The 124,183-nt window shown below is 39.9% G+C and overlaps 1 protein-coding gene and 4 long non-coding RNA genes across 5 annotated transcripts; 2 read left to right on the forward strand and 3 right to left on the reverse strand.

Moving 5' to 3' along the window:
• Positions 1-20,204: 20,204 nt before the first annotated feature.
• LOC145420539 (uncharacterized) lies at positions 20,205-110,969 on the forward strand. The gene is made up of 4 exons (XR_013901864.1): positions 20,205-20,351; positions 108,832-108,875; positions 109,009-109,091; positions 110,476-110,969. It is a non-coding gene; the product is annotated as an uncharacterized LOC145420539 (long non-coding RNA).
• On the reverse strand, positions 41,980-46,013 carry LOC113029626 (E3 ubiquitin-protein ligase TRIM21-like). The gene is made up of 3 exons (XM_026180608.2): positions 45,751-46,013; positions 43,945-45,589; positions 41,980-43,087 (listed from the first exon to the last, which is right to left on the reverse strand). The coding sequence occupies exon 2, from the start codon at positions 45,585-45,587 to the stop codon at positions 43,965-43,967; it is 1,623 nt and encodes a 540-aa protein (XP_026036393.2). The 5' UTR covers positions 45,588-45,589; positions 45,751-46,013; the 3' UTR covers positions 41,980-43,087; positions 43,945-43,964.
• On the reverse strand, positions 65,458-66,903 carry LOC145431964 (uncharacterized). The gene is made up of 3 exons (XR_013912299.1): positions 66,715-66,903; positions 66,538-66,625; positions 65,458-65,830 (listed from the first exon to the last, which is right to left on the reverse strand). It is a non-coding gene; the product is annotated as an uncharacterized LOC145431964 (long non-coding RNA).
• LOC145420538 (uncharacterized) lies at positions 73,749-75,194 on the reverse strand. The gene is made up of 3 exons (XR_013901862.1): positions 75,006-75,194; positions 74,829-74,916; positions 73,749-74,121 (listed from the first exon to the last, which is right to left on the reverse strand). It is a non-coding gene; the product is annotated as an uncharacterized LOC145420538 (long non-coding RNA).
• Positions 102,424-103,350, forward strand: LOC113029642 (uncharacterized). The gene is made up of 2 exons (XR_003273454.2): positions 102,424-102,551; positions 102,966-103,350. It is a non-coding gene; the product is annotated as an uncharacterized LOC113029642 (long non-coding RNA).
• Positions 110,970-124,183: the final 13,214 nt, after the last annotated feature.

A 124,183-nucleotide genomic window follows, 5' to 3' on the forward strand; every position in this document is an offset into this window, starting at 1 on the left:
AATGCTGCGACAATGTGCCTTAAAGGCTGTGATAACCCCTTTCTTTGACACTCTCTACACCAGGGGTATCCAACTGTTTTTGAAACAAGATCTACTTTTAAAATTGCCCGTCTGTAGAGGTGTACCAGTCTGAATAGTGATCAGCCTGTACTAACAGTGCATCTGCATATATACATATAAACAGAACAAAGAAAAAAGTAATCAGCAGGAGACTTATTGTCAGAAGCAGCGGGATGTTTACCAGTGGCCTGAGGGTCAGTTTGCCCTGCATGGCCTACACACACACACATGCACACTTTGATTAGTTATATTGTTGTAGCTTATTTGAGTTTCATTGAATAGTACAAAGAGAGTCATTGAAATATTTGAGCCAAGTCTGTCTTTTTTTCACTATGTATTTCAAAAGTGTAATTTTTTGAGAAAGAGAGAGCATTTAAAATGTGTAGCTTTCTCAGGCTACTTGCTTGAAATAACCTATTCTGAAAGTTCATTGTTCAGATTTTTATATTTGTAATGTGGGTTAGGTTTCTCACAAATTCCCAGCTCAAGTTATTGTTTCAGTCCAAAACTGTTCCAGATATAATGTAACTAATTTTTGTCTAAGTCGGCCGGTGGAAATAATTTTACTTCTCTACTTTTATGAGGTAAAGCTGACAACTTGAAATTATACAGAGTCAGGAACGCAAAAACCTGTAACTGTAAAAAGTTGTATAAAGTTACAGTGAGTGCTACAGTCATCTGTGAAACATAGTGGAGCCTCTGTCATGGTTCGGGGCTGCATTTCAGTCAGTGGATCTTATCAAAATTACAAAAAACAAAAAAAACAATTGATGGACAATGATCTCAAACATGCTGGCAATGTAGTTAAACACACACACACACACACAGTGGAACACTATTAGTCATGAACTGGCCTTCCCAGAGTCTGGACCTCAGCATTATTCGATTCAGATTTATTTATAATATAGTAAAAACAGAGAGAAAACCCCAACAATCGGACAACACCATATGAGCACGCAGCTGGCGTCAGTAGGAAGGAAAACTCCCTTTTAACAGGAAGAAAACGCTGACAGAACCAGGCAAAGCCCCTTGCAACCAGTTGGAGGTTAGGGGAGGGAGACAAGACAAAAATATCACTGTGAAAATGCAGAGTGGTGAATAAACACAGTATGAACAAAAGTGAATGAAGAAGAAAAATGATTGATCATTGCTGAAGCAGTATGTGATCGTTCTGACAGAGACCAGAAAAAAAGACATCCAACAACCAAAGAAGAGCTTTGGAGAGTCCTTACAGGAGCCTGGAAAACGTTTCCTGAAGACAACCTGAAGGAATGACACAAACTTCCCTAAGAGAGTTCAGACACAGTTGAAAAGCAACAATGTTCATGACTGGGACGGTATTAGACAATTTTTTTCCAAGTCTTTCTACGTCAAAGTATTTTTAAAGGAATTTTATAAATAGGTTCCACTGAGAAAGGATCTCCATGTCTGAAAAGTTCAACAGAAAATAATTTATATTGTTTTGTTTCAACAGATAGTTGCATTAAGAAAGGTTTAGTCACAGAGGGAAAAAAGATTACAAATTGTTTATCCCAAAGGCAATCAAGTCACATTGTTTAAGGTGTGGCAGCTCATTCTGGCATGCACAGACATCCAACAAAGGCGTTCCATTGTAGTGATAATTCAAGTAATCCCCCTTTTTTATTACTTGCAGCACTCAGAGCAGCTTCAGCTGATGTGGTTTTCAAACTCTTGGTAGATAACGGACACTCCCTCCTCCAGGCTGCATATCTGTTAGCAATAACTTTTCCACTGGGATTCCTATTTTTGTTTGTGCTGGCTTCGCTTGTGTCGAATGTGTCTCATGCATTGAAAGCTCCCACCCAAAACTCTTAGTCAGTTGGATTAAAAGCACTGACATCCCAGCAGTGGAAAAGTTTCACCATGTTCACTGAACAATAATAATTACATACAGAAATGAATGACCGAAGAAGTTTAGTCATGTTGTAGCTTTGTAAGGAATGCCTATTTAATTAAAAAGTCAGCAGTCCTCCGGGCAGTAGATGCTGGCGTATGGCTTGTTGTTTTCTCTCATCTAATCTCTCTGTAAAACCAGATAATTAATGGTGCTGTGGCAGGGGAGCCTGCAGCCATTAATGGAATGGATTCAACTTGTTTATCCAACTTACTCCTTGTCCTGTACTTTACTAATGAGGATGTGTGTCAGGGCAAGCCATCACTATGGTTATCCTACATTTGGGGCTTGACATCAGTCAGTTCCTTGTGCATGAGGCTCTAGAGAGGGATCGTGAATTCGACAAAATCTTCATTATTATTAAACATATATCACTCCTGGTGAAGAACTACCTCCAGAAGACCAAAATGATCTTTTTTGATTGGGCTGCACAAAGCCCTGACTGTAAAATCTGTGTGATGAACTGAAGACCAAAGTCCAGAAGATCGTCAGAATTAAAGCGATTGAAGCCTTGAAGTATTTGGAAGTCTTCTGAATTGTAAACCAAGGAAACAACTATTGTTTTCCACTTCAAAATTATGTTCATAGAAAGGTGAAGAGCGTGGGAGGCTTTGGATACTGGAACCAATCCCACTTATAGGGTGAAAGACAGGGTACACCCTGGTCAGGTTGCTAGCCTGGCTGAATTGTAATGAATTTTAAATTGTGGTAAATTGTTAACCAACTGTGAAAATATATGTGTAGAAAAAAAATAGGATCCACTTTACTGTCTCCAAGAGTCACTCTAAACTGTATGAAGCCAAGTCGGTTGAAAAGTAGGGCAACAAAACCGAAACCACTTAATATCCAAATAATATCATGTGGTGGTTACAGTTGAGTAATATAACACTAAAATTTATGGAATTGGATAATAAGAGCCCAAAAGCTGGTGACAAAAATGTGGAAATACACCTTGGTAATAAAATGGTAACAGAAAGGTAACAAAGAAGAAACAAGAACATAATAATGTGGTCATTTCTAAGTAAGTACCAATAAATTACCTGTGGGAGTTTTTGTGTAATAAGCAAAAAAACAGCGATGCAAAACTGCCACTAATATTTATTTATTAATTTTTTTATTAAATAGAAACAAGTAGTTTTGCATTTTTCAGCTCTGTTTCTTGCCACTACCACAGTTGTTTCCAGGTATTAATCACACAGTTTAAGTTTGCTTTAATAGGTTATTAATATGTTATTAAATAGAAACAAGCAGTTAATATTTAATTAATTATTTTTTTATTTCATCAGACAGTTTAATAAACACAAAATTTTCAACCTCCAACACACACACAATTTCCAACAATTGCTTCATGCAATTCAGGCTTTAAACGGCTAAGATGTGAATACGAAAGCTTTGTTTGCCCGTGTAATTGCTCTCTGAGTTGCAGTAGGAGAGAGTAAATGTGCTGGGCAGATCCTAGCTGTGAATACCTAAACTACATAGCTTTACCCATTGTTTTATGAGTTTTATCAAATTATACAAAATATATTTGTTTTTTACATGGTGTAACAAAAACTGTATTGCATGGTTTTCTGCACTTATATAAAAGGTTAAACAAGCTTTTAATCTTTGCTTTGGAGTATTTTGGATATTTACAAAAATTAATCTGTAAGCTGTGACCTTTCAAAACTAATCTTCTGTACTATCTGTAATACCTTCACATTTTTTGTGGACACAAACTGGATTCAGATTCTACCAAATCATTTTTTTCTATTTTTCAGTGGATCCTAAACAACGTTCCTCTGTTGCTGCGGTAGCGTGCACTGGCCTGTGTAAAGTCAGGTGGTGTTTAGATCTTGGACTGACTGGCACAAATACAGAATGAGACACTTCATTTGCTTCCATGTTTATTGTTGCAGCGTGTGCCTAGCAGCAACCTCTCATCAGTAGCCTCTTTAATTGGTTGCGACATTTGCCTCTTTTCCCCTCATTTTAAATGTGTTATGTTGGCACTGGTCAGAAGCTCTCGCACTGAGCTGCCTCTGGCATTGGCTTGATTTGACTGCCTCATCAAGTGAGGAGTGTGATTGGAGAGAAAGAGTCTGTAAGGCAACTAAGCTCAGACCTGACAAGCCTCCATGCCAAGTCTTTATTTAGATGACTTTTGTCACTGTTAATTATCTTGCTCTCTTGCTGCAGTGCCACCCCAAGAAAAAAATAATAAGCAGGGGTGTAATGCCAACTGCTGCTCTTCTCTTCGTTGGTCACGACAGCCTGAAGGGCTCAATGAACAATTTTAGAGAAAACCAGGTCAGTGTACTACGATTACCTCTAAGGAGCTGAAACGAGAGGTTAATTATTTATTTATTTGACAAATTTTGACATAAAGCATTTCCTTTGGCTTTATTCAGTAGCAGTACTATGAACTTCATATCATTTGCTGCCCCGTCATTGGAGAGTTTTAATGCCAGCTCTTCGCCTCGTGTGTTGGCAGAGCTCCTTTGCTTCTGTGGTTGGTGTTTCCTTTCATTTTGATGATTTTAACTACATGAAAATGAATAGTCAAGTTGATGAAAACCACAGGTTCATTAGCCCATGCCATGAATCATTTAGCTCCCAGTGTCTTCATTTCATTTGTTTTTAAATTGTTTTTTTCTCCCACTGTTAACAAACTGTTGTGCCACCCACACCAGTTTAAAGTGGAATAAACAGGAACATTTTTCATTTGTAACTTCCCAGCACCAAATAGGAATAATTAATACAGTAAAATACATGGTATACAAAGAGATATAAAAGTTAGGGATAGAAAGTGTGAACACTGAAAGGTTGTGGAGGCACATTTAAGATTACATGCAGCTTACATCTCTTACACTAACATGGATAACAGGCTTTGGTTTACAGCAGCTTCTCAATGACACAAAGGACACCTGTTGATTACAAGAATCCTTTGTAATCAGTAATTTGCATTGGGCGTAACTCCATTGGGCCATTTCACATATTCGCTAAAGGAAATGACCTTGATGCCTATTGTAATGCAGTTCAGAGGATCACTTCCATTTGAAAGTTCTCGAAAGTACTCTACACAAACATAATGTGGCTCTGGCTTTTTAAAAAAAACTTTAAAGGCGTTTTTTGTAATATATGTATATAGTTATTCCAGTCTTTTTCAAATAATCATCTGCATGACTCATGTCCCAGGGTGATCTTTTCTGAGAGAAAAGAGGTTAAGCTGCTTAAGCTCTCTTTATATATCAACACTCTTCTATTATTGTAGTTTGGATAAGATGAGAAATATGCCTCCAGTAATCCTGCAAATAATTAAAACTGTACAACACAGATTGCTTAGTTGAAGTAGTGTGACTTTCAAGATACCGAGTGGCAGATTTTCTCACTACTGTAAATTGCGTTTTAATGAAAAATAAGGCATTATTAGAAAGAAAAAGGTACATCTACAATGCAAGGATTAGAGCCAATTATTTTTTTATGTGTGTTTTAAAATGATCCAGTATATAAGTTCAACAGCTGGTTTATGCCAGCGTCACCAATAATCATTTCCATTTTCTGTCCTGCAAAAGTTCAATTTAATCATCAAACATCAGTTGGATGCTCCAGATTTGAGTCTGCATCAATATTGTTTTATTAAACACATTAAGGGACTGCATTGACTTGACAGATAAAAAAGTTCTCTGTATAAGATTATTTGTTTCTAGTTACACTCATTCAGTTCAGTGCGGGTATATAAATGTCGGGCTAATGAACAACACAGACCATATGTACTGTGAGGATTTGTAGAGCTCCTTTTATTAATCAGAGACGGATTAATAAAAGGCACACAATTTTACTAAGGACAATAAACTTAAACAAATCCAAACAGCCACAAGGCACATTGACACAGAGTAAACTAAAGGATAAAGAGTGAGGCAGAGCTATTTATATATCGAATGTTGAATAAGAATGAGATGTAATTAGGACAAGCACAAAAAAGGAAATAAATCTAAGATAAGACATGAAAGAAAAACAACCTTCAAAATAAAACAGGAAATAACCTAAAGACAATTGTTAAACAGAGAGAGTTTTACAAAGACAGCAGTGGAACAGTGGAGGAAGATGGCATGAACACAGAAGGATGAGATAGGAAGGAAGACATAGGGACACATACAGAGAAATAAACACACAAGAAACAACTTAAAATAGAAACTGAAGCTGAATAAATGCCAACAGTTCACAGTTGCTACAATTAAGTTGTCCTAACAAAGTTAAGTAAGCTTTACTTAGTTTTGTTCAGGCAACAAGTTTTTATAATTAGACAGGAATCAGAACTTAAGACTAGATCTCAACATACTAACATAATATTAAAATTATGATCCACAACACATGACCTCAAAACAAACTTCTGATGGGAAAAAATCCCCGACAATATCACAAGAAGCCAAACTAAATTGTGAGCTCAAATGCCTAGAAATAATAATACTCAAAATTTCAAGCATGATAATGAAATCTATTTAATTTTATTTATATAGCGTCAAAATACAACAGTTGCCTCAAGGTGCTATTCAGGAATCAGAACCTCAACCTAATAATATTTAAATGCCCTAAAACAACAGTGAAAATAAAAAGAATATTTTTTTTATCAAGAACTCCAAATCAACTCAAAGCCCACAAACACCAGGGACAGTGACATTTATATGGTATACATGTTAAATATAGCAATAAACTACATTATTACCCAGCTACCCCAGACAGGTCGCCAGTCTCTCGCCAACACATACAGACAACCATTCACACCTGTGGGCAATTTAGAATTAGAGCATGCAAACTCCACAGAGAAATCCTTGTCCATGTGCTGGAATCAAATCCAGGCCCTTCTTGCTGTTAGATAACAGTGCTAACTACTGTGCCACCATGCTGCCCACTCGCCCTATGATAGTTGGGATAGTCCATTAATTTTTTAAAAATTAACTCTTGTTTGGCCTTTTCTGCATAACATATACATTTTTTTTTTACATTAATATTGATTTTACAGAAATTGCTTCAGGTAATGCTTTGGCTTGTCCCCAATCTTTCTTATTCAGTCTATAAATTAAGCTACTGTGAACTATTATTGTGAAAGACATTTTATATAAATTAATGCATTATTCTGGTGATAGGATAGTTGAAATAAGGAGTACTCATTTAAGCTAAAGTTTGCAAAATGATGTTGTGATAGAAAGAGTCAAATCTGTGCAAGCGTATTTCCAGATAATTTAGTAGTGATTTGTAACAGATGCAAAGTTTTTCCTTCTCATGAACAATGTTTTTTATCCTACTTTTACTAGATGGGAATGTTTGTCTTGACTTATACCAACCAAATGCATTTTGTGCTTCTGAAAGCTTTTGTAAATCTGACTTTAATGTTTAATAGTTTATGAATCTCTGCCTTCAAACACATTTATTTTCATTCAGTAAATACATTCTGCCCTATCTGAACACCTGGTACCAGCCATCTTTAATTTAAAAGGAATAAGATGTGAATTTGTTCATTTACTTCATAGAACCGATTTTTATGACACTGTTGGTATTTTGTAAGGTTAGGAAATGTTTCTTTGGTGATACATTTATTAACGAAGGCCAGAATGTAAATGTGGCTGTTGCAGCTGACTGTGATACTGCTTTGAGTCTTTGCATTTGTGACTGGAGGTCATATCGACTTTATCAGTGGGTTTGAAATGTAGACTGTGTGAACAACCTTCTTTATGTCACATACAGGAAAAGCCTACTGCTGCTGTGGGACTGATGAGTCACAGGAGCCTTTTGAGATATTTAGACAGGTGAACATGTTTCGCTGACCCTCATTAGGAAAATATTTCTGCAATGTTTCAGAAACATTATCCTCTCATAGTACAAAAACCTTGGTTACTGTAAAAATATGAGGTTGTTATGTAAATTATTAAAAAGACTTTAGCAGATTTATTTGCAAGGTTTTTTTAAAACTATCCTTGGAATAAATAATAAATAAACAGCTGAATATGCAATGAAAGTCACGTCTTTCCTTGGTGACAGGTTGGGAGACCCAAGGTTAAGTTCGGGATATCAAAGGTGCAGAATCTCGGTGTTGGAAGATGCTTTTTGTTGATAGCTATATATATTTATTTATAGCATATTTATTAATTTTTTTCTCTGTCATTAAATTGTCTTTTGACGTCTAAAAAGGGCGATCATCTTCATGCCATTTTGCTGATCTGGCCATCAATGCAAATGCCATTTTGATTAGTTTTGTGGTGGTAGTAAATTTGCACCTATAAGGTTTATTTTAATCCTTTCCTGTCCATCTTTACATTCTTTTAAGTAGACCAAAAAGAACTCAGCCACCACCAAAACAACAGCAGAGATAAATACAGAGGGAAAAAAATCCAAATCCAAATCCAGTTTATTTCTATAGCACGTTTAAAAACAAAAGGTTTGCCCAAAGTGCTGTACAGAAACACAGGATACAACCACTGACACTCACATAAAACACAATAAAACACATAAAAAACATATCAACCCATGCCAGTCTGAACGCTATCGAAAAAAGGTGTGTTTTTAAAAGCATTTTAAAAACAGGAAACGAAGATGCCTGTCTAATATCTAAAGGCAGCGTATTCCAAAGTTTTGGGGCCATAACTGAAAAGGCTCATTCTCCTCTACGTTTGAGCCTTGATTTTTGGACAACCAACAGCAGCTGGTCAGCTGATCTGAGGGTCCGTGAAGGAATATAAGGCTGAAGTAACTCGGAAAGGTATGGGGGAGCAAGACCATTAAGGCATTTATAAACCAGTGTTAGGACTTTGAAATTAATTCTGTGATGAACAGGAAGCCAGTGAAGAGAAGACAGGACAGGTGTTACATGTTCATAGCTGTGGGTAACAGTTAAGAGGCGGGCAGCAGCATTTTGAATGAGCTGAGGACGAGCAAGAGATCCTTGGCTGACTCCAACCTTGGCCAACCAGGTGTTTCAAATGAGAGATAAGAATATTGTGGTCAACAGTGTCAAACGCTGCAGTAAGATCTAAAAGCACAAGGATCACAGAACTTCCACAATCAGTAGCTAAAAAGATATCGTTAAAAACACGTAAAAGTGCTGTTTCAGTGGAGTGTAGATGTTTAAAACCAGACTGAAAAGGTTCTATGATGCCATTAGCATCAATTATATTCAGTTGGGTAAAAACTAGTTTTTCCAATAACTTTGAAAGGAATGGAAGTCTTGAAATAAGTCTAAAATTTGAGCTAACTAAAGGGTCAAGGCCAGTTTTTTTTAATAAAGGGTTTACAATTGCGTGGGGCAGCACGGTGGCACGGTGGTTAGCACTATTGCCTCACAGCAAGAAGGTCCTGAGTTCAATTCCAACATCAGGCCGGGGTCTTTCTGTGTGGAGTTTGCATGTTCTCCCCGTGTTTGTGTGGGTTCTCTCCAGGTACTCCGGCTTCCTCCCACCGTCCAAAGACATGCAGTTAGTGGGGATAGGTTAATTGGATAATCCAAATTGCCACTAGGTGTGAATGTGTGAGTGAATGTGAGTGTGAATGGTTGTCTGTCCCTGTGTGTTGGCCCTGCGACAGACTGGCGACCTGTCCAGGGTGTACCCCGCCTTTCGCCCTATGACAGCTGGGATAGGCTCCAGCGCCCCCCGCGACCCTGAAAAGGATAAGCGGGAGCGAATGGATGGATGGATGGTTTACAATTGCATGTTAAAACCATAAGGAACCACACTGGAAGTAATACTGCTATTTATAATAGCAAGGACTGAGGTTCCAATTGAAGGGAAAACCTCTTTAAAGAGCCATGCAGGGATCACATCCACGGGAGAACCAGAAGCTTTAATTTGTCTAACCATCTCGTTAAGAAGTGTAATTGAGATGGGTTCAAACTGGTATAAGGCAGCTGACCAGGGACTAAACGTGGATGGGTCATATGTGGGAGGTACTATTGCTGACCTGACGGACTCAACCTTGTTTACAAAAAAAGAAAGAAACTGATTACATCTATTAGCAGAGCCTTCCAGGGTGGCAGATTGGGGCACATTTAAAATAGAACTAATGGTCTTATAAAGTGCGCGGGGATTATGACAATTTGATGCAGTCACCTGAGAAAAATGGCTGTTTTTCTCATTTTTCACTGTATTTTGATAGCATTTCCAACAGTCCTTTAACAAGTAGACACTCTGCAGCTGAGGACAAGACTGGGAAATCATGAAGTCAAACAAAGCCAAGAAGTCAAATCAATCACCTGTTTACTTGGCAGAAGTGTCCACTAGTGTAGCACAGGGAGCCTGTGCTGAATTTTAGAGCGTCATCTAAAGTGTAGTAGCAAACACTCTGACTGTGGCTGACTTATGCATTATACAGTCTGGCCTGTGCTCCCAAGTTGTAGAGGCCATGGGGTATGTGTGAAATCTTAAAAGTGGATTATGAAAAAAGTCAGGACAAACATTTCAGCAAGGAAGCCATTTGTCTGACCAGCACCAAAACTGAATAACTGTGCAGCACAGCAAATATGGAACAGTGCATCTGCATAATCTTCTTTTCCTTTTGTTTCAGCTAATAATAAATTACTTTGCCTTCATTTCTCGGTGTCAACTAACAGTCACCACTTTGCTTCAGCACAGACAAAAGCCTCAAACCAACCATATTTTTGCTTGCATGGAGCTGAACGTTTTTGAAATTCTTTAAAGTGGTCTTGAGAAATAATTCTCCAAGCTTTCTGAAGGTTTTCCAAAGAATTTCTTTAGACATTGACTGCTTTAAACTAGACTAGACTGGTGAACCACTTAACACTGACTTATGAATCATTTAAGCATAAAAAGCTCACCAAACTCAATGGACACAAGTGTTGCGTCTACATATAACAGACAAATGAGCTAAAAACTGATTTCAAATTGTATATTTAGGCACATTGTTACAATCAGTTGGTCACAAAAGAAAAATCATTTGCTCACATTTGTCTAATTCAATCTATGAAAACCAGAAAAACAAGAAATCATAGTTTGGCAGGCATAACATAGTATTTGATTATTTAAGACCTTGTATGTGAGGAGCAGGATTTTGAATTCAATTCTGGATTTAACAGGAAGCCAATGAAGGGAAGCCAAAACAGGAGAAACATGCTCTCTCTTTCTAGTCCCTGTCAGGACTCGTGCTGCAGCATTTTGGATTAGCTGAAGGCTTTTCAGCGAGTTTTTAGGACTTCCTGATAATAATGAATTACAGTCGTCCAGCCTGGAAGTAATAAATGCATGAACTAGTTTTTCAGCGTCACTCTGAGACAGGATATTTCTAATTTTAGAGATGTTGCGCAAATGGAAGAAAGCAGTCTTACATATTTGTTTAATATGTGCATTGAAGGACATGTCCTGGTCAAAAATGACTCCAAGGTTCCTCACAGTGTTACTGGAGGCCAAGGTAATGCCATCCAGAGTAAGAATCTGGTTAGATACCATATTTCTAAGATTTTCAGGGCCGAGTACAATAACCTCAGTTTTATCTGAATTAAGAAGCAGAAAGTTAGCGGCCATCCAGGTCTTTATGTTTTTAAGACATTCCTGCAGTTTAACTCATTGGTGTGTGCTATCTGGCTTCATGGACAGATAGAGCTGGGTGTCATCGGCATAACAGTGAAAATGTATGCTATGTCTTCTAATGATGCTGCCTAAGGGAAGCATGTATAATGTAAACAGAATTGGTCCTAGCACTGAACCCTGTGGAACTCCATAATTAACCTCAGTGTGTGAAGAGGACTCTCCATTTACATGCACAAACTGGAGTCTATTAGATAGATATGATACAAACCACTGCAGTGCAGTACCTGTAATACCTACAGCATGTTCTAATCGCTCTAATAGGATATTACTGCAGAATTTACTGTTCTGCTTCATCAGAAATCGTCTCAGTGGAGGGATGGCAATGCACCTTATAGAGTGTGGAATTTTTTGATTGTCTGTACGGACTTTGGAAAAGCTCACGAGGTCCACCACCAAGTGTAACATGGTGGAGGCTCTGTCATGGCTCCAGTCAGTGATGTTAGGCATATTCTCAAAACTGATGGAACGATGAATGCAGAAAAGTAGCATCAGGTAAGATTTTGATCCACCATGTAATACCATCATTTTTCAGCATGAAAATGATCCCAAACATGCAGCCAGTAGACCTCAACAATATAGAAGCAGCGTGGGATCATTTTGACAGTGAATGAAAAAAAAAGGCATCTTACATCTAAACATCGAAAGAAGAAAAGTCGCAAGAACTATTCCTGAAGACGACTTAAAAACTTTACAAGAAAGCTTGGCTAATAGAGTTCAAGCTGTGTTGAAAAAAAAAGTTGGTCATATCAAAACTTGAATTAAAATTTTTGCCTTATATGCTGTATTTCCATGTTTTGACATGCTTCAATAAATCAATCCACCCATTTCCTGTTTTCCTAGCAAAAATATAAAGAAATGAGAGGTTTTGCACAGTAAATCTAAGTCACCGTTGTTTTATTGTCTGTCCAAATGTAACACAAGTCATATAAATTATATGTCAACATATAATTTATAAATAGGAACTGTTGAATTTATGGAGGAAAAAATGTTACTTTTCATTATATTTTTTAAAGTTGCACCAATGCTCCATCTGAAATGTCAGGATGTGGTTTAACTTTTTTTTCTTTAAAGTCATGAATAGCAAGCAATGTCAAGCATTGACTGGAGAAGCCCTTCTTCACATGCAGCACACAAGAGGAGATTTTCTGCATCAGATGTGTTCTCACAACTGGAAATACTCAATTTGGTTTAGATGAGAGTGCTGTCTCAGCAGAGCATGCAAGGGGCAGGACTCAATTCTCCAACCGTTCCCTGCTCTATTCATATCCTAGTTCAAATGGGCATTAAACCAAAGTCCAATTTATGGCTAGTCTGTTTTATTTAGATGCTTGTTCTTACAGCATTTCCATTGTTTAATCACTAGACAGCTCTAGGGATGCAGTGCACTTGAAAAGTTTGAACTTGTTGAATTACGTGTGGGACTAATAAAGGTTATCTTATCTTATCTTATCTTAATTATTTAAACTCTTTATCAGAAATGCAAAAATCCAGTTATGTGTGACACACCAGCATTTAAGATATACCTGAGTGTGACACTTAAATTTTCCTGTGCTTAACAAGTGTACTGGATATTTTACTCTACCCAGGGTCTGATAGTGCACACATACTCCGGATGCAGAACAAGCTGTATTAGAAGCATTTTCTACAGCAGTAAAAAGCAGGTTGGACACAAGTGAAACAAGGTGGGGGAAAAAAAAACAATCTAAAAGCCTTACAGAGGCACAAGCCAAAAGACAAGCAGGCTATGATCAGAACAGGTATATTCAGGCAGAACACAATAACGAGAAAAAGGCTTCAGAGATGGCAGTGAGTGATAGCAGTGCTGTATGCAGAATATACTGAACATACAGAGCAGCTGTTAGTGTGACAAGAGCCGAAATAAGCATCTGTCCAAAGAAGGAAGATTAGTGTGGGCCTGCAATGATGTGATTTATTAAAACTAAGTAAAAAAATATTGATATATACAGTACAGCCCATATGGAGAAGATGTATATAAATCTTATAAAGTTTGTATCTGTCTTGTGTGAAACTTTCGTATGAAAAGCACACAAGAGTGAAAACATATATAAGATCCCTTGAAATAAATGAATCTTGTATGTTTTGGATACTAAAACAATATATGAAAGTAATGAGAAAGTGGCCACTTTCATGAGTAAATCATATAAGCCTTGTATGATTCAGTATATGAAGTAGGCCACATCTTATGCAAGTCTCTTATAAGTTGTTTCTATTTCTTTTCCATATGGGAGTACAGTGCAGTAGGTATGGCAAATAGAAAAAGTCACATAAAATATGAACATTTCTGTTCAGTGAACTGGGCTCTATTCTTCTATTTCACTGTCTTCATTTTTTGTTATTGTGTTTTGTTACAAGGTAGTATTAGGGCCACATTAAGAAAAAAATGTATATCATTGATCATTTTGAGAATAAAGTTGAAATGTGGATTTTAAAGCCATCTACAAAATTCCTTGCGTAGAGTTGGTGAAATCATACTTCACAATTGGTTTTAGTTACACGGAAATGATTTCTCTTTTAGGACAGAAAACCAGTGTGGTGATAGAGATGTGGCTGGTGAAGACATGGTGCAGAAAGCTGCATCTGGTCAGAAGGAAAAAACACTAATCTGGAAGAGTTGGCCAGATTTGTGGAAAATGAAATGGCTGTCAATGGACAGACGCAAGGATACCGATGGTTACACCCTCGTGTAATTAAGTCGATGTTGTATCAAAGACACAATCATGCTGATCAAGCTGTTTCCCTCATCTACACTCTAGGCATTTTGTAAAGGGTAGTTGTTAGGCTTGAAATCCCATCTGTAATCTGCACATTTTGGCTTTAATCTCAAAATTCAACATTTTTAATTTAATTTCAAAGGTTCAACTTAACTTAATATCAAAACCAACACTATTTTTTTTCTTAATGTGACCTACTCTAACTGCTTATCTTCATTTTCCCCATCAGTCAATTAACATAATATTTTGTTATTATTGGGAGGTATCTCCGACCAGAAGGAAGGAATTCAGTGTGAATTCTTGTTTTAAATGTGATTTCTTGCCACTTTTGATTTTCAATGTATTATTTTTGTAATGATACACCCCCCCCCACCCCCAAAAAAAAAAAAAAAAAAAATCACGACATGATTGCCAAACAGGTGGTCTTGTAAAATTATAACACATTTGAATTTGAAATGTCACTCCGTCCCTGTTACGTTTGCAGAGCTGAAAGCTCAAAGACTCACAGGAAATGACAAGCAGCCATCTGTCTATCCTTCTCCCCGAGCTTATTCACTAACTGCAAACTGGAAAAGCTTTAAAGAAGAAAGCCTCTCCTTTTGAAAGAAGCCTTTGGCACTGAAACTCTCCCTTGTGTCATTGCTCAGGGGTTATAATTCATCCTGAATCAGATTTCATCATACGCAATCATCACACTCATTTGGGGGAAAAAAAAGTTAAGCTTGTTGTCCTTCCTGCTTGATTGAAGAGAAATTCCTCAGAGAGAGAAATGCATCAGATGTGGATTAGTACTCAAACCACAACAGTGAATGTGCTAGTGGTATGCTGCAGGGTTATGTGAAGAGGAAAACCTTCGGGTTTTGGTGAAGTAGGCACTAGTGAAATTGCACTAGTAGTATGGCATTTCCCAAGTTGACTTGAGTGCTCCTTTAACATGTGTCACAGTTAGGCAGGAGGGACCCAAATACAGAACTCACAGACCAACGAAAAAGTAAACTAAAAAACAACAACATTTTATTCGGTGGAGAGTTGAAGTACAACAAAATATTTAAAGTCCAGAGCATAAAGCAAACAAAAGAATTCAAAATTGTTAACAAATGCAAACGTGAAGGTTAGTGAACAGACATTCTGACAAAGGACAAGCGAAAACCTTGAGGGCAGTCAAGGAAATGAAACACAGCTCGGGAACCCGAGCACAGGTGAAACTTTTTAAAGGTTACAGTGTGTGAAATCCCATCATTAAATGCTAGTAGACTGCAGCAGTCAGCTGAATTCTCTTTCTTAGCCCTCTCAATTCAAGTACATATGGTGGCCGTTGTAGGGCAAACAACTTTTGCTGCCAATCATCTGTGGTAAGTGTAGGCTCTCAGTCTCATTGTTTGCCTCAGCCATCAATTTCCTGGGTGTCCATAACTATTTACTCAGGATTCTCTTGTCACTGGCTCTGTTACAGAGTCACCACCATCACTAAGCATTCATGCAAGTGCATGCTGTGTCATCAAAAAGTAATGCAGTACGCTACTTAATTACTGACAGGAGAATGCAATTTGTTACTACTTATTGCATTACTTTCTCATTTGTCCATAAAGTGACCTGAAACATATTTTTTCATATTCACCATTTAGCAATATAAACCTGTAGGCAATACTCCCACATCACACTTCCCTGTCCTAATGAGAAAACACATTTAATCTTTCTCTTAGTGTTAATGTATGAATTAAAAATCTAAAGATATCTGAGCAGCATAATACAGTGGTTTCTTTCTTGTTTCTATCCTGAATACAGTTTGCACTTCACCAATGTGCTTTGATCAGAAAAAATAAAAGTAATATCCATATGAAATCAGCTGATTGTAAGTGGAACCGACAAGCAGAAATAATGGCCAAAAATTTGGATTTGTTACCCATATAAAAAACCTTCTTGTTTGTAAGCTCTGCTGATTTGGTTTCTGTTAGCAATTGCTAATTGGTGTTAGCGAACCTTTTTTTGAAATGGCTCAAAAATCACTGGACTCGCACGCTTCACAAATAAAATCTTATATGATGTCAGACTGTAATCAAACTTTATCAAAGTGTAATTTTAGGTCACTTAACATTAGCTAGCATAATTCTAACTTATAACCAGCTGTTGCTATTGTTTAGCTGGCTCATTGTCAATAAGTAATTGCAACAATATCAGGAATAAATAACCGTTCTTATTTATGTTTTTGTGTGCCAGAGAACTAACTTCAGTTTAGGATATGAAGCTTGAAGTGTGGAGGAAAAGGGTGAGGTGGAAATGAGGGAAGAGAGAGCAGTGATAGAGGAAGATAAAGACATAATGCTAAATGACATCATCACCTAATTTGTATAATTGGTCGAGCGGAGAGAAATAACATCGTGGAAGAGACATAAAGTAAAAAACACCCTAAATACATTTAGAACTACAAATTAAATTTCTTTTAGCAATTATTTTTTTGTTGTTTTTTTTAATGTCACTATTCCAACCCTCCTCTGGCGTAGTTACTTTTTTTGTTTTTAAGTGGTTTTAAACCTTTAAACCACAAAAAGTGAGAGTAAAAGAAGAACTGACTGCGTTACAGTCAGGGCGGGAGCAGCGGCTTCGCTCATGCGCTATTCGTTTGCAGTTTGGACGCGTAGGTGTGAACATCTCCTGCTCTGACAGCAGCTCGGGGCGACTGCTGCATGAGGAATATCTGCCGCCTGTGAGCGCTTTGGCACGGGTGAGGTGCCCACAGCAGCACCTGCTGCTTTTTGAGAGTACGAGCGATACGTGCTTTCACGTCAAAAAGTCGACATAAGTCTCAAATAACACCAGCTGAAGTCAGCAAATTTGTCGCTAGTCGCTTGTTAGAAAAAAAGTTGCTAAGGGGGTCTGAAAACTTGCTAAATATAGCAACAAAGCTGCTAAGTTCGCAACACTGCCCACTTCTATATATTGTTAACGCATTAATTTATGACAAAGCATCAATTTATGAGACCTTTTTTATCATTAAAGAAAAAAAGGACTACATTAAACAAACAAACCAAAAAAATCCACAAAATATAAATAAGTTAAGTTAAGCAAATCTCCTCTAAAGTCTAGTTTCCTTGTAGGACCTGGTCAGGTGCACATTAATTAGTAGACATTAGTCTCTTGTAAAATGTGAAGAGGCTCAAACAGACATTCATTTTCCCAGAAAAGTGATGCAAAATGTTCAAAATAAGAGAAAGTGATACCATTCCCCTTTTAGATGTTGAAAATGCCACACTTATCTGGCTGATGTGACAGAAACCGATGCAAGAGAAAATAGTGGACGCAGCAATGAGGAAAAAAAGCAAAATCTCTGAGGCAGTGTTACACGTAAGATTGGTAATATGAGAGACGTGGTAACTCTGTTTTGTGCTAGCATAGCTTTATTCGATCTCTGAAGCTACATTTCAAAGTGCGTATTTCATATCTTTAGGTGACGTTTTGTTTTGTGGTAAATTTGAGACTCTTATAGATTGCGCTACATTTTCAAAAGCTTGGAATATAAGTTAAAGCCATGGAATTTAAAAATGAGACACTCCGCTCAGAAAATCTATACCTTCATTTAAAAAAAAAAAACCCTATAACCTTCTTGCTGCAAGGCGACGGTGTCGATCACTTCACCACTGTTTCACCCACAGAAAATGCTATATCTAAGTGATGATATATTCTAAATTGCAAGCTTTTTCCCCCAACAAATGTGTTCTTTTCTCAGTAAGAGACTGCAAGACTTCCATTGTAAAGTGGCCTTGACTTCTCTTTCTTTTCTTCTGCATCATTATCATGGATGAGAGCCTGAAACAATGGAGTCCAATGCAAACAGAGAGTAAGTACTATTCTAGAAGCCGTGTTTGCCCTTGTCTGAATAGATATATGCGGTGTATATTCACACACTGACTTCTTATTTACTTGTTAAATTAAATATTACAGAATTACAAACTAAGCCCATTACTGTTACTTGACCTAAAAAATAGTCCTTGTTTTTCTAAACTACTCTGACATGATTGTGGACAAGTGGATTCATATGCTATGGCTCTGCCCTGAAGTCAAGTCCTCTTGAAAAGAAATGGTTTATAGAGTTTCAGAATTAATGAAGAAGAATATGAAATGAGTCTTTCTGTCTTCTTGGCTTGTTAGGGGATAGTTGTGCAGCTATGGTCAACAAAAGAAGGGAAATTGCACTAGTTGCCTTTTTGGCAGTAGAATTAATTTGCTAAATTGGCAGATTTGCAAGTCAAAGTTTCTCAGTAGAGACTCTAAAGTTTCCCTTAACCTTTATACCTCTTTAGTACGGAACAAAAGCCGATATGATTAGTGAGACAAAACGATTCATGACTCATTTGATTTGGTGTGGTTTTTGGATGTGGCGTAACAAGGATTGAATGCATACGGTGGACAAGACCATGTTACTAATTTAGGAAGTGCTCACAGAATTATTAAAAGCAGCGTTTTACCCTGATGATTAAAAGAATGGATGTGCAACATGCTTCTATCCACTGATTCTTTTTTGTTGAACCAACTTTTAAAAATTACTCTAGTTGTTACAGCTAAATGTATTCGTTTAACAGGACTTCTGATTTGATTTGAACTGTAAATTTCTGTTTAAAATAACTCAAATATTTATTTTTTCAGAATCATAAATGTACAATGAAACAAACCAAAAAGAATTTTTTTTCCAAAGACCTTAAACCTTCTTTTCACTTTGGTACACCTCAACTTTTCTCTTAAGTAAAACTCGATTTTTCACTTTGGTAAAACCTGATATTTTGAGTGAATTCCAAGTACATTTGTTCTTTGGACTTTTGGACTTTCAATTCTAACTTTGTTATATGCAGTTCTTTCAACTTATACTTTTTTATTCAGTGTAATAAAATACAATTTTTACTTATACATAATTGAAAATTGGTATCTTATGTTCTCATTCAAAATGTTCATTAATAAAGCTTCACAAAAACCTATTTTATTCCTTAAAATTCACCACAAACCAAGATTTTGTCACAATCAATTTGCTAGAAATAAAGATAAATTCTCCTCTCAAGGACCAAAATTTATTATGGTGCAGTTTTAAAACAAAGGCTCTCTTTTATGAACAAAAAATACAATAAACAAATTACAAAATAAAGGACTGAAGTCTTTAGTGCTATTTGCACAAAGCTGCTAAAGGGAAAAAACTAAACACACACCAGAAAACATTAGGCAAAATGATTCCCCTTCCCAACCCACACTCACCCTCACCAAACCTCCCCTTTTTAAACTCTCTCAAAAAAATATGCTAAGGCAGTTTCTGCAGTGCATCAAAGATGTATTTGAGCTTAGTAGGATACCTCAAGTTTAGAGTATCGAGGAAGCCAAATGAAATTAATAAGTGAAATGAACAGTTTCAAACCAGAAATCCTAATTTTCCACTGCACCAATAGAAAATTTTAATACAACTAAATGACACAGACATTTCACTTTTTTTAGTGTTGGACCAAATTTAAAACTTTGTACAACTAAATAAATCAATTGAGAGTGAGGATTTATCGTGTTATGGGTGCAATCTGGTTGTTTCAGTTTTGGGGCTTTTTTTCCCCTTTAATTGAGTACATTTTATTTACTACTACTATTACTACCACCACCAATACTACAACTAATAATAATAATTATCATTACTATCATTACACTTTTGCAATTTTGTAAAGAAGGCAGCTGGACTCATTGAAATTTCGAATCTCATCAAAGAGGCTTTTTCGGTTCAAAGCAGCCTCTGGTAATAAACCCTTAGTGGGGCTGTCCCCTTTGTAGGTGGACTTGAGTATCATTAACCCACTGTTGATCATGCCATTGTCACATTAGCCAAGATGTGAAAAAGGGGTGGGTCATTACCTTCGCTGGGGCTGATGGGTGAAATGTCAGACATTGAGGCCACTTGATGGGGGTTGAAACACCTGAGAAGTGATCTCCGGACTGCATCGTAGGTGGTAGCTGGTGTCATAAGCAGCCACCTCTGTTCAGTGATGGTTGTTCACAGTGGACATGCCTTTACTCCTCTTTCAAACATCCGCCTTCTCAGTCAGAAAGGTAAGCGCCTGAATCCTTGAGTGACCATTGTCCTTTAGGTGCACGTGCACTGCTGGGTCTTGTCCTGTGATGAGGTGACTCTTCTATATTGTGCCATTTGTTTGGTGGCTGTTTGGTTTCCTGTGTAGAGGTCCGGGTGCTCTGCACCACATACACTATGTTGTTTAGCTTCTATTTTTGTGTTTTGTCCTCGGGATGAACCAGATTTTCTCTGGACCTGTTTCTAGATCTAAATTGCAATTTATCAAACCCATTTTAAATGTTGCTGGTTTGTGCAGGCAGTCAGAAATATATACTGTGACCAATATTATTTGGCCAATCATAGCTTACTTACAGAGCCTCTACAAATGCAGAGAGGTAGGTGGTGAAGAAATGCTTATGTATGTAAAAACACTGTTCTGATAATGAGCATGAACCTAGACCCATTCACTGTCGCTCTTTACTGAAGTTCTGCCTTCTTCCTTCACAGCTTATTTAAAGATGCTGAGTTTGTGGATGGTATGCATTTTCTTCCTTATAAAACATTTGCATAGCCAGCTGTTTCAAATTCTACAGTGTAAGATGTTTGTTACCACCTCGTGGCCCCCTCCTTTCTTTCCTTTTTGGCGTATTGCTACATTTCATTAGTGTCACATAAGTTATACATGTCTTCAAACGTGGGGTAAGACGACGATTCCAAAAGGCTCATCTTTTTTTCATAAGGCGTCCCAAATGTTATATCATTTGCCTTTTTCCAGTGACAGAAAACACGTAATGTAAGAAGCAATTGTCACAGCTGACAGTTAGTTTTGTCTTCTCGGGTATGTGGAACTTTATCAGGCTGGTATTGTCTCATTTGAATTTTACTTGTGTGTAACATATCACAGCACCACAGCACACACTGTATATTGACCCTCTTTTTTAGTGTTGACACTTCAGAGTCGGCTTTTTGCTCATAACTCTGTGGCTCTTCCAGCCCTCTTATTAAAAAAATCCTCTTAAGCACAAAAACCCCACACTGACATCAATGAGAATTCTCTTCAGAAGACTCCAAATGGCTTCACCCACTGTTCAACCAACAGCCGAGCTTTTTAGCAGTCATTACTATAACAGCATCTGTGTAACCCTGACATGACATGCTGTAATAATGATACAGCATTTGTCCATATAGCCAAGGTCCCCTTGTAGCTCAGACTGATCATTGCCATCCTGACCAGAGAGGTATGACCCGATAAAAACAGGAGAGAGGCCAAATGGGAAATTGTGTTTAAGACCACAAGCTTAGAATTTACAGGGCCTTTGAGACACTAGAGCAGCACAGGGCTCTGAGAAGGTTCAGCCTTTTGATTTTACTGCCCCCCACTAGGAGCCCCACTTAGATTAATTATATGAGGCTTTTTGGCAGCGTTGAAAGGGCAGACGTCTGCACATAGACACATGACATCTACTAAATTTAATGTGACCTCATAACTACTTGTGTTGTTGTTGAGCGCACATCCACAAGCATACATGCAAAATTTAGCTGAGGCTTGGGCCTTTCACACTGGAAAACAGATTACATGGCAAAGTAAAGATTTATTAGTAGAGTTTAATGGAATAGAGATGAGTGGATGGGGGATTTAAATAAATTAACCTTCAGTGGATTCCCTGAGGCCTGGGGGAATGACAGAAGGGGGCTGAAAAGGGATCGTTTCTTTCCTTGTCACTACTATAATGGATACTGATGACGTGATTTTGGCATGAATGCACTCTGATTATGTTCATATGAGCGTGTGCTGAATGATATTTTCAGAATGGCATTTAGGCATACTTGACAACATGTTTACATCTGTTAAACATACCTAAATACACATGTATTTGCATTTTTGTTGCATGTCTTGACAAGATATTTACCTCATAAAATGGATGCAAACTATGTTGCACTAGAGTGGAGTGAAAAATGAATAGACGGGTTGTACTGAGGTGGCCTCGTGGTTAATTCACTGAAACAGCTTTTCACAGTGTGAATGAGTGAAGTAAGACATTTGGAAAACCTCTATGTGGTAATGTAAAACATCAGAGTGACCTTATAAATTTCAAATGTCAGTAGGGAACCACTCATATGAGCAACCAAAAATATTTTGGGTATCTGGGTAATAGTGAAAGTTGTAAATTATGCCCTAAGAAGAAAAAAATCCCACTCAGGGTGCAGAGATGTGAAAGAAACCTCATTTTTTAAATGGCACTATCTCAGCTGGGAAACTGACAAATCTCTCTAAAACAAAATGTATGAATCAAAATAACAGTTTTCAGTTTTTACATATTTATTGAGCTTGGAAACATTTATACATTATATTCTCATCTCAGGCCATCAAATTGTGCAGTTTTGTCTTGCATATTTGGATCCTAAGAATTTATTTTGCACATTGTTATGCATTTTTTTCACTCACTGCATTTAGGATTTAAAAACATACTTGTTGTGATTTATGCACTAAAAGGTTTAGGAAAAAATTGGGGTTTGAGTTAACATCTGAGCTTTCACAGCATTAAATGTGATTGCAGTGGATCTGTTACTAGCATTCATTTGTAATGAGTTGGAATTGCCAGGAATTTCTGAACTCAGTGCATCTGAAGCACAAAGGACAAAAGGATGCCTTGTGTGTTACTGTGAGACGCTAGCAGCATTACTAGAACTACAGCATTTGATGCCCTGGGAACGTGAATGCGCTGGTTTATCCACCCTTTTAAATACAACATTTTAATAGCATAGAACAGTTGGTAGATTATGTTGTCAGTCTGAACAGCAGCCCTTTCAGCGTTTTCTAGATTTCCCTCCACTCTTTACCTCTACTAAAGCTGCACAAATGAGGCAGTCTCACACCAGCAATCTCATTCACACAGCCTCTGCTGTCTCAATAAACAGGCCGATACCATAAAATCTGCAAGTGGTCTCTTGTTGCCAAACAAGTCCACACAAAGGACAGTTTATACAAAGGTGGTTTCACTGTGTTCTTTAAGCCTTTTTTAAAGGAAAGGTGTCCATTTGATAAGTTATTATTACTGGCATAGAAGATCTGCTTCACTGCTGCATACAAAAGTACATGTGGCTGAGTGTGATACAGACACAACAAAGAGAGCGTGTAGGCATGTGTCTTTGTTTATGTATGCCCGTGTGCACTTATTTGGCTCACTATGCTTGGTTGCATGCTCAAGTGTGTGTATATCTTTGTGTTTCAAAGTGACTGTCTGTGAAATGTTTCTTGCTGCCTCCCCGGGTGTACAACATGGAGCTGACAGCTGGCACAGCTGAGATCTTCACGTTTTTTTCCCCTGCATTCAGATCTCTATGGAAACAGTCAAACTGAACAGTAGCAGCTGGTACAACTGCCAACACATACCTGTCACTAAGGGTTATGGTGTCACCATGGATACCCCACTCTGCATAACCAATTTGTGTAAACCTTTATTGCGTTATGCACCCTTTTCACCATGACTCAGTTTTCAGCAAACTTAATATTCATTAAAGTTTGTTGCTTCATTGTAACGTAAGAGTGGGTAAATGGACGAATATATCAGTCAACTGACTTTTTCTTTGTTGCAGAACAAATTTTGCATTTGAGATTACTAGTTAGCAAACCATTGACTGTTAAACTGCATTTTGCATAATATAAATGTGGAGATGCACATTTCCATGTCCCCACAATTTTTAAATGAACGTATCCTGGGGGTCCCATGCAAGGTAAGCCAGCTGCACATTATTAGATTATTTCAACTTGATTGTTATGATGACACAATTGTTATGAATCTCAGTTTCTTCAATCAATAGCAAAAATGTTCAAGGTCAGAAATCATACAAAGAGTGCAGCACTAATCTCAAAGTCAACTCTTTCTACCATATCATACGCTCATTTTCAGGTTGATGCAGCAGTTTTGATATGTTTCACTGCATCATATCAATGTAACGAGTTTCTGTCATGTTTGGTTGTAATATGCCTAGAATTTCCTGACTGTACAGGTCTTTCATGTCTTCATTTGAGGCAGATGTTGCGTGGGCAGACTGAGAAACTATTGATGAATGTTCTCTCACATGTTCTCTTTGGTCCTGGCACACAGTGAGGAGCCCACTGCTGAGATTGACTGGATGACTGCTGTCTGTCTGGTGGCATTTGTACATCTGGAGCCCTAAAATCTGATGGATTTATTTGATGCATGTTGTTTATGCACCCTACTTTAGCTGTGACTGTGAGGACATGAATTCATGGAGCACAGAAGTTTTTTTTATGCAAAATGAAAACATAAAACATAACTGTATAGTTTACCTTTTTGCCAGTGCAAAAGTTTGTCCTCTTATGTTTCTTTTTTCTGGAGCTAAAAAAATACTAGTGGATCTATTAAAAGCCAGTTTAATATCTGCCTGAGGATGCTGGATGTTCTCTGTGTGCCAAACCAGACAATGCTAAGCCAATTCAACACCGTAATCCTTTTTGGAATCACTTGTCTCTTACCATAGTCCGCTACTTTTATGAGCATCTTGATTTTGCAGCAATGGACCTGAAACCTTCATTATTACTGTGCCAGCAGCATCCTGCAATGAATTGAATCATGACTCATATTGACTCATACCAGTAGTTGACCTGTCAGTAGCTCTCCTCACCTACAGAGTCATAGGCAGCCTAATGTCTGGGTTTCATGTGCAGAAATGGGAACGTAGCTGACAGTGGTATCGGGAAGCTAATATTAGAGCTATCAACAGAGTAGACCCAAGCAGAAATGTATCACTTGAATATGAGCAATAGCAGGGTAACCTGGAATTGGGTTATCTGCATGTAGATTAATGCATGTGACGGCACTTGCATGTGCACTTGACCCCTCTTCTACGACTGGGTGTGAATTACGGCCTCAGCGACCGATATAATTTCTGCAAAAATCATGAGTGTCATTAAAAATCACGACTGTCATTTGCTCTGTCGTCCTCTGCCTGGATATATTGTTTTGGTGGGGAGAAAGCATGTAATTCAAGCAATGACAGAAAGGTCATACATGGCTAGATTTGACTTTAAGTTGTTGAAGGTTAAAATCCGACAGAAGAACTTGTAAGAAAATAGTCTTCAGACAATTTTGTTATTGACTGTAACTCTGAAAGCGTTTCTTTTGCACATTTTTTTGTCTAGAACGTTAATGATCTGGTATGACCCTGTGGTGTTAAGTTGTATACAGAGAAATTCCCCGTCACAAAGTTTAAGTCATATGCTTAATAAGGTGTTTTTTCTTTTGCTGTCATATCTGCACTCATGGGTCTAATGTTGGAGCATACCCAACCCATTCTTTTATCCCGGGGTGTATTTTGTCAAGATGTCCTTGACAGTGTTGTGTGACACACCAGGTTCTGGCATCATTTTAATTGGTGTCATTTAACCAAAACGACCTTTTTCCAGTCATGTTTGAATAGTTTTTATTGCATTGATCTAGCCAAGCACGTTTTGGTGTGCACACATAATCAAGTATTTTAGGTTCTTTAAACCTTCCACTTCTGCAGTTTTTTCCTGTGGGCTTTGTCCTGTTTTAGAGACATACAATATCTCATAATGGTTAGTATTGCACCAACATCAAAATACACCTTGGCTCATGAGGCAACAGGACGAAACCACTGCCAGACCAGAATTCATGGCCTCTTTATGTTTTCATATTAGTAATTCTCATAACATGAGAATTGAAGACATAATTGCTAATAATAAATAAGGCCATGATACCTGCACTTAAAAATGTGAACAAAACACTTCCTGCCCTCTGCTCTGGCCCTGTGTTTACAATATTAACTTGAATGTATGGAATTAGGGCTGCTCGATTATGGCAAAAATGATAATCACGATTATTTTCACTGAAGTTGAGATCTCGATTGTTTGACAATATTTATTTAACAATAACAATGTGTTGAATAATGACTTTAAAGATTGTCAAAAAATAATATAAAATAGTGTGCAAATACTGATAACAGTGCAAATGTTTGCAATATAAAAAATAAATGAAAAATGTAAACATCTGTGTTTAGTGAACTTTGCAGTGTTGCTCTGTGGTGCAGCTACACTGTAGCAAAGTTTACACACTGTGTCCACTTGATCCACGTCTGACTGAACCCATAATGTTTCCACACCACTGAAGTTTTTTTACCTCTCTGTTCAACCAACAGCAGTCACTCTCCTCTCCAAATAACTTCTGCTTAGCTTTCCGAGCTTCCCTCGGGTCCTCTTAATCAGCGGTCCCGGTCCGTGAGTCGTTTGGTACCGGGCCGCGAGAGTTGAGGCTCAGGTGTGAAATGTCTGGTTTTCAGGGTTTTTATCGGTTTCCAGCGTTATTTTGTTATCGTTTTTATCGTTTACTCGGTTTTCCTGGGTCTTTTCACGTGTGTTGTTAATAAATCTTTTTTTCGGTACCGGTACTAGTTTTATTTTGTTGTGTTTATCCGCGACACCTTAAAGGCTGGTCCGTGAAAATGATGTCGGTCCGTGGCGCAAAAAAGGTTGGAGACCGCTGCTCTTAATTGTTGTGACGCGTGTTCGAAACGCAGAGAGGTGCGCTCGATTTGTCACACGGAGCAGCGCGAGAGTAAAGCACGAGGGAGGGGCTAATAATTGGCTCAGTCATTTTTAATGATCGTTGAAAGCCCAGATCATAATCGAGATTAAAATTCGATTAATTGAGCAGCCCTATATGGAATGCAAAGGCCAAGTGTGAGCTATAACCTTACAAATACAAATAACTCATTTGAGAATAGTATAGAAAGCGTATTTGATGTAGTTCAGAAGAGCCATCAACTGTGTGTTATTGAATTTATTCATTATAAAAATGGTATAAAATGAAGGTTTGGAGCTTTGAAGTTAATTTCTGTTGACAGCTCTTTCCTCCTTGCATCCCCTCCTGATACGTGCCTCTATAGTAAAACATATAATTATCTTTGAGCCTACATTACCATCAGAATGTATGTTGTGACTGAATTGCATTTAAATGAATTCATGGTGTATATTTATGAGCACTGCAGCTGCATAAAACACTGGAGCAGAGAAGATTCAGTCCATGCCTTAATTCAAATGTTTTTCATTGCCCTTGATATTTTTACTGTCATAGCAGTCAAATCCCATAAACTGCATGGAGAAATAATCACCGAGATTCTGAAAGTTATGTAAAAATAAAAAAAAATTGACTTGCTCACTGATGCGTTGATGTTTTATGTCTCTGAACGGATCTTTATCTGCTTCAGTTGGATGGACACAAGGTGATCTAAGTGTGTTTTTTCATAGATGACTGAGACGGTTTGGCTATTCTGCCTGCGAAGACTAATTTTCTCTTGAAACACTCTTTCAGATGCACATGAGTTCACCTGTATCCCGATTTTCTGCTGTTAAACATAGTCATATCTTTATAACGAGCTCTAATGATCTATGCATTTACACGGCTAATTTACTTCAAACGAAAAAGTTCTATGGAGCAGACAAATTGTGCAATAGAAAATATGGTGCAACGCAGAATTATCAATCATTTTAACAGGCGGACTGGAGAAAACGGATTGTAATACGATAATGAAGTGACACTGGTTCCTTTAACATCAACATGCTAATTTGGTCTAGCTGATGCTACAAAACAACCCCAGCATTTAATTTCAGGATTCAGAAGGATGGAAAACACCACTTCAGACATAATGACAGAGTTTTGACATTGTGAAATGAATGGAATGGGATTTGTGTCTGAAATTATGCATCAGGGTATGTTTTTGTTTCTTCGTTAGATGTGATGCAATGACAATACTTCATGATACCTCCTTTTTTATGAAATTTTAAGAAGTTAAGTAAATACCATCACAATTTTCCAAAGCTTCTAAATTGCAATAAGTATTTTTTGTCATTCACTCAAGAAAAACATAACTATGAATTCCTGCAAAGTTTAATTTACAATGACAAAGAACAGTGAGAAGCAAAGGCTTTACTTCTTCCTACATTTTCTTTTATCCCTGTATCTGTATTAAGACTAACTTCATTGAGTGATTCATATTATTCTATAATTTTATAAAATATATGTTAGTGTACCTTGAACTGGGTTATCATAATACTGTGTTGCCCATGGATCTTTAATCTCCTCAGTCATACAGGCCAGGAATCAGTTGATGAGTTAGGAAAATGTGTATTCTTAGACCAGTTGTGAGTGGTTGCTGGTAAATACTGTGAAGTATATTGGACAGTGATCCAATGGTAACCAGATGTATTCAGTTACGAGTTATGAGTAGTTGTGTGAAGTTGTATACTTTGCTGCACTGTAAACCTCCTTTTGATTGTTTTGGTTGCTAGTATATCCCCCATAGTTTGTCTGCAAACACTCTCCAGCCACTCACTGTGGTTGTGAAACTGTACAGAACGCCTGCTGGTTAGTAAGCATTTGCAAACTAGTCAGCATCTCCCATGCAAAGTTGATGGCTGACAATCTTCTTGCAACCAAAGCAATCCAAAGGAGACATCTGGTGCAACACTCTCTTTGCAACAGATTTCTACCTCAAGAAACTACTTGCCAACCAGTCAGGGAATATATTATTTTCCCCAGAGGCATTAGCTACATTACAACCATTATTCATACACGGATTAAAAATGTTCAATAGCTAAAGCAAAAATCACAAAAATGGAATGCATTTTAACAATTTTCCTTGTTGCCTAATTGAATTCAGTCATGGCTGATCTCCACCAGCGGTCTCAAAAATATAATGTACATGTTGTTTAAAAAAAGAAGAAGCTAATTGCACATGACAGCACAAATATGTCTGTTGAGCCTGGCTGTACGCCACCATAACCTCATCTTGCTCCCTTTTACAGTGTTTGGAATCCCCAGGAGAATGTTTCTGCCCACCTCCAATCCCAGTAGCTCTGCCGTGCAGTGTAGGCAATTCAGGTTAAGCTCTTTGGAGAAAAAACACACATCCATCTGCCTGGACACAGATGGAGAGAGGAGACACATATTTTATCTGTGTATCAAAAAGCACAAAAACCTGACAGAGTAGAGCTAGAGGGGTAAATAAAAAACAACAACTTTGCAGGGGTTGCTTTGGGCAGGAAAGGTTTGCTGTGGCACACATACATGCTGTTTTTGAGACCTAGAATTTCTAACTGTGTACAAGACTAGTCTGTATTCCTTTTTCTCTTTCACAAACTCTGATGTTTTGGCCCTCATGTTTCGTTTCTGTATCCGTTTTAATGTCTCGGATGCCAAAGATCAGCTTGCAGACTGACAGCAAAAATATCAAATCAGGAACAGAACACGAACTGACACTTCGTGGCTCTGTCATGTGGCACCAGAGAGAGTGAGAGAGAAATCCCAGACAGATGGATGGTGATGGGCTGCAGACATCTTAGGAAGGAAAGACTGATGCAGTCAGTAAAAATTTGTGCGTAGGTGTGTTTGATGTAACCCCAGACAGTTGCACTACAGAGACAGACTTTTTGGTGAGAAATACAGGTGCAAGCTCAAGCATGCTTCAGTACTTGCATTAGTATTCCCAAGTACAGTGAGGGGAAGATTTTGATAAGGACTCGGTTCTCTACAAAGGAAAGCAAGTCATTTTAAAGAGCTGTGTTTTCAGACATTGGGATGGCAGTGGGAGTGAATGCATCTTGAGGTAAATTTGTCTTGATCGATAAGTCAGCTGATGGTTAAAATGGAAATGCAAAGACAGGAGTTAAATTCTACTTTGGTCATTTTGCATTCTGAATGTGACGATTTGTTACTATTATGTGCTGCAGTGCAGTTTTCCCGACAAATATTGTGCATGTGATTGTGCCTGTAACACCACCTCTTATTTTTCATTTTTTGTTTGTTGCTTGCAGGGAGTAGGAGGAGGGCATGACTTCAAATGACACCTTTACTTGAGTTTTTCCATCTTTTACTTGAGAGAAAATTGATAATTTGATTCCATGTTAAGACTGTCGGCAGAGAAATAAACAGACTCAAATTTCATGATCAGCGAAAAGAAAACTGTCAGTTGTGTTTGCAGAGCTCCAGAGAACTTTTGGGAGGAAAATTGCTTCAAGTGTGGTTCCAGAAAGAGCTGAGTAAATTCTAATGAAAATATACACTCTCAACCATATTTGTTATATCAGCTGCATTTTAACTTAACTTTTAACTTGATTAGATCAGCCAGTTACATAACAGCAACTCAGCACATTAAAGCATGCTAACATTCTCAAGTTCAAACTGAGCATGCTAGAGGTTAGAGGAGAAGGGTCAGGCTGTTTTAGGCTGATATGAAGGCAATAGTAATACCCATTCATTACAGCCAAGGCATTCAGAAGAAGATCTTTAAATGCACAACGCATCAAACCTTGAAGCAGATGGGACACAGCAGCAGAAGACTGCACCAGGTGCCACTCCAATGAGTCCTGATTCTTGCAGCGACATTTGGATGATTGGGTCAGAATTTGGCGTAAACACCATGAAAGCATAGATCCATCCTGCCTTGTATCAACAGTCCAGACTGCTGCTGGCGGTGTAATGGTGTGGGGAATATTTTATCAGCCCCTTAGTACCTATGAAGCATTCCTTAGCCACAGCCAACGTGATTGTTGTTGTTAGCCATGTCCATCCCTTTATGAATATAGTATATCCATCTTTTGATGGCTGCTTCCAGTAGAATAACCCCACATGACACAAAGCCCATTTCAGACTGGTTTCTTGAACGTGATAATCCTCTCCACTGTCACCAGATTTCAATCCAAGAGAGCACCTTTGGGATGTAATGGAGACTCACATCATGGGTGTACCCAACCCAGTTCTAACAAGGTGTACCTAATAAAATGGTCAGTGAATCTATAAATGCAGTGCTAGCTGAGCCAGCAGTAGTTAGGCCAGAAGTGTAACCATGACTACAGGGTGGGCCATTTATATGGATACAGCGTAATAACATGGGAATGGTTGGTGATATTAAAGTCCTGTTTGTGGCACATTAGTATACGTGAGGGGGCAAACTCCTCAAGATGGGCGGTGACCATGGTGGCCATTTAGAAGTCGGCCATCTTGGATGCAACTTTTGTTTTTTCAATAGGAAGAGGGCCATGTGACACATCAGACTTATTGGTAATGTCACAAGAAAAACAATAGCGGTGGTTTTGTTTGTTAACGTCACCATTCACATAAAAGTGAATGCCGTGCTTTTTTCAAATCTTAAAAATGAACATAAATAAAGAAAGACGTATGTGAACCTTAAGGAAACTACAAAAGAAGGGGTTAAATGATATACACCCGACTTACGAATACCCCGTTTCACGAAAAATTCAAGTTACGAAGGCGCTGAACGGCAATATTTCTGCCCGTGTTACGGCAAAATGCCCGAGTAACGAAATCCGCTGGCTGTGATTGGCTGAGCCTACAATGCCCACAATGCCTCCCGAATCATGTGACAAACCCTTGGCTTCCATACTTGCGGTTCGCTGTTCCACTTGAACGACGTATTGTTGTTCTAGTTAGCAATTAGCCTATATCCTATCGTTCAGCATCGGCTCACTGAAAACGCGCAATGGGTGCTTCGACTTACGAAAGACCCTCAGGAACGAATTAATTTCGTAAGTCGGGGTTCCACTGTATTAAATTGTTTGGGTTCTCTAACATATCATTAATGTGAAATTTGGCATAACCAGCAAGGTAACTCTAAAATAGAAAGTGACAAGATTCAGCAGTAATACTGAAATACACTCTCACATACAAGTTGGCATAATGAATCATGACATGTAAACAAACAGAAAACAACAGGTAATCCTGCAAAATAGACTTGTGACTAAATATAAATATTAGCAAGGTTTAAACATGAGAGAATTTTTGACTCCCATGTTTTGGATGAACATGCTGAACAAAATTTCAGGAATACCACGAGCACAAAACCTAGATTATGGAAAGAGGAAGGTATCCAGCTCTTCTTGGCTGCAAAAATAACAAAAGCACAACAGATAGAAAGAGATGCTGATATAACACACTCAAAGGAAAGGCATGTAAAAATGAACTGTTTGCAGAAGACAATGCTCCATGCGCCCTTGTCTATTAGTGAATGGGGAAACACTCAGCTGAATAAAACTGAATTAACATTGCTCATAAACACATTATAGGGCTGGTCTTGGCAAACATATAGACCCAAGCCATAACAGTGATATAAAGGCTGAAATGCATCCATAAATGCATGAAGCCAATTTTATGTCAATGTCAGTGTTGGCAACTTTCTTTGCATCCTGATGTGCAGTAGTTACACAGCAGAAAAAAGAAAGGAAAACCCAAAGAGCGCATGAACACATATTTGACTCAATACCGAGACTGAAAAATACAAGCAAAATCAAAGCCTTAGCACTACTGATGCACCATGTGAGGTGATTTACATGATATTAGCATACATTTGTGTGCATAATAGGGGAGCACTTTACATATCCTAACTCTAGGTGAATTGAGAATCTGTTGTAGTTTATAGTTCAGGGGAAAATTTAGCCACATTTGCAACAAGGTATTTATTACCATAATTCATGCTTAGAGTTACACTGTAAGAAAAAGTCCTAATATAAAAGTATTTTACAGTTCTGTTCTTCTAGACTATCATTAAATTTACATAAATAGACTGATTTCACATTTCAAATGTAAATTAGCGTAAAATCACTGTAATGTAATAAAACATAATTTTCTTGTTTTTTAAATGTATCTGTCTGTACATATGCATATTTAGATTGTTAAAATACATTCACAAATGTATCATGCTTTCGTGGCTCAAGAGTTGGCAGTTCGTCTTGTAATCAGAAGGTTGCTGGTTCTGGTTCGAGCCCCGGCTCGAACACTCTCGGTCGTTGTGTCCTTGGTCAAGACACTTCACCTACTGGTGATGGCCAGAGGGGCCGATGGCAGCCTCGCCTCTGTCAGTCTGTCTCAGGGCATGCAATCCATTATTATTTAAACCAACTGTTAACTGTATATTTCTGTACATTTAAGTATTATGATTCATATTGCCACATTCATTGACCTTGTTTATAGGTAATTTCATTGTTTGATCACATTAAAATGTTCCTAATTTAATGTTTAAAAGCACTTGAAAAAGGCAAAATCCCATGTAAAATTAGCGCAACAAACTGTATTTTCATTACTGAAAATAACCGTATTTTTATGAGAAAGTTATTTTCTGTTATTTTCTGGTATTATTTTGGCGCCCCAGCTGATTTTTTTTAACAGTGAAAAAAGAAAGTATTTAAACTTCAGTATGTGTAACCAGCCATGAGTGAAAGCGCTGGTTTTAAGTGAATAGATATGTGTTTATATGTCTTTTTGTCAAATTAATTTATACATTTGGCAACAAGGAAAGGAAAAACAGGCCTATATTTTCCATTGCACATAAAGAGAGAGCACATAAAGGTCCCACCCAGGCTGGAGGGAAAAGCAGCTCATGGCTCTGCGCTCACTTTGCAGTGTGTAAAAAGCTAAAGACATTCAGAAAGCTTCTGACACAGTACTTGAGTCAGACAGAGCGAGGCATCCAGACAAAACAATATGAGAAAAAACGAGATTCTTACACTCATCATTTCTATGTATACAGGAAGCATTTTATTGCTTATAAATCAAATATTTAACTGCATGTTTTAGGCTGCTAGGTCTTTCTTTAAGTTTACCTAAAACACACTGACAACGCAGATCTTGAGTTATAGTGGAATGTGTATCAATGGGAAGGCTGTGTTATTACAAGTGCCTCAGGTGCTGTGGATATAAAAAGTCTACACACTCCTGTTAAAATACAAGGTTTTGTGACACAGTAAAAATCTAATATTTTCAACTAGCTAAAAGCTATATTTTTACTGGCCTCAAACCACTGTTCAACATTTTTCCCTGACCAGTGGGTGTGGTTTCCACAATACTGCAAACTGGCCCTCATCTCTGGCAGTAATTATATTCATTTGCAATCCTTTATATATCACATCATGCCCTTTTTAAAAAAAAAATAAAAATCAGCATGTTCATTTTTGACAATTTAGGAAGAGTTGTTAAAAAACAACAACTTTATTTTACAAATATTGTAAAAATTTATTAAAAGCAATCATAAATTATTTATCTTTTAAATAACTGAAAATTATCACAAAACTCTCTGAAATCTGTATGTAACAAACAGAAAATAAACAAATAAACAGAAACAAGACAGTTATGTGTTGTCTGAGCTGAGACCTGTAATGGCTTCTCATGCTGCTGTAGGTTATCAGTTAAATTGGCAAAGCATGAAAAGGCAGTTACGCGCTATCATTCACACCAGGTGAAACTTGGAGAAGTAGATACATAATCTATTACGAGCTGAGTTCTGTATTTATTGCAAAGCAGCAGGGACCAGTGTCTCCTAAGCTCATCTCACTTGAAAATAGCGACAGCTTTCCCTAATATTCTTGGCAGAGGAACACTAGCTGATATCTCACGACTGCTTGTCATTCTCTAGGATTTGGGGAACTCTTTGAAATTAATGTTGTGACTGTTATTCAAGCCGCTTTCAATAACTGGTTATTGGATCCGCCAAGCCCTCCACCTTTGAGTGTCACCTGAAAAGCTTAGGTATCTCAGTATTTTTCACAAGTGAGTGTAGGGTGAACTGGGAGATTGACAGATCGTTTGTACTGGCATGTTGTGCCGAAGCGAGAGCTGGATGTTAAAGTGAAGCTGCTGACTTACAGGTCAGTATACATTTCCACCCTCAACTATAGTCACTAGCTCTAGGTAGCGATTGCGTCAATGGCTGGGAGGCAGGAACATGGGAGCAGATGAGGAACCAGGACTCTGCCCTCATGTGCAAAGACAGACACTCACTCGGATCGTCACAGTTTGCAGAAGCAATAGCCAAAATTAGCTTCTTCCGAAAGGTGGCAGGGCTCAGCCTTAGAGACAGGTGGAGGAGCTCGATAGGGCCTCAAAGTAGAGGCACACAACCTTCATCTGGCTAAGATGCCTCCCGGGTACCTCATAGGTGAGATGTTCCACTGAGAACAGACCCCAGGCCAGACTCAGGACACTAGAGAGATTGTTTATCTTGGTTGGCTTAAAAACATCTTTATATACCACTGGATGAGCCAGTGGATGGATGGATATTACTCAAGCAGTTGCTGCATTGACTAATCTGTAATGTTCTGTTTCTAACTCTTATAAAAGAGAATAATAAAACAAGCGCATGAAAGCTTAAGCAGTTATAAATCAATGAGTCATCTGAAGCTTCTGTGTGGCCATATTAATATATTTGAGATCTAGGAGCTCTTTAGCATTTCAAGATTGAAATGTTTTATTGTTTTATTGATATGCAGAGCCTGTTTTTCCTATCTTTTTTTAAAATCTAATTTGTTCTTTTGTAGTTCATTATATCCTCTTCCAGCTGTTGCGTTGGTTACTAGTAGGAAAAATCTATTCTGTGTGATGACTTTTACTTCAGATGTATGATGGTCAGACTTGTATTTAAATGAACTTAAGTGACATCTTTTGCAACAGGGAGAAAAGGCCATCTTTAAAAGATTTTCTTGTTATATGTGTGACTTTAGCATATATATTATACCAGTGCAGAAATGATCAATACAATATATCAAAATTGGGTTTTTAGTTTCTGTTTACGCCAAATATCACTGTGTTGTCTCATCTAGGGGACTTCTTATCATCATCTTTAAAGCTCAGTGCTCTGCCCTTTGACTCTGCAAACAACAAAGACTCTCCCCACCTCACAGCTCCAACAGGCCACAGGAGAGTGTCACTCTTTGAAAGAAGAGAAAAACAGACTTCTCTCCTGTGTGTCACTAAAATCATGACGCCCTCTCTCATATGAGCAATAATGCTCGTATGTGTTTTCCTGTTTGGAATTAGAGTTCTTTATTTTTGGTTGTGCTTCCTGATTCACTGTAAATTAAATGCTTCCAGCATTAAATTACTGGTGTTGAGAGATAAACTCTAATCCTGTTATTTTGAGACAGTTTGAAAAAGTTGTTCTTTGTTGCTTTTGATTAACTTGCTTTAGCTTGCGGCTTTGCTTGTCTGGACTGTATGAAGGTCACGAGCCTGCCACCTGCCTTTTACCACGCCAACAGTCCCGCCAATCAAAAACTCATTTGCCTTTGGCTCTGACATACATGTTGATCTGTGATGAATTACCTTAGTATGCACTGTAGACTGTTTCAGTCTGTGTGCTATGTGTCACCAGTGAGCCTTATTTTAATCAAGGTCAGTGTGCTGTCTAATTCAAGAAGGGCTTTCTAATTAATTGCATTATGAACAGCTGAAAGGAGAAGGCCCTCAAGACAGAGAGGTGTTGCTCCATGTTCTCATCTGTTGAGGTGACACTAATTGGTCTGGATTTGCAACCTGGCAGAGATGTACCAGGGCTCTAAATTAACTAATATCAGTTATTTCAGGGGACAGGCAGCTTAGTGAAGGCGCTTTCAGTAAAGCCATCTCAAGAGTTCCTGACTCACCTGTCAAATAAAACCATCAGCAATTTCATTAAAAGTATTATTAGTGTGTTCTTTTTAATCAGAAGTCCATAAAGAGGTGGTGAATATGGATCAAAAACCCACATATCCATCTTTTCTTCAGTGTGGTGAGTAAATGCAGTGTTTTACTCATCAGATCTTGAGTATCATCCATTTAAATCTTGAACAATATTTTTTTGTGTGTGGTACTTTTAGATTAGAGACAGCCATCTTTCATTTATATATTTTGATAATACCACCAAGGTTGCTTTGAAATCATTAAAAAACATCTCTTCATTCTACCCCTACTTTCTATCTGTAGTTTAAATGTCATTAAATGTCCTCTGCTTCCCACGTTCCAGCATTTCTCTCTGAAATATGAATTCAGTAGAAGAGATTTGCACCTATGGCAGCAAATGCAGTGTAAATAACTAAGAGAAGGTGCGGCAGGCACATTTAAAACGTGACCTTTGTGACAACAGCCTCAATCACAGAGTTACAGTACAACGTGACTCACCACAATTTGTGCGTAAGGGGAAACAGATGTGTTTGCCATGGCTTCGCATTTTATTTTCACTGTGTAAAAGCAATTTCTTGTTATTTATTAAGCACTTAAAAACAGCTTGCCATCGCGTCATCCACATTGTGACTTTTCCCAAACAGACAGGCGAGAAATACAGTGACTCTGTTTTGTACTTGGTGGTTTCAGTGAAAAGGTATGTGCGTGTGTGTCTGTGTGTGTGGTCTGCTCAGATTAAAGCCTGTCAGAAAGCCTTAAGATCAAAGCCTTTGTGGACCACAAATCTGATCTGTCACTGGAAAAGCCACACAATTTTGTCTCTTCCATCTTAGAGATAGAGAGAAAAGTCACTCAGCTGTTATTTTTCACTCTGTAGGTTTTCAAGTTATGAAATGTGCCATTAAGGCTGTATAAGAGCATCATTGTCCTGTTGTTACTTGTTGTTACCTCTACATTTAATCACAGTGTTGCACAACCAACTGCAACAAATACTATGATTGCTCATATTTTTATTTAAATCAATGCTGCCATGTGTAATTCTTGAAAAAACTCAAAAATTTCAAGTCTGTAAAATAAATTGTTATCAGAGAAACTGACTTCATGTTGTGAAGCGGACTCGCTGATTTCATCGAATTTAACTGGCTAAGCAACAAAACTGCAGCATCGTTACTAGAAACATGCTAGCAGGCTAAGCACTGTCAAACATATAGCGCAGCTTATGATCGAGGGCTTCTCTCAATGCTTACACTTACAACTACTATGATGCTGGGAGGAAACAATTAGCAGGGTCCCAGTTGCATCCAGTTATCCTGCACCAGCCCTCTATAGTACTTCTACGTGGCTAACAGTTTACCCAAGCACCTTTTTATTTGAAATGCTTGCCCACCTCGTCCATTTTCAGCTTGTCAACAGACAGTAGCTTGATGGTGTGACAGTGATGGCTGTAGATGGACTTGTTTACTGGAAAAAGGCTCCCTGGAGGAAACAACACTTTATTTTCATAACTCCAGTTTCATTGAAATTGTCTAAGTGCTGTGCTGCTACATGAGCTAGAAGTTGTTCCACAGCATACACTACAAGTGCAGAAAGTTCATGTTTTTTACAGCAGTAACTGAGAGGCTAATAATAACCTAGTCAAAACACAGTGCTGAGCATTATTCCATCAGACTAATGAGTAGGCCCAGTAATGGCAGATCAATGATTACAGATGATTAGTGTTTCCGGGGATGGCCATGACTTCAGTCCCTGTAAGTTGTTGCTGCTTACTAACTTCAAGTCTCTCCCAAAAGGACGGACAGCTAAATAATGAAGGTCTACAATACAACAGCTGGAGCTGTGGATTTACTGGCTTAGAGGGTCTGATTCAGCATGCCTCGGGGTCGTCCAGCCTTAGTCAGAATGTCCTCTGGCTCTCTGAGGACGGCTGATGGAGCACCGACTCATTAACAGCACTGCAGATTTAGTCTTGTTAAGGGACCCTAATGGATAGATTTATCTCATTACATTTGGCACTTCACTGGATACACATACTGTTAGGAAAAGGCATGTGCACCAGCAGAAACACATTTGCACACGTCTACATACACACACGCCTGCGCACACTGTGTAATTGTATTTTTCACCCAGTCCTTCACCAAGGTAGTGTAATGACAGAGCCCAGTATAATCAGAGATTATGCACTGCTCAAAAAAAATAAAGGGAACACTCGATCATCACGTATAACACAAAGTCATTATGTCAAGAACCATAAACCTTTGTGAATCAATTCCAGCCTTCTTTGACGCAAATGAAAGGGACAACAGGAGCTTATGAGAACCAACAACAAGAAGGGACTAGTTTAACAGGTGATAGTCAGAGACTATTGCTCTATCCATATCTGTCCACTAAAGGACCTTGTGGCATGCTCATGAATTCAGATTCTGAACTGCACAAGTAGGTAGCTGGAGGTAATTTTGCAGGGCTCTGACAGTGTTCCTCCATAAACAAAGGAGCAGATGCAGCTTTTGCAGCTGGGTTGATGCCGTTCAATAGCCATCTCCAGCTTTCTTTGTGTAACAGACCATATCCTGGTCTGGTGTCTTCTCCATGCTCCTCAGACTGTGTTAGGAGACACAGCAAACAGTCTTGTGACAATACGTATAGCCGTGCCATTTCTGAAGAGCTGGACTACCCGTTTACCTTGAATTGGGTGCATCTACCTTTTAACGCTACCAGTAGTGACAAGGACACTGGAAAGAAGCAAACCCAAAGAATAATCAGTCAGTAGGCATGAGGAGAAAGTAATGGTCTGTGGCCACCACCTGCAAAATCATTCCTGTTTTAGGGGGTATCTTTTCGTTCCTTCTTCAGTGCACATGTTGTCACTTTCATTTGCACTAAATGGATTCACAATGGTTCATTCCTGACTAGAAAGACTGATATTCCTGTGGTTTAACTGACATTGTGTTACTAAGAAACATGGGGAAAACATCAGAAGACTGTTAAAATAGCCTGTCAACCTGAGAGGTCCAAGAGCTACTACACTAAAACTCTGTTATGCTCATTTGACTTAAATAACAAATACATATTATTACAAATAATTATTAGTGTTATAAGTAAGGTACAAATAAATAATATTTGTACCTTAATATTATAATATTTTTCATGATGACACGAGAGGAAAAGCGAGGAGATCAGCAGACTCCCACACAAACAACAGGGATATGTAACAAATTACATCTCAGTGTTTAGCTGTTGCTGAGATATTGCAGTTTGAATTAAAATGAGGGCCTGGCTGACCAACGGACACTGCCATTCCTATTAGTGTAAATATAATCCAGAGACATCAGATGTATCTGTTAATTAAACTCATTTTAAACAATTCAAGCATTTAAGACAAAGGGAGGCACCAGTGTGGTTTCTATTCCAACAATACTGTCAGTTATTGTAGTTGCCAGGGATACATATAAATATAGGTTTTAATACTGGAAAGTAATTAAAATACTGTGAACATGTAGCTTTTCATTATTCATTCTTGCACTTCTCTTCACTATCATCGCTTTTCAAACAATGCAAAACAAAGGCTGCCTCGGGGCCTGGCACAAACTGCTTGAAGTGTTCTTTTTCCATTGGTATCAGCATTTCACAGCCATCCAGGATGGCCGTCTCTCTGCACTGCTGTTGTGGCTGAATAAAAGCAAGTGAACAGAATGAGCAGTTAAAAGCCTGTTGTGTGTGTTTAAAGAAAACTGTGTGTGTGTAGATGTGTGCCAATGTGTTTCTCCTGGTGAAAATTCACTGGATCAATAACAAATACAGTGTGTTCTTGTTCAGCTTCAAAAATTTGATTGTGCCTTTTTTTGCACACTCTCTAGGACTAGTCTTTTAATTTGAAAATGCTGACAGGAACCTGACATTATCTGTTTCTCTTGAATTCTTTTTCTTGGGCATTCAATCAACAGACATATATTAAAGGCAATGGAAACTGGATTACTTCCGTATGCATTTAAAGTGCATCCATCCATCCCAGCTACCATAGTGCAAGACGCCGTGTACACCCTGGACAGGCCACCAGTCTGACGCAGGGCTAACACAGACAGACAGCCACTGGGACTCATATTCACACCTATGGGTAACTTAGATTAACTAATTAACCTAACCCGCACAAACACAGGGAGAACATGCAACCTCCACACAGAAAGGCCCCAGCCAGGTGTCTGCTTGCAGGAGTACCTGTATATGAGATGGTCTGTATATTTTAAACCCAGTGCCCTTTAACCACGAATGGTGTTGCAGTATGTCACGTCACGTCATAAGACTTCATTTGCAGTTAACATGTAACTACTGCACTATGGTCTATTCCGTTTCATTTGTTGTTACTAGGCATGTGAAAATATCAGACTTTTTCTTTTGTATCATTTTTTTATTGTTGCATCTATTTATTTTATTCCTGCTGTAATAATGGGAATTTCCAAACTGTAGAATCAATAAAGGCCAGCTTATCTCATCTTCATTTACTGTTGTACTGTTATTAATCATAATCCAGTGGTTACAATTTATAGTTACATACACATATTCCCACATGTGGGACTAATAAAGGTTATCTTATCTTATCTTATACACGCACACTAGAATATGAAGTAGCTGGGAAATATATGTTGGCACATTAAGCACAAGCTCTCTTAATTTTGAAAGCACTTTTGTTTATGCTACTCCATCTTAAATAAAATATCGAAGTATTGTGTCTGGCAGAAAAAAGCTGTGTTTTCAATCCAAGTGATTTTATCATGCAACACGAGCACATTTTGGAAATACCATGCTGTCATTTGGAGCACAGCACAGCTGTGTATGTGATAACTATTAAAATCTTATCCCTGTGTTTGTGAAGCGCAGAATTAACAATATTTGGATTTTTCAAATTACTCCAGGGGAGAAACTTGATGCTACTTTGGAAGTAGTGGCTACAAAATTACTAAGTGTATGATGTGGGAATGTAAAACTGTCAAGAGAGTCTAATTTGTGTTTTCATTCTGCAAAGTGACAGATGCACTTTAATTGCATATTGTAGTAATTCAATTTTCAGTGCTTTTAATATCTGTCAGCAGGATTTAGTTTATATGAATGTTTGTTGAGTGAATGCCTAAAGAAAATGTAAGAGAAACAGATCATAGTGTGCAGATTTCACATATCATATGCAGTACAACTTTAATTTATATATTTTATCTTATTCTCCCAGTTAAATTTACCCTTCATTCTAATTTGTGTTGTACAGTTATTTCATTTTTAACCTTAATTTATATTTTATTCCTTCCTAGTTAAATTTACCCTTTTTAATTTTTCATATTTATTTCCTATCTTATTCATAGCCTTTTCCTTTTTTGTTTTCTTTAGGTCACGAGCAGTTGTCCAAGCATTTCACTACATATCATACTGTGTATGACTGTACGTGACAAATAAAATTTGAATTTGAATTACATGTAATATCTAATCATTAAAGGAACGACAAAAGGCAAAAGAATTTAAAGTGACATGTTCAACAACTGTTCAAAAATCAGCCATCAATCAGTCAGTTGATCATTAAATATTTTATATAATGTTTTGGGATCAATTATTAAATGTGTATCAAGTTGGTGCTTCAAGAAATACATAGACATAAAGTTAAAATTCAACATTAACAAGCAGTCAAACAGTCCATCCAGAAGGTGAATTGATTGATCTCTCCTACAGTAAACCTCTTTAGTGGCCAGACTATAGACATTATGGCAACGTAGTATAGAAAATACACATTTATAAACTGTGATTAAAAAACAAACAAACAAGTTTTTAAAGCGATAAGAGAAAACAGACTAATTTATACATTTCATTTGCTCACATTTTACATTTTAAACTCTCTCTAAGCAGCTTTTGCAGAGCTGCACCTTGTGTGTTCTGCTGAAAGTTTACATCTTAATTCACTGACATTAATCGATGGAGAAATTCATTATTATCTAGCATCATGTGAGAGAAACTGACCATCATTTTATTTCAATGGATTTTGTATGCTATTGTTCAATTCAATTCAATTCAATTCAATTCAATTTTATTTATATAGCGCCAAATCACAACAAAAGTCGCCTCAAGGCGCTTTATAGATACAGAGAAAAACCCAACAATCATATGACCCCCTATGAGCAGCACTTTGGTGACAGTGGGAAGGAAAAACTCCCTTTTAACAGGAAGAAACCTCCGGCAGAACCAGGCTCAGGGAGGGGCGGGTCCATCTGCTGTGATTGGTTGGGGTGAGAGAAGGAAGACAGGATAAAGACATGCTGTGGAAGAGAGACAGAGGTTAATAACAGATATGATTCAATGCAGAGAGGTCTGTTAATACATAGTGAGTGAGAAAGGTGACTGGAAAGGAAAAACTCAATGCATCATGGGAATCCCCCGGCACCCTACATCTATTGCAGCACAACTAAGGGAGGATTCAGGGTCACCTGGTCCAGCCCTAACTATATGCTTTAGCAAAAAGGAAAGTTTGAAGCCTAATCTTGAAAGTAGAGATAGTGTCTGTCTCCTGAATCCAAACTGGAAGCTGGTTCCACAGAAGAGGGGCCTGAAAACTGAAGGCTCTGCCTCCCATTCTACTGTTAAATACTCTAGGAACAACAAGTAGGCCTGCAGAGCGAGAGCGAAGTGCTCTGATAGGGTGATATGGTACTACAAGGTCATTAAGATAAGATGGGGCCTGATTATTTAAGACCTTGTATGTGAGGAGCAGGATTTTGAATTCTGGATTTAACAGGAAGCCAATGAAGGGAAGCCAAAACAGGAGAAAGTCATGTTAAGTCATGACCCCAAAATTCAGATGCAACAGATGTAACATGCCTGAAAAAAATTCTGAACACATTACTTTACAGTACCCCTTACACTGCTACAGCCACTTTGGCTCATAAAGACCATTTATTTAACCCTGAAACATGAAATGCTTCAGAGTATCACTTTTGCACAGAGGGCAGCAGATAGTGAATGTCTTAGGGACTGCATAGACATGAAGTTGTCTGTCTTCCAGGTGACACATTATGACACACAGTGCTGACAGCGATGGAGGGAAGAAACAAAATGACAGGCTGCAGTTTTAGAGGGGGGGAAATAGTGTTGGAATCACTCGCCAAGTCCAACTCACCATGTCAATCCCTTCAAACCTCACTTGTTGTTTCTGACAGGAGTGATGATCAGCGGGGCTGAGTTTTCAGCACACGGACTGAAGAAGGGAAAGATCTTCTCTGTGAAGTTACATCCAGTAAAGGAGAAGATGCTAGCCCTCGTGTCCACATCATAAAAGGAAACCTGACCGTCCTCATAATCAACAAACACCCCGATCTTTTCAGGTACCTCCGTCACATGAAGATTTACAGGAGGGTCTGTATTGGCTGTGAACTCGTTTCCCTTTCTCAGCCAAATTGTCCAGTATCCATTCTTTGGACTCAGTCTTATGTCCCCCCTCCTGTTGATGGATTGCTTTGCAACTCCTAAGTCCCACTGTGTTTTGTCTTTTACTTGAACCTCATAGTAAAATCTTCCTGAGGCGAAACCTTCTCTTGCCAAGACATTGTGAACACAATCAAACCTCTCTGGGTTCTTTGGGACACGCCTCCTTTGGGTTCCCCATGTGACTTGCTTCCCATCTTCAGAAATATAGAGATAAGAGTTTGCTGTGTCAGGATCCAGTGTCAGTTCCACAGCGTGCCGCCTGACTTCTTTAAAGTTGGGATCACAGAGCATCCTTATTTCTCTTGTGACTGTTGCCTCCAGCGAGGCCATAACTTCCTGCATTTTAAACGGGTCGCAGCTAAGAGTCACATCAGACCAGTCCTTTACTTGAGGTGGAATGATGGTAAGTGAAAGGTAACTTTCAAGGAATCTGAAGGGGTCGTCTGTGACTGAAATGTTGTCAAGCTGCTGGCTTTTCTGGGTTATTTGCATAATTTCACCGTTCAGTTCATTAATTAAGCCGTCTGCCTCTGCTTGCTTTTTTCTCTGCTTTGTCTCAATTACATCCGCTAGCTCAGCTTGGCCTCTTTTAATGTACTCCACCATAGCAGTCATGACATGTTCACTGCATGACAGTGCCTTCGCTGCATTATTTTTGTTAGCCTCCAGTGAGCGTTCAATTTCCCAAATTTTCTGCTGACGTTCATCGATCATCTTATTCGCGTCTTTTTTTTCTGATTCCAGCTGGTCTTTCCTCATTAGAGCCTCCTCCTCTAGAGTCACTATCTTATGCTGTTTATGGTCCCTGTCTTTGCAGGAATCACAGAGAAACATTTGATCCACGCTGCAAAACAAATCTAAAGGTTCACCGTGATATTTGCAGATCCTGCTCTCCAGGTTTTCAACCGGGTGAATAAGCTTGTGTTTTTTTAAGGCCAAAAGTTTCTGATGAGGCTCGAGATGTATTTGACAATAGGACATCATACACACTAAGCAGGACTGCAGGGCTGGGCGCCTCGCCCCGGTGCAAAGCGTGCAGAGCACATTTCCATTTCCTGATTCTTCTGTGATATTAGCAGACTTTTCTTGAACTGATTTCACGAACTTTGCTGCCATTTCGGCTATGAAATGATTAACCCGAAGCTTTGGTCTGATGTTAAACTCCTCTTTGCACAACGGACATGTTATTAATGGATTTGAGGTGTCCCAGTAGCCTGTGATACAATCAATACAGAAATTGTGCCCACAGGGAGTTGACACCGGTTTACTGAACACACTCAGACAGATGGAACAATGAAAATTCTCCTCAGCTATTAGACTTGCAGGAGAGGCCATGTCTAGAAGGAAAGATAGTGAAAGTCAGTAGAGTTTCAATATTAACTGTGAGATTACCAAGAAATTGTTTGTCTTTAAAATGTTTTCCTAACTATCTGACCACCTGCCTAACCTATAAGACACGACCAAAAGACAAGAAACTTAAAAAAAATTGCAAAATTACCTGTTGTATCAAGACTTTACTCGACTTCCAGCAGCATAAAAGACCGTTAAAACTGTGCAGCTCTTTTTTTCCTTTTAGTTTCTCTTTCACAGGTCACTCTGAGTCCACTCCCATTTCCTCATCTTCCTGCGACAAGTTAACCCATTGTGCGCACAAATATAGAGAGCATATAAATATATATAAATATATAAATCCCTTGTACTTCTGTTTTTAGTGGTACAAATAATCAGCTTTTATTCTGTTTGGCATACTAGTAAGATATTTAGATAGGTGTGTACTTAGCTATGTGGGCGCATGATGTGGGCGTACGCTGCATGCGTCATCTCTCTCATATCCTGTTTCCGTGTTCACGGTTGTGTATTTGTGAGTCTTTTCTGTGTAGATGTGAGCACATGGTGCAGCTTCAGCAGCTGATAATGAATTCAGTGACTGACTACCAGTGTGCAGTGTAATTAAAAGGGGTTTAGACTGACTAAACAATCAGGAGAATTATGGACACTAGCAAAATGAATGTGAGGTCAGAATGGAGAATGATATATACTGACACACACACACACACGTACCTATTACGATCGTCTTGAGTCTCGTCTTATTCAAGCCTCGACTCAATGCCCTGACTACCATAAAACATTTAAATGACATTTGAATCATCCAGTGTTTCCTTTGATCGGGGGCTGAGTGAAACTCTAGGACCCAGCACCTTAGCTTCCTCTGCATGATCCAGTGACCAGTTCATCACAGGATGAGAGTCAAAGTCTTTTCCTCCCTTCTTTTGTTTCTTCCCCATTATCCCCATTGCCCCCAAAACCTCCACCTCCCACTTGACTCATGTGGCTCTAACATTGAAGGCATTAATAACAGATCACATGAGCTGAATGTTTGAAGACACAGACCTCCCTATTAGAATTGAATCCCTCTTGCAAGGTGTCTGCCCTGTTTTGAACTCAGTGTAAATCCAAAGTAAAGGCCTTGCCTCTACAGCACACCCTAGAGTCCAAGACAAAAACTGTAATACTGACTTAATGCTGGAGTACTGCTGTGCTATAACAGAACATTACACTAAAAAACAAACAAACTAAAACCATAGATGGTGTATCAAAAAGAAGCTTCCAATTCCAAAAGGCTTTCCTTTTTAAAGTAATGGACAAAGAAGCTGGCAGTAATTGCTAAAATACATGGCAATATATGAAGTGTTAGACACAAAACAGTGTTCACAAGTGCTCAATGTGTCTCCCTCCAGATGCACAGCATATGTTGTAATGGTAACATTTGTGCAATAATTTTGCAGCAATTTGCACAAAATTCTAAGTTTGTTACACCAACAAGCCACGACTTGATTCCAGTCAGCGGGATTTGTAAATCTGATCTATTGCATCATGGCTGCATCAAGCAGCGAGGAGCATAATCTGCTCCATAATCTTTTCCAAATTAGGCTATTGTTGTTTACTTCAATAACACAAAATGGAGTAGTGAGCTGTCCTCAGTGTGTAATCTTAACACTATTTTGAATTTGAAACCACAGATAGGAAAGGTTTAAATAAAATTAAGGCTTTAAGATCACATTGTTTCCATACCCCGCCCCAAAAAGTCACCATAAACCCATTCATATAAAGTAGCACTCTTTTCAAAATAGACCTACTATGACCACCCATGATCAGCTCCATTTTTTTTTATCTTGGACTGGCAGAGTACCTTTTGTGAATCACAGCTCAAAATAAGGCTTATTTAGCTTTTACTGGGCTTTGGTGCAGGCTCTGTGTTCAGCTTCGATGTGAATCAAACCATTTGAACTCCTCTACATTTCAGGCAGCTCTCTTCTCTTTGGCTGTCCTTCACAATCAAAAGACTTGGACAACAGTTTTGCTGTCCTAGCATCTAGAGCTTGGTACCTCAGATGAAAACACTACAGACATCCCCTCACTGACACCACAGAGAACCAAAACTAGAAAAAAACGGAGCCTGTAGAGTAGTGTGGATCGGCCATTAGGCCACAAAGAAAATGAGCAACTGCCATTCTAACAACACGTTACAGAAAAAAGAAACAGAACAATAGGTAATTTAACAGATTTAAAAAAAGAGAAATAAAATTTGCCATGTTGTCTATAGGCTTTATGTACAGCAGCAATGCTCAAGAGAGGGAAGAAAGAAGACACTCTATTAACTCCATCATTCTAGTTTGTTTACTGCTTGGTCAGACCTGAGGGTTGTATTATTTTCAACCCCCAGACACAACACTACTGGAGGGAAGATAAATAATTAGTCATGAGATGAGTTTCTCCCTTCATCCATCAGCCTGGGGAACATGGCAACCCTAGGAGAACTGAAGCCAAATGAGAGTCCTCTCCCTGCAGTGTTTTTGTTCCCCAGACACTGTAGCTTTAGATTTACTCTAAGAGAGCGTGACTTTGAAACACTCAAAAGTTTGCAAGGATGACTCCATCTTTGTCAAGGTGTTCACAGATTAAAAGGAGTGCTTTAATCTGAAATAGGGAGACGAAATGCAACTTCATCAGACTGCGCGGAACAGTAGAAACAGTTAAACTGAGTGTAAAATTTACTTATATCTTTTTCGAAGCAATTCCTGCTATTGAAATCTCAGACACTAATGCATTTACTCTTAAACTAACATACCGCACAGAACATTTCTCATCTTCTTTTCCGAGTAATTTGACAGCGAGGAGGATTTTACGGCCTGTCATATAGGAAGCCATGGAGAAACGTGGGACACAAGCTGTTAAGTTCTATTAAAGATCATTAAATGGCACTCTAAAACCAACACTGAGGTCCCACCTGAGTGACACCACAGGAAAACCTGCTGGTAGAGGAATACATTACCTGGAGAATATTTTCAATATGTCAGAGTGTGAGACGTGTCTCTGAGAGGCGAACGTTTTTTGAATTGTATTTGCTCTACTCTCCTGCAGTGAAATCTGACCAGATGTTTTCTTAAACCTCAAGTGGTGCATGGAGATTTAAAGCGTCAAAAAGCATTTTCCACATGTAAAGACTGATAAGCTATTCTATCTAGACTCTTATTCATTAAACGGGTTGTGACTGTTGGAGTTACACCACTATCTAAGATAGCCTCTAAACAACAGAGGAGTTAGGTTCTCTGATAGGCTCCTTCAGCTGTTGAATAATTCATGTGTGCCATTTGCCAGACTCGGGATCCGTGACTGAAATTAGACAAGGACTGAATGATTGAAGATTTAATGAGATAAATATTTCTGATGTTTCAGTGGTCAAACAGTCCTGGTAGTTTGCTGTGTAGGTGGGGCTGAGCACCTACATATTAAATAGATGAAGAAAATGAAAATGTTTGAAAGGGAAGAAGTTGAGATTTGATTTAATTTTTATAGCACCAATTCGCAGTTCACGTTTTATACTATAAGGCAGGGACTGCAAATATTAGACTATACAGGAACTGGAACCACCTGTGAGGAAGTGCTTTGCGACAGTGTGAAGAAAACCTCCACTACAAGCAGGCTCAGGGAATATCAGCCATGTGTTATGACCAGTTGGGTGTGAGGGGAAAGAGATGAAAGAGACAGGAGAATAGAGTGCCACAGATTCATAATTTCTCATGATAAAGGATTTATTCAAAAATAAAAATATATATTTAAACTAAAAATATTACAAATGTAATAGGAGAAATCCTTAATAAATAAATACAGTAAAATACATATTATTATTAATTACATATAAATTACAGAAACCTTGATGACACTATAGATACTACTGTATACCTTCCTGTATAGCTTTAGCCTAATTTTTGTTGTTTTATATTGCTTAAACTCTACTTATCAAATAACCAAATGATAAAAAATTCCAGTATCCTCATGAAGATCAATAAGTGCAGGTCAAACAACACAGTTTAGTTTAATTTCTGATTTCTTCTCCTTCATTTCTTCTTTCGCTTACCTGCTATTTGATCTCCATTTTTTTCTTTTTCCATACTTGCACCCTTCTGCTTGTTGCGTGGTACCAACCTCTGAAACCCCTCTTCGGTCCATACAACTCTCTTTTTCAGTCACTCTCCACAGCTTCAGCGACATGTAATGACTCTGAGCTGCAGCCTTTCCTTGGCTGTCACAGAGGGGCTTTTAACAAGGTCCTTCACTGCTTTTGCTCTTTCCTCCATACTTTACCATGCTGCCATCACTTCCCCCTCTTTCCCTCTGTAATTTTACCTTTCTCCGAGGGTAAAGTGTACAGGTGCCTGAAGAAATTGGAAGTGGTTAGAGCATTTTCTGCGTCTTAAGTAGAAACCTACATATTTCTTAGCCACCTTCAGGCATTAATGAAGACAGATTGTTTGAATTTGTTTGATCTGCACTCTCATAATGAATACAAGGATCTTATATTTTACTTAAAGGTACAGTCAGTCATTTTTGTTTTGCGTTTGTAAATTAAACAAAAATAATATTGGACTAAATATACATGTCAACCTGTGTGTTCTGGTAAACTTGGAATTTATCCATTAAAAATATATAGGAATAGGAACTACTTTCCAGTAGCTTCCATACTGCTCCAATATCTTGAACACAATGATTGAGATGACATTGTTGTTCTGCCAAATCACATTTTATGTGGCTGGCGACTGGCTACATCACCCCTAAAAATAACTATGGTAGTATTAGTAGTAGTAATAATGTATTTTATTGAATAAAGAGGTAATTTCATCAGTGATGTAGATTTAAAGCACAGTTGAACTGAAACATAGCAAACATGCAAACTGTTCTGATCGAAGCAAGGCTGTTGCTGTGATTTGCAAAGTGTCTGCATATTTTCATTTGTTCTCTAAATAATGTCAACAAAGTAGCTGATTTAGCCGTAATCACTCAAGACTACCAGCTAATTTTGGCTTCCTGAGCCATTAGTCTGCTGGCACATTGCTGGTTACCAGCAAAGGAGTTACTTTATTATTTTAGGTTGTTATATTTTTCTATTGCTATTCTAGTCGAATTGGGCTTCAGTGTGTATTCACAGTACAGCTCCAGTTCCAGTTGGCAGGAACTCAAAAGGATGCTACATGTCGAAGACCAGCAGCAGCTTGTATTCAGTTTGAATACTGAACAAAATTATTACGGATCAGTTTGTGCCTTTTATTGGTTTGTTAATTCTGTAAAACCAGGCGAGTAAACGGGCAGATGGTGAAGTTAGCTGGAAAAACAATTGATATTTTTTATTTAAAAAGGTGACATGAATTTCATGGGTGCTTCCCAGCAACACACTTAAAAATCTCAATGGATATTCTGAAGATCATATTCACTGAGGTTTGCAAATATGAAAAGAGCTGACTACATTTTGAAGTAGTAGATTCCTTTTATATTAAATGTAAGTCACTGTACGCATGACATTATGACTTGGGGCTAAGCCCCTCTAAGACTTTGAAGCTAGATTTTCAAACATTCTTAGGATTAAACCTTTGTGTTTTATTGTCCAGGAAGGGGTCAATGTAACCAAAGAAGTGGGAAAGTAAAGGACAGAGATGATGCGACTGACATATTAAAATATCATCCTCTTCCTCCTCACCTCAAGTCTCATGTCTCTTGTCTTGAACTGAAGCCAGGGTACTAACAGTCAAAAATGTGCACAAATATGTTTATTCCCTATTTTGTTATAATTGCTCTTTCTTAGCAGATTAGACAAGCAACCGCACCATCTTCAGACAGCTGACAATGAGCCGTCTAAACCACAACAACTGCTTATAAGCTAATGTTATGTTGGCTAATCTGAGGCTCAGAGATGACGCTTTCCTGATAAACAGATTATATTGTCACATCATATGAGAGTTTATTCAAGAACGTTAGATCCAGTACAAAGTAAGTTTCACTGCACTGGCTAACAGCGGTAAAAACAGCAGCGCTTACTGATAGAAAAGTTCAGGATATTTTAAACAACTCATCTCAGTAGTTGTCTGAAAAGCCTCCGGCTGATCCAGAACAGTGAAGCGAGAGCACTAACTGGGATTATAAAGAAAGACCATATTTGTCCCATTTTAGCTCTGTTTATTCAGAGCTGAATCCAGAATGTGTCTTGTCACATACAAAATCTTGAATAATCAGAGTTATTCGTATCTTAAAGACATTGTGGTACCTTTTTATCCTAGCAGAGCACTTCACTATAAGACTGCAGGCTTACTTCTGGTTTCCAGAGTTTCAAAGAAGAAAGGAAGGTAGAGCCCAGACACTCTCTCAGCTTTCTTTTTGAATAAAGCGTGTAGTTAGGGCTGGATCAGGTGACCCTCAACCATCCCTTAGTTGAGCACAGCAGGCTCTGGTTGCTGGGCGCTTCCCATAATGCACTGAGCTTTTCTTCCTCACTTACCTCTTTTCACTCCATGTGTGTTTATACACCACTACTGTATTCAGTCATTAGTAAATATTAAATTCTGGCTCCCTCTCTGGTTCTGCTGGAGATTTTCTTCCTGTTAAAAGGGAGTTTTTTGTTCCCACTGTGGTTAAGTGGTTTCTCATGGGTCTGATTGTTGGGGTTTCTTTTTAATATTGTAGGGTTTTTACAGTATAAAACACATCGGGGTGACTGCTGCTGTGAACTGATTTTATATAAATACAAGTGAATTCAATTAAATTGAGCCAGTGCAGGGAAGCCAGAAAGACCACAGCTGACCAGAAAATTAAAAACCATAACCCTTTTACTGTGAGGTGACAATACTTACCATTAAGTAGTGAACTGTTATAAACTGTGGATAATTATGCGTAATGATTGAGTTTAATGATCTTTTTGTGGTCAACTTTTCACGACTGTAATTGCAGGGGAAAGAGGAAAGGACAGATGCCAAAGTAGTTACTTGTAAAACAGCTAAACCTTTCTAAAGAGATTAAGTAATTATTTAATATTTAATTTTGAAGTCCAGCAATATATAAGGAAGGCTTTTGCTCTATTGTTATGTCTTAGACCCGATCATTTATTTTAAAGTAAAAGCTTGAATAAAAAAACCCTTGAGTGATATATTCTTAATTCTGAAATGTCTAACCATATCTGTTTTCCCTTTTCATATTTCTAAATTTGTACAGACATTTATAAATGAGCATTTTTAAGCTACCGGTAATAGAGAGGGGGTATGTATGTTTGTATGCATTTAGAGATAAATGGAGATCTGATGCCCTTGGGCTTGTATTAGTATTCATGACGAACAAGGAAATTAAAGCCAAGTAAATCACCTCAGCCTCCCTGCATTTCAATTATAGACAGCATAAAAGAGGTATTGATCCATAACGGAGAAGACACACGGAGAAGCAGGAAGATTTTTAAATACTCATCAGTCGTCACACTTTCATAAGATTTGGTAAATCTGTTCTTTAATTGATTCCCAGATAGATGTGACAGCCAGCAAGCTTCAGCAGACAAGCGCAACAGTTCAAAGTATTGGTGTGTTAGTGTGAAATACATTCCCTCATGTATTCCTCTGTATCTTTTCTCTAGTAATCATCCTACACTGTTCTCTTAGAAAGTCCCAGAGGTTTCTGATATTCCATCATCTTTAGGAATCAGTAAAGAGGAGGGAGGACGGGCTGGTCAGGTTCACTCAGTGACTCACCTGACTGTGATAAATGTGAGAAAGGCCCAGTTCACACCTAAACCACAGAGTCTCCCCACTCGGACTAACCCCCATCCCTTCCCACTACCCCCCAGGCCCTCTTACAATTGGTTGACCCATGTGTCTCAGAAGCTCCAGAGGTCAGATGTCTGGTAAGATTCTCTAGCTTGATGGAGCGATTACTTTTTTTAATTTCCAAGGAGGGCACAAAATAGGCAAAACTAAGAAATGCGACACAAGTTGGATAAAACTAATCCTAGGCCCTAAAAACCAGGCCTCTCTCCCTATGGCAGCCCAGATAGGCTCCAGGCACTCCGCAACCCTGACTTGGATGAACAGCAGAGGATGAATGGATGGATGGATGGGCAAACAGGTGGAGACATAAAATATGATGAAAATAAGAACAGTGAGACACAGTAATTCAGACATCGAATAAAACTACTATGAGCTGTAAAATTGTGGGCATAAAGCACAAACTCCAGATGTGATGTTTAGTTGTTTTCTGTCTTCTTTTTCCTGGGTTTCTTGTATCCCTATATCATAGGGTTGATGGAGCTGAGCTCTGTGCTCATAGGCTTGTCGTCTCCCCACCTATCCAGTCCTTTATTCACTCTTGTTTTTCTAATATTTTTGTCTATCTATCCCCATTTTCTGTCTATCTCCTAACTTTCCTCTTTGCCATCTGTCTCCTCTCAGTGTCTCTTCTAACGCCAGACGGTCCTTGTGAGAGATGGAGGAGATCACAGAGGATTTCTATTTCTCTGACCCCTGCATGCCCTTCATCTTCCTCTCACAGCTTGATCTATCACACACAAGTGCTTTTTATTGTTATTTGGCAGCTGGCTCTTGGCCCATGGCTTGACTTTTCTCTCTCCACCCTTCTCATTATTGCTGTGTGCTGCTCTGATGGATATAAGCCAGCATATTTTCATTTCCTCTGTACTGTACTACCACTTTTTGGTGTATGTATGACCACACTCCAACTCAAAGCCCGTATTCTTTTAGAAATTGTTGTACAGCTGTTGTCCGATCAGATAATAGCCATTCTTCAACACATTTTGTCTAAAGCACTGCAGTGTTTTCCCTACTGATGTCTTCTCCTATTGATGTTTTAGAAGTCTGCTTTGTTTATTGAAAGACACTCCGCTTATTCCTTGATGCTCGTCTCAGCTGCCTTTGTCACTGTCTCTCCTTGACCCTTCTGAACAGGAGATATCCACTCTGCTGGAGAAAATGTAATCATCTGCTTGACGAACTTCTCAATGTGAAAGAATTAACTTCTTCTAAAATAAGAACTGGAGGATCTCTCCCTCTTCAATTTGTCTTGTGATCTCCTTCCACTGTTTTTCTGCTGTAATGACCATATTGTACACAGAGCTATATTCAACACCTAGGTTTTATAAGATAAACACCCCATAATTTTCTCTCCCTACCAGCTTGATTAGTTAAGAAGATTAAATATAAAGTATTTATAATTAATGACACACGTGTAATGGTACATAAATCAGAGTAATGCAGAAGCTTTTAGTGCTATATACGTTCAGTCCATATAACCTTTTAATTATTTAGTAAATATTAATCAATAACAAAGAAAGGTAGAGGTGATCATTTTGAATTTTAATTTAACCCTGACTATATAAAGTTTTAATTAAAACTGACTGATGTATGTTTTCCTACATAAACAGGTTTTAATTTAGTGTTTCTAAATGTGTTATACAAGACGATTTGTCCTACTCAAATTCAAATTCAAATTCAAATTTTATTTGTCACGTACACAGTCATACACAGTACGATATGTAGTGAAATGCTTGGACAACTGCTCGTGACCTAAAGAAAACAAACAAAGAAAAGGCTATGAATAAGATAGGAAATAAATATGAAAAATTAAAAAGGGTAAATTTAACTAGGAAGGAATAAAATATAAATTAAGGTTAAAAATGAAATAACTGTACAACACAAATTAGAATGAAGGGTAAATTTAACTGGGAAGAATAAGATAAAATATATAAATTAAAGTTGAAAATAAAATAACTGTACAACAAAATACACAATATAGAACTATATAAGAATGTATGAAGAAATCTAAATCTAAATAAATATATACACAATAACAGCAGCTGTACAAGTATTAACTGGAAATGAAGAATATAGTGACCAGTGTTGTGCAAAAACAAAGTCCAGAAAGTCCAGTGTGTGTGTAAGAACCATATGTGTGGGTCAGTACTGTGTGGTGGTGTGATTGAGAGACCGTATCGCCTGCGGGAAGAAGCTCCTCCTCAGTCTCTCTGTGTTGGTCTTCAGGGAGCGGAATCGCTTTCCTGACCTCAGCAGAGAGAACAGTCTGTTGTTGGGATGGCTGAGGTCCTTCACCATCTTCCTGGCCTTGGTCCAGCACCGCCTGCTGTAGATTGAGTGCAGGTCAGGGAGCTCGGAGCGGATGGTGCGCTCAGCTGACCGCACAACCCTCTGTAGAGCTCGTCTGTCCTGCATGGTGCTGTTCCCGAACCAGGTTAAGATGTTTCCCGCCAGGATGCTCTCTATGGTGCACGAGTAAAAGTTCCTGAGCACCTTGGAGGGCAGTTGGAAGTCTCTCAAGCGTCTGAGGTGGTAGAGACGCTGTCGGGCCTTTTTCACCACGGTGTTGATGTGACAGGACCATGACAGGTCCTGCGTGATGTGAACTCCGAGGTATTTGAAGCTGTCCACTCTCTCCACTGGGCACTCGTTGATGACGGGGGTCTGGTAGTTCCTCTCCTGCTTAGTGCTGAAGTCCACTATCAGCTCCTTTGTCTTACTGACGTTTAGAAGGAGGTTGTTCCTCTGGCACCAGTTCTCCAGATTCCTAATCTCCTTCAGGTAGGCCGTCTCGTTGTTATCAGAGATCAGGCCCACCACGACGGTGTCGTCAGCAAACTTGATGATGGTGGTGGAGCTGGTAGTGGCCACACAGTCATATGTGTACAAAGAGTACAGCAGGGGGCTCAGAACACACCCCTGGGGGGCTCCAGTGTTGAGAGTGGTGGAGGCTGAGACATGTCCGCCCATCCTTACTGCCTGTGGTCTGCCAGTTAGGAAGTTGGAGATCCACTGACACATAGATGAGCTGAGTCCCAGATGCTCCAGCTTGGTGGTGAGTGTGGAGGGAATTATGGTGTTAAATGCAGAGCTGTAGTCTATGAAGAGCATTTTAACATAATTCCCCCTTCTAGTGTCCAAGTGAGTGAGTGATGTGTGGAGGAGATGAGAGATGGCATCGTCTGTGGAACGATTTGGACGGTAAGCGAACTGTAGTGGGTCCAGTGTGTCTGGTAGTGAAGAAATGATGAAGTCTCTGACCAGGCGTTCAAAGCACTTCATCACTACTGAGGTGAGGGCTACAGGGCGATAGTCATTGAGAGAAGCAGGGTGGGGTTTCTTCGGGACAGGAACAATGATGGACTCTTTGAAGCATGTGGGGATCACCGACTGAGATAAAGAGATGTTGAATATCTCAGTGAACACAGGAGCTAGCTGGTATGCGCAGTCTCTTAGGATACGACCTGGGATGCCGTCTGGTCCTGCTGCTTTCCTGGTGTTCACTCTCTTGAAGGCTCTCCTTACTTCATGCTCGGAGATGACGAGCACGTTTCCGGTGCTGGCAGTATCTTCCTGTCTGCAGCCGTTAGCGCCGCTAACACTAGCATTGTTGGAGACCTTAGCTGCAGCCTCGAAGCGAGCATAGAAAGTGTTCAGCTCGTCTGCCAGAGTCACGGCCGCGTTCGTCATACCGGTTGTTGGTGCTTTATAGTCCGTTATTGTCCTTAGTCCCCGCCACAGGCTCCTAGAGTCACTCTGTTGGAGTTGTGACTCTAGTTTCCTCCCGTAGCGCTGCTTCGCCTCTTTCACCGCCCTCCGCACGTTATATGACGCGGCTTTGTACGGGTCCATGTCCCCCGTCTTGAGTCCCGTGTTGTAGGCAGCGGTGCGGGATCTCAGAGCGTCGCGGATGGTTTTATCCACCCACGGCTTCTGGTTGGGAAATGTTGTGATAGTCTTTGTCTCCACGGTATCATCCGCTAGTTTCCCGATGAATCCCACAACCGCTTCCGTAAACACGTTGACGTCATCGTCGGAGCTGTTTCTGAACATGCCCCAGTCTGCGTCATCGAGTGCGTCCTGTAACGCGGCCACCGATTGATCCGTCCAGCGCGCGACCTTCCTCTGAACCGGAACTTCCTGTTTTAGCCTTTGTTTGTATTTTGGCATGAGGAAGATGGCGGCGTGATCAGATTTGCCAAACGGGGGGCGGGATTGTGCCTTGTAGCCGTCCTTGACCGTAGTGTAGCAGTGGTCCAGTGTCCTTTCACCTCTGGTGGGGCAGGTGATGTGTTGATAAAAGTTCGGCGCTGCGCGTTTGAGGTTGGCGCTATTAAAGTCCCCCGTCACAATAAGCGCAGCGTCCCGGTGTTGTGTCTGGTGCTGTGTGAGTGCCTCATGCAGCTCGCATAAGGCGGTGACCGTGTCCGCTTGTGGTGGAATATAAACGGCACTTACAATGACCGATGTAAATTCCCGAGGTAGATAAAAAGGACGACACATGATGGACAGTAGTTCCAGATTTGGTGTGCAGGAGCGTGTGAGAGGAACAACGTTCGCACTGTTGCACCAGTTGTTGTTCACCATTAAACACACGCCGCCTCCCCTTGACTTCCCCGAGTCCCGTGTCCTGTCCATGTGGTGAACCGAGAAGAACTCGGCCGGCTGGATGGCGTGGTCCGGCACCGCTGGGTTCAGCCATGTCTCGGTGAAGCAGAGGAGATTGCAGTCCCGAATGTCTCTCTGGAACTTTATCCTGGCCCTGAGGTCGTCAAGCTTGTTCTCCAGTGACTGGACGTTGGCGAGCAGGATGTTAGGCAGAGGTGTGCGGTGTGCACGAGCTCTCAGCCTGTTCCTGACGCCGGCTCGCTTCCCTCTAGGCCGCCGCCGCTTCCCTTTGTTCTCCCTCGAGATCTCACTCGGCCAGCTCGGATCCGGAGTTAAAAACTTCGAATTGTGAGTACATTGTATACCAATAGAAACAAGAGTGTCACTGTCATACCTAATGTACCCAATGGTGATGATTTTGCCGATTTAGAAACGCTGAAAACTAACTTAAAAAACAAAGACAAAGAAAAAGTGGTCGGAGCAGTCGTGACGGCAGCCGACCTCACCGGCGCCATCTTATGATCTCTCTTACACAGAGGAGGTGGATGATGTCAGACTGTACAATTATCTGTGGTTAATTTAACGGGCAACAAGTCCTGTCTTTTAGAAAGGTCAGTTAATATTGTATGGGTTATGAATATTGCAGGTCATTGTATGGTTGCTGTAGTTGCATCAATTTAAGACTTGTAAAAATACCCCCAAATTGTGTTAATGGTTTTATTTTTCCTCCAGGAAAGATGCCTGTTTTAATCTGAGCTCACTACAATGGATGATTAGACGGTTATTTTTTAAAGCCTTTATCAAGGAGCTTTTTTATAACTCATCTTTCCCAGATGCCTCCTGCATCTACACATTTCACACAACATGTCCTGTAGCATCAGTGCCCAGCCATGGCTTTATTTGTCATCGAGAGATTTTACAGATTTTTTTCTGTTTATACATGATGTCATAAGTGCATCAGATTTAGCAGAAAAGCCTAATTTTCATGTGTAGTCCCTAGGCAGGTTGATGGAACAACCAGCAGAAACATACGGATGTAAAATATAAAAACGTCATCCTAAACAAACAAATCAGTGTTGTGCCAAATTATGTCCACATAATTCATTGTGGACAAAATGAAATAAATATATACATTAAAAAAAACAATGAGGCAGCTTTGATGTATATATTTCTCAAAACTGGAGGGAATTAATTCTCAAAATGCTCAAAAGTGCTTTTCTATAACGATATGGAACAATTATAACACATCAAAAGATGACTTAGAGATAAATTCCCACATTCCCAAAGCACAGACAGAGCAACCGTGTTTAAAACTGTACAAATTGAGTTAAAATCATTGTATATAATTACATTTTTTTTGGTTTGCACTAAAATCATTCCCACCACCACACCCCCGCCTATTCTGTTCATCAATTCTCTTGTCCTGTTTTCTATGTTGTATGTGAATGGCCTGTGTTATTGCTGTTCTGTTTTTTCAAATAGTTTGAAAAATGCATTTCACAGTATTTGCTGCCTTCTTAGGAAGCATGAAAGTACATAAAAATGAAAATCGATGTTGTTATATTGTAGGTGCTTGTTTTTTGTTGTTGTTGTTTTTTTTATCTCCAGCACTGAACTTTCATATGTGTTATTATAGAGTAAAATCAGTCATAATTTTGCTTGTGAGTTTTCCCTTTCCGGTGAATGTTGTCAAGTAGAATCAGCTATCTATATTTGCACCCAAAATGCCATAAAATGCTGCCTTTAGTTTAGCAGCTATAAAGCAGGTCTACAAAATCCTAAAGTGAAGATGCAGGAGGAATGAGCGGCAAACAAAGAAGACCCCAATTTACTAGCATACCAATTTGCACTGCTATCACAGTATCAAAGGTGTTAACCAAATATAGTAGTTAATTTTTACCACGCAAATTATGGGCATGACAGCAATTTCACAAATTATTCAAGTTCTGAAGTCTAGTATAAATCCGGTAGTGTTTGAGAGTGCGGCGTGTAGTCACGAACCTCCTGACTTCTTGTTTCTAAAAAAATACGCACCATTTCAGTTGAATTAAGGATGATGGCAGAAGCTCGACAAGACATTTGCTGGAATAGGAGTTGCAGATAGTTGCTAGAGGTTGTGAGTAGTTACAAGGAAAGTGATTATTTAAGGCCCAGCCATGCAGGTCTACAGATCAGTCAGAAAAACAGCATATTACTGCAGTCGTAGTTTAAATGGAAGTGACATACTTTTCTACAAACACTACCAGCCTCTCTTTGATATGTAGTAAAAAATATAAAAATTGCAACCCAACTCAGAAATGAAGACTGTTCTTCTTCAAAGTAAAAGCTGCACCTTTTGAAACATATTGGATGTACTGCTGAGATGCAACTTTTACTTTGAAAGTGAACCCTCTCCATTTCCAGTTTGTGTTGCACTTTCATTTTTTTTTCTACTACAGCCAAGATAGTAACTGGAGAATATTTGCAGACAAATATTAATAAATATTATTACAGGCAACTGTAGCAACCTTCTAGCAACCAACGCAATCGCTAGGAGGTTTTTGGTGCAGCACCTTCTTTGCATTTCTTTCCATTTCTTCCAGCAAAAGCCAGCTACTGTAGAAACACATTTTCCCCTATCAACCTGTGGTTGTATCACATCCAATATGACCGTATGAACTAAAAAGATATTGAAAGCCCTATTCTCAAATTATTTGTACAGTAACAAAGATAATTACCACATTATGTCTGTTTCTCTTCATGTGATGCATTCATTTCTCACCATGTGGTTATTAGCCTCAGTCTTAATGTTAATATTAATAACAGGTTTCCATATAAACTGTAGCAGACTGTTTGAAAAGAGTAAAATATTCCTTATTGAATCTTACTGAATCATCGCTTCATCCTTCAAGATTTCCTCTGAGGGATTTTAGCTCGATGTATTTAAGGCACTTAAATGAGTCAAGAGTCAAAAATGGCCATGAGTGTCTACTAATTATTTGTACTTATAGACTCTGAATCTATTACAGTTATGTCTGTTGCCTGCTCTCATCTTGCTATTAATGATCTTCTCCTCTTGTCACTTCTGCACACCATTAGCCAAAGCTCCAATCAACCAGGAAAAAGAAAGTCCACTTAAAAACAACAACAAGAAAACACTACGACCTTGATTTAGACGGGCTTAATACAGAACACAGCTGAGTGCAGCTACATATCTCGTGGTGTATAACTCTGTCTTGAATGATGATGATGGACTATTGAGATGAATGGACTGCTGCTCTTTGATGGGCCCTGTAGTGGTTTGACACGTTTTTTGCATCATCTAGTAACTTTTGTGTCAGGGCAGTGTGCTGAGTTTCTCCATCAAGTCTGATGACACATGACAGTCCCTGACATGTCTGACTCAGCTGATTAACAATTGTGTGTGATCATGTGTGCTGCTGTTACCTTCTGGGCTCACGAAGTGCCACTCACTCTTTTTTCCAACCTCTGTCAGTATTGGCTACAGCAGCTCCCCTAACTTTATCTTTGTGTGTTAATACAGGTAATTTTGAAATCTTTACCTATAAAGTATACATAAAACCAAATACCTTTAAGAAGAAAAATAAACAAGCTACCAACAAGCGTTTGATTTGATATTGCTATTTTCATTTCACACACTGTTAGTGTAGCTCAAGGCACAAAAATAAATCCTGTCTTGACACATCTCAGGAAGTTCCATTTTCTAGGTTACCGGGGTGACAACGCCATCAAGCAGTTTTCCACTTATTGTCACGACTTCTAGAGGTCTGTTACTTTATCTGCATTGTGCTCTGTGGTCCGAGTGAATGATAGCACGCAGGTACAGAATGGCACGCTAGCCATAAAGTGAGTAATCTCTTGTGTAAAAGGGAAACTTTGCACTGAGGCTTTATCTGTGAAACTTCAGTGACTTGGAAGTTTTCCTGTGAAAAAGATGCCATTTCTTTTTCTGGTAGATCGATTGCAAACCACCCATTATGTGGAAAACAGATCCATTACATTGCAACCCCCTGCACAGTGCTTATTGATGAAGATGTCTGTTAAATGTATGAAGCTGTCTATCACATGCATTATGTGACTATTTAGTGAGTTCAACCACTCACTAAATACTCATCGAGGACCACCTGTCATGTATTGCTAGACATGTTTAAACCTCTTCATATGCCAGCTCTTTTATGGGGCTACTTGCTCTACTTGTGTTGTCACTCAATAGCCTTGTATTTGTCTTGTCTGTTTTTTTCTTTGCTCTCAAACTTGTGTATCTGTCTCTCTGGTAGGTGAAAAACCAGGAGATGGACGATACAGCTCGAGTAAATATATCAGACATTCATGTTGCCTTGTAGTGTTGCCTTGTTTCCGTCCTGTGAAGTTGCAGAATAAAGACAAAAGTTAAAGTAATTTATGCCAAGGTCTTGCACAGCCTTTCAACACATCATTCTGCAATGTTACCTTCAGGTTTGACAGTAAAGGATGTGGTATACTCCAGATGATCTAAATTCTCCCAGGTATTGTACTTTTATCCATTGACAAATGAAAAAAAAATTGTGCTGCTCTGAGCCTTGATGAAGCAATATTGCACGAAAATGAGGAAGTTATTTCACTGAAATATTTGTGACTTTGACTATAAAAAGACTAACATAGAAACCCCCCACTGAGAATTATCCATTTCAGTATGCATTTTGGGTTAAAGCTGAATACATGTCACATTAAACCTTTGTCATATAGCTAAATCTGTTCCCTCTTAAAGCTATGATGGACCTACTGCTCTACTATATATTTCTATCACAGCTTTGCCACAGACATATTTCAAAACCGCTATTTTTGGAATATTTCCATTGTACCACAGCTTTTTTACTCTGTAAGGCACCCTGCTGACAAATGGTTACTTTTACAAGAAACAAAGCATTACCGGTAAGTTGAGCAGACAAACAAACTTTGTGTTTTACAAAAACAAGTTTAATTTAAACAAGTCTGAACTTTTGTTTTCAAGTATGACAACTTGTCAGTTCAGTCCGTTGTTGATCGCGTCTGCAGGAGACCTAACCACTGAACCATATTTGTGCATGCACATTAATAAGAGATGTCTCACTCTTGAAGGAGTTGTTTGAGCCTTTTCACGCTGTAAGTCCAGCTTTTTGCTGTGGTTGGTCAGCTGTGTAAAGTCAAATCAAATAATAAAAACTCCCACATATTATTCATGCAGCACATTCAAAAACAACTGGAGCTGACACATTTAGGGAAATGCAATATCAGAAATATGTGCAAGAAAATAAGAGACCACAATAAAATCAATATGAAAATATAATAAACCATAAAAGAATAAGCCATTTTTGTTTGCTGTGTTTTTTCTGCTCAACTTTCATTTGCATGCATCATAACGGCAACACTGCCGGGAAGTGTCAAATGTCAGGCCTACGTGGATCACGAAGAGAAAGTTAGTCAGTGCTTCAAAATTAGATTTTTTAGAAAAAAATCATAATGTTTGACATTTGCTCATGAAAGCACTTTATATACAGCATATACATATATGTAACGATTCCCTACATAGCACGTCAGCACAAACTCCTCATATCAGCTGTAAGCATCGTGGTGATGATTTGGGCTTCTTTAGAAGCCACAGGATGTGGACACCTTGCAGTCAGTGAATTTGGAACTTTGTATGCCAAATGTCAATTTTTGTATAGTCAAATGTAAGACCTAATGTTCAACAGCTTAAGCTTGGTGTAATTTGGGTCATACAACAGGACGATGATCCCAAGCACAGCAGAAAATTTATAAAAGAATGGCTAAAAAAAAAGGAAACAATCGACTTGTTTCTATGGCCCAGTCAAAGGTTTGATGCTCTAGCAGGACCTCAAGAAATATTCTGTGCATAAAAACTACCCACAAACCTCAATGTAATGAAGCACTGTTGTAAAGAAGAGTGGGACAAAATTATCTCCACGATGTTGCGAGAGACAGACAAATAATTACAAAATTATAACTTTAACTTATTGCTGGTAAATGTGGTTTTATGAAAAGTAAATCGTGGGATGTACTTGCGTTCTACAGGACTGCATACTTGTAGTGTGAAAGATTTTTGTCCCTTAAGCTTAGTGATGTTTGTTTTTAAGATGGAGTTGGCATTCTGTTTGTCAGACATGAACGTAGAATACTGAAATTAAAACTGAAAGCTCACACTCTACTATTTTTGAGTCTAATGTGTTAGTGTACAGAGCCAGCACAACCAAAAATTACCACCATCTTAATGTGTTGTGCCTCGGCGTTCTGTTGTATTTTTCCAGCCACACTGTGTTACTTTGATGGATCAACTATTTATGCAACCATTATGCAGGGAATCATAGTGTATCTTTTTCTGACACTGAAAAAAATGAAAAATCTTTCTCACATCTTACTGTAGATGCAGTACAATGTGAGCAACGTGTGAGCACATGAACCCCAAGGGAAACTTGACTGCATCATTCATCATCAACAAAATAGGTAGCATTGAACACATTGTTTAAAGGTGGCATGGAGGAACATAAAAGAGAGAACAGCAGAGTGTCTTCAACATCAGTAGAAACGATACTATAATGTATCTATCACAGAAAATTTATAGAAAAGAAACACGGACACACACACAAATGCAAAAGGAATCCAACAACTCAGTAAATAAATCTAACAAAAAGATTAAAAAGCAAGGTGTGAGACATTTTGAAAACGAGGCTCAAGATAAGAAAACATGCAGACGTTCGTTTTAGTTTTTCATCCAATTACATGAAATAATTATGGCATTTTTGTAACATATTAACAAAGTGTGTATATCATATTCAGACAAAATAAGTAGATGGTGCCCGATGGTCCTTTTCTGTTTTCCATAAAATAAATGTTTTCACAAATTTAATCGCAGTCAATCATGAATATAAGACCAAATTTTTAGTATAAGAGCATTTAAAAATAGTCATGTCAGGGTTCAATCTGTGAAGAACAAAACATGATTAATAAGACATATATTGCTTGTAAAATATTTTGTGCCTTCACTTGATCCTACCATCGCACCTGATTTTGTGAGTCTTTAATCATTACAATGTTTTCATAGAAACTGAATTCAGTTTGTAAATGACTTTTACTTTTCTAATGTCTGTTAACTTTGTGACTTCAACCATATCAAGTACAATAATGAGTTTTTTTTATTTGCTCCCCATGGACCTCATTTTGGATTAAACTGTTGAATGGTTCGGATGAAACAGGGTACCTTTGTTGCCAGGCAAAAGCTTGAGAAGCATCCACATGGAAATAATTAAAAGCATTAATAAAGGAGAGACAAACAAGCGTTTTGAACCGACAGATTCCCATGTAAGTGTAGCCAAGTACAGGATAGGGTAGGGGAAATTAAAGTAAGATGGAGAGAATGGGCCAATAGCTAGATTCGCAGGAGGGATAAAGGGAGTTGCGTGGAGAAGAATGACTGGAGCCACAGGTAAAGTTGCTATGAATTGTATTAAACTATTTAGCAACAATTTAACAGCATTTTATGAACAGGAATGAAAACATAAAATAAAATACAGTGACAGCAATAATAATAACAGTCAGAATCCTATCTGAGCTCAGATATGTCAGTCTTGCCGGCTTAATAGTCAGTGTTCAGTCAAGTCAAATCCAACAGGTCAAAAGTTTGTGATTGGTGCGATTTCGTCCTACCGCACTGTTGCAATTGTTCGTGAGAGAAGAGCAACCTGCCCTTCTGGGCCAACTCAGAATGGCTGTGGTTCGGTTCGGTTCAAAGGGAAAGGCTCGCCATCTTCCTCGTCAGGAAGAGATCCAGGTCTCACGATCCCATAAAAAAAACCTAGCCTGTAAACAACAGGACTATTACTAATTCAGTTCACACTCTAATGATATACATGGCCATATGTAAATAATGTAAGTGCTATAACAAAACAAGCACAAAACATTAATTCTAATTTCTAACTATAGTCTATACAGTGCATCTTAATCATGAATGCAATCTTTAAATCACAATCAGCTTATTCTATCGTCAAGGTGCACATTTCTATCAGAAATCAGAAATAAACCATAAACTATGGTAGATTATTTTTTACAGTATTGCCCTTTAACTGAATTACAGGAGCATTGCTTTACACTGCATAGCAATGAAGCAATATATTATTTACACTCAATGTACAGAATAAAATTACCAAAAGAATATACAAAAACCCACAGGCTGTAGTTTTACAGTATGTGGTAACGTATCAGCACAGTAAGAATACACACGGACATCTATCCAGTGCCGCTCGAGCATCAAATGTAACAAAATAAAATAGATTCATGACCTTTAAGATCAACATTAACTTATTCCATCATCTAATTTTAGTGCATTTAATATTCAACAAGTAATACTAGAACATCATCAGCACACAAGCTGAGTGCTCAAAATGGCTGAACTCAGTGAGAAACCCCGTGTGTTCTCCCACAGTGAAAACGTGGTCAGCTACAGCTATGAGCATTAGGCTAGTTAGCTTTTCAATTAGCCTGATTCGCCCAGTCCCAGTTTAACTCACCAGCACACTTCTAATGTTCAACTCTCAGAGAGGATCTTGTTCAACTCTCAGAGAGGATCTTGTCCACTTCATCCGCTCCCGCGCAGATCTACAACATTGAAATCAGGCCATTATATTCCCTGTTAACTTCTTGTTAGCTTTTTAGCTTCAAGGTTAGCTTAACAGCTTCTGACTCACCGCGATGGTTTCAAGGTCCGAAATGTTCACAATAAATCAGGTCCGTTTCTCCAAGGTCCATGCAGATCTCCGGTATGGATATTTGCTCAATTTATCAAGTTAATAGTTATTTTCCAGCGAAAAGCTTGGCGGTGAAAATCAGTGATGGTCTCGTGCACCTCTGTCTCTCTCTGTGTCTGAGCACGTGACGGTACAGAGCAGGGGAAGGCGGGGCTTGTTCCTTCCTAACCAGTAGGGGTGTTAAATATACTCTTTGGGTTTTATTCTTATATTTATAGTATTTATCTTTTATTATTGATTTATTTTTGATCAACTCAGTGATTAACAGAGTAATGATAAATCCCAATTAACAATAACATGTTGTAGTGCATTACTGAGTCGTGTAAACTCACTGGGTTACATCCTCCCCTCTTAAATCTCATGCACGTCCCCGTGCATGGCTCTGGGGGAATAGGTAACATCATGAGCAAGGGAGTCGATGAAAGCTTTGTTCAATCCTTGAAAGAGTGATTTAACCACTGTTACTAGTGGGTTACCTAGCTGAGGATAAGTGAGTCTTTGGGATGGTTGGCGAATTCTTTCAGATCTTCTGATCTGTGTTTCTGTTTGCAAGGTTTCAGGTTCATCATCGTTTTCAACTTGTCTTTCAGGTGAAAGTTGATGAGTTGAGTTCTCTGACAACGGTGAATCTGACAAACTGGTCGACAAAACATTTTTGTCTTTTCGAGTGTCTGTTTCAGACTCACTTGGTGTGTTATTTTGTAGGCTTGTGTCACTTTCACTTGGTGATACGTTTGTTTCACTTTCACATTCTGTCTGAGGTAGGTCTGTTTCACGGTCCATTTGAGGTAAGTTGGTGTCAGTTGAACTTCCAATTTCGCCTTCAGGTAAGTATGTTTCAGTTTCGTTCTCAGTTTCCTTTTCAGGTAAGTCTGTCATGTCCGGTAATGTGTTAGGTTGTTCGTCATCATTTACAGGATATTTGTTTTGTTTGAATCCTTGTGTTGGCGGCATGGCGCATACTTGGTAGAAATGTCTGTCTTTCACTTGTGGAGGTTCAGGGTAATAAAACTCATCTTCCTCTTCCTCAAGTGTTTGGTCGGAGTCAACTTCCAAAGCTGAACTTTGTCTTGTGCGTGGTCTGTTAGTTTTTGTGACTTGCTCGGGTTCATGCTCTGTTGGTGAGAGAAATCCACAGGGAAGTAACAGATCTCTGTGGAGCGTTCTGTTGGGTCCATCTCCGTTTTCTGGTTTTACAGTGTATACTGGTAAGTTTTCCATTTGTTTGGTAACAATATACACTGTTTGCTCCCATTTGTCCGCTAATTTGTGCTTCTCTCTCAGGCGGAGATTTCGAACCAAGACTCTGTCTCCCACATGTAGTGTGGATTCACGGATGATTTTGTCAAACCGTTTCTTGTTTTTGTCTGCTACTTTCTGGGAGTTTTTGATGGCTATTTCGTAGCTCTGTTCGAGGTAGCTTTTCAACTGCTTGACGTATTGAGAGTGAGTCAACTGTGGCTTGTTTGGCTGTGGCAGGCCAAAGGCAATATCAATGGGCAAGCGAGGCTGTCTACCAAACATTAACTCATAAGGAGAATAGCCTGTTACATCATTTTTTGTACAGTTATAAGCGTGAGTAAGTGGTTTTACGAAGTCACGCCAGTGATGTTTCTCGGTGTCTTTCAAGGTACCAAGCATACTGAGTAATGTGCGATTGTATCGCTCAACAGGGTTGCCACGAGGATGATAAGGACTTGTTCGGACTTTGCGGATACCGAGCAGAGAGCACAGTTCTTTGATTGTACGCGATTCAAAGTCTCTCCCTTGGTCGCTATGAAGTCGCTCTGGAAAGCCATAATGAACTAAGAAGTTCTCCCATAAGTTCTTTGCAACGGTGGTGGCTTTCTGGTCTTTGGTTGGAATGGACACAGCATACTTTGTAAAATGATCCGTGATCACTAGGACATCTTTAGTGTTTTTACTGTCTGGTTCTATTGAGAGGAAGTCCATGCAGACTAGCTCCATGGGCCTGGAAGTTTTAATATTTACCAGAGGAGCAGCCTTGTCTGGCAGGGCTTTTCTACGGACACATCTCTCGCAAGCTTTCACTTTCTTTTCGACATCAACTGCCATTTTTGGCCAGTAGAAACGTGACCGAATGAGTTCCAGTGTGCGTTCGACCCCTAAATGCCCCATGTTGTCATGAAGATTAAGCATAACTGTAGGGCGTAAGGAATCAGGAAGGACTAACTGCAACAAGGTCTCTGGCCCCAACTGGCGTTTCCGGTACAGTAAGTCATTTTGGAGGTCAAGACGTTTCCACTCCCTTAAAAATAAGAGAACATCGTGAGACTCAGACTTAGTATCGGCTGGTGGACGTGAGTCAGCTGCCAGCAGCTTGATGACTTTACTAATGGCTGGATCTTTTCTCTGCAGGTTGACAAGATCAGTATGGGTGTATCTGGGTAAGGCTAGGAGATTGTTATCATTGCCTTCTTCTTGAAACATGTCTGGAATGGCACCTGCAGACATGGCAAGTGACTGGACTAGAGCACAAGAGGGTTCAGTCTGATCCATAGCCATATATCTTTGACAGGCTGCCATCACGGTATCGGATTGAAGTTGGAGCTCGACATCTTTGACTGAGGACAAGAGATGGGATCTGAACTTATCAATGCGCTGACATTCCTGGGTAAAAACTGGATCGTCTTCAGGTTTGTCATGTGGTTTCCTAGATAGTCCATCTGCATCAAGATTTTGTCTCCCAGCTCTGTACTTAATGTCAAAGTTATAGGTGGACAATGCAGCCAACCAACGATAACTCGTGGCATCAAGCTTTGCTGTGGTCAGAAGGTAAGTCAATGGGTTGTTGTCGGTGATGACTGTGAATGTGTTTCCATATAAATAGTCATGAAACTTGTCAGTTATGGCCCACTTTAAAGCTAGAAATTCTAACTTGTGGGCGGGGTATCTAGCTTCACTACGGGATAGACCACGACTTGCATAGGCTATAACCTGTGTGGTTCCATTCTGCACTTGATAAAGAGCCGCCCCAAGTCCGGTTGTACTGGCATCTGTGTGTACCAGGTAAGGTAGCTTTGCATCAGCATACCCAAGGACTGGTGAGGTGGTGAGTTTTTCAATAATAGTTTGAAACGATTTCTGGCACTCTGGTCCCCAACGATCACCAAAGGGCTCTTTGGGGTTCAGATACTTTGGATCACTGGGTGGGTTTTTACTATGCTTTCGTCTCGGAGGATAGCCAGCTGTGAGGGAGGTGAGGGGCTTGACAATTTTTGAGTAATCTTTGACAAATCTCCGGTAATAACCGGTAAAACCAAGAAACGATTGGAGTTCTTTTAAGGTTTGGGGTCTCGGCCAAGTCTTGAGTGCTTCAGTTTTTTCGGGATCAGTCTTTACGCCGTCTCTAGATACAATGTGGCCTAGATAACGGACTGATGTTTGGAAGAAACGACATTTGTCGGGCGAGAGTTTCAGCCCGTACTCTCTGAGTCGCTCAAGAACATGAATGAGTCGGGTCTCATGATCTTCAAGGGAACTGGAAAAGACTATCAAATCATCCAAAAAGACTAACACTTCTCTCAGATTGATGTCTTTCATACACTTTTCCATAAGCCTTTGGAAAGTGCTTGGGGCATTTGTTATTCCCTGGGGCATACGATTAAATTCGTAGAAGCCGAAGGGGCACACGAAGGCCGTCTTTGGCTTATCTTCTTCACACATCTCGATTTGATAGTACCCTGACTTAAGGTCCATCACAGAGAACCACTGAGATCCTGCAAGAGCAGAAAATGACTCCTCTAAGTTTGGCAAGGCATAGGCATCGCGGATGGTCTGCAAGTTAAGCTTCCTAAAATCAATGCATAACCGCACATCACCATTCTTTTTGCGGACCACCACTATCGGTGATGAGAATGGAGATTCAGATTCTCTGATTATGCCTGCATCTAAGAGGGCTTGTAAGTGCTTTTTAACTGCCTCGTAATCATGGGGATGAATCGGGCGAGATCTCTGTTTGAAGGGGGTTTCATCTTTTAAGTTGATGTGATGTTTTACATGTGTGGCATGCCCAAAATCAAGATCATTGTGTGAGAAAACATCAGAGAAGGTGTTTAGCTTTTCAGCTATCTTCTCTTTCCACTCTTCAGATAGTGGTGATTCACCAAAGTCGAAACTGAGAGGGGGTCTTGAGGTTGAAGTCTGCTGCTGAGAGTTACACGTTGCAGACACCTTTTGGTCGCCTTTCTCAGGCTCAGGACATGGCATGACACAGTCAGGGGCAACTAGCTCAGCAATTACACAGTTAGTGGGCAATGTAATGTCATGGTTAGTCTCGTTTCTCAGCAACACAGGAACTTTATAAGGTCCGTGCTTTGGCAGAGATATAAGGCAACAATCTACAAACACACCACCAGGTAGGGAGCCGGTAGTGGGCTGTTCAATAAGTGCACACTGTTCAGGCTTAGCGTGGCTAGCATGCATAAAACCTTCCACTAGTAGCTTTTGATTTGCGGGAAGGACTTCTTGGGTTCTACTTTGAAGTTTTACCAAGCCGATCTTGCCACTGTCACTTTGTCTTTTTCTGGATGCTAATGTCTTTAGCACTTGTTGGTATCCATAAGGGAGTACCTTAAAGTCAGGTAAGGTGTTCTCACAAAGATGCTCATATAAGGGGTCAAGTGTATTTGTGCCAATTAGTAGAGGTGTGTCTGAGTTTGAGCGAATGTCAGGGACAACTAAGGCAAGAGTAGATAGTTCAAGCTCTGACTGATCGAGATCTTTGGGGAACATGATACTCGTCTCAATGTATCCCAAGTAAGGGACTGTCTGACCATTCGCACCTTCGACCTCTAGGAGATCACTGATGGGTTTTATAGGATGATCAGGTAAGTGTTCTTGATAGAAGGATTTGGCAATAGTGGTTACTTGAGAGCCTGAGTCGAGCAAGCAACTACATTCAATGCCATTGATAACAACTCTGGCTGTGCATTTTCTACCCACAAGTCTTTTGGGAAGTTTAGGCACTGAGTGAACATTAGCTGTTTCACATTGGGCTTTTGTTGTCTTTTTCTCAGTGGGACTTGGTTCAGATTTAGCACCCATCTGTCCCGCGACAGGGGCTCTTTCTAGTTTAAATTAAATGACTCATCAACTGGTCTGGATATCTCCCATTCTCGCTGCTTCTGTCTGAGGGCATTCCTTTTAGCTGCTACTAATGCTGGGTTGGGATCATTACTACAGCTGGAAGCGATATGACCATCTTCTCCACACTTGAAACAGTATCCAGGTTTGGGTTTGGCTGACACTGCAGCAATTTGTGGTATCTGTCCCGGCTTGTTCTGAGTTTTGGTACTTGGGTTCCTTTTTGCTTCCTTTTGAAGTTTCTGCGATCTTTTCTCTGTTTTATCAGCTCTGAGCTGTGCGATTTGAGACCTGAGGTCAGCAATTTGCTTCTGGAGGTCAGACGAATTGCTGTCCATTTCATGCTCATAATCGTTCCTACCTTGAGAGCGTGTGGTTTGCACGTTAGAATAAACACGAGTCTTTTGGATCCCCAAATGTTGTTTCATGCGGGTTGCTTTACTTGCCTGTTTGTCCTCCTCGGTGCGTAGGTGGAGGAGTAGCTCGGCAAAATGAGGTGGGTCGTCTTTCTTTTGTTCAAGTTGAAGGTTTGCAATCAATGAGCTGTCCCAACACCCTCTACAAAACTGTCTCAGGAGCTGTTTATTGATGTCACTAGAAGCAATTCCGTCTCTTTTTATGACTAGGTTTAGCACTGTGTGCAATCTTTGCAGGTAATGTGAGGGTTTTTCACCTCCATTCTGATTGGTGTTTAAGAAGCGAGCAAAGAGTTCGTCACCGTCCTCTACAGTTGCATAGGCAGAATCAAGATGTTCAAGGTAAGTTTTGGGGTTTGCTTTTGGACCAAAAGCTTTCACCAGGTCCGCTGCAGGGGGTGAAAGACTTTCAACAATCTTTCGCACAACTTGAGTTTCGGTGAGCGAAGGATCAGTCAAGCAAAACTCTACGCTGCTGCGCCAAGTGTCATAGTCAGTTTCGAAAGGAGGATGTGGAACTCTCCCTGAAAAAGGTTTCAGTCTGTATTGCGAGTTTGGTGGGGGAATGACTTCACTGCTTTTAACAATGTGCTCTACAATAACCCGCTGCACTTCAGGTGTGCTTAAAAGGTTGGTGGGAATCTGAGGGGTTTGTTTCTCAGCCTCTGCCGGTGGGTGAGTATTCAAGGCACTTACATGGTTGCTATTGGGTGTTAAAGGAGAAGAAGGTAGGGCCTCATCACTGTGGGGCACTGGCTCTTGTTCAGTGGAAGGCTCAACTGTGTGGACATCCCCTCCCAATGACTCCCCAATTTTAGCTAGTTCATCCATCAAAAGGTCTTTAAACGATCGGTTGCTTCGTGCTGCCACATCTTTAAGCTGTGACAGGTAAGTTACAGTAGCTGATGCGCTGGTTTCAATGCTATACGCACTGGCTAGGTCTCGAACGTGATAGACAACTTCAGGTTTCACAGTGCAAGGTCTGTCATAAGGCAAATATCTTTTCTCTAGTTCTTTAGCAGTAGCCTCATGTTGAAATTCCACAATAATCTGACCACCAGTTGGTAGCTTAATCTGCCTACTGACAGGACCGAAAGCTTCTAAGAACTCAATTATTTCTTTATCAATGTCTGTGTTAGTTAAACCACTGACCAAGACAGCATTTTGAACTTTAACATTCTCTGTTTTCACAACCTCCATGGTTAGGACACGTAAAAGTACCAGTAGAAAAAAATACAAGTCACTGTGAAGCTCCAGGCACTCTTAATCGTTTTATTAAATTTTGGGTGGACTAACAACTCTGCAAACCCTCCTGGCTGGCTCGCCACTTTCTGTAGCCAAGTACAGGATAGGGTAGGGGAAATTAAAGTAAGATGGAGAGAATGGGCCAATAGCTAGATTCGCAGGAGGGATAAAGGGAGTTGCGTGGAGAAGAATGACTGGAGCCACAGGTAAAGTTGCTATGAATTGTATTAAACTATTTAGCAACAATTTAACAGCATTTTATGAACAGGAATGAAAACATAAAATAAAATACAGTGACAGCAATAATAATAACAGTCAGAATCCTATCTGAGCTCAGATATGTCAGTCTTGCCGGCTTAATAGTCAGTGTTCAGTCAAGTCAAATCCAACAGGTCAAAAGTTTGTGATTGGTGCGATTTCGTCCTACCGCACTGTTGCAATTGTTCGTGAGAGAAGAGCAACCTGCCCTTCTGGGCCAACTCAGAATGGCTGTGGTTCGGTTCGGTTCAAAGGGAAAGGCTCGCCATCTTCCTCGTCAGGAAGAGATCCAGGTCTCACGATCCCATAAAAAAAACCTAGCCTGTAAACAACAGGACTATTACTAATTCAGTTCACACTCTAATGATATACATGGCCATATGTAAATAATGTAAGTGCTATAACAAAACAAGCACAAAACATTAATTCTAATTTCTAACTATAGTCTATACAGTGCATCTTAATCATGAATGCAATCTTTAAATCACAATCAGCTTATTCTATCGTCAAGGTGCACATTTCTATCAGAAATCAGAAATAAACCATAAACTATGGTAGATTATTTTTTACAGTATTGCCCTTTAACTGAATTACAGGAGCATTGCTTTACACTGCATAGCAATGAAGCAATATATTATTTACACTCAATGTACAGAATAAAATTACCAAAAGAATATACAAAAACCCACAGGCTGTAGTTTTACAGTATGTGGTAACGTATCAGCACAGTAAGAATACACACGGACATCTATCCAGTGCCGCTCGAGCATCAAATGTAACAAAATAAAATAGATTCATGACCTTTAAGATCAACATTAACTTATTCCATCATCTAATTTTAGTGCATTTAATATTCAACAAGTAATACTAGAACATCATCAGCACACAAGCTGAGTGCTCAAAATGGCTGAACTCAGTGAGAAACCCCGTGTGTTCTCCCACAGTGAAAACGTGGTCAGCTACAGCTATGAGCATTAGGCTAGTTAGCTTTTCAATTAGCCTGATTCGCCCAGTCCCAGTTTAACTCACCAGCACACTTCTAATGTTCAACTCTCAGAGAGGATCTTGTTCAACTCTCAGAGAGGATCTTGTCCACTTCATCCGCTCCCGCGCAGATCTACAACATTGAAATCAGGCCATTATATTCCCTGTTAACTTCTTGTTAGCTTTTTAGCTTCAAGGTTAGCTTAACAGCTTCTGACTCACCGCGATGGTTTCAAGGTCCGAAATGTTCACAATAAATCAGGTCCGTTTCTCCAAGGTCCATGCAGATCTCCGGTATGGATATTTGCTCAATTTATCAAGTTAATAGTTATTTTCCAGCGAAAAGCTTGGCGGTGAAAATCAGTGATGGTCTCGTGCACCTCTGTCTCTCTCTGTGTCTGAGCACGTGACGGTACAGAGCAGGGGAAGGCGGGGCTTGTTCCTTCCTAACCAGTAGGGGTGTTAAATATACTCTTTGGGTTTTATTCTTATATTTATAGTATTTATCTTTTATTATTGATTTATTTTTGATCAACTCAGTGATTAACAGAGTAATGATAAATCCCAATTAACAATAACATGTTGTAGTGCATTACTGAGTCGTGTAAACTCACTGGGTTACATAAGGATGCTGTTTTTGTCACAAGAGACAAAACAGATATCAAATGTGTTTTTTTGTGTTTGAGGATCTTTAGATGTAAATCATATTCATTAAAATGTTCAATTAAATTATCTCTATGTGAGCACATTTGTGTGACGTCTTATTCAGCATGAATGATTTAGAAATTGTGTGTCTTGAAATGTAATTTTTTTTAATCGAGACTTTTTTATATTTAGAGAGATTGAGGTGTGTCAATTTCCTTTATTCATAATTAAAACAAATCACTTCAAGGATAATACTTCCTGTTTGAAAATCAATTGGCAAATCCATGTGCATCAGTGTGCATGGCATGGGTATCTTACACATCTGTAAAGGCCCAGATATGGTAATGACTGATGTTAGTTTTGTAACAGTACATACGGTGGCTGAAAAAGTATATTTCTCTGGAAAAATATCTGGCCTTTCTTACTTCAGCAAGGCAATGCCAAAGTCCAGGTCTAAACTGGTCTGCTTGCAATCCAGACCAATTACCTACTGGAAATGTTTGGCACAGTATAAAACATCAAAAACCACAGCACAGGCATCTCACAGCGCTGTTCGGCTGCCAAAATTGTCCTTTAACTTCCTAGGACCTGGCATCCACATATGGGGACATCACATTTTGAGTTTTCTAGACCACAATACTACATTTTGCTCTTTCAAATGAGCCACATGCTCAAAGGGGCACAATTGTTGTTAAGGTGTGTTATGGTTCTGTCAGTTGTTAAGAAAGTCTGCGAAGACGTTTTGGTTTTAAAAGCATTCAGATGGTAGTTAAAGGTGGAGGTGATAGAAACATGTCAGCAACACTTTCAAAACATGCAAATAATTTTGCCTTTGTTCTGCGATATTATTAATTAAAAGGTGAGTTATTTATAATTATATAAATTATATAATTTAAATTGCGTTGCATATTTTAATTTAAAAAAGTAACTATATGGAATACGTTACAATTTTGCAGGATTTTAGGGACCAAGAATTTGTCATGGTCCTGGGCCATGTGGGCCCAGTATTCTTAGTTTTCATGTATTTTTGTATTTTGTTCTTTATTTAGGCCATGCTTCCTGGGTTGATCTGTTACGTTGTTCCTCATGTGTTTTCCCTTCGTGACTCTTACCCCCTGTGTGCCCCTCTGTGTATTTATGAGCCCTCGTCTCTCTTTGTGCTTTATTCTATGTTTTCCCTAGCCCGTTATGTCTGCGTTCTTCCCGTGCTCTCTCTCCTCCTGTCTGAACCTCTGTGCCTGTACCCGTCAGCGTTATGTTCACCCCGCCCTGTCTCGTTATGGTTATCTGTGTCACCTGTGTTCCCCGTGTGTTCCCACTTTCCTCGTTAACCCTCTGTGTATTTCTGTCTGCGTCTTCCTCTGTTCGGCGTCGCGTTCTCCCTCATGTTGTGTGTAATTCTCCCCGTGGTTCGGTTCCTTGTACAGTTCATGCGTTAGTTTTCCCAGTTTTAGTTTATTCTGTATTGCTTCCCGTGGCCAGCAATAAAGCTGTGTTTTTTGAGTTTATCTCCGTGTCTGTGAACCTGCATCTTGGGTCCTTCCCCTGCCTGCCACACAACGTATCATGACAGAAGAACGCGACCACAACATGGACCCAGCAGTTCACAACCCCTCCGCGGACCGACAGTACGACGCGAGCATGCCGGACCCAGCGACACAAAGACTGGAGATTGTCCGGACAGTGGAGTCGCTGTGCGACAAGTGGCTGCACTGTTCCAGTGAGGAGGAACGGGAGGAGTTCGCCCGCCAGGTAGGGGTGTGCGTGTCTGTGTTCCCCTGGTTATGGGAGACGCTGCACCCCCTCGTCAGCGACCTTCTCGTCTCCGCTCTCCGACTCCGTCCGCAGCAGCGGCCCGGTGGGCGTGCACCTTCACCAGAGCCGTGCCATCGCGCCGTTGCCCCGCCGCCTCATGAGCCAGTGGCGGTCAGAGTCGGAACGGTGAGGCTCACCACGGACACACCATTGGCTCACACTTCATCAGCTTCCGCATCTTCGCCACCGCCTGCCTGCACGGAGATGCCCGAGGCTGTTGACTTCGGTGAGGAGGAGCGGCAGCAGGTGTTGCGAGCGTATCGGGAGGATGAGCTACGCTGGAAGCCCTGGCTTATCTCCGAGGAGGAGCTTCCGCCAGCCGCCCCGCCTCGGACCGGCCGCCCGTCCTCGCTGCCTCGATCGGACTACTCTTCTCCCGCTTCCTTTCTGGCGCGGATGTGGTCGGAAGACGAGGAGCCAGTCATCACAGAAAACCAAGTTCCATCCGCGTCCACTTCAAGACGGAAGCGGCGTTCACGTCGCCGTCGCTCATCGCTACGGCATGTCTCGCCCTCCACTGAACGACACGAGGAGGCTGTGGAGGTAATGGATGTCGACCTCGAGGAGCGGCAGAGCGCCGCATGCGCGCAACTGGAGGAGGAGCAACGGGGGAAGCCAGGGCTCGCTCCTCACTACGGTGAGATTTTCCGCGGGACACGCCTGGCCTTTGGGGGCCCCCGGAGTTGCCAGGAGCTCCCACCTGACGCTCCGCCAACACTCGCATCCTCAGCCTCTGCGTCACCGCAGGAGGCTCCACTTTCCGCGTTAACGGGGCCCACGGCCAAGAAAAAACGGCGTTCGCGTCGTCACCGCATCACCCGATGCTCGGAGGTGAGTGAACCTGTTCTGTCAAGCCAAGTTTCCTCTGAGCGGGCGGCATGTGAAGTAACTACAGACTTAGCCGGTGATATGGCTAGCAATGAGCTATTCACCAAGCCACAGGCTAGGGACAGTCCTTCTCAGCCGATTATGACTGCTTCACTCAATCCTGCAGGGACCACAAAATCTACACATAGACTGAAAGAGACTTCCACTGATTCTCAGGGTAATAGTGTGAGTAGTGGGGTGAAGGTGTTTCCTTTTGTGTCTTTTACCATGTCTGAGGTTCCATCCAAGTCTGAGCTATCTGTTTCTGAGCCTGACCTCAAGAACTGTGTTTTCTCAACTCCGGGGCCCTCTGAAGCCACAGTAAGCAAGGATATTGCAGAGTTGGCAAATCATGGATTAAAGTGTAACATGACTAGTGATCCTGTTTTCCCTGCTACTCTTGTGTTTAATGAACTGAAAACGGTGAACGCCGATCATAAACTCACTCTAACCTGTCAAGATGAAAACATAAATGCTGATCATGGTAACCTGGACTGTGTAACGTCACAATATGAATTCTGTCTTCCTGAAGGTCATACACAGGGTGATTCTGAACTGTTTTGCACCAGTACCTCCACTCAGGAGATGGAGGCTGAGATCAGGGTTAATGTGACACCGTTTTCTCCTGTCTCTGTGAACTCATCACTGGATAAGATTTTAGCCTCGAACAATGTTGTAACCACTCACTCTCAGCCTGAAGTGTCACCTGCTTCAGTTAATGGTTTACGTACCGTTTTGCCTGTATCTGTCTCTCCACTCAATATAGTCATCACTCTGACGCCACAGATCACTGCGGGTGCAGGTTCCAACAAACACATCCATCCAACACACCACAGTCATGCTACCACGGTGACATTGGTTAGGTCCATACCTGTGTGTTTACTGTTTTTTCAGGAGTTAGCTCCTGATGATCTAAGCCTTGTTTTTGTGGATCGAGTGGCAATTCTTGTTTTCCGTATGGTTGAACCAGCTCCTCTGAGCCGCACACTACCATCGGTTAAGTCCAACCAGCTTATGTTGGCCTCTCCTAGGATTACTGAGACTGGGCCAGTAACCTGCGAGCCACCTTGGACTGATGCAGACTCTGGGAACCTAATGATTGCTGGCTCTGAACTGGTGGTCCCTACCACTGTTCACTTCACGGTTTTTCATGCCAAGATGTTAAGCCCTATAGACTGTTTTCTACCTGTTTTCTCTCTCTCTGGGTTTGTGCCTCAGCAGCCTGTGTTTCCTCAGCTCCTAGTCCAGCCAGGGGCCTACATAACTGTTTGTCCTGCATCTGCTGTTGGACTCCCAGGTGTGCCTATCCGGCACCCTGCGGCGACACCATCGCTTCACGTCACGTTAGCTGGAGGGTCCGAGGGGCCCGTTCAGCCTCCTGTCTCCGCTGGAGGGTCCGAGGGGCCCGTTCAGCCTCCTGTCTCCGCTGGAGGGTCCGAGGGGCCCGTTCAGCCTCCTGTCTCCGCTGGAGGGTCCGAGGGGCCCGTTCAGCCTCCTGTCTCCGCTGGAGGGTCCGAGGGGCCCGTTCAGCTCCCTTCCACGTCGGCTGTACAGGCTGCTCCTCAGTCTTCTAGGAATGGCGTGAGCTTTCTCTCCGCCTCGGACTGCCTTCTGCTTCAGCTGTCTCTTCCAGCTGGAGGGCCCGAGGGGTCCGTTCAGCCTCCTGTCTCCGCTGGAGGGTCCGAGGGGCCCGTTCAGCCTCCTGTCTCCGCTGGAGGGCCCGGGGGGCCCGTCCGGCCACCTGTCTCCGCTGGAGGGCCCGAGGGGCCCGTCCGGCCACCTGTCTCCGCTGGAGGGTCCGAGGGGCCCGTCCGGCCACCTGTCTCCGCTGGAGGGTCCGAGGGGCCCGTTCAGCCTCAAGCCTCGTCAGCTGGAGGGCCCGAGGAGCCCATCCAGCCACCTTCTGCTACGCCTGGTCCAGCCTGTGCTTCGTCCGCTGCAGCCTCAGAGCCTTCGTCCGCTGCAGCCTCAGAGCCTTCGTCCGCTGCAGCAGCCTCCGAGCCTTCGTCCGCTGCAGCAGCCTCCGAGCCTTCGTCAGCTGCAGCAGCCTCCGAGCCTTCGTCAGCTGCAGCAGCCTCCGAGCCTTCGTCAGCTGCAGCAGCCTCCGAGCCTTCGTCAGCTGCAGCAGCCTCCGAGCCTTCGTCAGCTGCAGCAGCCTCCGAGCCTTCGTCAGCTGCAGCAGCCTCCGAGCCTTCGTCAGCTGCAGCAGCCTCCGAGCCTTCGTCAGCTGCAGCAGCCTCCGAGCCTTCGTCAGCTGCAGCAGCCTCCGAGCCTTCGTCAGCTGCAGCAGCCTCCGAGCCTTCGTCAGCTGCAGCAGCCTCCGAGCCTTCGTCAGCTGCAGCAGCCTCCGAGCCTTCAGCCTCGTCTGTCGCGGCTTCGGCCTGTGCTTCGTCTGGTCCTGTGCCCACCGGGCCATGGCCAGCACGCCTGACACTGGAGAGCCGCCGCTGCCTTCCGCGCGGCCGGCCTCCTGAACTGCTCCGTCGTCTCCTTCGCCGCCGCCGCTGCCTTCCGCGCGGCCGGCCTCCTGAACTGCTCCGTCTCCTTCGCCGCCGCCGCTGCCTTCCGCACGGCCGGCCTCCGGACCAGCTCTGCCACCTGTGCCACCCGCCTGGTCGGCCCCCCGACCGTGTGACCCGTGAACTCTTGTGCCTGTGGGCTCTGGGTCGGCCCCCTGAACTTTATTTTGACTACAGTCATGTGCTCCTGTGTTTTCTGTTGTTTGTTTTGTTTCCCGTTCTGGTCCCTCCGTCCTGGTCCCCCGCCTCCCGCCCTGGGTGGGTTGTTTTCTGTTTTTGTTTCTCGGGTTTGGGCTGTCAGGAGCCAGCCCTTTAGGGGGGGGTGGTGTCATGGTCCTGGGCCATGTGGGCCCAGTATTCTTAGTTTTCATGTATTTTTGTATTTTGTTCTTTATTTAGGCCATGCTTCCTGGGTTGATCTGTTACGTTGTTCCTCATGTGTTTTCCCTTCGTGACTCTTACCCCCTGTGTGCCCCTCTGTGTATTTATGAGCCCTCGTCTCTCTTTGTGCTTTATTCTATGTTTTCCCTAGCCCGTTATGTCTGCGTTCTTCCCGTGCTCTCTCTCCTCCTGTCTGAACCTCTGTGCCTGTACCCGTCAGCGTTATGTTCACCCCGCCCTGTCTCGTTATGGTTATCTGTGTCACCTGTGTTCCCCGTGTGTTCCCACTTTCCTCGTTAACCCTCTGTGTATTTCTGTCTGCGTCTTCCTCTGTTCGGCGTCGCGTTCTCCCTCATGTTGTGTGTAATTCTCCCCGTGGTTCGGTTCCTTGTACAGTTCATGCGTTAGTTTTCCCAGTTTTAGTTTATTCTGTATTGCTTCCCGTGGCCAGCAATAAAGCTGTGTTTTTTGAGTTTATCTCCGTGTCTGTGAACCTGCATCTTGGGTCCTTCCCCTGCCTGCCACACAACGTATCATGACAGAATTTCTTCCTTCCTTACATTTGACTTTGTTTGTTGGCAAGAGCCAAAGTAGTTATTCTCAGTCTGAACAAACAATTGATATGAATGAAACATTACCATTCTGAGTTTCTGATTATTATTGTTTTTCAATTACATGCATTGTTTCTTGAAAGCTGTTCATTAAAAAACGAAACAATTTGCTATCTTTCTATTTCGTAGCTTTATACATAATTCTTTCTGTTTTGTTATTTCTTTTTTCCTTCTCATCTCTCATTTTTGTTTTCATGCAGCTCGCATTAACTTCTGTTTGGAATTTTTTTTTAAATTTCTTACCAATAAAGTGTAGGCTTCAGGCTAAAAGGATTGTGAAAGAAATCTTGTAAGCTTTGAGATATATTTGGAAGCCATTTGTCATTTACCCATGCACTCACTTAACCACGTGAAAAAAAACCTGTTCACTATCAGTAATGCGCACTTCAGAAAGCACTAATGATATCCAGGAGGTGCACTCCCACATCAGTATGACCACCTGCGTGTGATTTTGCTGTGCAGTACATGTATGATACATATCCTTCATGTACTAGCGTGCATGTTTATCTGCTCCTCTTAGAGACTTCCTGCTGTTTATTTTCAGACACAAGAGTGAGGGAGCCATAATTGCCAGACCTTAAAAGCGCTGGCCTTTTCTGAATCAAATAACATGTGACTTTGAAGAGAGCATTTTCATGTCTTCAAAGGGAAGTCAGTGAGGGGGAGAGAGAGGCAAGGGGAGGATGGAGGAGGCGGGGGAAACAGAGAAAGGATAGATAAATATCCCTGACGTGCGCGTACATTTCGGTAGCTGCTACATCTCGACAGACACCTACTTAGATGGAGGACGGGATCTTTGCAGGTCAATGTGGAGGCCTTTTGACTGATTATTCCCAGAAGTCATTAAATTTGTTTTGTATTTAAATCATGAGGACACATCACTTGAGCCTTAAAAAGTTTGGGAATGCCCTCCCTCATTTCTAAGAAAGGTTTAAAGATGTTAAAATGCAAGCATGAGCAGGGCTTCTGGGAATTGATTTAACTTCCTTTTCTTCTATTTTTAAGATTCAGAATGCGTCTTACAAGTTGAGTCTTGGACATTTTCCTTACCTGCTCTGTTGTTATGGTACAATTCCCATATAGCTCAAAAGCAATGGCTTTGTTGGTCTTTTTTTATCCTATTGTTTTTCCTCTCTAAAGATTTTTGGTGGCAGCAACTGAATATTTTCTCTGTTATGCATCTCTGAGGGATTTTTTTGACTGACAGCACACTGTAGCAGGTTTTTCTCATGATCATTATTCTTTTCACTTTGTCTTTTACCGTGGCAGTTAAAACTCTGATCTGGCCCTTTCAGGTTTCTTCTTTTGTGACATAAGAGGTTTTCTTTGTCTGCTTCAATTTTGTCTTCATTATCGACTGTTTGTCACACCCCTCTTATGGATGCTTAAGTCACATTCTGACATATTGCATAATATCCCAGTGAATAAAGTGAGGACCTGTTTGAGCTGCCTGTTTATTCTGTAATCATCTTAAAATTTCACCTGAGAAATGTAATTTACATTGAACAAGTTTAAGATTTGGAGCACACAGTAAAGCTAACATGATTCAGTCTTTAAAAAAAAAAAAAAAAGAATAAGCCATGCTTCCCACTTCAACACTGCTTCTGAAGTTTAGCCTGATTAATAAGGAAACAACAAGAAGTTTTTCCAATTTCTTTTTCTAGCAGAGGCCTTTGTAGTCATTGCAGTAGTAATTACCAGTTTGCCTATCATTGTTCATCAAATTTCTTCTCTTACTGAGCTTTGGCAAATTTAATAGGTATAGTAAAACCATTTTTTATTGCTCTTGTGCAAGATTTGATTAGTATTTGATGCACCATATGCTGGGAGTTTGGTTTTGAAAGATGAGCTGATGGAATCCTTTATTGGTTGCAAATAAAACCAGTTTGGCCTGTCTATCATCCTTATATCAGTAAAATGAAAAGGAAGAGTCCACCTGGAGGGTTCAAGTCAAGTCAAGCAAACTAAATAAAGATTGTAAATAGGGCTGTGTGTGTACTTGCCTATCGGTGTCTAATGCAGTGATTGATAGGTATAGGTATACCACATTCAGGTAATATGACATCCATGTTTTTTTTCCCCCATGGACCCTGTCAATCACAGCCCTCGTGATTTTGGTGTGCTGTTCAGACACACACTAATTTCTGCAAACATTCAATCACAGCTTGAGAGCTGGCATGGCAGGTCAGCAGCTCACATCTCTGCTCATCCAAAGGGAGCTGGAGGACAACAGGGGAAAGGACAGCAAGCAACAAAGCAGGAAGTTGCTGGAGTTATGGTTGTGTCAGTGTACCTGTGAACCATATACAGAACCTCAGTGCTTGAAAACAAACAAACTATGTCTTACCCATGCTAAAAAGTAGAAAAATAAATGTGATGGACATACATGTAGAAAATATTGATCTAATATTGAAATAACCCATATTGTAAATACAGGGAGTGCAGAATTATTAGGCAAGTTGTATATTTGAGGAATAATGTTATTATTGAACAACAACCATGTTCTCAATGAACCCAAAAAACTCATTAATATCAAAGCTGAATGTTTTTGGAAGTAGTTTTTAGTTTGAGCTATTTTAGGGGGATATCTGTGTGTGCAGGTGACTATTACTGTGCATAATTATTAGGCAACTTAACAAAAAACAAATATATACCCATTTCAATGATTTATTTTTACCAGTGAAACCAATATAACATCTCCACATTCACAAATATACATTTCTGACATTCAAAAACAAAACAAAAACAAATCAGCGACCAATATAGCCACCTTTCTTTGCAAGGACACTCAAAAGCCTGCCATCCATGGATTCTGTCAGTGTTTTGATCTGTTCACCATCAACATTGCGTGCAGCAGCAACCACAGCCTCCCAGACACTGTTCAGAGAGGTGTACTGTTTTCCCTCCTTGTAAATCTCACATTTGATGATGGACCACACGTTCTCAATGGGGTTCAGATCAGGTGAACAAGGAGGCCATGTCATTAGTTTTTCTTCTTTTATACCCTTTCTTGCAGCCACGCTGTGGAGTACTTGGACGCGTGTGATGGAGCATTGTCCTGCATGAAAATCATGTTTTTCTTGAAGGATGCAGACTTCTTCCTGTACCACTGCTTGAAGAAGGTGTCTTCCAGAAACTGGCAGTAGGACTGGGAGTTGAGCTTGACTCCATCCTCAACCCGAAAAGGCCCCACAAGCTCATCTTTGATGATACCAGCCCAAACCAGTACTCCACCTCCACCTTGCTGGCGTCTGAGTGGGACTGGAGCTCTCTGCCCTTTACCAATCCAGCCACGGGCCCATCCATCTGGCCCATCAAGACTCACTCTCATTTCATCAGTCCATAAAACCTTAGAAAAACCAGTCTTGAGATGTTTCTTGGCCCAGTCTTGACGTTTCAGCTTGTGTGTCTTGTTCAGTGGTGGTCGTCTTTCAGCCTTTCTTACCTTGGCCATGTCTCTGAGTATTGCACACCTTGTGCTTTTGGGCACTCCAGTGATGTTGCAGCTCTGAAATATGGCCAAACTGGTGGCAAGTGGCATCTTGGCAGCTGCACGCTTGACTTTTCTCAGTTCATGGGCAGTTATTTTGCGCCTTGGTTTTTCCACACGCTTCTTGCGACCCTGTTGACTATTTTGAATGAAACGCTTGATTGTTCGATGATCACGCTTCAGAAGCTTTGCAATTTTGAGACTGCTGCATCCCTCTGCAAGATATCTCACTATTTTTGACTTTTCTGAGCCTGTCAAGTCCTTCTTTTGACCCATTTTGCCAAAGGAAAGGACGTTGCCTAATAATTATGCACACCTGATATAGGGTGTTGATGTCATTAGACCACACCCCTTCTCATTACAGAGATGCACATCACCTAATATGCTTAATTGGTAGTAGGCTTTCGAGCCTATACAGCTTGGAGTAAGACAACATGCATGAAGAGGATGATGTGGACAAAATACTCATTTGCCTAATAATTCTGCACTCCCTGTGCTTTAGTTGCTCAATATTACATGGATGTCTTAGCAAAATATATAAAATTTCCAGTCAATCATCAAGCATACATGTTCTCTTTTAAGTGGCAGGTACTTTCAAATGCAACATTTCAAACATCTCATCAGATATCAGCAAACACAAAAACACCGTTTGCCATTTTCAGTCTAATCACGTAAAACACTTTTATATGATTACATAATAAAGTCTCTAAACTGTGTTGTTAAAACTCATCTGCACAATGGTGAAGTGCATTTTACATATAACTTTTCTTGTTCGACTTCACAGGTACATAATTTGTCATAAAAAAGAAAAACTTTTTCCAGTTTTGTCTTCCAACTCCGTTGCTGATATCAAATCTCCTTTAACATGATACCCAATCCATATGTTCTGTTTCACTCATCAGTATATTGTGTTAAATAAGCTAAAGTCCAGCCTCCATCTTAAACTTTTGTACCTTAACCATTTACACTGCATTAGCTAATTATAAAGTTCCTTCATTAAGACCTCATCAGTGGCATTTTAGAGAACTTGTAGTCAGTTGTTTGCTCTCTCATCTCATATTTCATTTTTCTGTCAGCTTGAAAATGAAGATTAGCAGCTTTAAGTTTACTTTTCTCATCTCTAGTCTCTTACTTCTCCAAGTTTAATGCTGCTCAAGTGCAGAGCAGGTTATCAGTCTTACTGCAGAACTATTTGCATGCAGTCTTGTTATCCAGTGTGTTCAACAGAACTGAATTACAGAGACATAAACATGCTGAGCCAGAGGCATCCTGGAAAACTGGAAAACTTCATACATGCTGGAAAAAAGAACCCAAACAAAATAAGAAAGTCCCGAAACACAGATGTTTACTTGTTTTTGAATTTACTTCATATTTATTTCCTCTGTATTTAAAATAAAGGCAGTTCTTCCTGTGCCACGTTGACAGGTTAAGTCAATAACAGGTGGTGTTTCAGCAGACTCGAGTTTTTAATCGCAGTTCAAAGTTGACACAAAAACCTTATTCAGACGCTGCCTGCCTTTGTGGTGTAACTCATCAGAGACTGAGAATGAATGCTGTGTATCACAATAACCTGAGTGTTTACATTGCCTCCAGTTGTTTTTACTTTATATAAGATAATGATGACGTACAAGGAAAATTAAAATTGAATTCTGTAAGCCAGTCAGGCTTTTATGTTACAAAGCAATCGCTTTATTTTTGATTTAGATTTTTTGTTGTTTGTTTTGTCTGTTTGTGTTTTTAGTAATATTCATAGACAACGAGTCACCTGTTCATTCTTACATGCGTATTTTATATGGACTGTATGGACCGTGTGTTGCGAAACCAAGTGTGGCTATACGAGCCTCTGGCTGGCTGCAGATGAATAATATAAAACTCACTGGTTTATAAACTGTAAATTCACTTTGAGTGACAGAAACATTTATAAGGACTACCTCTCTTCCAGGCTACATGGTGCATAATGTAGCAGACTTGGAAGTTGTTTTGATCAACAGACCAATCAGTGTTTTCTTGTGTTTGATTATTCATAAGTAAACACTCTGCTCCTGTCTGTCGATGGTGCTGCCTGGGTAATGGATGCTTTTATTAAGGCTGATTAGATTAATCGTAGGGGATGAAGACACATTTTCTAGGAGCAGACCCTCAAGGATGGAGGAAGAGAGGCTCAATCAATCATGTCCATCTCAAACCTCATAATGCACCACTGATCGTTTGAAGTGAAGAGCTAGGAGAGATTTAAATAGATATAAGAGGCCCAGGGTTTTCTCCGTATCTTCATAATCGATCTCTGCCTCCATCTATTTCTCTTTATTGCTCACACAGTAATACATGAAACGCATTTCGCTCCCTCACAACTCAAAACAAAACAGGCTTTTGCATTCTATACCTAAGCAATTTGCGTCTGATATAAACATAGATATTTACAGGATGTTTACAACTGAATATATGTTGCCTTTGGATTTCAGCAAGCTTTCCATTGAAGCCTAATGATTTGTCTTCACATGTTAGCCGTTTGAGTCTCATTCTCTTAAGAAAAAAAGGAAGACAACAAACAAAAATAGAAAAAGGGATTTTTTTTAGCAACATAACTGTCCAGGAACTAGAAGTTACATCAAATATTTTAGTTTCATTTCAGTACAAGTACGTCCTCATTTTTTTAAAACTTAATTTACCTGCTCTATAAAGTTATCCAGTTTTCCTCTTCTCAAGTTGGACAGAATGGTGGATATGCTAATGTTGCTTATACATATATTAAGCTGTTAGTTCATCGGCCACAAATCTGATTCTATTACACTCTATGCTAGTTATCAAACGTCTCCCATGAAGGACCCTAATTTTACTTTGTATTGATTTTAGATGTTCTTACATGGAGTGCAATAATGCTGACATAATTAGATGATTCGTCAACTCATTGATCGATGGATAATTAAGTGCCAACAACTTTGATAAGAGTTAATCAGTTGATCATTTACTATAGCAGTAAACATGTCAAACAGTTGTTGTTTCCACACTGTTTAATATATATATATATATATATATGTATATATATATATATATGTATATATATATATATATATATATATATATATATATATATATATATATATATATATATATATATATATATATATACAAATGAACCAGCTGCTAGTTAACGAGAGACACCCGGAATGGCTAACTGAAGGCCGGACGGTCCTGATCCCCAAGGACCCCAAGAAGGGACCGGTCCCCTCCAACTACCGACCAATAACCTGCCTCAGTACTACATGGAAGCTCCTGTCAGGTATCATATCGGCTAAGATGAACAGGCACATGGGTCAATACATGAGCGGGACACAGAAAGGAATTGGCAAGAATACCAGAGGCGCAAAACACCAGCTACTGGTAGACAGAACAGTCAGCCGAGACTGCAAGACCAGACTGACCAACCTGTGCACTGCCTGGATTGATTACAAGAAGGCCTATGACTCAATGCCCCACAGCTGGATACTGGAATGCCTAGAATTGTACAAGATCAATGGGACCCTAAGAGCCTTCATCAGGAACTCAATGGGGATGTGGCGTACAACACTAGAGGCCAACTCCAAGCCCATAGCACAAGTCACCATCAAGTGCGGGATCTACCAAGGAGATGCTCTGTCCCCACTGCTGTTCTGCATAGGCCTGAACCCCCTCAGTGAGATCATTAACAAGACTGGCTACGGATACCGACTACAGAACGGAGCAGTTGTCAGCCACCTCCTGTACATGGATGACATCAAGCTGTATGCCAAGAGTGAACGAGACATCGATTCACTGATCCACACTACCAGGCTATACAGCAATGACATTGGAATGTCGTTCGGACTGGAGAAGTGTAGTCGGATGGTAACAAAGAGAGGGAAGGTAGTCAGAACTGAGGGGATTGAACTACCAGAAGGCAACATTGCAGACATAGAGGACAGTTACAAGTACTTGGGGATCCCGCAGGCGAATGGGAACCATGAAGAGGCCGCTAGAAAAGCTGCAACCACCAAGTACCTGCAGAGGGTCAGGCAAGTCCTGAGGAGTCAGCTGAATGGTAAGAACAAGATCCGGGGCATCAACACGTACGCCCTGCCCGTGATCAGGTACCATGCTGGGGTAATAGGCTGGCCAAAGGAGGAGATAGAAGCCACTGACATAAAGACAAGAAAGCTCCTTACCATGCATGGAGGGTTTCACCCCAAGTCCAGCACCCTGAGACTGTACGCTAAGCGGAAGGAAGGGGGCCGGGGACTGGTGAGTGTCAGCACCACAGTCCAGGATGAGACAACGAACATCCAAGAATACATTGGGAAGATGGCCCCAACTGACCGAGTGCTCAGTGAATACCTCAGGCAGCAGAAACCCAAGAAAGAGGAGGGAGACGAGGAACCATCATGGAAGGACAGGCCCCTGCACGGTGTGTACCACCGGCAGATAGAGGAGGTGGCTGATATCCAGAAATCCTACCAGTGGCTGGACAAAGCTGGACTGAAAGACAGCACAGAGGCACTAATCATGGCAGCACAAGAACAAGCTCTGAGCACAAGATCCATAGAGGCTGGGGTCTATCACACCAGGCAAGACCCCAGGTGCAGGCTGTGTAAAGATGCCCCAGAGACAATCCAGCACATAACAGCAGGGTGCAAGATGCTAGCAGGCAAGGCATACATGGAACGCCATAACCAAGTGGCCGGCATAGTGTACAGGAACATCTGTGCCGAGTATAACCTGGAAGTCCCGAGGTCAAAATGGGAGATGCCCCCAAGGGTGGTGGAGAATGACCGAGCTAAGATCCTGTGGGACTTCCAGATACAGACGGACAAAATGGTGGTGGCTAACCAACCGGACATAGTGGTGGTAGACAAACAGAAGAAGACGGCCGTAGTGATCGATGTAGCGGTTCCCAATGACAGCAATATCAGGAAGAAGGAACACGAGAAGCTGGAGAAATACCAAGGGCTCAGAGAAGAGCTCGAGAGGATGTGGAGGGTGAAGGTAACGGTGGTCCCCGTGGTAATCGGAGCACTAGGTGCGGTGACTCCCAAGCTAGGCGAGTGGCTCCAGCAGATCCCGGGAACAACATCGGAGATCTCTGTCCAGAAGAGCGCAGTCCTGGGAACAGCTAAGATACTGCGCAGGACCCTCAAGCTCCCAGGCCTCTGGTAGAGGACCCGAGCTTGAAGGATAAACCGCCCGCAGGGGCGTGCTGGGTGTTTTTTTTATGTATGTATGTATGTATGTATGTATGTATGTGTGTGTGTGTGTGTGTATTATCTCTCTTCTTTCTAGATGTGTGCTGGTATTTGTCTCAAAACTCTACCAATGTTTATTTGAAACCACTTTTGCAAATTATCTGTCACAGACTTTCCCTGTTTTATTGCTTCATGTTATTCCAGTCAACTTTATCTCAGCTATGAGACCACAGAGCCAGGTGTGGGGTTTATGTGTAAGCTACTATTAAACACAACAAAATAAAAATGTTTAGCAGCCATGTGTCTCATTGCATTTGGACCTTTGACCGAATCCCACATAGTTAATCCAATATAAGCTTGTGAAATACTTATGGTTTATGCTGTTATGCTGAAACCACTTTTTGCTTCTGTTCAGTGCAACTACAGAGCTACATGCATAGAACATTCATAGACAGCAATGCATTTCTTTTAAATTTTCTAAGCAAATCCCTGTCTTCCTGCTCTCGCTTTCATAGTTAGCTTTTCTTGTACTTTTGAAGAGTGACAGGGAGAAGTGAAGATATAAAACATCAATACTGGAGCATTTGTGCATCTGGGACAACCAGGGCTATATCATGTTGTGATACGTATTATCTAGTTAAACTGTTGACATTTTAGACAGTGACATTTTTTTTATTTTTTTGTTACTTTAGCAGTTTACCAATTGTTTCATCAACCACTGAGAACTTCCTAATATTTTTATGTAGTCTTCTGTTTTCAGGGGCTGTAAAATATTTGTATAATCAACTCAAAAGCCGTTTCATAAACATGTAGTCTTTGTTATTTCTTCAGAAATAAAAATGTAGCATCCTGAGTATAGAACGCCAGGACTGCCATAATCAATTAATTAAATACACCATTGAATAATTAATTAAATGTGGCAATAATATTTACGACACATGTAATTAATTAATTATTGACATATTTAATTAATTAATGACAGATTTAAATAATTATTGACAGTTTTAATTAAGTATTTAATGATTTATTTATTTAATTCATTTTGGCACTTTTGTCCCCTTCATCTCTCTTCTTGAAATAATTTTATCTGTCAGCCTCACCCATCAAACTAAGTGGGCGGGGTTAACGCTGCCCATGCAGCTTCTCTAACATTTGATTGGTTTCCGTGCAAAATAAGTCAAGACAGGTCCATCCTAGATAATCGATTGCTTGTGTGGACTTGGGGCAGCCAGGTATCCCAGAATAGTGATGTGCGATACCACTGATTTTCTTTCCGATCTGATACCAAGTAAAATTCAGGGTGGTATCGACGATACTGATCCGATACCGATACTTTGTACAAAAACGTATTTTATTTATTGTATCTTTTATTGTATCTCAAATTATAGCGTCATAATCATTACAGGACATCAGATTACTTGTTCTTATCACTTAATAATGCAGAGTTCATCATATAGAAATAAAAAACCTGAAGTTGTGGCTGTTTGAGCACACTGCCTGCCTGCAGCACTAAAGGACTCCGTGAGAGACGTCTGTCTCGCCCTAGCAGCACCTGTCCATGTCCACTCCTCCTCTTCAGTTCACCTCAACATACGCTCGTCATATTCTGAGATATGATTTACTCTGAGGTGTTTGACAAGGTTAGTGGTGTTGCCACAACACCTCACTTTCTTGCCACATGTATTGCAAACCACGTCTCAGCTGTTTGTGGATGTAAAATACGTGCACACATGACTCCAATTATGCTCAGCCATTGTTGTGAGTGCGCACGCCAAGGGGCTGCCACAGTTATACAGCCGTATTTCGCACATGACTATAAACGGCGGAAGAGGAAGTAATTCCTTCCAATGTAGACAATCCGAATGTTATAGTTTTTCCACTGTGTTCTTGTTAATGATAAACTACAAATTTACCCTAAATTACTAAAATATCGATATTTTAATGTGAGAATCGATTCTAGAACATAAATGACTGGTATCGGAGGAATCGATATTTCAGGATCGAGCCGCACGTCCCTATCCCAGAATGAATTCTAAATCACAGGCAGCAATGGTGGTTTTGTTTTTTTAGTTTGTTTGTTAGTTTTTAGGGGGGGAAGGGGTGGGGGTTACGTTAACCGGTTTGTTTACATATTCCACTCTCCATGTTCCACATGTTGCATTCGCAGATTCTCATTTTCACTGAATCGTCTCTTTCCGCCTGGTCTTGTGTCTCTGTGCTTCTGTAACATAAAGAACGAGCTGACATGTTTCTAACGACACCAGCGATCAGCTCAACAGGCCCTCAGTTTACCTGCATGCATCCTCCTCCTCACCTGCCAGCTGTTTAACACCTGCTGCTAATTCAAGAAACACGCCTAGTTACCTGGTGATAGTCACAGTTCAATGAATGATGCTCATAGTGAGTAAAAAGTAAACTGAGTGCATTTTTTGGACAGATTCACTTTTAATGTGAATGTATAATATAATACAGATGCATAAAAACATCCCTAAACAGAATTAATTAAAACTATAAAAAGGGAGGCAACTTTGCCTGTGGTAGAATGTATACCAAAAGTTGGCCGACCTATTACTGGCTGAGGTTTCAGTAGAGTTGTGGCTGAACCACATAAAAATATATCATTAATTTTAATCTCCCCGATCAATGATAATGTTATGTTGGAATGTTCCCATATGGAAAAGAAATAGTAAAAACTTATATGATTTACTCATGAAAGTGGCCACTTTCTCATTACTTTCATATATTGTTTTAGTAAGTATCCAAAACATAAGAGTTTCATCATATAATTTTTCAAGGGATCTTATATCTGTTTTCACTTTTGTATGCTTTTCATACAAGTTTTGCACAAGACAGATACAAACTTTATAAGATTTATATATATCTTTTCCATATGGGTTTTTAAAGAGGGTCAAAAATGTTTCAACCCAGTTTGTTTTGCAGATTCTGTACAGCAGCTTTAATATAGAGAGGACACAACTTCCAGATTGTGAGTAAAATTAGTTTTTTTCTCTTTGTCAGTTTAACAGTTTGTGTTGTGCCTGTCACTGCTCCCTGTCTGTTTGCTTACCTGGTTCTTCCTGACCTTGTACTTTCTCCTCACGTTCCCTCTTTCCTCTCTCCTTCTTTGGACTGACAATCATACACAAATAGATTGTATTCAATTAGATGAAAAATTACATTAATATGAAAAAAATACTATTAAGATCACTAACAAAAAGTCCTCTCAGTGTACTTTCAACCAAAAGGCAAATAACCAAACCACATAAAAGATATAAATACTGAAACACTGATCCAACATGATTCTTGATTTTACACTTTTACCTGAATGTGGCTCCTTTTTTTGGAAAAAACTTCCTTATATCCATTATGAACCTGGCTGTCTCTGTACAAACACACACACACACACACACACACACACACACACACACACACACACACACACACACACACACACACACACACATACACACACACACACACACACACACAACAGGAGTTATAAGGTTAATGGGCATCCAGTCAGTTGGCTAGTAAGTATCCATTTCAAACAGGACAGTGGTAACAACAGCAGGCTGCGGACAATTTTAAGTTTTAGATTTTTTTAAACAAGCTGTATACATTTCAATGGGAGCAACAGGACGGTGCTGATTTTACTGCAGAGCAGGACGGATTGTAGGGCAGTAAACATCGTCAGAAAACACGTTTTCAACACTGCAGGTTACCTGGTGTAATGTTTTTCAGCTAAAAAGAAACATGGCCTGACTCCTACCAACTATATAAAGAGTAACTGAAGGTTAAATGCAGCTAATATGTCCTGTTTTAAGCCAGGCACTCACACCTCCGCTCTGCTGCGTCTCAGCCACCATCGCTCTGGCAGAAAGGGCGCTAGAGCCAGAGCAGGGGAGAGCTGGAACAAACCATTTTGGGAGGGGGGTATCTATACTTTTGTTGTTAAAATGTTACGTCTCAACCAAGTACTGTATGCTTTTTATATTTTTAGTAGTGTGTCACATAAACAGCAAATATTGTCAAAAAAGTGAGAAATCTTCGGGGGTGCTTTGATTTTAGCCCAAAAATGGGCTAAAATCGCCCCTGCTTTGTACAGTTAAAGCTAGCAGTTACTACATGACGAAACACCAACGTTATCTCTTTTCTGTGTTTATACACAGGTCACGCTGATTACTGAACAAAAACCCAAAGATCAGCAGTTAATCGAATTTATTTGGCGACTGAAACATGTAGGACACATAAGAACATCAGGAAATAAAACCCCGATACATATAACCTCAGTAAAAGAAGTCAGTGTCAGCGGGCGTTATTACAGCTGTGTACCGGGCCCTTCGCTTTGTCGGTGGTAATAACAGCTCCATTGCTTTGCCGTGAGACTAAGCTGTATCATTGCCCAAATCCATATGGACCTGACTGTAAATGAAAAGAGAGTTTAAGGAATATTCCTCATTTTGGTTTTATGGAAGAAAGCCACTCAAATCCCTTTGAGTATGCAGAGGTAAGGTATGACCATTTGCACCTACTGCTTTATCCGGGTGTTAAATAATAAATGCACATACTACTGCTGCTGGCTAAGACACTGAAAAGCGAACGTCTGTGGATTCAGTGCAGTTGGCTATGGGGTTCAGACCAATTTAAAAGAAAGTACTGTATAGCTGCGGGTACATTTGCTTTAAAGTGGAAATGAACGTGTATGATCAGAGACACTAAAATCAAAAGAAAGGTACTGCAGGAAATTCCTTGAGGCAAACCACAAATTGACTTATTAGACACACAAAAAAAATAGTTCAGGAAGAATACTTTGAATATGTCACAGATTCTCTGCACTTACTTTACCAGTACAATATTATTTACTAATATTTGATGTGAATAGTAGACATAACAGATGAATGTGCTCCCAGTATCAACAAACACAAGCAATTATGCACACAAGCATCATGAGATGCCATTTTACAATTTGTGACACAGCAGGACACGACAAGAAGGTTTCTTTGCTTAATTGAATCTGCAGTATAATTTGAGACTACAGGCACGCTTGTTTTGTTTATTTCGGTTCAGTCACCAGGGTTGTCTGCAGTTAGGTCAGGTTCATAAATGAGGAGGTTACCGAGTGACTTTGACAGTCTTCACCCTTAAATGCGGCACTATAATTAACGCTTTTCATAGAGTATTTCCCCAAATTTAAGTAGTGGCTTTGCCGAAACCCAATCTTAACTGATAAAAATGTTGAATCTGTAAGCAAGGGACAAGATTTCTGATTTCCATTTGTAGTCTGAGTAGTATAGCCCAGTCACATTTGATCAGTGTTTGCTCGCATGCAGTTAAACAGTCAGTGTGAAGAGCAAATGAGTGAATGCATTAGTTGAATTGCAATCTTGACACCACTTACTATTGTCTCATGACAATTCGTCTTTTGATGAACTTTTTAAAAATCATCTGCATTCATAAACCATAACCAGGGCAGGGAAAAGATTTAAGCCTTGATATCTGCCACCTACACCAGAAGTCCAGAAATACCATCTGCCAGAGGCAAAGTCATTAGGCCATAACTGAGGTTTTTCCAAACATGCATGAACTTAACCAGAAACACCTTTAGAGTGCTTAATCTGCCACAATTTGTTTGAATGGAAATGGGGTGGCAGCATTACTGGTCAATATTCTGGGGGAAAATCTAGGCTGCAGGCATCCCCAAGACTTACACCAAAACCCTTATTAATGAACCCTACTCTGCCTTAATAATAAAGCATAAGTCAAAGAAATGCCAGGCTTCTAACCAAAACAACAACAACAAAACAACACCTACTAACTGCTCCTATGTGCCCAAAACTTACAGTGTACCATTTACAAAGGTTGGGATGCAGAAAGGGGAGTGGTGGATGGAGTATAGAATATAGAAAGGTTGATGTAATCCAGTGGTTCAATCCAGAGGATGGATAGCATTGTGGTGCGTGGTTCACTGTCACGTCACAACAAGAAGGTTCTGGATGTGAGTCCACCGCCTGGCTTGGGCCTTTCTGTATGGGGTTTGCATGTTTTCCCCATGTCTGTATGGTTCCTCTCCAGCTATTGGATGTTCCTACACATTCAAAAGACATGCATAGGGCCAAGATAACTGGTGACTCTAATTTGGCCATAGGTGTGAGTGTGAATGTGAGCGTGAGCGACTGTCTGTCTCTCTTCCCCAGCTGTCATATGCCTCTCGCCCTGACAGCTGGGATAAACTCCTGACCAACTGTGACCTTAAATCGGATAAGCGGAAGAAAATGGATGGATGAATGATCCAGTTTTTTTTAACAGCATATTAGGAGTGTATATTTATAATGATGGATATCGACACAAAAAGTTCACAACTGAACTGAACAACGAAAATAAGAACTCTCATAACCACTGACACATTCTTGTGGGTGTGTACATTATGCATAACTTGTCAATAACCTAATTTACATAAGCAGTTAAGAATGGAAGGAGACACAACTTGTATATTTTTCATTTTAAATGTTTTCCCAAATGAGAGTTTAATCCGCTGAACTTTTTCTGGTTTTCATGAGCTCTCTGCAAGCAGAAGCCTGAAAGCACTGCCTGCGTTTAGGTTCCCTAGAAACTGTGTTTTGTAGAGAGGCATAATCCAAATATATTGCAATGACTTCATCAGACCTCAGGTCACAGCTCTAGTATATAGAATCTATCGTTCATGACTCAAAAATAATTGAGTGGAACAGCATGGTGCCATATGTTGAATTGACTTTTGGACAAATCACATTCAACCAATGGCCACCAGCTGTGATGGATCACATGAGAGTCGCTCCAGACGTCTCTCACTGATAATATTTTGACTCATTATCAGCAGCTATCAGACTTTGCCTTAACCTTGACCGTGTTATTACAGTCCACTCTTGAATCACAATCTTAAAAGTGCACGAGAGCTTTCAACTGTGACTCTTCTAATGAGACGCACAGCTTCACAGAGTGAAGGTGTCTCTTTGGCTAAATTGGTTCTACACATTACTGAGGCTGAGTGTTGTTTCTGACAGATGATGTGAACACGATGTAAGCATGATGAAATGAAACGCAAATATCCAAAAGATAAACTAACGGCCAACAGATAGATTTATTTATTTATTTATTTGTACTGATTTTGGTTGGTTTAATATCACCAGTTGATTTTGTTGCCTGATTCGTTTCATTTGTTTTAGTGCAGGAGATATACACTGTGCATATGTCCATAAAAAATGAAATGTTTCTCAAAATTACCTTTAATAGAATAAGTTTTTTTCCTTAGTTACTTACAGAGAGGAATTTAGGAAACTACTGCAGGACAAAGTTTGTGAGTTTTAAGTTATCTTTCTGCATAAACATGACCTGAAATATCATCAGATTTTCTAAAGTCCTGAAACCGGATAACCAAGGTAAACAAAACAAAATAATTAGATGTCATTTTTTTTATTGAGGGAAGTTATATACAAATAAATTTCTATGTGTAGAAAAACCTTTGCTTTCAGTAATGTGATTCCCTAGTCCAGCAGTAGTGCCAAGAAGACATTTATTGTTTCATCTAGCATCGTCTTATAGAAATTTTAGGTCATTTTCATAGAACAACTTTAACTTTTACCTGGTAGAAAATATTATGATGCTTCTGGTGACATTTAATATGGCCTGTATTTATATAGCACTTTACTAGTCCCTAAGGACCCCAAAGCGCTTTACATATCCAATCATCCACCCATCCACACACACATTCACACACTGGTGATGGCAGCTACATTGTAGCCACAGCCACCCTGGGGCGCACTGACAGAGGCGAGGCTGCCGGACACTGGCACCACCGGGGGTTCACAGACATTTCACCATAGCTTTATGCTGTTCCCCGGTATAACAAAGTAAACTAATGTGGTAGTCGCTTACTAATTATTAAAAAAAATAAAAACACATTGTTCACTGGAGATTGTCATTTAACAGTCAAGCAAGCTACTGTATGTGTTACTGCCTATGAGCTATGCGTTTGCATTTATTGCCTTCATTCATAATTCAGGTGACAAATGGTGTAAACCACGTTTGTATTTTTACCTAATGAATAACTGACTCTTTTCTTTGTAAATCAAACTAACAGCCCCCACAAATGCACCACACTCTGACTAACACTGAGCTGGCACACAATCTGATAAAAAGACGTAAGAAAGTGGAGAGTGGGCTGATTGCAGAGGAAAGATAACAGCATCACTGGGTGAGAAATAGTAGTCAGGAAACTATCACTGGGCACTTGCCCAACTAGGTCAACTTTATAGCTACTTTTTTTTTCTGTGCAAATCAGAATTTTAATACCAGCAGGACCTTGGAGAGTTTATTGTTAAATCCTTCATTAGCTTTCATATAGACTCTCACCACCCTTTGTGCTGTAAATCTGCTTGGAAATGATCATGGATGTGTTGTAAACCGTTATGTTTTATTATTCCTCTCCACCCACTATATTATTTCTTTTAGTGTATCACCCGTTCAGGACAGCTAATTGAGTTGTAAGTAGTCAACAGGCCTGTGAAGCTCCTGTGGGAACATTAACATAGCAACACCACAACAATGAATGTGTTATCAGGCTTTGCCATGGTAACATAAAGACAACTTTTAATGAGTGCGTCTATGCTGGGAAGCTGTTGTTGTGTTAATGGAATTTTTAAAGGAATATTAATTAGTAGAGTGAAAGGAAATGTAAAGTGGTTGTTTTTAAATGACAAGCAAGCTGGAAGGATGATTTCCTCTTTGTCAAAGCCTATTTCCAAAGTGCAGAGGCACACAGCCTTGCTGAACCTGTGGCAACGGTTGAAATGGCATAGTCGTACTGATGATTAGCTGTCATATTTAAAGCTATATGGGAATTAGCTGATGTTTTTGGAAATATAGTTCCACCTTAAGGAAACACTTAAAACTTCTAGGTGTTCTCTGCGTTCCTGTTGGTTTAAATGCAAATGCAAACACTTGCCCACACACACAAATACTTAACAAGCATTAGCAAAAGCAAAAAAAATGTTTTTAAGCTCTTAATCTCAGTGCTGTACACTGGGTTATATTACCATGTAAGGTAGGTTGTATGAGGAAAGAAGCGGCTCAGCCAGCAGTGGCTGCTGCTCAGTAGGTCCGCCCGTGAGAGCTCAACCAGCAAAAGATGTAAAAGTATTTAGAGGTGTGAAATGAACCCTAGATTGTGAGAATGAGCCACCAGTGGATATAAGATATGTGCCTGTTGACTTTTCTGCAGGGTTTTTTTTCTCTATGGGGATCTGAATATGTTTGCTTTTCTATGCAAGACTTAAGAGTTGGCAGAGAACCATGAGCCTAAGGTTCTGTTTGGCAGCTGATATGTGCATTTCTTGTGGCAGGCTGGAGAATTTTGTGTTTATACTCCAGAAATGATGTCTGGATTTGTACTTTGCTTTCAGGTAATATTATTTGTATTCTACTTCATGAGAATGTGTATTATCTGTCAGGCTGATTTTTGGCCAATGGCTGTATTTATCAAACTTGAAAGAATTACAATAGGGAAAGTTGTAAAGAGCCAGCTTAGGAGAAAAAGTATAAGCAAAAATTAGTGTGTGAAAAATCACTTCTCTATGAAGGAATGTAGGCATAAACTTTAAGTTTAATTAATAGACATAGTTATAATTAGATTAAAAGAATTACATGGCAGTTTTGCCATTGTTCATTATGTTAGAAATCTTATATAAAAAGCTGAAGTCAAGATTTTTTAAAATCGCGTTGAGCAATAGTTCTCCTGGCTTTCCAAAGGTTGGCTGCTTCTTATTTTATTTTTTAGTCCAGTCCTTGTACTTGTAACCATTTTCAGAGGACTGTATGTTTGTTAAGCTACTTAACACTGACTCGTGAATCTTTCAAGCATAAAATTACAGCAAAATCAAGCAGATTGTCACGGCTGTGACGGTATAAGGACCCAAACGCGGGCACTGACGTAGATATGGAGAGTGAGCTTTATTTAGTGAGGTGAACAGGATACAGGAGGAACGGAGAATGACATACAGAGAAACCAAGAGAAACATAAACTGAGAAAACTAACAAAACTGACTTAAAAACCTACATACAGCAGAAACACGGTGAGACAACAAAGACAGACCAGCAACAAGCAGGAGAAAACACAGGGCTTATATACTCACGGGGGCAATCAGGGAATGGGATACAGGAGGGCACCACAGCTGGGTGGTGACGAGCAGTGTTGGGAAGGTTACTTTTAAAATGTATTCCATTACAGATTACAGAATACATTTTGGGGCATGTATTCTGTAATCTGTAATCTGTAAGGTATTCCGTTACGTTACTCAATGACAGTAACATATTCTGAATACTTTGGATTACTTAATATATTATCATGCTTTTTACAACTACATGAATGTACTATTGCTGTGTGATTTATTACTATTACTGAAGGTCCGCGGCTCCGAACTGTAGTAAAGGGACCTCTGACTAATACGGCGGGGTCCCTGTCGGCTCGTAGCCAAAAAATAGCTTTACTTTGTTGTGTGGGTCAAGTTTGCTAGCGAGAGACAGAGAGAGGCGTTGAAAGGCTGCTCCAACGGAACTTATTGTTTCTGAGGAAAACACGAACACAGTGTACAGTCGAGTCTTAATAGTGTACTTACTCTTCTTGGCTGCGGTGGTTATTATTATATTTACATGCTTCCAGCTCCCGTTTCTGCTCAGTGACAACTCTGCTTTTCCACTCTCCTTTTTCTCCCTCCTCGCGCTCACAGACACATAGGTCGTGTCCAAATTCATGGGCTGCATCCTCCTGAGGACCCGGCCTTCGCGGTCTACATGGGCCGGGTCCTCAGAAGGTCGGGTAGACCGGAAGTAAACGGCCGTGAAATTGGACGGTCTAGCCTTCTGATTAGTGTCACCACTGTCTCGGTGGAGTTTAATAAACTCGGCTGTCTGCTTCTTGCTATCTAAAATATAACAGGACGCTGGCGTAAACTCTCGACCGTCTCACACGTCTGTTTAATCAGTTTTCTGTTTGACGTTTAGTCAGCTGTGTGAAAACCAAGGAGGAACCCACCCGGGGGATTAATAAAGTTTTATTTTATCTAATCTAATAACTTTAATCTCAGCCAAACAGATTGACTCACGAACAAACAAAACACTGAAAAAAAGCCCAACAATAACATTTTTGGGTTGTCTAAGTGACTTATATATTACGTTTAACCCGAGCAGCGAAACTCCGCGGTGATCTGAAAATGATGTGCCGGGAGTTGTGCCGTTCTCGGCCGCATCAGTAATCCTCGAGCTCCCGGCTAGCTGTCGAGCTGGTGGGTAGCAGACGTCTCCGAAAACGTCGAAGCACTTTTGCAAATATGGGATATCTTGATAAACCAAGCAGATATTTGATGTTTACACAACTACTTTCTCGCCTGAAAATATGTTAAAAGTTTATTTTGTGACCCAGAAAGAATAGTATGAGTAATTTTAAAACTTAGTAGCGGCCGCCATTGTTGGAAACTGGAGTTTGGCTGGGCCGCGCTATGAATTCTGGGATATGGTAGGCCACGAAAGACGCACCCGACCCATCCTTCAAATTCGGGGAAAAGGAGGACGCATTTGTCGGCTGCATTTGGAGGAGTCTACGAATTTGGAATTTTCTGTCAAACAAAACCCAAACAGTCCTGACCCGCCACAATATGAAACAGGAAGTACCGCCGTGTAATCCATTTATTTCAACAAAGTAACTGTATTCTGAATACCACCTTTTTAAACGGTAACTGTAACGGAATACAGGTACTCATATTTTGTATTTTAAATACGTAACGGCGGTACATGTATCCCGTTACTCCCCAACACTGCTGACGAGACAGGGGAAACGTAAAGTGAACACACTGACATAAGACAAGAACCTTCAAAGTAAAACAGGAAATACAACAGGTATGCAAAGTGTAACCCAGTAGAGAAAACTACCTTTTGTTATTTTTTTCTTGTTTTCGTTTTGATTGTATAAATGTATTTTCATTATTTTATTTTGAAAAGAAACATTTATTTTGAAAAAAGGAAGTGTGATCCTCTAGCAAACTTTATTTTCTGTTGCTGGATCACAAGGGATAAATGCCTTTTTCATTGGTTGAAGGTGGTTTTAGCCCCGTCTTCCGAAACACCAGACCATCATTTCACATGAGCTAGATCTTTTCGCACGTGGAAATAGATGAGACAGGTCACGGATAGCTCGTGCGGAATTTTCTAACATTTTGGTGAGTTTAGCCCATGGGTTTGAAAAGTTAATGTGTTAGTCTGTTGCTAAAAGTTGTTTCTTCTGTTCATACCGATTCGCGAGTGGTAATTTGCTGTTTAAAAACGGTTGAAATGCTGTTGTGGTAGGATTTGTTTAGCATACTTGAAGGATGACTGGAAAAATGTATTATCTTGCTGGTTATACCTATTAATCATAATTTCATGGTTAAAAAGAGAACAAGAAATTCATTTGTTGTTTACATGGTTAAAATAATTTCATGTATAACGAGAGATATATTCAAAGCATGCATGTAATGTATTACTGTGGTAATGTGAAAGAAATGTGAAAAGAGATAAAGAACTAAAGCTATAGCTGTGATACAAGAGAAGAAACGGAGCTGGCTGTGTACAATAATGTTAATATTGTTGTGCAGGCTAGGTTTTTTTCCCTTGTCCGTGTGGAAGGAACTAAGATTTTGGATTCCAATGGATTCTCTCCGGATGGAGATGGCGAGCCTGAGCCCAGACTGAACTTTGCAGAGGAACTTACTCTTCTTCCTCGATGGAGACTTCCAAGTGGTAACACACAAACCACAAACGAAAGAGAACAAGAACTAGACTAAGAATTTTTGACTTGACAAATGACCAAAGACAAAAAGACAATTGAATATTGAGCTCAAACGACTATTTTTGGGGTTATTTTTGTTTTGCCGGCTTATTCTTATTATTGTTATGGTTATTATCACTACTACTGTCAATGTGGAATTTGTGTCTTGTTTATTTCATTTTTGTGCAAAATAATAACTGTTGCTGCTCAAATTCCTGTCTCCAGCCATTTCATTCTGCATTCGCCTCGCTTTCTATTGTAGCCCTGCCGAACCTAGCAACTGGTCCGTAGTTTGGCTGTCCTAAACTATTTAAAATGAGTCAGTGGTTACACAAAGACACGAGCTTAACACAAGACATGGCAACAGGGAGGAAACACAAAGACATGGGACCAGGGCAGGCACAGAGACACAGAAGAAAAGGAGCTCGAAATACAAAACCTGAAAACAAGAAATTCCCAACAAGAATGAACCTAAAACATAAGATAATAATCAAAACCAAAACCACTGAGTCCTCAGACTCAGGACCATGACACAGATATCAGACAACTTAGCAAAAAATTATAATTTATCCCCCTTTCTTTATTGAAATTAAGGACAGGCAGTGTGTAGTGTGTCCTTAAAAAATTCAGAAACTGGACAAGTGATCTAAAGCAGATGAATAGTATATCTAAAATCAATTCTTAAGACACAAGAAAAAATATCCAGCAAAGACCCTGACTGGACAGATGCATTGCGCCCTTTACCGAAGGCTTATCAGAAAATGGTCTCAAAGGAGGGGTGACTGTCAGGATGCCATCCATTAGTGAGGGGAAAGGGGAGGTGGTCAGGAGAGAGATGAGTATGAGTGGCATCTGTAAAACACGGTTGAGACCCTGTCACGGGTTGGGGCTGCATTACAGCCACGGTGTTTTGTTAAAATTGATGGAATTATGAACACAGATAACCACTGTCACATTTTGAGCCACCATACAATGCAATGTGGAAAGCGTTTTATTGGTAACAACTTTGTATTTCACCATGGCAATGATGCGAAACACTGGCAACGTGATAAAAGTCACCTTGATAGAACACCCTACAATGAAACACAATCAGCATCATTAAAGCAGTCTGGGATCATCTTAACAGGTAACAGAAGAGAAGGCAGCCACCATATAAAGAAGTGTTTTGAACGTCCTTCAAGAAGCATGGAGAACTATTGCTGAATAGTGCTTGAAGAAATTACAAGAAAGCTTGCCTAAGAGATTTCAGGCTGTGTTAAAAATAAAAGTCGTCATAACTAATATTGTTTTTTAAACTCATTAGAATTCTATACAAAGTGCATGAAAATTTTTTTGCCTTATATATCACATTTCCCTGTATATTCGTACATCCATCCTTCCATTCTCTACTGGAGCCTATCCCAGCTGTCTTAGGGCAAGACGCAGGGTACACCCTGACAGGTCGCCAGTCTGTCGCAGCGCTAACACATAGACACTTTCACACTCACATTCACTCCCACATTCATACCTATGGGCAATTTAGAGTTTCCAATTAACCTATCCCCACCAACTTATACTAATATTTGCACATGTTCCAGTAAATACCTGCACCTACTTCCCTTTGTCTTAGCAAAATATAAAGAGATAAGTGGTGGCTCAACACTTTTGCACAGTAGGATAATAACTGTTATATAAACAAACTGAAAATCATGGAGTTTATAACATTACATTAACACACTATATACAGTATTCACATAGCAAGTAAATATCCTGTTTGGCTTTGAAATCAAATACAAAACGCATCTGGAACGACCACATTTTTGGTATTTATAAGCGTCTCAGCTATGACAGCAATACCTCTAATTATCTTTTAGTGCGAAAGTTTACTTTTAGCTGTCTGATAAATGTTGGTTCTCTTTGTCAGGTTAAGTGTTTTTGGCCTTATTGTTCAAACATTTTGTCACATTGTGGAGGAGTACAGGGTCTGTGTATATGTGTGCGTACACACTTGTATTACTCATGTTACTGGGGCATACCTGTGATTATACAGTCACAATGTGAGGACCCGCCTCACTTTGGAAAAAAGTCATCATAACTTAAACTACTACTGAGTTCAGAGGGGGCTGGTTTAGGGACAAGGTACTGTTGGGTCTCCAGTAAATTAATGTAAGGTAGCGTAATGTTATTTCAAGTGACATAAACAGAAGTGGTGAGAACAACTGCATGGGGATCATAGGTCACTGAGACAGGCAGTACCAAGAGTGCTGTTGAACTTGAGTGCAAGTTAAACAAATAACCACATCATGAGGACTATAGATGACATGCTGTAAAATTCAGTGTAGAGCCAGTTGTACCTTTCCTTTGTGACAAACAGCAGAACTGAAATGAGGGTTGAGATTATGAAGCACTCATGTCAATGAGATACAGGGATGTGGTCATAAAAAAAGAATCAGATCTCAGAAGCTTAAAATGTAATTCAGGTTTTGACCTCAGACATTTTCATTTACCAATTCTTCTACTTTACTGGGCAGCAGGGAAAGAAAATTAAGACTTTTTTATTCATCTTATGCTTCTGTCTTTATAACCATGGCCAGGGACTCTAACATAGTCACTCCATGACTATGTTAGAGTGTCAGACCCAACTAATTTGACGACAATTGGCAAGTTCATAAAGACACTTCGAAAATTACTCTTGGAAGGATATGATATTGAAAAAGACAATCACCCATTGTATGTATAAATATGTCAACTCGTATTTAAATTATAAAAATCGTGCCAGCCTTGTTGATATAAGTTTTCTTGTGTATTGTGTGGAATATGTGATGAGGAGAATTAGGTAAATATGTGGGATTAATAAGATGTTGAGCAGGGGTAGGAGTTAATAAGTATGTGCATACTTCTTCCTACTCCTTTTCAGACCAGACAACTGTTATCTCATGTTAGACGAATGTGTTTTATTTTATTATATTTTTCTTGTTTGTCTGTACAAATACGTGTGTGTGTGTATATCTACACATATATTCATATTCGTAAATGAAAATACATGTAGACGAGTATATATTGGTTTTTTTTGTTTGTTTTATTATGTCTGAAATAAATAAAGATACAAATACAAAATACAGGACTGGACAATAGTTCATACCAGATTACAAAGTTTCAACATTTTATTGTGCAGATGTGGTCCTTTCTCTTCTCTAACCCTTAGAAACATTCAATACAGCTTTAGAGCAATATAGTTTTGTCTCTTTGAATTTTCAATAGTCCGAGTAAGATATAGCTGCCTACATGTGTAGAGGTGGGAGCAAGCACTGCCTAAAGGTTACAGAATCTTTTTTCCCCCATTGTTGGCCTGAACTTACAGACTGAAAAATACGTGTAGGAGAAGCGATGAGTAACAGCATTTTCTCCCCCTCTGCTGCTCTCCAAGTGCCTCTGAGCAAGTCACTGAGCATCAGCAGTGGACTCTTACACTCACCACAATAGGTATCTCCCACTGTCAGTGTTTAAAATGTCTGGAGCCCTCCCTCCTCTGCGTTTACTCCCTCTGGCACTTATAATTAAGGATGTGCTGTTAAATCATTTTCCTGCTAAGTAAAGGTTTGAAAATACCAAATGTGTCCAGAGGAGGATTTTCTGAGTGTTTTTATACCTGCGTATGCCTGTGGGTGGGGTAAGTCATCCTCAAAGTGCAGCTGAAGCTCAGGATGTTTACTGTATAAGTAGTGACCACTTTAAGGAGTACCCTGCAGTTCCATGAGTCACTAAAAAGGTAGTAGTTCTCATCCAGCCCCCATAGATTTGATGAGGTTCTGATTTGCTGAGCATATGCAGAATACAGAGTTGTATGGGTGTGAAATTGTGCATAGCTATCTGTAATGATGTAGCTGGTGTAAGGTACTTTGGGCTGCTGGGTTACCACATCAAGTAGTTCCACTTGTTTGATATCTATATATCAAATTTCTAAACTCCTACACTATGCAGATGGTGATAATAATTATTATTCTCTTATGTCTGTACATTAAGCATACATTTATATATGTATCAGGTGGCTGGCTTAGCTTAGCAAAGCAGGAAGAAACAACCTGGCTCCATCCAAAGGTACAATAAATATATCACCTACCAGCTTACCGTAGAGCTATTTGCCTGCCTTGGGATGTGTATTGTTTCCCTGCAGCCTTCAGTCTTTGTAGAGATATACCCTGGGATAATAGTGGGCAAAACTATGAGTTATATGTTAATTAGTGTGCACTTTTAGCATTTGTAGGTGGTTTCACTTGCCTCGAAACAAAGACAGACTTTCTTTCCCCTATTTTCACTTGAAGCTAAGTTAACTTCCTGCTGCTTAGAGCTTCATAGTTACTGGAAAGTATTATCGATTTTCTCATCTGACACCCAGAATGTGAAAAATAGTATTTCCTAGTAAGTTGAATTATTTATACATAATGACAGTATATAGCCTGTATCGCTCAGTCTGTGATCATGGAGTTGCGATGCACGCACTAGCGCCTGTTTCTTCAGGTCACGCTGGGTCAGCAGCTGAAAATATGAAAGCATTTAGCGTTTGTGTGTGTGTGTGTGTGTGTGTGTGTGTGTGTGTGTGTGTGTGTGTGTGTGTGTGTGTGTGTGTGTGTGTGTGTGTGTGTGTGTGCGCTTCGCCGCATATCAAATGTGCCAAGTTTACAACAACAGGGTTTAGAAGAAGATAATGTTTCTGCATGCTGATCCCTCTGTATAACTTGGCTTACTTAAAATAAAAAATTGTAAACACGTCAACATCCCAATAATCCCTTTCAGGCAGAGTCTCCTAAACTATAGTTCACAACCCCAGTGAAAAATGTGACTCAGTGTTTATGCCCTGCAAATACAAGTGCCACAGATACAATGCAATTATACAAATACAGTCAACAATGTTATAAATAATTTATACAAAAACCCCTAAACCTTCACACACAGGACAGTGATTTATGTTTTCCACATTGCTCTAAGAAGAGGCAAGCATAAACACCTCAAAATACTGAAATAGGAGCACAGTCGCCTTTTTGAATAAAATACTGTAATGTTATTTATTTATTTTATTTGAGGTAGGGGCGATTTTACTTGAAACTAGTATGTCTAGAAAATGCATTTCAATGGCATCACATCACAGCTGAACTGAGTGTTAATTCATGGACTCCACTTAAAAGCGCTGAATTCCCCCTAATGAGGCATTTAATTTAGAAGAGCTAGTATTGTCTGCCAGTCAGTAATAGTATTTTGACTGCTCTTCCTGTGAGAAATTAGTCTCTCAAATTGCCTTCACAAATACCCTTTTAACAAATCTGCATTAATTTGCAAATTGTCACAAGGAGTGTTACATTTATTGAGCATTCATACTGTTGAAGGACAATCATTAAATCTGAATAATAAACTGAATTACTAAGAGCTCAACTCTGTCTAAATCACAAGATGTCATTACTGTTCCCTATTAACTTTATAGAGCACTTCATACACTGTATGAGAAGTCAAGAACAATTAAAGAGCATCACTGGCAGTTCTTAAGTCAGACCAAAATGACATTTTTGAAATTTGAGCAATATAAATATCCTCTGCTGACTCTTTGGGTGTCTTCATAGTGACACACTCCACCTTGTTTATTTATTAAATAGTTCTATAGCTATCCCACTTGTCCATATTTTATCCATTCATCCATTCTCTTGTGTTTATTCTTATCACAGTCACAGAGGGGCTGGAACCTAGCCCAGGTACCATAGGCCAAGAGGTAGGTATACCCTGGACAGGTAGATAATCTGGAGCAGAGTTAGCACAGACAGACATATAACACAGATTCATACCTATGGGCAATTCAGAATCATCAATTAACCTATCCCCACTAATTGCATATTTTTGGACAGTGGGAGGCAGCTGGTGTACCTGGAGAGAGTGCACAAATACAGGAGAAGAACACACAAACTCCACACAAAAAGGCCCCCACGAGGTGAAATCAAACTCAGAACCGTCTTGCTTCTTGCTGTGAGGCAAGAGTGCTAGTCTCTGTGCATAAAGTTTATTTTACTGTTGGGTCTGTATGATGTCAGTGATAGCAAACATCCCTAATATCGTTACAGTGAAAGAAAAACAAAAGATAAGTCCATCTATGAAATGTAAGTCCTTTTTTAAATGAGAATTTTCAACATAGCTTGTGTAAACATACTAGTTTGTTTTAGAAAGAATTCATATAAACAGAAACAGAATTATATTATACTGACGTTTTTCTTTTTTAAAGGGTCAATATAATTAGCCCCCTGAAAAACGGACTGTTTCATTGATCCATAGAACAAACCACTGCTGTGTAGGGATATGCCCAAAGCACATAAAATCAAGTTAAAAATAAAGGGTTCTCTTCCAATTTGCAGGTATAAAAACTTCTATAAAAAAAAGGGTTTGAGCTGTCACTTCAGAAAGCATCGTGCCAACAACAAAAGACGTCAGTTTAGACTTGAGGAAAAAGGATTGTTGATTCTCATAAAACAGGAGATACAAAGTGAATTACTGCATTTTCCAACTGTCAAGAACTGAAGTGAGTAGTAGGAAAATTTAAAGAGAGCCACACAGTACAGGACAAATCTGGCAGAAGTAGAAAGATTTCAAAGACTATCTGAAGAAAATTTGCGAGTGATGTGTCTAAAGATGTGTCTGAGAACAACTGCCAAGGCACTAGTGAATGTCTAGACAAGTCAGAAAACAGTCACTTGGACCCTGAACAGGAGTAGAGTACGAGGTTGTGGACCAAAAAAAAAAAAAGAGACACCTTAAAGCCAGATTAAAGTATGGAGAAAGATTATGCATACTAGATGCAAGTCCTTTGGAACTCTTTAACCAAAGAGATTTTGTTAGGAGAAGAAAGGGATAGGTATACGTCCCAAAGAAGACAGTGGCGATGTCTGGAATTAGGAATATCATCAAGGTGGAAGAAATCATGACAACCACGTAAAAAACTCCTGGTGAAGAAGGCCATTAACTCTGGATGCACTTGAGAGATTTACCGAAGAAAAATGAGCTGGTGAAGCTTATTTCTATTTAACAGGGAACGTCAGGTAACATCTGTGAAATATATTTTAAAAAATAGCTAAGAAGAGCTAAGAAGAAGCTGTAATATCCCTCTTAATAATTAGTAATAAAAATAAAGCTTTGATTTTCATATCAAGACTTTGTGACCACTAAAATTACTCGGGGAAAGGGAAATGTATTGACGTTGTGTCCAAAAAGAGACAGCGATATTTATAATAAAGATGCATAAACATAAGCAAGAATCATAACCACAAACAGAAAACATCTACTGCACAATCTCACTGTTGACTGGAGACCTTTTCTTGTTGCAGCTGCAGACAAACGGTTTAGGAGTTGATGACAATGCAGACTTGACAGCTTGACATCCCCCTCCCTTTCCAACGCCTTCGATGCTTGTGCCCTACCGGGGATGATAGCAGTCAACTGGACCAGCACAGATGCTGCAGGACCGGATGCGCTGTCTACGCCGGCTCTCTCTTACCCTTTACCCGCCCTGTTGCTTGTCTCGTGTTTCTATGGTGTATTGATAGTCATGTGCTTTTGTGCTGAGGTGTTTTTTCTTTTATCAAACTGTTCTCCCACTAGGAGCTCAGTCTGAGTGGAGTTTTTTTTTCTCCTCCTCTTACCTCATGTAGTGTATTTTCGTTGTTTTTTTCCTATCAGCCTACCTTCTGACATGTCTGCCCAATGTGATGTTTGTGTAAAGTTGGTCAGAAGGTTCCTTTGTGAGTGCGCATGCGCCATTAGCGTGCTGCCTGCTGTAACCCTAATTTCCCTCGGGATGAATAAAGTATTCTGATTCTGATTCTGATTTTTGAAACTGAATCAGGAGAGTTTTGGCCGATATCTTTGTTTCTCCAATATTCTTTTGAATAATAGTAAAGATTCTAATGATGAAACTTGCTTAGTTTCTACCACTTTCCATTTCTTTATTTCTTTAATGTGCTCCACGAGAACAAAACGACAAATGTCATTGATATGTCCTTAAGAGGACATACCATCTCACTCTTAAATGCGCCCAGACTTCATCAACATTACTTTGAAAGTACAAAGAATATTTTAGAACTAATGAAGCATCCATGTGTGTATCCATCTGTTTATTATTATCCACTGTCATTAGAAATTCAGAGCTCTTAAGTCTTTTGCACTGACATCCCTGCATTCAGTTTTAAAAATTACACTTTTGCTCCCTGTCTGCAACCAGGTAGGAGGATAGGAGTTGGGGCCATCATCTCTGCTTGCTTTTCAGTAAAAGTCACCACCCACCACTGATCCACACATGCATAATCAAAATATCTGTTATTCTGCATTTAAGGTTAAAGTTGCAGCTAGCTTTGGCAACCACGTTTTACCTATCGAATGCAATCTTTTCCATTTACTCCTCTTACACTCAGCCAGCCTTTGCAGACGTTGCTTTTTATGTTTTGCAAGACTCAAAAACTTTGCAGCTGAAATGGGTAGCTGTCCAACATGATGGAGATGAAAGGAAACTCTTGTGCCCACACTATGAGAGCGAGAGGTGTATGCGTGGAGGACTCAATCTGTGTGGCAACAATGGATTAGGCTTTAGTGCAGTAATGCATCTTCATTAAAGTCATTTTGCTGAAGTGGTTTCTGAAGGGTGGTGTGTAGAGGAAAAATTGAGGAAAAGGTTAGGGAGACGGAGGAGAGTTGAGAGGAAGAGGACAGCTGTGACTCCCCTCGTGGAGAGTCTGGAAAAACAGCTGGTGCTTTCCTACCTTTGCCTTATCCTTCCTCCTCCCTCTCTTTATTTTCCCTGCCAGTTTCTATTGCCGGCCCAAATTACCCAACATCTTCATTAATGTCTCATTACAGCTGAGTCAGCCACTGTAACCTGCTGCAATATATGCAGAGATGTAAGGCAGGGGACACATTTCCCCTGCTGTTCAAAATCCATTTTTTGCCTCCATCTTTCATAGATACAATAAACCAGTGAAAGTCAGTGCTTTTTGTAGTATATATGCAAATACTGCATTCTTTATATGCCAGCTATATAATGTATCATAAAGTACAAGGACAGGATTAAGGAAAATAGTCGTGAGTTTAACTTGTTTGTGTATTGTCAATGGAGATGACCACATATGATTTTTTTATTTTTCTATTTTGTTAATACCATTAAAGAAAACACTATACATTTTATAGACATAAATGGGCAATATAAAGCATAGAAGCATGAGGGTAAAAAAAATGTATGCAAAAAATATCATTTTATGCTAAGCTACAAAGCTAACACACACCTTAATATAGGTTTAAATTACCCAGGCCCAAGACACCAGTGTGTACGTGGCCTGCTTTTGGGGCTCGTGCTCGTAGGACATGCCTGAAAAGCAGGGTAAGTTGAAAAGCTTGTCTGATATATATTGTATAATTCAAAGAGGATGGAATATCATAAAAATGTATCATAGCTAAATGAGGCAATTCTGATTTTTGGACTCTTAACCAGAGATGGACAGCTTTCTAGTTTTTTGGCAAGTATTTTCAGACGGCAACAACTAGAACTTGCAGTTAGAGAAACACACTCAGTTTCACAGATTGGGAGGACTTGTCTGCCAGGCAGCAGGAGGATTTGATGCTTATTTGAGAGATCCAAGGCTAAAGCTGTGCAGAGATAGACTTTTCAAGGTTCCTTGGGTGGAGAGCAATGGTTGAGTATGAACAAGCAGGTAGGAGGTGGACCAGCTGGGAGACGACAGGTAATTTTTCCACAGAGAAAAAGTTTTAGTGGATTCTGGGCGACAGAGAGACAAAAGCTCACTGCTTATGATACACAATTTTACTTATAGCGAAGAATTTTATAATACGTCCATCACTGGTCATTGTCAGTGAATGGTCAATATCTCGATGGCAACTCTACAACCTCTGGCCCTCTTTGGTGAAGTAATTTTCAGTAAAAGTTACTGCACACCACAACATGATATGTAACTCAGCTGAAGCAAAACTCTTCATGCTCATAAGAAAATGTGTGGCAACTTCTCTGTTAGGAATTTAGCATGATCTACCTTCAGAAGGAGACGTTTTATCGGATAGAAAGAAACAAGTCTGTTTGAAGCACGCTGCCAGCTCATTTCCAATAACGCCACTCCTACCATTTCTGTCTGTATCAGCCTTTAACCATTTATGAAGAGGAACTCTCAGGTCAGTCCAAGTTGACTGTTAAGTGCTGTCTGAGTTTTGACTCCGCATCCATGTTATGGCTGCACTTAGACAGCTGAAGGAGGCCTTTTAGCTGTAAACCTGACCTTTATTGAACTCATAAATACATAAGTTCAGTGAAGGATGCATGGTTGCATTTTAGTCTGTTAGCGCTGAACCTCATGAACCTTTTGAGTCATTCTTAACATGCATTCCTTCCTCCTGAGCCAGCCACACACACACACACACACACACACACACACACACACACACACACACACACACACACACACACAGCATAAAGCAAAATGTAAAGAAATGAGAGGTGGCTCAAAAAAAAAGAAAAAAAAGTGAAAAACTAATTAAACACATACATCTCGTTTCATTAAAGCTTCTGCAAAGTTACTACAAAATTTGAAAAGCAGTCTTTGAAAATTAAGATGATTGGATTCATAAGAAGCCTGAGAAGGAAGAGCATGCGATTTGGATAATATAATCAGCAGGTGCAGATACACGAGCGCAAACAAATACGGTGACAGTATCTCTCCTCAGTTTTTTTACACCTCTGATTGCTCTCCTTGGATACCCTATTTGCATCTTCGTGCCTCCTGCCAATGATGCAAGTGAAGGACATGAGAAGAGAGAGGCTGAGGCAACAGGCATTTAACAAAACGAGACATCCTTGCCTTGGATGTCCTTCGGCACAGCTCTGTCTGAAATTGTTTCATTATAGTCCAACTACAGCAGTGTCTTATGACACTGGAGCGTGCATGAAAACACATTTACTTGCACTTTAAAGTAAATGTGACACAATTTGGTTGAGCACGTCACCCATTGTAGTGAGTCTGGCAGCACCATTTCTGTCAACATGATGCATTTAGGAGCTATCCTTCAACAAGACATATTGACATTGATTTTCAGGTTACAAACAGGAAGATGGAAGACATGAGTTAGTGCAGTTAAAGCACTCACCAAGGCACTAACATGAACAACCAGCTCAGCTAATGTTGTGGGTAAAATTTGAGTTTCTTTGAAACAAGGGGTCCTTAGTTATAACACTGAGGCCCTGGAACAAAGCTAACTACAGTTTGAGGCTCATGTCATACCAAATAACAAAATAATCAAGTGTCTTTCCTGTGAACAGTTACCCCTGACTCTAGGTTAAATAGTTTCAGTCCATGTGGGCATTACTGGCTTCGGCTCCATTCTGCAGTTAGGTAAATCTAGCAAAATGATGAACAAGTTAATTTTCTCAGATAGAAGAGACATTTCAGTCAATCCGTAAATTTGTAGACACCTACACGCTCAAGCTACAAGCTCTAGTCAGGCTTAATAATTAGCACCTGTGTGGGCGTACTGTGGCTGCACTGGGCTTTTAAACTCAGCAACATCCTTAAAATGTTGTGAAGCTGGAACCAGTTGGTGTAGTGTCTTCTGTATTTTCCCCCAAACTGCTCATTATACCACAATGCCTGTTCTCTACAATAAAATGCCAAGTACACATGTACAACTGTCTGAGAGTCTTTTAAGCAAGGCCAAACAAGTGTTAAGACACATAACTCAATACAGAACAGAGCTATGTATATACAGCTGCTTATAGGGTAACAAGTATGTTTCTTCAAAGACAACAGTTTTCCTTGAATGCATTTTTTTAGCTGTGCTTTGTCCTCCATCACTTAATCACTGCTCTTCAGCTTCCCTAACAGGCTGCAAGGGTACTTTGTCAGTTCTGCTTTTAGATAAGTGGAAAATAAATATAGGAGATTATTGTTATTATTATAGTATTACTGGCATAGTCAGATGACTTGACAGTCTGAATGGAGAGCTCCCTCTGTTAAATTGTCACTTTGTCTGCATGGAGAAGTGCCTTAATTTGATTTAATTCTGATTTATCTCTCATTTTACCCGAGCCATTTGTTACACTGTAATATAGTGTTTTTATTTTTTAGAAATAAACCCTTTTCACTGTAAGAGACGTATGTACAAGATCCCGCCGTATCTGTCAGTACATCAGATCAGTCATTTGAACTTTAATCAAGTTAAAAAAAGACCTTTATGTTAAGCTTTACTAATTTTTCTTATTTCACCTTTTAGTTGGACAACAAAGATAACAATGAGACACCATATTCATTGATTGGTGTAGACAGGGATGTTCCTGTCCCTTTCATACAATTTAAGCCCAAGGCATTATCAGCCAAAAAAAACAAAAACTTTATCTTTTTCTTTTTTAAATCAGATACTGAAAAATACAAAAAAGTATTCATAATGGCTATTGTGGCTTAGTGGATGTGCTGCTGTAGAACATTGTGGTTCACCATCAATACTGCCATGCCTCACTGTCAAAAAAAAGAAAAAGAAAAAGTTCAGCATGTTCCTCTGCTATTCACTAGTCTTGCCTTGACAAGAAAGTGCTGGCCATTTAAAATATCCATGCTGTGTTGAACTTCATTATGGTTTCTTTGGGGTGGGGGGGTGATTGTGGCTCAAGAGTTGGGAGTTCGCCTTGTAATCGGAAGGTTGCCGGTTCGAGCCCCGGCTCCGACAGTCTCGGTCGTTGTGTCCTTGGGCAAGACACTTCACCCGTTGCCTACTGGTGGTGGTCAGAGGGCCCGGTGGCGCCAGTGTCCGGCAGCCTCGCCTCTGTCAGTGCGCCCCAGGGTGGCTGTGGCTACAATGTAGCTGCCATCACCAGTGTGTGAATGTGTGTGTGAATGTGTGGATGACTGGATATGTAAAGCGCTTTGGGGTCCTTAGGGACTAGAAAAGCGCTATATAAATACATCCATTTACCGTTTTATTTTATCCCTATCACAGTGAAAAGCTAACAGAAGTATTTTTATTTATTTATTTTTGCTTTTAAGTGATGAGGTTGAATAAGTCAACTTAATGAAATGGATGGATGAATCTGGACTCAGATAACAAACTATATTCTTTTAAAGAGAGGCCCATGGCTGCACTGATAGACTTCTCTGTAATAACTTCTGGGTCAGTTATATTATTACTTAATAGCTGCCCTACCATCTGCAGCAATAAAGTGTTTCAGCAGCAGTGCCAGACGATCACTCATAGAGATATCTAATACCAGTGCCATTAACTGATCCTACTTATATTCCTAGTTCTTGGTTCTGTTATTAAATCCTGATTCGTTTCCTATGTGAGGAAAAAAAGAAATACACAGATCTACAGTGATAATCTATCATTTTTAATACAATAAATCCAACATTGGCATGTTTGATTAACTTTCATGACTTTGGTTCCGATGGACTCTAAACCTGGTTTTAACTGGAACCAGTTCTTGACTCCCTTCCTTGCTCAAAGTTGAAATAACTAAAAGTGGTGAGCACAGAAATAAGTTGCTGAGTTGCAACATTTTCTGACACAGTGCTGTTTGCCAGCGTTAGGTAAAAGAAATGAGAACACTAACTGACACTCGGGGAAAGAGAATGAACAACACTGAAAAAGTGGCCTTAAAAATCACATTACACGGGAATAGCGTTGCATTTGTGAACACAGCACAGCATAGACTGTGAGTGCGTTTGCTCATGTGAAAACGTGCTCACTGTAGATATAAACGTACTTTACCTCTACACAGCTGTCGTCATGTAAGACATGGATTCTTAGTGGCCAGAGTACAGGATCCGTTTTGTCAGCGCTATGTAATGTTACTGAATTCACGCAGGTAAACTTCTATTTTGAGCTGTATTGGCAATAAAAATGAGAACCTTATTGATCTCTATATGATAGATATCTTTATGGTCAGAGTTGGTAAATGGAAGTTGTGTATGTTGAAGCAATGTTGTTGTTGGGATGTTGAATTGAAGCTGTTATATCATTGTGTCATACACCGACACTGTAATGACAGTCGAATACTGTGGAATAGCCAGAAAAATGGTTCTCCTCCATCTCTCCCCTGTCACCCAAATATAATTAGGCCACTCTCTCGGTTTCATTCTGTCTCTCGCCCTCTCTCCCTCTTTCTCTCTTTCTTGCTCTCTGACCTTAGCGTTACAAGCTACCACTTATTATCACAGACATACAGACACTCTCATCTCTAAATCTGGCAGGATTTATTCACTCTGGCAGCTACGTCTAAGACACTTTATCTCAAGGATATAATTGAGCTTTTTTCTTCCATAGTTTTCCAGAGACTTTAGGACTCATAACTCTCGTTCTCTTCTAAAGAAAGATCATAGCAGGTTTTGAACATTTATTTTCAGTACGTATTAAATTACCATGTTCCCCTGTTGATACCAACAAATATGCTGTGTACAGGCGAAAGATGTTCTTAAGTATTGCGAGTTTTATTTAATGGAAACTAAAGTACATTTTGCTTTAATAGATGATTGTTTAGCTCTTTTTTTTTTTCAACATTAAAGACCAGCTGTCGTTGTCAGCTGTGATGTCATGGTCTTGGGTCGGTGACCCAGTGTTTTTGGTTATGTACTTTTACTTTTGATAGTTTTGTATTTTCTAGGGTTTAGTGGTGTTCCCTCTGGTTGGTGTCTTCCCTGCTTGTGCATTCCCTTAGTGTAGTAGGTCTCTGAGTCTGTGTCATTACGTGTATGAGTTTCCTGTTTTACTTTGAAGGGCTCAGTCTTATGTCAGTGTGTTACGTTTCCCCCGCCTCGTCAGTTGTCATGTCTTCTAGGTGTGTTCCCCTCCTGTTTCCCATCCCCTGATTCCTGGTGTGTGTATTTATAGTGTGTGTTACCTCGTCCTCGTTGCTGGTTCGTCTGTGTTGTTTCCCCTCGGTCTCCCCGGACCTCCCTGCATCTTCGTTTCTGGTTTGTTTTGTTAGTTTTACCCAGTTTAGGTTCTAGTTTTATGTTCCCAGTGTTGTTTGTATTTGTTTAATAAATACTCACCTGCACCTGAGCTGCCGCATTTTGGGTCCTAATATATTCCACACGTCTGCCACACCGGACGTGACGTGAAGCTTTGTGTCCTTCCACCAAAAGACGTCAGAGCAGACACAGAAACACAGGACCACAAACGCTTTTCAGTGTTAGTTAGTTTTATTGCAGGAAGGTTAAAAACGAATCTGCAAATCAAAATCTTTACAACAGCACTGTTTTAATCACTCTTATCAATCAAAAATACTTTGGATATTATGAGTCAAATCAGCATCAAGCTGCTGCACATAGCTATCCACTAAATTCCTATGAAAAACTACTAACCTCTTTTGGTCCATATTTACATCTCAAGCTCATTTTATCATTGTTATCGTTGTACAACCTTGTCTAAAAAAACTAAAAAAAAAAAACCCAACCCACTCTTGAAGATTTTAAGCCCATCTTTCCAAAACACTTCATCATAACACATGAGAAAGGCATGAATCCAAGGTTAGATAGTAGCATAACTATAACCCTTAACAGGACTTCTCTCAAGGAGAAGCTATTTCCCTTTCACTCGCTATGCCAAGTTCAATTCCAAAACAGTCTTAAAACATAGTTAAACTAAGAGTTTAATGTCAAAGATGTTTGCATATACATGTCATAATTGGTTGCGTGCAGCTTTGAAGCAGGGAGAAGACCATTAGGAATATTGGGAAAATCAAAAACTCCATCACAGGTGACTTTTTAATCTCTGCATCATTACAGCTACACCTAATAACATTATGCAATAAAACTTTCAAAGGACATTTGCTGAAGTAGGAAGTGGAAGAAAGAACTATGTTCACTTAAATCCAGCTGCTACTGCTACGTTCTTAAACGAATGACTGTGATTAGTGATTCATACGTAGGTCACTTTCGTAATGTGTGCTGAGTTGTGTAAAATGTCTGAAGAAAAAAAATATTTTATACAAGATGCTGTGCTTGAAAGCAAATCCCTGTCAGATAAAAAAAAATCAAGAGAATTGATTATTGATTTCAATCTGGAAATTCATACCTGCTCCTAACAGAGGTTGATGGATCTAATAGACTATGGGGCTGTGGTGTCACCACAAGCATGCTTTCACTAAATAATATGACATAGTTAATGTATAACTTCATCATCATTTGCAGCAAAGTGTCAAGTTTGCCAACTCAGCACCCCAGACAATAAGGGCATTGAGGATAGGCTTCCCACATGGAAATGGGTGTTTCCGTTACAAGCAATTACGGCATTGATTGCTTTGTTTGGACTGTTTAGACTCATTAACCCCGGTGAGAAGATATGTGAATGTTTTTTTTTCTTCCTATCTGACATCCACAGCTCTTTTTGTAATAGATACAAATACTTATAGGAGTCTTTCATAGTTATTTCTGTTTTGTTCAATTGGAATACACACCAAACATTCCCATGCTGATCCATCTCATCTACTGCATTAGATAGTGACAACCTGGTATAACTGAGTGAGAATAATATTCAATGTACTGAAGTTAGTGGAAACTAAATAGTATAAAATTAATGATGGCAAGGTATTGTTTGGTATAGTTTGAAGGATAGAAGACAAAATAAGAGACAAACTGCAGAAGAGTTCTAGAGACTTGATGATGTGCACTGAAACTGTTCTGGTGGCTTCCTGCGGTCCTAAACCTTACGCTAGTTTGTCCCCACATAAGGATAAGAATGCATTTATTGAGCTTCACGTGGGAAACTCATTATCTGCATTTAACCTATCATAAATTTTAGGTGCAGGGGGCAACAAGTATGCTGTACTCGAGGACCAACTCCAGATGTGAGTGGATGCTTCAGTCAACGATACAATGACAGGAAAATTAAGTCACTGGACCTCTCGGAGAAAGCCAATGCGAGCACAGTGAACATGCAAACTCCACACGTAAGTGTCCTGGCTCTTGAACCTTTGATCCTCTTGCTGTGAGGCAACAGTGCAAAAAATGCAGAAAATTATAGGTGAAAAATTCCCTGTAGTTTAGACAGACTGAGAAATTTGTCAAACAGATTAAAAAAGCTAAAGTCCAGGAGTCTCATGACCTATATGTTCATCACATAATATTACTGAGATTACTCAGCATCCCTCACAGTGGCTGCGTCTCCCCTCCGACTGCCACCGACTGCTAACTCTGCAGCAAAGGAAAATTTACTGTGGAAATCACAGTTTGAGGAGCTCATAAGGAGGAGAGGTTGTATCAAGGTGGAAAAGGGAGTACAAACCAATCGCCAGGAGCGTGTTGTAGTGAAATTTATATTTTAGAAATCTAATTTCATTTATCTGCTCCTCGTATGTAGGCGGGCTGAAATGTAGTTAGCTTTAACAAACCTCCAGGAAAGATTTTAGCATTAAAAATAAAGCGGCAAGGTGAAAGGGTAGAGCAGTGCCATGTACAGTAATGAACAGGCAGAGAACACACAGATATTGATTTGGAAAAAAAGCTGGAGTCAAACAGTGAGGGAGAGAGAGTGAGAGAGAGGAGGAGATCAGAGGTACCCAGGCACAGAGACTGGTGGCCTTGTGTGGGCGGATGGAGAACTAGAAGGTTTCTCTTGATGTTTTTGTTAAAGGGCACTTTTGTGATCTCTGGTCTCGGAGGAGTTTCTCACAACAAACCCCTTTTGCGCTGAAACCACTCAAACACTGGGTCATCGCACCGTTAGTGATGAAACATAAAACAATGGCTTCCTGACTGAAGCGCCGTTGTTGCTATAGTGATGAGTGAGCCAGAGCAGCTGAAAATCCCCTGGATGGAGAAACAGTAAATAATGTATTATCAAGGCACAAACTATTGCTGCTGCCGCTGCTGCTCTCTGCACATGCAAAGACTTCTAGGCACAAATTATTGGTGTGTTTGTGTGTAGCTGGATGATGATGTAGAAGAAGTGAAAGACTGTTGTTTCAGGTGAGTGTTTTGAAAATAACTTCATTAATATGGTAATGAAGACAAATCGTGCTTAATAAGAATTGATTGTTTAGAAAAGTATTTTTTTCTTCATTACAAGATTGCTGGATCCCTTAAAAAGTGACATGAACTCCCCAATGAAGAACAGCAACGCCTGATGATGACACTGAATGGAAAGTTTTGATCACACAGAGAAATATCATGGTTATCTGTTCAGTACATCACAGACTGAGCAAAGCAACAAATGATGCCCACAGTGGCAATGCAGAAAAAATGATAAAGGAGGTTGTTAACCTCATCAGCGACACACAAAAAATGAGTGTGTAAAGTTGGTTTCGTTTAGCTCCTGATTTGAAATGATGGCAAAAAATGTCAGTATGCTGTTTCTACTGAGGCAGGTTCCTCAGTAATGTACCCCATCCCATGTTAAACCAGTGGATGCCTGCAGCCTGAACCCATAAGAATCAGCTGACTTTTTTCGACAATAATATTACACTGTTCAATGGACCAAGGGAAAAGTTTGCCTTCATGCCATGAAAGTGTTCAGAGCTGCAGGCTCTGGAAGTGCACATGGGTGGCTCAGCTTTTTGTGCTTTTTAAATCAGCTTTTTTCCCCCCTGTTTTTGAGCCTCACACACATTGACTTATTAAGACAGCTACATGGAAATTTCAGGACCAAAAAACACATTTAAGCTCAGATAAAAATCAAAACTCAAGTTTACCACCAAGTTTCAAAATCTAAACTGAAAAATAACGTTTTTATTCAGCATGTTTTTTTTTTTCTATAACCAAGTCTGTATAAATGTATGGTCTGATAGTGATGCTCAAATTGGATCAATTTAATATTCCTGCTTTAAAGTGACTCAAAATCACTGCACAGTTTGTAGTAGACAGGCCAGTCTATTGTGCTCATTTCACGTTTGGCCTCTCCAAAGCATGAAATGCACACGCATGCAGAAGTTGCAGTACCTGCAGGGGGCGATAATATATTAAAGCTGAGAAGTCGCAAGTGAGCAAGAAAAGTATGAAGTACATTCCAGGGTCTGTAATTGCCAGAAATGATTAAGCTGGGCAGCTAATATGTATTTACATGTAAGTGTGTTAATAATGTCTGTTTAAATGCTTCCCCGCGATTACTGAATTGAAATAAAATATCACCCTCTGCTGGCTCTCAGAGTCTGGCTCTAAATGTTCCTTTTTCATTAAAATTCCAACCTTTAAAAAATATTTTTCACATGGTGTTGTTAGAAGAAGTTGTGGTGAATTAAGATGCACATTTTGTAGTTCATTTTCTACATGTTATAGTTTCAACACAACGGACATCTTGCTTCACATTGTTTAAGACACTAGGTGATAAGGATACGTCCTTATCACTTCTCCTACCCACCCTTCCTTGACCTTAATGACATTTTCACTGAGATCAAGGAAAAGCAGTTAGAAAAAGGAGACAGGAGAAACCTTTGGTACACACATCAGAATTCAGGTAAAAGGCAAAAGCAACTCCAAAGCAAGAAGGAAACACAATGAAATGCTAAACACAAAGGGCAGACATCACCATTTCCCACACGTGGGACTAATAAAGGTTTATCTTATCTTATTTACACACACATCAGGTACTCGGGGAAGTAAACACATCTGGGAAAAATTAGGTATAAGTGAAAACAATTTGGTAAAATGACAAAATTTGAGACAAGACACAAAACACATTCACTAATAAGATAAAAACAGAAAATGACAAATAAAACACAGAGGCAAGACACACAAACAGCAACTTGAACATTAGGAATACCAGGGAGGCTCGAAATGACAAACTGGTGACAGTCTATAACAGATTACACAGAGTATAACAGAGTGATAGAAATAACAGTTGTTTGAAGTGTTTTCTGATAAAAACAGATCCAATTAAAAAGGACATTTTGGTTAAACTTTCAAGGGTCACATTACCAAATGTGTTATCGCATAATTAAGGTCTCCTCTTTGCTTACACCAGGTTTATCTTTTTGCCTTCTGTGTCAGACAAATAAAAACTTGTCCTTCAGCCCTAAACATTTCATGTAGCTCAGGAAAACTCTGGAAAAACTAAGGCCATTTAAAAGGTGCCAATTTTTGACCCACACACCACCGTCATCCATTCATAGTGTGTCCATGTGTTTGATCGGTAGTATATGAACTGTAAATTTTCATAGCATGAAAGTTACGAATATGAAAAACAGATGACTGAGTGGGACAAGTGGGAACTTTACTATGTTTTATGGATTGTGACTTTCTGTTCTTAGAGTTCTTGGAGCATTACTGATGACTGTGCAAATAAAACACTGCATTTAGAGCAAGTTTTTTAAACATTTTTTCTTCTTTTCTCAATTTTTTCATCAAATCCAAAAGATAAATAAAACCCAGGTTTACTTGGATATTTATATTTTGAGAAGAAATGATTCAATGAGCAGTAATAACTGCTACTAAATGTTTCCGGTCGTTTCAGTAGCAAAGCTCTCATTGGTCCAAATGCTTTCCAGTCATTGGTTATGAAGGTCAAAGTTACCAGAGCCTGTTTGCTCAATAAAAACAAGGTTCCCTCCTCGGCCACAATTTTCATCTGTTTGATAGAAAACACTTGATTCTGATTATACCTTCAAATTGTGGAGAGATACAATGAGCACAGAGAGACAACAAACAACAAAACAGCCAACAGAAACACTTATCGGCTTAGTGAGTAAACACAAAACAGTAGCAGACATGCAACAGTGGATTGTTTTCCTCTATTAGTAAAGGATCAAGTCCAGTATATTAGTTTCACTGGCTTTTGTTTAGACAGTAGAAAAATGGGATAATAATTTGTCATGTAATAACGCAAATAATAAAAAAAAGCTGTATACTGAAAAACTTTTTCTGCATCTTGAAGCAAAGTTGGCTACGTTTCTAATCAGATTAGTTCTGACTTTAAATAAGAACCTTATTTGTTTTCAACCAACATTTAATTTATGAACATGCACATGCAAAACAATATGACCCTGGATTCCAGTATGATTGTCATGGCAAAGCAAATGAAGCAAAACAGATGAAAAAGGAACAACACAAAACTGTGCGA

Source organism: Astatotilapia calliptera, chromosome 2, assembly GCF_964374335.1.
Source record: "Astatotilapia calliptera chromosome 2, fAstCal68.1, whole genome shotgun sequence".
Lineage (NCBI taxonomy): Eukaryota > Metazoa > Chordata > Actinopteri > Cichliformes > Cichlidae > Astatotilapia > Astatotilapia calliptera.

What these genes read in the sequence shown, in the direction of transcription:
- LOC113029626 (XM_026180608.2), bottom strand. Translation starts at nt 45,587, where the DNA reads ATGGCCTCTCCTGCAAGTCTAATAGCTGAGGAGAATTTTCATTGTTCC.